Source organism: Chrysemys picta, chromosome 18 (assembly GCF_011386835.1).
Source record: "Chrysemys picta bellii isolate R12L10 chromosome 18, ASM1138683v2, whole genome shotgun sequence".
NCBI classification, from domain to species: domain Eukaryota; kingdom Metazoa; phylum Chordata; order Testudines; family Emydidae; genus Chrysemys; species Chrysemys picta.
In genome coordinates, this window is record NC_088808.1 from 19,691,963 (window position 1) to 19,834,427 (window position 142,465).

The window sequence follows — 142,465 nt, forward strand, 5'->3', positions numbered from 1 at the left end:
ATTTGGGAATTCAGGGTCTGTTCAGATCAGCAGGCTGGGTGGGGGGGGAGAAGCAACGTTTGTATTACCTTCCGGGACTTCTTGGTTGTGCAAAATTGGGCCAGCAACCTCGAGAGTTCAAAGGGATTCCCAGCACTTCCACCTCCGGCCTCAGCCTGAAACAGGGCACGCTGTCACGGACCAGGCTGTTTCAGAACCTGAACGAAAAGGCCGGCGAAGATTCGGGGAGTGGGAGGAGAGGAGGGTTCTGTCTTTAATTTCTTCCTCACACCATGGGACCTCAGGATTCAGTTCCCTCAGCTGAGACTCTTAGCATCCCCCTTTCCTCTCCCTGTCCCCTCTCCCTCTTCCCCAGAGGACCCCTGGGTTCTATTCCTGGCTCTTCCGCTGTCTCCCTCGTGTGAGTCACACACAGCCACAGCGCTGGGACTTCTCCAGGGCTCAGAGATGCTCAGATTGAGGGCTTGGGGCATGCCCCCTCCCTGCGCCTCAGTTCTCCGTCTCTAACATGGAGATAATACCAGCCAGGTGTAAGAATAAGGACACTGAGCCCCTACGTACCACTGGACATTTCTCAAAGCGCAGGGTGAATATGAACAAAGTCCTGTTCATGATACCGTTACCCAGGGGATAATAATCCTTCCCTTCCCCTTAGCAGGGCCTTGTGAGGCTTATTCCATTCATGACTGTAAAGTGCTTTGAGATCCTCGGATGCCAGGGGCTGGAGAAGGGCAAAGGATTCTGGGTTCAGCTGGACCCTTGAGATGGTCTGTAGAGACAAGATGGTTTCTCGGGGACTGATTCATCGTTCCCTGCTTTTACCCCAGTGTAATCCCATTGAGTTCCGTGATGTTGCTCCTGATTTACACAGGTGCACGCTGGAGGAGAACGTGTCTTTGCCTTGGCCGTGTCCTGCCCCAGAGAGCCCCATTTGCACACCGGATTTAGCACGGCAGGAGCGAGAGCCGAGCCCCGCGGTCTCTCCTCAACCTCTCCGACGGCGGCAGAACTAATTGCCTATTAACTTTGTAAGTGTTTCTGGTCTCCGGCAAAACGTACATTGTGATCATTGTCCCCGTACCCCCGGCCCTGCTGGTTCAATCCTTTCCCCACGCCCAAAACATTGCGGCAGCTCAGGCTCTGCGTCACGGCAGCCTCTCTACCCCTTGCCCCTTGCCTCATCTCCCGACAAACTGATTTCTCGGGGAGGTGACATCCTCTCAGGCCACGTGGTGAAGCAGTGGGGAACAGCTGCACTTGGCTTGTGTCTGCAGAGCTGTGGGGTGGGTTTGCCTCGCTCTGCCCAGATGGGGTGTGGCAAAGGGGTGGGAGGATGGACCCAGGGGGCAGCAGAATCCTGCTTGGGCCACGAAGTTCCTAGAAAATAGGAAGCGATCTGAAATTTGATCTGAATTTTTGCCCAAGGCGCAAACTGACCCCAAGTCTTTGTCTGCAGGGGTGTGGTGGCCGTGTTGGTCCCAGGACATTAGAGAGCCAAGGTGGGTGAGGTAATGTCTGTTATTGGACCAGCTTTTGCTGGTGAGAGAGACCAGCTTTTGAGCTCACACAGAGCTTTTCTTCAGGGCTGGGAAAGGTACTCCGAGTGCCCCAGCTCAATATAAGGTGGCCCGGATCGTTAAGCATAAGGAGTTAACACATGTTGCAAGAGATCATTCAAGGTGAAGTGGGCAGTTCACATCTCTGCAGACATAGGGCACAGGAGGGTTAGTGGGTCACAGATTGTTGTAATGAGCCATAAATCCAGGGTCTTTACCATCATTTCTGGTGTCTAGCAAAGTTAGGAATTTAAGCTCCCAGGCTCATCTTTGAAGGGGTTGTGCAGGTTTCTTTGGGGATGAGGACTAGGGGGTCTCCTCTAAGAGGACCTGGCGTGATCACGTTCGGAAAAGTGTTTGCCCGGGTGATCAGGTGTTTTTGTCTTTTATCGCTTTTCGGTGCAAGTTCATTCAAGAGCCTAGTCATGGTCTCGTTTCACGCACACAGTTGTCACTGGGACATTTAGTGACTGGGCAGAATGTGCAAGGTGAACATACCCACAGGGGCCAGAGACTCTAGATCAGCACCTGAATCTAAACACTGAGCCGGCAGAGGTTTCCCCATCGCTAGAGGAAATCTTCCTGGGCAGCTAAAGTGGAACTCAAAGGCCCAGGCCTGCAGGTTCTGGGCTTGTTTTTGTCCCAGGATTGTCACAGAAGAGAGAGGGCTGGACCTACGTGCCCAGCCCCAGAACAAGGGGGAGGCAGTGCCCTTTGTTCAGCTTACATGACTTTAATGACCCCAGTCCATCTCTGGGCCATGGTGTTCAAGGTCCCCACCTACCACTTGCCCAGTAACAGTGCAGTTCCCCACCTTATCTGTACCAATAGGGTGCAGAGGCAACAAACTGATACAGTGTGGGATGGGGGAAGGAAGAGGGCCGGTCTGTTCTGCACTGCCCCTTTCCTCAGTTTCCTCTGTCCTTTGATTTTTTTTCCAGGAAAGACACTTCCCCAGTTACCAGGCTGGTGGGAGAGAGTATGTGTGTGCGCATGTGTGTGTGTGCGCGCACGCACAAATCTGTAGGTTTGCTAGTGCATGTGAGCCCAAGTGCATGTACCTGTCTGCACGAATGGATGTAGTTCCCAGGAGGGCTGACCAGCAAGGATTCCTTCTGCACTCCCCTGCACGCAGAGAGTTCAGCAGCCAGGCTGTGGGTGGGTAGGGACAGGGAGGGGAGAGGCTAGGCCATGCCCTCCCACCGCTAGCCACCCCGCACTGCTGCCGGCCCTGTCATCACGTCTGTTTGTCACTCAGCACACTGAGGATCTCCCTGCAGCTTAGCTCTTGCTGGGGAGATCCCAGCTGGGCCAGAGCCCTGATATCATCCGGGTGCAGCACCCAGCTCCACCTGAGCCCAAGGTGAGCTGAGCGAGGCTTATGGCACAGGTGACAATCCCTAGCAATGCATAGGTCAGTGAATTGTTTTTCCTCTTTGCCTTTCTCCACCCGGAGATTCCAAGCTCAATTCACTGGGCTCGGCCCGCGCTGCTTGCTTAGCAGCCCAATTCATCAGTTTGCTGGGCTCAGATGCCGGAGTTAAAGGCGAAAAGGTGGAGTCGGGGGAGTGGGAGGAGGCTGCCATTCAGAACAGCCCGCCAGGCGGCTCTGAAAGGGTAGCTGCTTTCATTAGGATTTCTGTCATGTGCCAACTGCAGGCTCTTCCAGCTGAGAATCCAAGAGCAGAAGGAAGAGGGGGGGGGGGGGTGTTGCTGAAGGAGCCTGAGACAATGTGGGAAGAGAAAGTAGCTCACTGAGTGAGTGAGTGAGTGAGTTAGTCAGTCAGTCTTCACTGTTTGTGCTGGAGGATGAAGGCTGCAGAGGAACAACCCGGGAAGTGTCCTTTGCTTCTCCCCCATCTCTAAGCCCTCCCCCCACCACAAGGCATCATCCCACCATTAGCTCTTAAAACAAAGAAGCCTGGGTCTTCTCCAGAGAAAGAGTCCATGGGCCAAAGCCATCTTGTTCTCCCTGCAAGAGTTACAGACATGCGGACAATGAGCTCAGTTCCTTGGAAACAAGGGCACTGGACTTCGGATGCAAAGTTTTACGCACAATAATGCTGTACACACAGAGCTGTACACACAGAACCGCTGTACACCCCCCTTCCCCGCCCCCCCCACAGCTAATACCACAGAGCTACTGCACAGACACATCTAGAGAGCAATACACACAGAACTGCTGTACACACACACTGCTACACAAAACCACTGTACACATGCACAGAGTCATACACACAGAGCTATGGCACACACAACTGCTGCGTATGCAACGACAGTAAATACACACAGACAGCACTATACGTAGATGCCATACACACACACATACACGCACGCACACACACACACACACACAGAGCTATTGTACACAAGCACACATTTACAAACACAGAACTACATACATCAGCTAATCAGTTCCTGTTGTGGCCCATCTCTACTGTGCACGCGTATATTTACTGTGTATTTGTCCCATACATACAATGTGTGTGTGTCTGGGACTATACTCTGGCAGGTGTGCAGACAAGCCATAGTCAGACAAAGACAAAGGCCTTGGGTTGATCAGTCACTAATATTGGGCATGTGATTAAAAATGCTTAAAAACACTGAGCTCCTCCCGGCATCAGAGCGGTGCTCCGAGCTGGTCCCTGTTTTGAGCTCTTCAGTGCAGCATCAGGCAGTGCAGTGAAGAGGTTACAACATCATTACAATAAAGCTTCAGAGGCATGGAGGCAGGAAATGAAATTTTATACTGAGCTACACTTCTAAGAGCGTCTGCAGAATCCATGAAATATCACAGCTCCTTTAAGTGGTGTTCTGCTGGGAAAGAAATACACAGCTCTCGGGTTTATTAAAGTCAGTCTTCATCTCCCAAGTGCATCTCATCTATTGACATAATGTGTCAGTAGGAAAGAGCTGGACTCGAAGGGATGAGCATGCAAAAGGGCAGGATTTGCAATAACACCGGAATGGCTAGAGGCCCAGAGCAGATTAGAGTTAGTCCAGTTCGCCTGTCTCAGACAGCGCCTGGCACCAGCTAATTCAGAGCAAGGTGCAAGGATTTCCGTAATGGACAAGTATTATTATATATTATTTGTATTACCATAGTGTCCAGGGGCCCTAATCAGAGACCAGGACCCCACAGTGCGAGGTGCTGTACAAACACAGAACAATGCAATAACCTGCCCCCCAGGTTAATGCCCCTTTCTTCCATAAGCTACACCCCGAGCACCTAATTCTTCTTTCAGAGACTCCTGGATAAACCCCCACTGAAGTGGGAACTGAGGATACGTCATAGAGTCAGCCTCCTAGGCCCCGATCCTGCAGTCGGATATGTGTGGCTGGACCCCTGGATCCCTGCAGAACCCAATGGGACTTATGTGGACCTGAATGCAGGATTGGGGCCTTGTAAGCCCCTTGGGCAAGCACCTGTGAAACTGATCTGTCTGCGAGCTGCAGAAACGGGAATGCCATCTTTGGGAGAAGCCCTGTTGTTTAACAGGCGAGCTCAGGGCTCTGAAGGTGCTGCTGATTGCAACACGAGGGATCTCAGGGAATGGGGCCGGTGTGATAAGATACGGCCAACGTCCCACAAACCCACCACCAAGTCCCCACCGCTGTGGACTCCTTTCCTGTGCAGGCTGCGCGGTCTCACTTCCCCACAAGGCCTGGAACAAGCTGTGAGATCGACAAGGTGACACTAAAGGTAGTGCTTACCTGCTCTGGGCCTACAGGTCTCTAACAACCCTGCTCACTCCCCATGTCCCAGGGCTTTCAACCCCGAAAAGCTACCATTAGCTCTAGGCAGGGAAGGGAAAGGGGACACATAGTGGGGTGGGGTTTAAAAGGAGGAAAAGCTTTGTTCTGTCTTTCTTTGCCTTAGTCAAGAGTGTGTTACCGAGAGTCACACTGAGCGGCAGGTGGCGCCCAAGGGTCAAGTCCTGCCGGAGGAGGCTGGGTGTGACTGGTGCTGCTGGAATGTGGTGTGACTCTCTGAAGAATCATTTAGTGGGACACAGCTGTGCGTAGTCAAAGCTGGTCATGCACACACACACACATGCGTGTATCCGTGTGCACATATATGACAGGGGCACATTGCACTTTAGAGCACCCGTTCCCCTCAGCCTATGGGAAATAGATGCCCCAGCCATGATCTGACTCGTTTGCAGCCCGTCTCTTTCTGGAAAGAGCATCTGGGCCTTGGGTGGTTTTTCTTCTTTCCTATTCTGAATATAGTTCTGATATGGGGGGATTAATCCATTGGCCTTGCGCCTCAGGAGACCCGGGTTCAGACCCTGGTTCAGGTGAAGATGGGTGTTGGGTGGTCTCACCCCAGCCTGTTTGTGACTGACACACACTTTAGCACAAGGGGAGCACTAGCCTCTCCCAGTCCTGGAGAACGACAACAACAACATGCGTAGACAGCGGAGGTCCGTAGCGCCGAGTGTCCATGACCACACTGTACGGCTTTATTCCAGCGCCTCGGAGCGCCGCAGGGTTATTACTGACCTGAGGCAGCCAGGGGAATCACAGGTGATGGAGTAACTGCGCCCGTCCTTGGCAGGGCAGCATCCCCTCCTGAAATCAAGGCCCAGTCCCGGAGCCTTCCCCAAATTGTTCTGCCAGGGCTGAGGTTCAGCTGCTCAATGGAGCCCACCCCCAAGATTGGCCCACATGTCCGGGATCTGCTGGATACCCAGAGTCATCCCCATGGACGCTCGGTGCCAGTGGTTCTCAGCCTTTCTGGGCTCCTGACCCATTTGTAAACCTTGATGGCCCATCACAACCCAGGAAATACCTTTAGTGCAAAAAAAAAATCTGGCTTGCTAAATATTTCTTACCCACAATATAGAACATACACATTAACATAAGTACACCACGGCCCCTGTCCCACAGTGCCGGCTGGGCTCGGCTCCCTGCTCCATGCAGTGCGACCTGGGTCACAGAGCCACTCAGGTTTGGCCCAGCTCCTGTGCCACTCACTCAAATATGGCCTGGCTCGATCCCCTGCTCCTTGCCTCACTTCAGCTCAGAGACCTCCTCTTCTCCTGGCAGTGTCATTGCACTGCAACCCATGTCCTCTGCACACCAGGAGGTGGCCTCTGGTCCGGAACGCCGCGGCATTGGTGCTTTGATTGTCTAAGGTGCTGGGCAGAGGAGCCAGTGAGGCAGATAAGTCCCGCTTGTTTCTTCAGTTGCATCATAACATCTGGCTTGTGTCCTGCCTTGCCATACAGAGCAGGGGATTCGCTGCTGCCCCCTACCCCATGCCAACCTCCATCACGTGAGTGACAGCCCAGTTTCCTTGGTTCCTGTGTGAGCCCGCAGGCACCCTTTTTGTTTCTCTTTGATGCAGTGCCAATAGTTTGTCCAGAATACATTAAAGAACTGGGTTAAGGAGTGATTCTCATCCCCCTACAAGTCTCCCAAAGACCCTGTTATCACCGAGAGACGCAGCGCCGGCAGTCAGGGTTCTCAGGCACTTTTCCCTCAACTCTCAAGTGATGAAATTGGAGCAAGAATTAATTACCAGACCAAACCAGGAGTGTCCCTGGGCCTGATTCCCACTCCCTCCATTCCCACAATAGGGGCAGGGATGGAACAGGTGGGACTTTCAGCTGATGTTGTGCTTTCCACACCGTGGGACTGTGCTGGGTCCCGCTTGGCAGGGCCGGCTCCAGGCACCAGCCGAGCAAGCTCACGCGTGGGGCGGCAGATTCTACGGGGCGGCATTCCGCCCAATCCTAGGGCGGCACGGCCGCTTTTTTGTTTGTTTGTTTGTTTGTTTTGTTTTGTTCGCCGATCCGGCCGCCCTGAAGGGAGGGGGCTGCGGAGGAGGGGAGCGCCCTGCTGGGAGCAGGCTGCGTGCTCCATCTGTCCCAGCCGGTGTCAGGTCTGTAGCAAGCCCAGCAGGGCAGCCTGCATCCTTCCTTCCCCGCCGACCGGAGCGGCACGGAGCCCTCCCGGCAGGCGGTGCAGCGGTCGGGGCTGCGTGGTGAGCGCCCTGCTGAAGCCCTGGCCACCCCCCTTCTCTCTCTCTCCCCTCTCCATTCCCCACTCCCCCCCGCTAGCCGGGGCACGTCTGCAGCGCGGGGAGTCCCCCTGCACCTTGCCTCCGGCTGCCCCACACTGGTTTTTTTTTCCTGCTTTGCTTTTTTTTTTTTTCGCTTTGCCGTTCTGGCCGTACCGATTATTATTAATTATTATTATTTTATTATATTATTATTTGCTTGGGGGCGGCAAAAAAGCCAGAGCCGGCCCTGCTGCTTGGGGCCTGGCGTAAATTAGAGCAGCCCCTGAACCACTTGTGTAGAGTCAGTCTCACTTCCTGGGGCCTCGTTCGCTGTTCAGTTTGTGCTTTCTATCATTCGGTCTTGTTTATTTACAAGCACTGTAGACAGTCCTGCTTCTGTGAGGGCTGGAGGAACTGAAGCCAGTGGATCGCTTCTTCCAGCCAGCGCCCCACCCCCAAATCTTCCTCTAGGCTGGTCCCAGAGCCGCCGAGGCTGCTACATCGCTTCCCTGCTCTGCATCGGAGTCTCCCTCAGTCTCTTGTCTGCACCCCAGTTTGCCTTTTTCACACCCACTCCCACCGATGCAGACACACAGGCGCAATATTCAATGGACTCGTCCACATGGTGCTAGTTTCTCCATAGCCTCCTCATGCCTCATGTAGGTGGGGCCCCTTACATGTCAATTACCGTCATCTTAAATGAAAGGCACCTTCGCACCTGTCGGCTTCAATGAGGTTTTAACCCAGCTCACAACAATATTTTCAATACCATGTAATTTTTAGTCACGCTTGGTTTTGTAACACCTCTTATTAAAAAAGAAATCTAAATTTTGGCCTCAACCTACTGCAGCTGAAAATAGCCACCCATCCTGGGAGGTAGATTATCTTTGTATCTATGTTCATCTGCAACTAGCGTGTGAGACGAAATTAGGGCCCAGTTCTGCTCTCCGTCACGCCAATGTGAATGCCAGGGAAATCAGTAGATGTAATACAGATTCTTCCCGGTGTCACAGAGCAGAACGTAGCTCCAAACCAGCTCAGCTACCCAGGGCCTGTGTTGTCTGTGTGATTGCCCCTTCACCAAATCAAGGGCTTACACAATGGAAGGCGCTGCGGGAAACGTGGATGAACAGGAGCCAAAACGAGTGTTTGCAGCAGCTCTTCGTCATTTGGGAAAGAGCAAACAGCCTTCCCTTCCCCTCCGTTGGTTGCCAAAACATTGCCATTTTCAGAGGAGGGAAACAGAAGAAATAAGGCTGTGTAGCAAACAAGACGATTGGCCGCGGTCTTTGCAATCAAAGCTCCTTTCAGAGAGTCTCTAGCAGCTTGAAGTTGTATTTATTTGCTGGACTCCAGTTCGTACAGTGTTCAGAGACGCTCAGCTTGATGGCTCAGGGACCCTGACTGTGTAGGTGTTTAATGAGCATCGGCTCACTTCCTTGATGCTGGGAGGGGGCGTGGTCCCCCCAAGGGACCAGTAAGGGTATGCTGGCTCTTTGGGAGCCTGTTCTCATCGAATCGTAGGACTGGAAGGGACCTCGAGAGGTTGTCTAGTCCAGGCCCCTGCACTCACGGCAGGACTCAGTATTAGACCATCCCTGACAGGTGTTTGTCCAACCTGCTCTTAAAAATCTCCAATGATGGAGATTCCACCACCTCCCTGGGCAATTTATTCCAGTGTTTAACCACCCTGACAGGTAGGAAGTTTTTCCTAACGTCCAACTTACACTGCCCTTGCTGCAATTTAAGCCCGTTGCTTCTTGTCCTGTCCTCAGAGGTTAAAGAGGACAGTTTTTCTCCCTCCTCCTTGTGACAACCTTTTGAAACTGTTATGTCCCCTCTCAGACTTCTCTTCTCCAGACTAAACAGACCCCAATTTTTTCAATCTTCCTTCATAGGTCATGTCTTTTAGACCTTTAATCATTTTTGTTGTTCTTCTCTGGACTTTCTCCAACTTGTCCACATCTTTCCTGAAATGTGGCGCCCAGAACTGGACACAATTCTCCAGTTGAGGCCTAATCAGCTCGGAGTAGAGCCGAAGAATTACTTCTCGTGTCTTGCTTACAACACTCCTGCTAATCCAGCCCAGAATGATGTTCACTTTTTTTGCAACAGTGTGACACGATTGACTCATATTTAGCTCCTGATCCACAATGACCCCCTGATCCCTTTCCGCAGTATTCCTTCCGAGGCCGTCATTTCCCATTTTGTATGTGGGCAACTGATTGTTCCTTCCTAAATGGAGTACTTTGCATGTGTCCTTCTTGAATTTCATCCTATTGACTTCAGACCATTTACTTCCGGTTTTCCAGCCTATGCTGGCTACCCTTTAACTCCTTGTCATAATCTCTCTAAGGGCCTGACTGACATGAGTCTCAGAAAGTCCAGTCCTTTCTTCCACCTTGCGGGGTGGAGTGGGAGAAATCCCCTTACTGTTCCCTTCCCACCCATCTCACCCTACTCCCTGTGGGGCTTCCAGGCCGTAGCTGGCAAGAACCTGCCAAGGCACAGACCCCAAATGGGGGCTGTGCCTTGGCAGGTTCTTGCCAGCCAGGGCCTGGAAGCTGCCCCCTTGGGCCTCAGCGACAGCCTGTTATCCCAGCTGATGCTAGTCAGGTAATTAGCTGCAGGTGAGGAGGTAGCTGCTTCATCCATTAACCCCTCTGTGGCCAATGCTGCGCAGAGTTTATACACTCCATCACAATTGCCCTGGTCCAAAGGCCTCTGGGCAGCTTAAGAATGATAACTAATAATGATCCTTAGTGATGTAGCTCTCCAAAGGAAGGCAAATAGCATTGGCCCTGCTTCCCAGATGAGAAAAGAGAGGCACAAAGAGGTGAGGTGAGATAGCCAAGGCCATGCAGAAGCTCAGTGGCAAAGCCAGGAAGTTGTCTGGTTCTCCAAACAGTCATTGGAGCAAAAACCCAATGTTCCCCAAGAGCTCAATACAAAGAGCACAGATGCGGCTGGAACAACCTGTTCCCAGAGGGGACTTTTGAAGAGACCCTCCACCCAGGAGATCTTTCCTCTGTGTCTCTTGCTAAACAACCAACCGCTGGGGAGCTGAGCGAGTGTCCACAAACTCTGCTTTCCCAGTATTCCCCAGCCCATCCCAGTAATAGCCCCTGTGGCTGTGCTGAGCTGAAGATACCAATCTAATGAGATTTGCCAAAAGTTTAAATTCTTCCTCTGCCCGTTGCAGACAGGCCCTTATAATTACGACTCCCAGCTGGGAAGAGGGGATGGACCTGTAACCCTAGGACATTGTGCCCCAGTCAGCCCAGGTAGCACTGAAGAGCAAGGTGAAGCTTCTCCCCCTGCTGTGCTCACTAGAGCACTCTGAATCTTGGCAGATTAGGTTGTGTCTACACTATCCCGGTGTAGCTACGTCTGCATAGACACAGCCTACACCAACAGGAGGGGCTTTGCATCAGGGTCGGAACCACCTCCCCAAACAAAGCTAAGCGACGTCTGCATTTAAAATGCTACCGCGCCATTGTAGCCCATCAGTGTAGACGCTCATTACCGCGACGGGAGAGGTTTTCCCATTGCCGTAGTTAATCCGCCTCCCTGAGAGGCGGTAACTAGTTTGATGGAAGAATTCTTGAGTCAACGTAGAGTTGTCTACACCGGGGCATAGGTCAATAGCGCTATATCTCTCTGGGGGGTGGATTTTTCAGTGTAGACTAATCCTCTAAGATAGAGTGACGGAAGTATTTTTCCACTGACATAGCTGTGTCTGCACTAGAGGTTAGGCCAGAATACCGATGTCAGTCAGGGGTATGGTTTTTTCACACCTTGCACCGACATAGCTATATCAACCTACCTTTTAAGCATAGACCAAACCTGGCTTTGCAGAGTTTTATTCTGTGTCTTCCCCTCCCCTCCTATTTATTTTTACTGGGGACAGTCCCCAGTAACCAAAAATCTGGGTCTGACTTTTGGGAGCGTGCGGACCCAGGATCCAAATGTCACGACTTGTATGAGGGACGGAACCAAATCTCAACACTCTTGGTGTCTGGGTGAGTTTGGATCTGCACCCAAACATTGGGGATGGCCAGTAGCTTTCCACAGGACTGAATCCAAATTTTGGATACAAACACCCCTGGTCAAAATCTGGATCTGTGGCCTACGTTAACCCGTGAAGAAAGAAAATTGACTCTGACATCAGGGAAAAGGTCTAACCAGAGCGGCCAGCTGATTGGAAAGTCTCTGGGGATGAGTAGTTAAAATTTGCCGTAACTAATTGAATTTCGCTACAGCTCAGGTTCCACAATCCATAGGAGACAGGTTCCAAGCTTTTAGAAACTAATGAGAGTTTGACCCTGTCTGGGCAACCATTGGAGCTTTGTCAATACAGTCGCTTGGCTTAAAAGGCCTCCTTTTTGTTTACATATCAGATCAATTGGGATAGTTATAATCTAGTCTCTGTGAAAGACTTGAGGACCTGCTTTGTTATCAAGCTCACTACGGGGAGGAGGGGAGAGAGAGGTCAGGCTGAAATATCGATCGGGCACATTGTGGTTTTGCTCCCAGAGGGGACTTTGGAAGAGACCCCCCACCCAGGCGATCTTTCCTCGGTGTCCCTTGCTAATGCCTCTCCATTGATCTCCCCTCGCAGGTTGCAGCTACAAGATTTTTTAGCTGGAGTCAGTCAAAGGAATCAATCAATAAGAGGTAAATGCGCCGGGGGGGTGGGGGCACGGGGAGGGGAGAGAGAGAGAGAAACTGTTCCCCAAAGACATTTTCTACGCAGGAGTTTTAGCACTTCTGGGTTTGTTGTTTTTCAGCTGAGAGTGAGGCCTGCCAAAAGAGTCACGTTGCCCTCAGCTTTGGCAGCCGGGGCACCGTCGCCTAGCCCAGCCACGCCCACCTCTTGAACTCAGCCCCGTCAGTGTGATAGAAAGGGGCATAGGTCGGTTTCGTTTATAGTAGTATAAACTTCAGTTTAGAATAGGGTGACCAGATGTCCCGATTTTATAGGGACAGTCCCGATTTTGGGGTCTTTCTCTTATATAGGCTCCTATTACTCCCTACCCCCTGTCCTGATTTTTCACACTTGCTGTCTGGTCACCCTAGTTTAGAAACACGTAGGGACAGGCTCCCAAATGCTCAGCATTCACAATTGGAGCCATGTCTGCAAAAGAGCGAGGCCCCTATCCAGACACCTGAATAAGGGACAGCGTTTCCAAACAGCTCAGCCCCCGGCTGCTCCCATCGTGAGACTTGTGGTCAGATTTTCCAGCGAGCACATGATACTGGGTGTGGAGCTGTTTAGAAAAGCTGGCACTTGATTTTGGTGCCTAGATGAGAGCTGAGCTCCTTGGAGAATTCTGGCCCCCTGGTGGCTGCATTCTAGTTTCATTTACACCTGTGTAAATCCAGAGTCACTCCATTGAAATCAATGACATGACTCTAGATTTGGACCAGTGCACGAGGTCATAAACCAGCCCCAGACACTCCCCTGCAGCCAGATTCACATCTTGCAGGGCTCCTTTGACCTTTTCCCTGCTGATGGAAATCAAGTGAGATCCCCCGGATGGAGAGTGAATGCGTTTGTGAAAGAAACATGGTTTGTGTGTGAAATGCCAAAGACGGCTCTAAATCTCCCCTTCCTCCCTCTCAAAGGTCATCTTGGGAGTTACACAACTAAATACCTTTGGGGATCGGAGTCATTATAGCTAATCCACATTAGCATTACCCAGATGTGGGATTATTCCTGGCACTTGACTTGGATTCTGTAGTGTTTTCAATGCAGGTGTCTCTTTCACAGGGGGTCTTACAACCCTGGTGAACTGCTAGAGGGCAGCGTGGCTTAGCCTTGCCCAGTGCTGTCCTCTCTAAAAATCTGTTGAGCAGCTCCTGACTCCCAGCTCCCCGAGGATAAATAGCCCGTCAGGGGTTGCTCAACTCCTTCCTTCTTCAGTTATAGGAGGTTGGGGAAGGGGAAGCTTCAGGAGGGGGGGAAGTGAAATGCGGTTTGGAGACACAGCTTCCAAAGAAACAGCAGGAGGACAGGGTAACTTTTGAGGCTGTGATGCAAATACGGGGGACATTTTAAAGACCACCCGAGGCTCTCCCTGCCCTGCTCACCCGCAGTGGCAGGATCTTTAGCATCTTTGCAAAAGAGATTTCCAGGCAGAGAGGCAGGTACCGCATGCAGGAGAGCTTTGAGTACCTCATGCCTTGCAGAATAGCATTTGTTTTGCAGGAGATCCCAGTTAGGGCCAGATCCTGCACAGTGCAGGTGCGGGGAGGTGCACATGCAAGCAATGAGCTGGCCCGAATGGGCGGGGAACCTCATCCTCCCTTAATGACAGTACTACTGGGCAGACGCCACCTTCTTCCTGCCTAGCAGCCGATCATTAGCACCATGCACTCCAGACACTGTTCTCCACCCAAGCCCTACCCTTCTGCTATGTCCTGCGCTTTTGCAGGGAAGCAGGATTCAGGGCCTTGCTACTCTGTGCAGAGGGCCATGCCAAGCATTTAACCCAGTATTGTTGATCCCCAGTGTGAAAAAAACATAGGTCCGGTCCCCAAACCTTGAGATTGGCTTAGAAGTCATTAGGAGTCTTTTTAAAACGATAAATGTTGGGTTCTCTTCCTTTGTCTTCTGGTTTCTGAGTTTTTGCTTTATGTCTCCAAGCTTTTCTCATCAATCACAAGGGCAGGAGATGAACTTTATACCAATGAAAATGGAGATTCTCGTGTAATCTCTTGATTCCAGCAGCTGGAGCATGAAGAAAAAAACACAAATATCATGAGACTCACAATAAAATCTTAAAAGCTGGTTATACTGCTAACGTTACTTGTTCCCATGCATGGCCTCTCCTCGCTCCTGAGTTGGAGTTAAATGAGTTCACGCTCCATGCCAGGACTAGAGATGGGCAGGAAATGATTATCCCATCCTAGGAAAATTTTTGAGATATCAAAAAAAAATTCCATGCCGAAGCGGGACAAAGAATCAAAATCTCGAAATGTTTACAAGCTGGACAAAAATGGTTCGTGTCAATTGAAACGTTCGATTTATTTATTTTATTTTAGTCTAATTAGTTCTCATTTCTAAACCCAAACGTTGTTTTGAGCCAGAAAACCAGAATTTTCTGTTTTGAAAATGTCAAAACAGAATGTTTCGACATTTTCAAAACTTTATAGTCAAAAGTATGTGTTGACACCAACCCTTTCCTGTGATGTTTCAGGTGTGACAAATGGGTATTTTTCGATGACAAACCATTTTGTCAGAAAATTCCCAACCAGTTCTACCGAGGACTTTCAGGGTCAAAGGTTTAATGGGATACTTATTATTGAGACATCACATGGGTGAATGCTGGGCCTGAATCTCTTCTCACACTGTGGTAATTCAAGGAGAAACTCTTTGAAGTTAGTGGGCTGGATTCACCATTACCCTTCACCGAATACAGTCATCTTCCCTGGGGTGAACCTTGTTTTGTTCAGACCAGCGTAAGTGGAAAACATAAATGAAGTTGCCTGCAGGACCCAGCCAGGGAGGACTAGCGTTTAGCGTAGGACTCCTGGGTTCTATTTCTGGTTCTGCCACAGGCTCACTGCGTCGCTTTCGGCAAGTCACGTGCCCCATGTCATTTTCAAACATGCCACTGATTTTGGGTGTCCCAACTTTTGGGAAGCCCAGCTGGAGATACCTTTTATTTGGGAGGCAAAATACAAATGTAGGAGCCTCACTTTAGGCAGACAGGTATGAAAATATTGGCCTTAACCTCTGTGAGCCTCTGCTTAAAGCGGTATAAAAAACTGCCCTGCTGCCAAGGCTGTTGCGAGGGATAGTTAATTAATGTTTGCAGTGCACACCTCCGAAGGAGTGTTGGGTTTGTAAGGACTAAAGAAGAACTCAGGAGTCTTACAGAGAAATTAGAAGTGACTGTAAAGTGCACAGATAGATCGACCTGATTCTTATCTCAGATGGGTGTCAGAGCTCAATCCTGTAAGGTGCTGAGCGCTCTGGCCCTGATTTCGCAAAGCCATTGAGAACATGCTTAATTTTAAGCCTGTGCTTAAGTCCCATCTATGTGCTTGGATGAATTGGGGGGAGGGTCTTAAGTACATGCTTAACTTTATGCCCGTGCTTAAGTCCCATTGATTTCTAAAGTTAAACATGGCCTTAAATGCTTTCCTGAACTGGAGCCAAAGCGCTGAGCCCCCAAGAAGGAATAACTCCCTTGACTCAGCGAAGTCACTCGCCAGTAAAGCGAGAGGCGAATCAGGCCCTTATTTTCATTAAAAACATAGGTGCACCACCCACCAATGGACAGCATGAACGATTCTTATAGTATTACAATCATAATGGCATAGTAGTGCAGTATTGTTATTCACAGATCTTTGGTCATCTGCCCATCGATCTGAGATACCATTCAAAACCAATGACGCCAGTGTGATTGCTAGGGACAACCGTTACATGCCCAATGCACAACAGAAACAAAGGACCGGAGCGGGAAAGAGAGGGTGTCAGGATGACAGAGCAGGCAGCATGTTCCTGACTGAGCTGTTTCGCTTCCCTTTTTGTCTGCATCACACCTCTCACTTAAATCTCCCAAACCCCAAATCATCTGCAGCTCCGGCTCACGCAGCCCATTGCACAGTGGTAATTACAGCAGCTGTCTTGGTAAACCAGTTTTTTGGCTTCCACATAATTACAGCTGCATGTCCGCAGTGAAAAGATCAAGGGGGGGCAGGGGAAGCGATAATTATAAACTTGTGACTGCGAACCTTTGGTGCATGTTGTAAGAGCTCTGTGCTCACACACAAATGTGTTTACAGGCATGCACACCCAAACTCCTCCAGGCACACCAATGCAAGCATGCTTATAAATGCACATGTGGGCACGCAGACACACAAATGCACAGCAGCTCACTCTTTGTATTCTCCCCCCTACACCAGGGGTCGGCAACGTGTCCGTACATGGACACAAGAGTCCGTTGTAAAAATGTCGAGGTCTGTGGCATGGGAGGCTCTCACCTCGGGTGGCTCGGCTCCCCCCACAAGTGGCTCCCCATCCCTGCTGTTGCTGCCAGAGGGGAGGCGTGGCCAGGCAGCTCTGTAGGCACGCTGCCCCCATCTGCCACAGGCGCCACCCCCGCAGCTCCCATCGGCCACGATTCCCAAACCCGGCCAATGGGCTGGGATGGGAGCCATGGAGTCAGCGCTTGGGGAGCGGGGATGGAGGCAGGCAGCTGGCCACGCCTCGCCTCCGCCACCAACAGCAGGGATGGGAGCTGCTTGCAGGGACGGGAAGCCGCCCGAGGTGCTAGAAGCAGGTGAAGAAGAAAGAGGTTCTTTCGAGCTGTTGGCACTGCAGGTCTCTGTAATGGAATGGGTCCCCACACAATTAGCCAGTTTTACCCACTGTCCCACATTGGCAGGCTATGTAGAACAGGGGCATCTCAGCGGGAGCACCAGGAAGCACTGAACCTGATGGGAGCATAATCCCAGACCCACAGGGTTAGAACCCCCAAGGCCCCAACCATCCCTTCAGGGTAGTAGCCATGCTCCTCACCTCCTGCATCTGAGCAGTGGGCAGGCCATGACCCTGCCTTCTCCTCAGCCCCTTTTGTGCCCAAGGAGGCCCAGCAAGGCCCCGCTGTCAGCAGATCAGGGGGTGTGGGAAAGTGGAGCAGGAACTGCATCGCTGTAGGATAGTCTTGGTGAAGGTGTTTGGTGGTCCCTGAGAGACCAGATTTCTATTCTTGGCTCTACCTCTGCCACTGATTTCCTGTGTGACCTTGGGCAAGGACTCAGTTCCCCAGCTGTCACACAGGAATAATAATAACAACCCATTGTGCAGTAATGAGGACCATCAAGAAATATTTGGAAAGAGAATGAAAGTCTGATGCTAAAAAGAGATTCAAAGGATGGGGAAGGAGAATTTCTGGGATCCTCCCCACACACTCACAGAGCTGATCATCCATGCAGGGTCCAGGTGCAATCTGGCCCATAGTTTTTATTAGTGAACTGCTACTGGTGTACAGATCACAGAACTTTGATTTTCTGTACATCCTGTAAAAAGTAGTTAATAATTGCAAGCCCAATAAAACGCAGCCGGGGTACCTTTTATTTCGTAAGATGCTTTGATACCAACAATGGGACAACTTGCCTGGTTAAAGTTAGGCACATTGTGATGACTTGTGACACACATGCTTAAGCACCTTGCTGAATCAAGACCTTGTGTATTATGATGGATTTGAACAATTTGGCTAATCTGCTCACACAGGCTCAGATGCACAGAGAAAGCAGCTGTGGGACCAGAGCTCAAGGAGATGTACTTGACAAATGTTTTTTAGGAGCTTCAGGCCCAGCTGGGCTGGCAGGGAGAAGCTGTGATCAGTGGGAAAATGTTGAAAGTTCCTTCTGCCAGGACAGCAGAGGACTGAGTCAGCAGGACCTGAGCTAATCAGTTCTATAAGCAAATGGCCGTGTCCATATGACACTTCTGCAGCAGATGAGGAAAGCAGGAGTGATCAGGGAGGTAAGTGCTGCAGGCAGACACTCAAACCACGCAGTAGAAGTAGCTCTGAATGGAATTTGCAGAAGTGATGAAGCCCCAAGTTCCAGGAGAGAGGGACTCCAATAAGTTCTCAAGCAGCACTTTTCTTACTGTGCCTATCTGTCAATTTCTACTACGACTGATGGAAATATTTTTTGTCAATTCGCGTGTGCGTGTTGAAATCGGTGTTTACTGACATTTACCAATAAAAATCTAACTCCTCCGAGCCTATTTACACAGCACCATAAGTGCCGATGGTTTGTCAAACAGAGCCCCCCCCCCATCTTGCTCTCATTGAAATAAACAGAAATCCAGTGTCACAGAAGTCCAACTTTGACAAATCAGTGCTTTCAAGAACGACAGGCCCCAGGAAATATGGCTGTGCTAGGGTTCCCGTTTGGCTCAGACAAGTGAGTAGGCCTGAGATACTTCGGTGATGGGGGGCCACATAAGATAGATAGACGCTCTTAGGTAGAGAGTCTCTGACAGCCAGCCAAAATAAGCAGTTTGGCCTGTGTCATTCCTGTGGAGGTTTGAATGGCACCAGGGTTTAATAACCACCCACCTGAACCACCAGTAAGCCTGAGCTGTCGGTAGTAGCAACGGCTGAAAGCTAAGTCAGTGACGTGCATGTCTACTCTGCCATAGCTAAGAAGCTCCACTGGTCACTTCCTGCTCCTTTTATTTTATTTTTTTTTCATGGCACAAAACCAATTGCTGCTTTCAAGACACTCCTGTTGTCAGGAGGCAAAGCGAGGCAGGCTGTGGGGTTCGAGGCTTCGGAGACGCTGCAGGAAGTCATGGACAGACGCTCAGTGAGGCAGAGCATAACATGATTCTGTAAATAGAAACGACAGCAGCCCTTGATCCACTAAGTTTGAGATTTACAGTGCGGACTCCTGCTAGCCGATTCTCTGGCAGTAAAACCTTCACTCTCCATCCACAAGGCTCAGCTATGTACAGGGTTATGCAAAATGATTGGTTGCATACCTCCTTTATCTGCACCTCTCTGTAACTGATCTCTGTTTCCCCCCACGCTTGTCTCATCTCCTCTGTCTGCCCTGCGTGTGTGTGTGGGTGTGAGAGACAGAGAGAGAGGGCTGCTCTCTCCCTTTCTTTCTTTTCTAGGTGAAATCTATTCAATCAAAAGTGGCTGTTTCTTGCACTTGCTCCGTTTCCTGTGCTGTTTCCATGGGAGGCAATAAATCAAAACAAATAAAAGCTGAATAACCTCGTCTGGATTCTGCCCCACGCACCTGCATGGATTTGGCCTGATTTAAAGTCAATGGAAAGTCCCTTGGTTTACATCACGGTTTTTGTGCCTATTTATACATAATCGTAGCTTCTCCAAGGCCTCAGCTGTGGAGAAGCAGTCATTTGATAGACACAGGCTCTCAGTCATGAAAGGGGGGAATTTGACTTCCAACAACAACAGTGCTATAAAAACAATCCAGGAAAGGGCATTTTAAAAAAAAATCTATTATGCCTTTGAGATTTTGTTTTAAATCCCAATCCTGCAAGCTGCCCAGCTGGACTCTCCTATGCCTCTACAGAGCTGTAGTGAACTCAGTGCGGCCTGCATAGGTAGGTCTGCTGAAATGGATCATGCAGGATCGGGGCCTTGGTTTGTTCTATTTGTATCATGGCAGCACCTAGAGACCTCAGGTGAGGTTCAAGGCCCCACTGCGCTAGGTGCTGTATATAGAATAAAAGGACAATCCCCTCCCCTAAGAGCTTACAATCTATTCAGGGTCAGTGTGTTTTGGTTTTGCATAAATGTGTGGGCCACATGCATTTAGAGTCACCCAGAGGCACATTTGAAATAAATCTAAATAATTAAATCAATCTTTTAAATATGCGAAATGCTCTGCACAATCTAGTACATTTTATTAAAAATACATAATGTTGTATAATGCGCATTGTTGTTGACTCCTGCCCAGGAAGGGATGCTCTCCCTACACTTTTAGCAGACGATGGGGTAGCTGTGCTACCCTGTTCCCACTTACTTTAATCCCTGCCCAGAGCTGGCTGCATTTCAGTGATTGTGACGTGATCCTTGCCACAATCACTTGTCATTCTGTAAAGTACTTGGAGGCTTGTGTGTGCAACTATATACATCAGTTTGTTATGATAATATTAAAATGCATGAGCAGTTGTAATCCAGTGATAATTGCATAACCATCTTCTTTATGCTGTAACTCAATATAACCACTCCACTTCCTAACATATAGTACAGGTCCATGCCTGGTTTTCTAATTTGGCATCAGAAATTACTCCCTTTCCTTTACTTAGCAGCTACAGACTTATATTAAGTGTTTCATTTGCATTGCTCAAGCAAATCCATTAAAGGGCTTCAAGACTTATAGCTGAAATAGACATTAACACTTTATGAGAGACAGGAAAGTGAAATACACTGATAACACAATGATCTCTTTTATATTGTATTTGCTACCATCACTTCATGTCATCTTTAAATTTCATTTTTTCTAATGGCACCTATTTTCAACCCGGGAAGCTTACCTAATAAGACCCCAAAGTGATAGATTGTGAGTGACTTTCTTAACATGTTAACAAAAGTGAGTATCATAATAAGTCAGTGCAAATGTGTTCCAGCACTGAACAGAGCTCAAAGATTTCCACAAACACATGCTGTATGGTGCAAAATCCTAATAAGGATAACTGAAAAGTCTCATATGGTACAGACCACACAGATTAATATAATGCTGTATCTAGATGCTAATAAAATAAGGTTTCTTGGTGGTATTAGTGGGACTCATGAGGCCGGCTGTGAGAAGTCACTGGGTGAAACTTTCTTGCCCTCCTTGCATAACACTGGTGCAGGCAATTTTAGGGACTGCAAGTCTTGATCTATAGAAATAAGAGACGTAACAGCTGTACTTGTCTCTCTTTTTAAGTATTAAAGCAGCTTAGTTATCAGATCCTCTTTAAAAGGAGGATAGCTCAGTGGTTTGAGCATTGGCCTGCTAAACTCAGGGTTGTGAGTTCAATCTGTGAGGGGGCCATTTAGGGATCTAGGGCAAAATCAGTACTTGGTCCTGCTAGTGAAGGCAGGGGGCTGGACTTGATGACCTTTCAAAGTCCCTTCCAGTTCTAGGAGATGGGATATATTTATTATAAGAGACAGTAAAAATACACACAGGCAGACCCTGGTTTTGCTAAGTGCTCATACGGGAAAGGTCTGTACCTCTGTTATTGGATGTAGTAGGGATCATGGTGAAAGGACAAGAGGCTGTAAAAGGAGGATTTGACTGAAACAACCACATGGTGTTCATTATCTACGATCTGTTCTCTGTCTTTTTGTGACTTTTAGGTCCTGATGTACAGAAGTCAATAGGAGCTGTGCGCAGCCCTATACGGCACGAGAGCCTCATCCTACAAATATTTATTACCAGTCTTAAGGTGAAATCCTGCTCCATTGAAGTTAATCAGTTTTCCCATTGACTTTAATGGGGCTAGAATTTCACAAATAGGGTCTATTGCAAAACTCACTGAAGCCAATGAAAATGATCCCATTGATTTCAATGAACTTTGGATCAGGTCGGTAGTGCTTGCCACCATGAACTGACCCAGTGAAGTCACTGGGCCTGATTTTGCTATCACGCTGGTGTAAATCAGGAGTAACTCCACCAAAGACAATGGATTTATACCAGTGTAAAGCGAAAGCAGTAAAGCTCAGTGGTTCATTCACAATCATCAGCACTTCACCTGGTACTAAGTGTTTGCAGGTCTGAGACCTTAGCGGATTTCTGGGAGCAAGGGCTTCGTTTCTTATTGTTTCTGCTGTACACATAGCTTAGTAAATTGTTGGAGATGGACAATACACTGCAATGTCTAAACCTGGCAGAGAGCGGTGAAAATTGAGAACACCTTTGAATCAAGGGAGCTCTCTGTTTGGTAGAAATTCCAGACCTCTGTGAGCAGTGTTATCAAGCAGAAAAGGAATAAAGAGGTGATGCACAATGTCAGGGTGCATCTGAAAATCAGAGCTGCATGAGAGATTGGGGATGTGTTTAGAATTTGAAAAACTGTAGCCCTTTGGAAAATATTTACATGTCTGTATTCAGATATTATGCAGTTGGATGGATACAAATTATATAAAGCAAAGGCTCACCGTGTGTTAAAGGGACAAGATCAATTTAACTTTTGCCCACCAAATTTTGATTTTGTACAAACAAGCTTTTAGAAAATCTAAGTCCAGTAGAAATGTTCTTATGAATTAAGGGCAAAATAAAACTCCAAGGAAACTTAAAAAACAAACAAACTCTCAGCCCACTTACAGCCTGGCTCCTTGACTGCCCGTGTATGAGAGCCAGGACATTTTCTATATGAGATTGCAGATTGAGGGTGCTTGAGTTGATTTGTACAATAGCTCCGTCCCCAGACTTCCCCAGGGCTCAGCACAGGAGCAGGAGGCAACTTGCATGGAATCAGTTGCAGGAACGACGTGTACGCTTGTATTTAGTTTATTCACTTGATCTTATTTTTTCCTGAATTCTTTATAGACATTTAGGTGCCAATCGTGCAAACTGCCCTACGCAGGCAGATTTCTACATCCACACAGAGCCCTATTGTGACTTCATCGGGGCTCTGTGCAGATGTAAAGCCCACTTGCAGAGCAGCTTGCGCAAGTGGAACCGAAAGGCCTTGTCTACACTAGAAAGAACTTGCTGGTATAGCTAGTATAGGCAATAGACACAGCTTATAGAGGCAAAAGAATGTTTTTGCCAGTATAGCTTATGCCAGTTCCCCGAAAGATATAAGCTATACTGGCAAAATGCTTTTTTGCCAGTATAACTGTCTACACTAGGGCTTTTGCAAGTATAAAAATGGTGTTAAAATCACACTTTTAAATGACATTACTATACCAGCAAAAGATTCTAGTGTAGACCACACTTTAGTGAATTATTTTAACTTTTTTCTCCTTTTCTCTTTAAATACCCCAAAATCTTTGTGTGTGTGTTTGTGTTAGTCTGTGTTTACTTCTGATCCTGCAACCCTTGTGCCATATCTACACCAGAGCCTTCTCTGATGTAGTTACATCGGTCAGCATGTGAAGAGGTATGATCCCCAACCAACATACCTGTGACAGCAGACACCTCTAGTGTAGACAAAGTTATACCAGCAAAACTGAGCTTTTAGCAGTACAGCTTGCTTGGCTTGGGGTGGCTGGAATAAGCTTTCCTGGTAAAAGCACGCTTTGCCGGTATGAGCCGCAACAACACTAGGCGCATTTTGCCCATAAAGCAAACTGATACACCTCTACCCCAATATAACACGATCCGATATAACATGAATTTGGATATAACGCGGTAAAGCAGCGCTCCAGGAGGCGGGGCTGCACACTCCGGCGGATCAAAGCAAGTTCGCTATAACGCGGTTTCACCTATAACACAGTAAGATTTTTTGGCTCCCGAGGACAGCGTTATATCGGGGTAGAGGTGTATTCCTAGAATGGTAAAGCACTCCTACGACAGACTTGGCCTTACTCACTTGAATAGTCCCACTGCGGTCGAGCATGATTCCCCCCTCACCTTGACTGGGTTTTCAACAGTGTAACTCCATTGCCGTCAAGAGAGTTGCGCCAATTTACACCAGTGTGAGATCAGAATAATGCCCAATAGGGTCACTTGCATGAGTGAGGATTATTCATGCATTGCAGGAGCGGCTCTATAATGGGTAAGGTGTGTGTACAATGGGAGAGTTGGTCTCTTTCCATAATAACCGTTTGGCAACGCTTGCTGACTTCTCAATTGTTGTCACTTTGGACTGTGACTACAACCCAACTGCCACCTCTACTGTGCAATCCTCATAGCAGAACTGGGTCAAACCCTCCTGCTAATCAACATGCAGGAAAGAAAATTCAACTCCTGGTGCCACTTCAACCAATGCAGCAAATGTTCTCTCCAGTGCAAAGCACTAGAGGATAAACATTAGCTGAAAATGAAAACAATCGTTCCTATGTCTCATCAGTCCCCGGTCTCCAGTGACCACAAACCAGAGATGGAAATTGGCAGATACAAAGCACAGTCTAAATGCAGAGAGTAGCAACTGTGCAGCCAACGTGACAGAGAGATGGAAGCACAGAGATGCTTTCCACTCCAGTATCCGAAAGACGGGGTTTTATGAGATTTCCTCAAATGATCAGGAATCATAAAAGCTGCCTCTTCAAAAAGAGATGAAGAAAAACTGTGACTGACCCTGGAAGAGAAGAGAGAGACCAAAGTCAGTATCACGCTGCATAGCAGCTTGCCCCAGGATACAGAATGGACAGTACTGACAAATGGACACAGGGAATCAAACCCAGGAAACACCGTGTGATGCTATCCTAGGCAGGTCAGACCCTCCTCCCCGATGGACACCACGGCGGTCTGCCTTTTCCTTTCCCTTTGGCATCACTGGCCTAGCTTGTGGTATCAACAAAGTCTCATTAAATATTGCAGGAAGGGAACGCCAACGCTGGATAGCACAGGGCCTGGGTCAGGTGAGCTGGATGGGGGAGGAGGCGGGAAAGCAGGGAAAGACCACAGAGGGTCTTGCCCAATAATATCCTTGGCTGGGAAGTGTCTGTTGGTGCTTGAGGGCCAGGGAGGGAATAAGTAAGTGTGTGTTGGGGGGTAGAAAGTGTGAGTGTCACAGAGAGGGGGAAAGAGTGAGCGAGTCAGGATGAAGGAGAAGAAAGAGTGAGTGTGTTGGGGTGAGATGGAAGGAAAGAGTGAGTGTGTTGGGTGAGCGGGGTAAAAGTGGGTGTGTCGGGGTGAGACGGGGAAGAGTGTGTGTGTCAGGGTGAGAAAGGGAAGAGTAAGTGTATCAGGGTGACTGAAGTAAAAGTGAGTGAGTGTGTCAGGGTGAGCAGGGGGAAGAGTGAGTGTGTCAGGGTGACCGGGGGAAGAGTCGGTGAGTGTGTCAGGGTGACCAGTGACCAAGGGAAGGCTCAGTGAGTGTGTCAGGGTAACCAGGGGGAAGAGTCAGTGAGTGTGTCAGGGTGACCATGGGGAAGAGTGAGCATGTCAGGGTGACTGGGGAAGACTCAGTGAGTGTGTCAGGGTGAGCATGGGGGAGACTGAGTGTATCAGGATGACCCGGGGGAAGGCTCAGTGAGTGTGTCAGGGTGACCAGGGGAAAGACTCAGTGAGTGTGTCAGGGTGAGCATGGAGAAGAGCGAATGGGTGTGTCAGGGTAACCAGGGGCCGGGGAGGCTCAGTGAGTGTGTCAGGGCGAGCAGGGGGAAGAGTCGGTGAGTGTGTCAGGGTGACCAGGGGAAGGCTCAGTGAGTGTGTCAGGGTGAGCATGGAGAAGAGCGAATGGGTGTGTCAGGGTAACCAGGGGCCGGGGAGGCTCAGTGAGTGTGTCAGGGTGACCGGGGGAAGAGTCAGTGAGTGTGTCAGGGTGAGCAGGGGAGGCTCAGGGAGTGTGTCCGGCAGACGGAAGAGCGCGGGCCGGGCCGGGCCGGGGCGGAGCTGAGTGCCAGCCAGCCGGGGCAGGGCGGGGGCACGGCCGGGGCAGGCGGGAGGAGCGCTGGGCGCCGCCCCGTGGGAGGGGGCGGGCGGTAGTTGGCGGGGCGGGCCCAGCCGATCCCCTCCCCTCCCCTCCCCCCCCCGGGGGGGGGGCGCGAACCGCCCCTTAAGGGCAGCCGGGGCCGCCCCTCGGCGGACTGGCTTTAGTTCGGGGCTGACTTCGCCGCGTCTCGGGCCGGCAGAGCAGGCGCCGCCCGGCCACTAGGGTCCCCGCCGGGCACCCCCCGCCCCGGCCGCCGGCATGGAGCCGAGCTGGCTGCTGGGGGGCGCAGCCCTGCTCCTGCTGCTGCTGCTGCCCGTGCTCCTGGCGCTCAGCCCCGCCGCCCACTTCCAGCTCAAGATCGGCTTCTACTGCGTCCTGTGCGTGGCGGCCTCGGCGCTGGCCGTCCCGCTCTGCCTGCTGCGGCACGGCGGCCGCACCGTGCGCAACATGAGGCGAGTGCCCGACCCCCGCAGGAGCCCGCCTGCCCCGCTCCGCACCCGGCCCCCCGAGGCGGCGTCGGGTCCCGCGGCCAGCCCTGGGCCGCCGGGACGGTTGGGGGGGGAACCTGCTGAGCGGCGGGGGCCTTGGTTGTGCCCTTCGGGGTGCTGCTCGCTCGTGTGCCCCGCCCGGGGACCTGCTCTGGCACTTGCCCTCCCGGGCAGGGGGAGCTCCGCGCTTTAAAGGGGGGCTCGTTCACCCGCTGGGTGTGACCGGGCCCTCGCTGTGCCCTGCTTGTTAAAACGGCTCCGTGCCGCCTGGCCTGCTACCAGCCTGTCTGCTTGTTTGGGTTCGCAAACGTTGGAAGGCTCCATGCCCTCTCTGCACCCCGAAACTAGTCTTGTGTTGTAACCCTGGCGTTGTCCTCTTTACAGACCGGCTTGTACTCGCCCTTCCTTCAGTGAGGGGCCCCAGCCAGTAGTCCTGGTGCTGCGATCCTTTGCTGTCCAAGCAACAGCTAGGTCACAAACACTGTCTTGTGACAGCTTGGCATGACTTGAGCAATAGGAGGCTAATACAGGCAGGGCCGACGAGAGGGTGGGGGGAAGCCGGTACAAATTACCGGGGTCCGGTGGTCCGGAAGGGGGTCCGGTGGTCCGGAAGGGGGCCCGGGGCCTGGCTTCCCCCCTCTCGTCGGCCCTGTTTAGCCAGTCCGCCCTTGCTGGGGGGCCTGAAAAATTTTTTTCACCGAGGCCCGAACCCGCTCTTGGCGGCCCAGAATACAGGTAACTGCTTTCTGTTGGCTTACAAGCCTTGCTAGCAGGCAACACTTGGAGACGGAAGAGCTAGGATGTTAATGCTGCCCCCCCTCCCCCTTAAAACAACACGCTTCCTTAGAGGCTTCCAACCAAAATACTGACCGCTTTTAACTCTGGTGGTTAGCTACTGTGAGCTACTGAACTGTGGCCCATTTACCACGGGTAGCTTGCCAAGGGATATCAGGCCACAGGGTGCTGGCTCTCTTCCTTTCCAGCTGTTAAACTGCATTAGAAGGTGCGGTGGCTAAAAATACATTAAATACTTTCCTAACCTTTTGTTTGTCCCTGTAACCCATTGCTGTTGCAGCCCCATGGATGTTAAAGCTATTGCAAATTGACAGGGAGGTGACCTGTGTGGTTATGAAGGAGAGTTCTCCATGAAGTTTCTATTAAGATATGATCTGCCCTGTAAACATACTTGGGAATCTTTATTATTAGAATGTCCTCTTTTCTGCTTCTTACATGTGTAGTAGTTTTGTTTTGAAGTGAGAGTGTGGATTTTCTGTAGGTTTAATGCACTCAGTTGCTAGTTGGAGAACGTGTATTGGATGGAGGTTTTTTAATCTGTTTTGTATCCACCCCATTGCCTAGAATCAAACACAACAGGCTGAGTGGGGTGATCTGTTAGATTGAGTAACTCGTCCCTTACTTACGCAATAGTGCACCTGATGACTGAAAGTGCCAAAGGAGGGTGTGAAAGCTGGGAAGTCACTTAACGTATATTTTTCTGATTTATTCCGGTCTCTAAAGAAAGCTAGTGAGCTGTATTCGGGCCTAGGTAACCTGTGCCAGTTGGCGCCCTGACTTGTTTTGCCTCTGCTTAACAATCTGTCCCAACTCGCATTTAGCTCAGATACTCCGCTTCCTTGTCCAGACCTGAAGAAGAGCTCTGTGTAGCTCTAAAGCTTGTACTTTCTTGGACCAACTTCTGTTGGTGGAAAAGATAAGACTTCTGTTTGTATTGCTGCACCGGTGCTACACTTAGAGGTTATGCTGCTCTGATTCTGACAATGTTCAGTCCTGGTTGGGGTGAGGATCTTTGGGAAAATGCTTAGTCACGGGCTTTTGAGACCACTTGGGACGATTTTCACAGCTGTAGTATCTTGATTGTGTTCACTCTGGCACTGCTGGAAGGGGGGGTGTATAAAGTCCAGGCAAGCTGAAGATGGCTGTAGAATTTCCTATCACTGTCCTGATTTACTTGGGAGATAGATCCTCTGACTAAACAAAAGTGTCTTAGCGGAACTGGGTTTGGGGGCGGGGTGGGGGGGGGGAGAAAGAAGCAGGGAGGGCAACTGAAAAGAGATTCTCTATTGCCATTTCCTGTTACAGGCACATATGTGCCCTGACCACTTCGCAGAAATCTACAAATGTGAAATATCCATTGTGGTAGCAGGGAGCTAAGGTGCAGGTATGATGGTTTTATAGCAGGGGTAGTCAATTATTATTATTATTATTATTATTATTTTCTCTGGACAAAAAAATAAGTAAATATATTTGAGGTCTGTTCAAAAGCATTGGGCTGTCCAGATTTAGTGCTGGTTTGCCTATTGACTAACCCTGATTTAGAGTGGCTGTGCAATAATTAATGAATACTATATGTTGCCTGGGTTATTGGGATACTTACATATGACTGTCTTGGTTTAGTTTAATGGAGGGCTGAGGTAGGGAGAAACAAGCAGGAAGGGGAGAAAATGTCTGAAGACAAGCCACTTCTCAGCAAACACCTGAGAATTAGAAGAAGATGCCAGGACTGGAAAGAGACTGGGAATACAGGCCACCAGAAGAGCGGTGGCAGGTTTTAAAGGGAACACTGTTGGAGGTGGGATGTATTTTTGGCAGGCCAGACTGGGATGCAGGAACCTGCTAAGGTGTCTGTAGAAGCTAGGCCTGCCTAGGTTACCATCAGGGGATCTTTAGGTAAGATAGACATGCTGGTAGACTTTTGAAATCTAAATGCTTTGTTCCTACTTAAAACCAAGTATTGTTTATATTGCAGAAGGCTGTTTAGTGTAACTATTGGTCATACACCTTCAGAGTCCAGCCAAACACAGTCAAATCTGCAGGATAAGAATGGCTGATAGACCGGCCCCTAGGTAAGAGTGGGAGAATTGTGGCATTCCACCCCAGGAGAGGTTAAGGCGTGAGAGGTGCACTCAGACCAGCAAGTGTTCAGAGGTGCAGCTAGTCCTGTAACTGACAGTACCGTATTGAACTGGAGCAGGACAGTAAAGCCTCTCCCTCAACAGGGAAATGCTGTTGTAGAAATTTCCCTACTGCTGCTAACCCCATGCTGACTCCACGTGGCTGTATTGGGAGGCTTGCTGTCAAAGGGCTGCTGGCTTTTTAAACAATCCTTGGGATCCCTGCTCAGAGCAAGGTTAAACATTCTTATTCCCCAAATATGTCCATCTACAGTTCTATCTGTTGCTTCTGAAAGCAGTGCGTCCCTTTGCTCTTGTCTGTATGTTGGAGCATGGCCACCAGATTCTGCTTCTGTTATCTCTATGCACAGTGCAATGTGGCAGCTTCATTTTTAAGTCCGCTGCCATAGTCCTCTTTCCCCATGCCTCCCCACTCCTCACAAACTAGTTTAACCCATAATCGCTGCTGTTTCATAGTGTGAGGGTGCTTCTGCGTTGCGGTCATATGAGTTTAATTATAAACTTGTGAGCAACCGAAGTGTTAGATCTGGGGTTTTCAGAGAGCAATCCTGTTGCTTAAATCTGTCATTTTTGTCCATTAACTCTAAAGGATGTAGCTGGAGGTGCTGTCTTTTGACTAAGATGTGAAAACACGGGGCTGACCGGTGGGTCAGCCCAGACACCTTCTTCTGAAGTGTAGAGTTGTTAACCTTTTGGAGTCCTAGCCAAATTCCAGTTGTGATTTTACATCTGTAAATTCCTTGGCGGGTTTCCATGGTGTGACATCCTTATTCATGTCCCATCTGTAATTGTAGCTGTGTGCTATTAAGCACCTTCTGTGTTCCACCCTGGAGGTAGCTAGGTTTTAGTGGTAGGTGGAATGAGATGCTCCTGGATAGCAAGTAAAGATGATCTGAGACAAGCAAGTGATTTTCTATTCTCACTACAGTGCAGTGGTAATAATACTGTTGTGGAAGTTTAGTAGCTAGAGTGTGACTTCTGTAGGTACATGATGCAATTTGGGATGCAGGAGCAAGCTACTCTGTATTGAGCTTGCATATGAGCAAAATGAATTGATTCAGAATGGCCTTTTTCCCTGCATGCTTCAAATCTATATTTTAAATGCAAAGGTGTAGCTGTCAAACCAGTGCCCTGACACTTTTGACAGCAGTGGCCTGCCATGGCCAGAGATAGGAATAGTCCACCTAGTGTTCCCTTGAGCTGCACATAACAATCCCTGCATCTTTTGTGCGCACCTCTTAAGCCACAGATACTGGTCTCTCAAAACCTAGGAACCGCACTGCATGTTGTCTACTGGCACCTGACCTATCTATTGGCTGTTTACATATACAGCTGTCTCTTACAGAACACTAGTCTAACCGGAACCAGTATTATTTTGCTAAAGAATATTTCTGCAAAAGTATATACAAAATACTTCAGCTGAGGATACAGAAGGGTTTGTAGGAACCACCACAAAACCGAAAGACACTTCAATCTATTGAGAATATACAACTGTCCTTTCAAAGCAGGCTGAAAGTGTGCTTGGTACAAAAGTACTTTTATAAAAGCAAAAACTTCTTCTCCTGGGCTCTTGCTGTTAATCTTGCTACTGTGACCTCTCTTTAGATCTGGAGGAAGGAAGAAAAATCTAATTGTACTTCATTTGACCTCCAAGGCAGTGTTCTAGTGTTGTCAGAGCAACCGCTGTACTTGAAGGGAAAGTCACGCTACAATTAGATGTTTAAAAATTTCCTTGGGTCATTGACTGAGAACTCTGAATCTTTCACCACTCTCCCACGTGTATGTTTCTTGAGATCCTGGCTTCTGTGTGGCCTGTCGAGTCTTTTTGTTTTGTTGATCTGTCTCTCCGAAGTTCTGTTGCCTTGATAAACAGCTGAAAGCGTTCTGTAGCCTAGGTAAAAAAAATATCCGCACGTTGTGGAAATTGTCTTTACGATATCCTAGTATTTGTAGTTACAACACTTGGTCTGAAGACTTTCACTTCAGAAAGAGAACATTATTCAAGGGCTTTCCCTTCTCCAACAAGCATTCTTTGGAGAGCTGACTGACTTGTCCTTGTTTGGCTCTGCTGTCTGTCTGTCTGTCAGTCAGCATACCGCCATCCAAACATCTTAACTACTCTGGTCTCATTTCCCTTGCCTACATGTGTGAAGGGGAGAGGTGGGGCAGGGAAGCAAAACTGCAGTAGAAGTGTGGTGGGAGCGTCAAGAGCCTGCACTTCTTCTGATCACTGGAGTGATGGGCTTGGCCCTCCTGGGTGAGGGATGAGTCTGAAGGATTTTTCACCAGGGTGGGTGGGGAGTTGAGACCAGCAAGAATAGTGACTTGCATAGCAGGAGTGCAGGCAAGAGAGTGAGCAGAGGACAGAAGTAGCAGATGGGGAAACTGAAAACAAGATATAACTATTATGATAGCCAAGTATTGTGCTTCCTCTAACTGTGTTTTGGGATGGGGAATGCGGCAACTCAATGCATGTAAATGTAGGCAAATAAGCTGCCATCTTCCACTTCCTGGGATATTGCCAGCATAGCCCTGCATGCTGCAAAGGTTATACACAACGGACCTAACACAGTTCTGCGGTTACAAACACCCCTGAGAAATGATCCAAGTAGAACCGTCTTTCATGGGATTAAAATCCCAGTGGAAATGATTCCATTAAGATTCAGAGGGTTATAGAACTGTCTCTCTCTTGGTGTTAAACTACACAACAGTGCCCCTTTAATCTGTATCCACAAAAACAACAAGGAGTCTGGTGGCACCTTAAAGACTAACAGATCTGCTCAAATAAATCTGTTAGTCTTTAAGGTGCCACCGGACTCCTTGTTTAACTGTAAATGTGTGTTACACAAGCAGCATGCTGGTGCAAGCAACTGCTGCACTAGCTCGTGCTGCTCTGTGGTGGTCCTACGTCCTGGCAGGCGTATGATGACTTGCTTTGCAGTTTATGAACTTGGAATGTGTTGTGCCATGTTAGCAGGATACTTCCCTCTGAGACGTGCCAATACCCTGGCCCTCTGATTGTGCATGATAGTAATTCTCATCTTTGTGCTTCGCCTTTTCATCCAAAGTACCATGTTTTTTTATAGAGGGGGGGCATCAAGGCACAGAGGCTCTCAGGACCACAAAGGGTGTGTCTGCACTGCAATTAAACCTTCAGCTGGCCCAGGCTCTGGGGCTGTTTAATTGTGGCTTGGGCTGTAGCCTAAACTCTGGGACCCTCCTACCTCACAGGGTCCTAGAGCCTGGAAGTCTACACTGCAATTAAACAGGCCTACAGCCTGAGCCCTGCGAACCAGTGTCCGCTGGCCCATAACGGGCCAGCCCTGAGTACCTGAAGAGTTATTGTCCGGTATCGGAGTGGAGCCTAGGAACTCGGACTCCTGCTGTCTGCTAGACAACACTGCCATCTGAGGAAAGCTTGGGGGGGGGGGGGGGACAACTCCTGGCTTTAACTTGTTCTGGTTAGAACAAAGGTCAGGTTATTTTAAAGTCCAGCTCCACTGAGGCAGGATTGCACATGCTGAACGATAGACTTTCTGGCATAGCAGCTTCCTGGATTGTATGTGAGCCAAGTCCCCTGCTGGGAGGGGGAGAGTAGCCATGTTGTGTCTCCTGTTTGGCGCAGAATATGCTATTGCTGTAGATAAAGGGCTGGGCTGACCCTGCCTTTCCCAGAAAGGACAGGTGCCAGGCTTTACAGCAGAGCTGGTGGTTAGTTTTGGGGGCTGGTGTTTTGAGCACAGCTGGTGGGTGGGTGGGTGTGTGCACGTACATACGTACGTACTTGAAATAGTTCTGTGCCCTGAAATTTCTGGAAGTAGTTAGTACCTAATTCAGCTCTGTGTTTAAGCCCTGATCCAGATGAACTGAAGAAGTGTGATCTGTACATCCACAGAAGCTCTGGATTAAAACTTTGGGTTATGGGACCCAAATGTTTGCTGGGTTAATTCTGTACTTGAGTGCCAGTGATTTCCCCACCTGCTGTCTTCAGGTAGCATCACTGAAGTCAGTGCAGTTTCTTCTCTATCTCCAAAGGTGGTAGGAAAGGTAGGGGTGTGTGTGTGTGTGTGTGCGCACACACTATGGGATGGTGGAGGGGTCACAGTATGGGGAGTAAGTGTGTAGATTTTGGCTTTTAACCTTTAGCACCAGTCTCCTGGCATGTCCCACTGGCTCCATTCTCTAGTCTTTGCACCTAGACTAATGGATTAAGGTTTAACCTGCACTGATGAAAGTTGACTAAATAAATGAATGATGTATGCAGCTTAGAGAGATCCATGGCAGACTTTATGGCCTGGTACAGAGATCCTTGCCCCTGCCGCTGATTCAACTCCTGGCTCCGTAATGCCAAACCCAACATGACCGAGAAGAGGTCACTACATGCCAGTGTGTGGCTCAGATGTCACTTGTTACACACAGCCGATTGTGAAATCTCATTAAAGCTGCCAACATGTAGCCTGCCCCATTAGACCTTTAAAAGCATGAAATGCATCCTGCATTGACACTATATTTTGGCGCCTAAGGGGGCGTGTGCACTGCAGTTAGGCACCTGCAGCTGTCCTGTACCCGCTGACACAGGCGCACGGGGCTCAGGCTATGGGGCTGTTTTCATTGTGGCGTAGAAGGTCTGCATCAGAACGTCGGGTTTGGGCTGCAGCCAGAGCTCTGGGACCCTCCCACCTCACAGGGTCCTAGAGTCCGGGCGCCAGCATTTACGCTGCAGTTAAACGGCCCCACAACCCGAGCTCCGGGAGTCTGAGAGTCCGATGGCACAGACCAGCTGCGGGGGCTTTAATTGCCGTGTAGACGTGCCCTTGGAAATGCGTTCTTGGGTCTCTGATAACCTGTTGGTTGATGAATTAGACTTAATGTTTTAGTTTCACAATCAAGTGTGATTGTTGAGGCTTGTAGTGTTGGAAAGACACACACACACACACACACACACACACGCGCGCGCGCCCTGGAATGACATCTGGGATCTGATGAAGCTGCAGCAGCCATGAAAACTGTCACTAGGTCACTTTAGTACAGCTGCTACTCTACACGACTGGGCGGCAGCAGGGTCAGGAACTGGAGGAAGACAGACAGGATTTATCATACTACAGACTACAAAGCCTGGACACTGGCTATGCTGGCAGAGACCTCTAGTGACCCCACCTGAGGAGTCACCAGGGAGGTAAAGGAATGCCGTTTCCTCCTATCCCCTGCCAGTGTGTCTCTGTAGGGTGAGGCTTATGACCTTTGTAATGCTGTCACCACATGTACTGGAGGAAATCCTCACTGCAATGCCCCTCCTCTTGCCCAATTAGTGTAGCTAAATGAGTCAGGCCCTGTGTGCTCTGGCTCTGCTCCAGATCAGGACGTCACCCCTTGTGATCTGAGCAGTTTTAGGACAACCCCCTCACTTGTTGTGCAACCTGGACCTTTCTCTTACAATATCAAGCCACCCCCTCATTCTTGCCAGTATGTGCCCTTGGGTAATGTGTAACCAGCTCCTCCTGCTGCTTTCTGCAGAGCGCTGGTTTCCAGAGCAGTGACCTCTCCCCTGGTTCGGCGATGGAAGGGAGGTGGGGTTGGAAATTGGGTCAGTCTCATGGCTAGGATACTGGTGATCCTTGTGCTGACTTGGTGTCACGTTGGCTCTCGTAATCCCACTACACAATCCTTTTGACTGTGTGCCTGGAGTGAGACAAAATGGGCTAAACCTCTGCCTCTGATTTCTGCAAAGAACGAGTTGGTATGTGTGTTTGTGCATGCTCGTTCTGAGCAATTGCCAGTCTCCTATTCGTTACTCTTAGTAGTAAAATGATCTGTCAAGAGGCAGACTTGAATGCAGCCTGGGTTGGTAATCACTGGACGTTTCTGTTTGAGTGGATGGAGCACTGTATCCTTCAGACACCCTGAGAACCAGAAAAAAGGAAACCTACTTTATTTGTAGTTTACCAGACAGGAGCTGTTAGCTTCATCCTGGAGGTCAGTTGGTCTCCTGCAGGCCAGTCCATGGGCCGTGTTTCGCTGAATTAAATGAATCTTCTCTCAGTCCCTTCTCTGTGGGTCAGTGTCCCTGGTGCAAGCCACTCCTGCAGCTGGCAGGAAGTGGGGCGTTCTCCCAAGTCTTGGCAAAAATATTGTGCAGGGTAGGCCATGGGCATCAGGACTGACAGGCCCTGCTGTGTTGGGATCAGTGCTCTGCAGAGGTGCTCACGTTGCATTGCCTGAGCTGTGTCCGGTAGATAGAGGACTTGAGTCTCCTAGCACCAGTCCTGCCAGTATCAAACAACATCTGGTATTCTGCTGACCTGACTAGTTTAGGGAGTGAGTGCTATCCTGTCGGCATCTCTCTAGTAACCCTAAATCAATAGGATTTAGTAGTAATGCAGGAGGAAAAGTTGCCCTCTCCTGACCTTGCTTCTGTCTAGGAAAACAAGTAGCTACAGAGTCAGGCTAGTCAGAGGCTTTGATCAGCTTTAATAGAAAATCGCGTTTTGACAAAATGAGAATCTTTGTAGAAAGCTGCTGCTTTTCTCACTCTCGTTTTTTGTTTTGTCAGAAACCGCTTTGACCGAATCTGGTGTTTTGACCAGTTGGACTCTTCCTGTGGGAAAACACTTTCTGCCGGGGAAGAACCCATCCTGACCAGCTCTAGTGCTGGCACAGTGCCCCATGTATTCTCTCTCGAGTTCTCTGCTTCTGGTGTCCCACTCAGCTGGTTGTAAAAGCCCCAGTCTGTCCAGTCCAAACCAAAACTACTTGCAGAGTTATCTCAAATCTAGTTGGGCTTTGAATGAGACTGTACTTTCCTGAGGGTGCGGGGTCTGGGAGGAAATGAGTGGTCCCCTCCCAGAAGCCATGCTGTAATGAAGAGAATCCAGGTAGAGAGGGAGAAGTGCGTGGAGGGGTGTCCTAGCAGATAGAGGATGGGGACTTGGGAGAACTGGGTTCTATTCCTGGCTCTGTCCCTGCTCTGCTGGGCCTGGGCCTTGGCCTTGGCCTCAGTTTCCATATCTGTAAAATAAGGAGAACACTGACCTCGTTTATAAAGTGCTCTGAGGTCTGCAGATGAAAAGTGCCATATAAGAGCTAGATAGAGGTGATAGGGAGGAGAGAAAACCCTAATGTGTAGCATGGACAAGGGTGCTTGTGACCAACTGCAGGCATGGTGGCTTGTATTGCTAAAACTCTGCTAGTAACCATGGCAGCTAACCAGAGGTCTAGCTTGGGACATGGATGCATGGTCCTGTTTTGTTTCCTATGGAGGCTAGGAATCGCTAACCTTGTTTATAATCTGCTTTAGCCAGCCTTCCTGGGCAGAGCTGGGAGGTAAAGCATCCTGGAGTATGCTGCTCTGTGTGAATGCCCCTGGGCATGCTGGCTCACGCTGAGGTGCTGTGTGAGGTAGAAAGCATTCAGCCAAGGTAGTCCTGGAGGTGGGCGCAGCTGCACAAACAGTTGTGCTGGCAGCAGCTGCTGTGTGGGCGCAAATGAAACTGCAACCTTTGCCCGGTCTGGCTACAGAATTGCTGCTCTGTGCCGATGGCTGCCAGCAGGAGCTTCAGAAATGGCCATCTCTTTTGCCAGGGGGCTTATTGGAGAGTGCAAATGCCCAACCCCCGCAGTCTCAAACCAGGTGGGGGGAACTTCAGTCTCGGCAAGTGGGGCTGTGCCAGGCTGTCTAGCATGCTAAGGTGGGAGAGCAGCTGCTGCTGCCCATGGTGTGAGACGGTCTGGTTAGGGTGCTAGCTCCTTGTGCCCCCAATCCGAGAGCCACTCACAAGACACCCCTCCCTCTCCTTCCCTTGCCAGCATTAGGGGAGCATGAAATACGCTCCTCCTAGGTTCCATATGTGCTGTCACACCTTCATCTTCCCCTGTAGGTGGCAGTAGCTTCCCCTCCCCTCCCCCCACCCCCGGCCTGAAACAGCCAGTATGTGCTGGCCAGCTGATCTCTGGGCCCCACACTCCAATTCTGAGCTCAGGGGACCCTGTCCCACCTCTTTGTCTTCCAAGTGCCGCTCTGAACACACACCCTTCTCTTAGATCAAGTCTTTTTTGTCTTAAGCAGCAGACGCGTGACCGTGAGATTCACCAGCACTTGAACGTGGGCTGCTTTTGTTTTCTGCGTTTAAGTTTTACGCACGCACGCATCTCTTGTTCCCTACATCTGCTGAGGGAGGCTGTTAGCTTCCAGCATGCTCCCAGCAGAGGCGCTTGCTTCCTCTGCCTCTCTGATGGGGATGCCTACTGACTGCCCCATCCTCTGCCCCCCCCCCCCCAACTGTTATCGTGCCGGAGGTGTAGGGCTGAGCATTGGAGCAGGGAAATGGGGGTTTATCCACCACAGCAGGCTCTTTGTGTAGGTCCTAGCAGTGTATGGGCAGCTCATCTTTGTGGTAGCTGCTGAATGCCCCCAGCCCTGTGGCATGCCGGAAAGAGGGATGGGAGACTTGCAGTTGGAAGTTCTGGCTTTTAACTGCTAACCTTAATTTAAATGAAAGTCTGGCTTGGCACTTAATTCCATAAGGGCTCTTTAAGCTCCACCCAGCTGTGTGGGTGGTAGGAGCAGCACCCTAATCTCTGCTTGCTGGCAGGGAGCTAGCGTGCGTCCTTGTACAGGGTGGGGTCTTGGTTCTTGAGTCTGCATGAGTCTCCTGTCTCTGCTCCACAGGACTCGCTCAGCAAACCGCCAAACTCTCACTTTCTTTACTAGCAACCAGTCCAGCTGTTTCCAGATTGAAACCAAGGGAGCCAATTTACAGCAGCAACAGCGACTGCTTGTGCTGTAGGGCGCTCAGCCCGAAACGGAGTCGCATCGTAAGCGCTCAGCCCAGTCTCTTGTCACTGGGTGCTGACCTCTCCTGAAAACATGGCTCCCACCCCAAAGTGCCCGCTGTCTAAAGCGGTAGGCAAGACGGAGTGTGTTGGGGAAACCCAACGGTGGGGCTAGCGTGGCCCATCTCCAGTGGGTTCAGGAAACCACTTTTGTCTTGCCAGAACTTCCGAAGCAGCTCTGCCCAGTGCAGCAATGGGGTCTTTGCGGCTGGACCCCTGTACCTGTGTGGGGAGCCCCATTGAAGACAGTGGTGCTTCCTACAGATACGGAGCTCTCCTTGGAGTTCATTGCGGGATTGGACCCTTGCTTCTTGGTAAGGAATCACTGGCCAAGATGGCACTGAGAAGGATCCCAAGCTGCTCTATGCCTTCCCACAAAGCTCCTTGGAGTGAGCATCTCTCCAAATAAGTTGCATTAGGCAGATATCTCAGGTAGCATTACATAAGGGCTAACGCACCAGAGCTAGTCATCTTGTATGCCTGGAAGATGGCAGGTGGTGAATCTACTGAACTGGTTCCTGTAGTGCTGTTTCACTAGAGAAAGCTTCCCCCTGCAGATGGCAGTGTCTTATAACGATGGTACAGATGGATGTAAAAAGAGAGATAAACAAATATGACTTCTAGGGTGAGTCTACAAAATCCTGTCGTTTGTATGTTCGATCATTGAGCTCAGTAGATAACTTGTTTGCCCTTCACTTTCAGGGCCTTTTAGTGATGTAGCTTGGACTGAGAAATTTCAAAGCAATTACCCAGTCACATTGTTTTGGAGCACAGCAGGCCTGCGGCAGAGTGCTGGTGTCAGTGGAGGAGCAAAGGGTAGTTTGATTGACTTGCCTTGGCACTAAAGTGTCCTCTGAGGGGTTCACTGCTTCTCTGCACACCTCTGATGTGGGAGGGTGACTGTTCTGTGGAGCTGTGTGCTGTACTGCTCGGAGGGAGCTGGTCCAAAGGTACCCTTGCGGAAGACCTTGTGGGGGGAGGCTGTCGATGAGGGTGGGGTTATGTGACAACTGTTTAGAACAGGAATTGAAGGATATTTCATGTTCCTGCCCCTCCTAATAAACTACAGGGCAAATTAGGCAGCTTCCAGCTCATGCAAGGACATCCCAGGAGGGCAGATAAATGAGGGAAGTCTTGACACCTTTTTTGGTCCTTAAGCCTGTTCCTCTGGCTTAACAGATTCTTTCTGCTGCCCTAGTGCTGCGTCTTCCACACCATAATGCAGACGCTATCGACTCCATGAGACCTGCTGGCCTCTGACTTCTCTTCTCTCCTCTCTTCTCTGCAGAATCATCAAAAATATCGTCAGGACCTTCAAGTATATTTATGGCCTGAGGTTTGAGGCGAAAGGACTGGAGAAGTTCCAGGTCGAGGGGCCATGTGTCATCGTGTCAAACCATCAGAGCATCCTGGACATGATGGGTGAGTTGCTTGGGTTGGAAAAGAAGCTGTCTCGTCTGAAAGTGAACTGTTGGGTGCGCCTAGCTTTGCTGTTTGGGAAATCCTGTGCTTGTCCCAGATTTGGGGAGTCTCCAAGCCTTTTAGTGGAAGAGGCTCCAGGAGACCTGTCTGTATGTCACAAAGTGCATCGGCCAGTTCTGCCTGCAGGAATTGCCGTGTAGGGTGTCGAAAGCTACAGCAGTGTCTTGAGGGGAGAGATGCACAGTGTAATGGGACAGTGGGTGAGCAGGGAGGGGTATACTTGCAGTTCGGGCGCTCTCAGAGCAGTGGAAGAGCCTGGTATGTAGCGAACTAGGTATTGCCAGACTGGATCAGACCCAAGGTCCATCTAGTCCAGTGTCTGGTCCATGACCGTGATCGCCGCCTGATGCTTCAGAGGCAGATGTAAGAACAGCTGTGGGATAATCAAGCACAGGCACGCAAGAGGGACTCAATATGGCTTAGAGCAGTGGTATGAGAGTTCTAGTCTGAACTGTCACTGACTGGCTGTGTCCCCCTGAGGAGAAGAATGTGGCTGCCCCCCCTTTTTCCCTTCCGCCTGTGCTCTCTAGTGATCCTGTGCAGGATACTTGTTACTACAGCTCGCAGAGGCTCTGAGCAGGTTTAGCTGTACCACCCCAATTACTGACCCATGGCAGGCATGGGTCAAGTCTTAGCCTTCAGTCTAGTGGAAAGGCGGTTCTGCACTTGCCCTGAAATAAAGGCCAAGGTCTCCCCTTGGCCTAGGGCCTGGTACTTCATTCAGAATTTGCAGGCTGTCCTATTAGAGGGCTAACCTTCCAATCCTGCAAAGATCTAAAAGGCAAGCCAAGCAGAGAGGTATGTGGAGTGGCACCCAGAGGCCATACTCCCACTTTCTCCAAGCTGGGACAGTAACTAGATACTGTACTTCATCCTTCCATGGGTAAATAGTCCAGCTGGAATGCCTCTTGTTGCATTGTCTGGCTCACTTGGGTACATCCCAAGGGTTTGCTCATCTTAATAGAGGACATTAGCATGACAGGTAGTGAAAGGGTTTAAAAAAAAAAAACCCTTGACTAACCAGAAAATAAGCTAGTGGAGCCCTTAGAGCGAAGGAGGAGACTGTGGTACACCTACTTTCTAGCTGCAGCCTGTCCGCTGGCTCAGCAATTGAGACTACATTATTACTGTTCATCATAGTGCCTTAGAAGTCTATCATGAACCGGGACCCCATTGTGCCAGGTGCTGTACAAACACAGCTAGAGTCTAGGAAGGAACAGGTGATCCAAAGATGGTGATGTCGTAGCCCCATCTTGCAGACATGGGAGTAAGCAGGGTGGGTCTAAGGCGAAGTGAGGAGGGATGGCAGAATTGGGAATAAAACCCCTGTTTCCTCCGTCATAGCTCCTTGCTCCAGCCATTGACTCCTGTTGCTACCTTGTAAGTGCACGTATAAAAAATTACCTTTCTGAGCTGCAGCCCCTGTTAGAGAGTCAAAGGCTCCCATGGGTCCCTTCTGCCGTGCTCCTGCTGCAGAACCAAGGAGGCCCCTGAGGCAGAGCTGTGGTACAGGTGGCCGTTTTACGATGTCTCCTTCCCTTCCCGCCCACACCCTGCTCTCATTCCATCCTCTTACGACTAAGTCTCTTCAGCGTCTAATACCTGAAAGCTGCTGAAAGACACGTGGTGGTTTGCGAGCCAGCGATGCCGCTGAATCAGCAAGGGATCATCTCTGCAAAGTTCCCTGGCTGCTGCCACCCTTCCTGTTGCACCCGTTCGCTCCCGGTGCTTATCAGCAAGCGTGGGTTGGGTCGCTCGTACGCTGCCGATCTGGTTTGTGGGTGGAGAAGGATGTTCTTGTTGTCATGGCTTATTGTGGGTGGGCTTCTTACGCTCTCCCTTCGCCCTGGGCTTAGGGTTGATGGAAATCCTCCCAGATAACTGTGTTCAGATTGGCAAGAAGGAGCTGCTGTACACTGGCCCTGTGGGTCTGATAATGTACCTGGGTGGCGTCATCTTCATTAACAGGAAGAGTACGAGCAATGCCAAGACGGTGATGTCCGGGGTTGCCCAGACCATGCTGGATGAGAACGTGAGTAATGTATATGCCACTAGGTTTTTGTGAGTGCTGGGCACTGCTTGCATCTGTTGGAGTAGAGGGCTGCTTGTGCTGGAACATTAGTCAGCCGCTGGATTAAGGGAGGGTGGAATATTATGAGAATTATCGTCTGACCTCTAGTACCTGGTGGCTAGCGTGGACATCAAATGCCAGTCCTGGCTGTAGCTGTACGCGCAGCAAAATCTTCTGAGAAGTTCCAAACAACTAGGAATAGAGGCATGCAATCTATTCTCTGGGTTAGCCCTAGAGAGGTTATGTGGGTTAATTCTACAGCTAACTTCTGGTGTGCCAACAAATGGAATTCATGGCTTATCTCGGTCTTACAGGTGAAGGTATGGATATATCCGGAGGGCACGAGGAACGGGAATGGTGACTTGTTACCATTCAAGAAAGGAGCTTTTCATCTTGCTGTTCAGGCACAGGTAACACTTGTTGGCTTCTTTTGCAGGCCAAAGCGCTAAACAGGCCTTCCAGTGAAAGGTCTACCTATGATGACCAGACACTGGCAACATGGGATTCGTTAGCAGTCCAAAATGTGAGCATGATAAATGACACCCAGGCCCTTTGACGTGAACACTATCTTCAGAGCACCCAAGATAGTAAGCTGCAGAGAGAGGCAGCTTTCTCACTGGGCTCCCAGAAGTATGCGAGTCTCCTTGGAAAATGGCACCTGAAACTTCCCAGATAAATGGGCTAGAGGGGACATGGGTGGGGACCAGAGAGATTATAAGGGACTGCCCTCCTAGGTCCATGGGGAGGAGATAATGGCCAGCCAATACCATGGCGTAACTGGCATCCTTCTCCAGGAGCATGATCAAATTCTGGATAACTTGGCTCCTTCTACTACTGACTTGCATTTTAGCTTCTAAAGTCCTAGTTCTGAGTCACACATCTAGCCTGCAATAATGTGGGTTAGAACCCGCCTTTGTCAATTAGATCCCTCCTTTAGCCAACTGAATCACTTCCTCAGTGTTGCCTGCTCTACAGTGCATGTTGACCCGGTAGGTGCTGTGGTGTTTAGCACAGTGCAGGTGGGGACTGATTGATTAGTGCCATGTCTTGGAAGAAGCAAGATTAAAATGTGGTTCGATACATATAAATGCCACACAACTTGTACAGGCTGTGGTCTGGATAGTTCAATTTCCAGCTCCGTAGTGGTTGGTTAGATGAGTTTATTAAATTGCAACATGGTATGTTCTATAACTAGAAGACAGACAAAAGTTGATATTCAAAGTAGCCATATTTTGTGACCGTTTTTCTCTTTAAAAGAGAGAGAGAACTGGGTAAATACAACTTAAATAGTCGCCAGCATACTGGAAGGGGATAACGCTTGCACTGGTGCAGTGGCCTGCTGAGCAGATACATGGAGGATTCTAGTTTCCTGGGCCACTAATTTAGAACTTTACTAAGTTCACTTGAAAACGGTCTGGCTATTCCGCTTCTCCTGGATTTCTTCAGGCTTAGGAAGTCCTACCAGACTCTGAAAACCAAACACTGCTTCGTATCTCATGTCCATTCTATGTTTGTGGAGGGCATGATGTTTGTATGTATACAAGCTTTAATATACCAGGAGCAGAAGGGACCATAATCAACAGTGAAGCAGAAAATATTAAGATTGTAGTTCTTAACCTATTTCCTGTATATTTGTCTCAACCTCCTTGATCTCTAATGGACAGTTCAAACCCAGTGTGGAGCCTGTGACTTAAGAAGCCAATTCCAGCTACAGACCACAAATCCAATGTACAAATTAGCCACCCAATAACAAGTCATTAAAGATGGATTTCTAGAGACTGGGCTAAGGACAACATCTGAAGTAGTGGCTGGCTTCATTTATATTCTCAGCAAGTTGCCAACAGTAGATCTTCCATATTGTGCCAGATTAAAAATAGCTGCCTCTTCTCCTCTTTCTTGGTCAGAGGCATTGCCTTGCTCATAAATGATTGCAAACAGTGATTCCTGTTCCTAAATATTTAACCAGCACCTGCCCCCTCTTGTGTGCTTAGAGGCATTTGCAGTGAATGTTTGAGCTGCTTATCAACCTAGGGAATTGCAGGATTAAACCTACTGAGGAGGATGGTGCCTTGGGCTTTGACTTGGGGGAGTAACTGTGTGCTTAGAGCCCTGGCCTGAGACCTCAGGTCAATTCCCATCACTGCTGCAAGCTCCTGTGACCTTAGGAAAGTCACTTGGGCCCCACTCCTCAAAGGTGTGGAGGTGCCTAATTTCCATTGATTTCAGTGGGAGTTAAGCTCCTAATACCTTTTTGAAGATCTGGGCCTTTGTCTTGGACTCCATTTTACATATGGGAAAGGAGAGAGTAGCTTTCTCCTGCCCTCTGTATTTTTTGAGCCTACAGTCCAAAGCCAGAGTTAGGACTCTGTTCTGTATTTGTAGACTACCTAGCACCATGGGGGCTCAGTGTTGACTGGTGCCATGCTATTGTAATACCAAAAAACCTTTAACTTTCCGGTACTCTTTTCCCTTCCCAGGTTCCCATTATTCCTGTGGTGTATTCCTCGTTCTCTTCGTTTTACAATCCAGCCAAGAAGCTATTTATATCAGGTACTGTACTGCTTTGAACCCCTCTTGTTTATGGGCGGACTCTGTTTCTGGTCTCCCAGCAGAAGAAAAGCTGGCCTCAAGACAGAGGTGCTGAGGCGCCTTTATTTGGGCATTCCTGTCGCAGTGGCTGTCCTCTTACTAAGTTGTGTTCGTTCAGTCTTCCAGAGCCGGATTGTCCAAGGCACTCAGTAGCCATGATCAGGGCTAGATGGATTTATTTTTTCCCCAGCAGAGCTTGTCTCAGACAGTGCTCAGTCAATTGAGCTCTCTTGACCATCTGGCTCGTAGGTGCCCAAGTAGGAGCTGAGCTCTTCTGAAAAGCGGCCTCCAAATCTCCTTCACTTAAACTGTTGCACTGGGACCCAGTGGTGAGGGTAGCATTTGGGCAAGAGGGGGCAATGCTTGGTGTTGGGCCAGGATTGTTTCTATGTACTGTGTTGGGCCAGCTGCTCTTAAGATGCAAAGCAGGGTGCATATAAGCACCTCTGGGGACCAGGGATCAAATTCTAGAATCTTACAAGTGTCTTGAGCAGCTGCTAACCTTCCAAAGCCCTCAAATTACTTGGCTCAACAGGCAGTCTCTCCTGGGGAGGCCCAGGGATAGAATATCAGGGGATGCTACCGGTGGGTCACAGCTCTCTTTGGCAGCATATAGTATGCCCAGTTACTATCAGCTCTTCACTTCAATGAGCAAATCCAATATGGAGGTAGTGACAGCAGTGAATAAAACCTTTTTTTTTTTTTTTTTTTTTTTTTTTTTTTGGATTATCCTTGGGGAGAAAATCAGCTGCCTCTGTCCCCTTCTGCTTTCCTGTCACAATCAGGCCACTTCTGTCCCAATGTCACTCAACTGGCATCTTAATTCTTCTCCCATTATCTGCAGTTTTAGTAATCTCAGTGCTGGGCTTGTCCTTCCGAGGTGCCTCACGTGCTGAGCCTTGGGCTAGGGGAAACCCTGACTACAAGATCTAGGTGGCTGCTCTTCAGGGAGGCATTGTGGCCCAGAGTCTAGAGCTCTGCACTGGGACTTCGGAGATCTGGGTTCTATTCCTGACTTGGCTACTGGGTGATCTAGTTTCAGAGTAGCAGCCGTGTTAGTCTGTATCCGCAAAAAGAAGAACAGGAGGACTTGTGGCACCTTAGAGACTAACAAATTTATTAGAGCATAAGCTTTCGTGGACTACAGCCCACTTCTTCGGATGCATATCATCCGAAGAAGTGGGCTGTAGTCCACGAAAGCTTATGCTCTAATAAATTTGTTAGTCTCTAAGGTGCCACAAGTCCTCCTGTTCTTCTTTTTGGGTGATCTAGGCAAGTCACTTTCCTGCTCCCTGCCTCAGTTTCTCCATCTGTAAAATGGGGATGACGCTGACCTTTTTTGTAAAAGCACTTTGAGATCTTTGGATGGAAAGTGCTAGGTTGTGGTATTATTACCTAAGAGGCGGCTCTGGGCCTGTGGTAGAGATATTTCTACACAAGTTGGGGCATAGGGAGAGATGTAAGCACCCTACTGACTAGAGTATGGGCTGAGGCCTGGTCCATCTCTCTCATCTGGCCCATGCTTGCAGTATATAATGGGCAAAAAGGGAACGGGCGAACAAAGCACCTGACACTACTGGGTCATGCACAGCAGGCAATGTCCTGTTCTGTCATAATCAGCAGATGTTTCCTGTGTTCCAGCCTGCTTCCTCAGCACATGCAGGCTAGGTCACTGGGTTGGCTTTTTGGCTGACTCGTTATCTCAAGAGTATCAAAATGCACCTGGCCCTGTACGAGAGAGCACCTGAAGGGCTCCTGCTGCCTCGTAAACACTCTTGCAAGGTGAGGCTGGAGTTTCTTTAACTGCTCACTCAGGAGCTTTTGGCTTCAAAGGAATGAATTGTAATTCTCTCCCTGAAGGACTTCCTGAGTGTTGTCCTAGCTGGGCCCCTGCTCTGCCGGACGGCTGTACCCAGCCTTTGTGATGATAAAGGGCACCCTGAGAACTGAGGAACTAGGAACTTCTTTCAGAAGTGGCTATTGTTACTTTTCTTGAGTGGGCACTTAGCAGCCCTGTTGAGTCCCCTAAATGCCATTGCATGCCACAGTGGTTCCTGCTGCTGCAGAAGGGGAGCGGGGGTCTGTGGCTTGCTTGTTGCAACAGCAGGATCTATTGGTTTAATTAACCAAAAATAAAATCTCGCTCCACACAGCAAAAACCACCCCCCTCCCGAAAACTGTACTGCTGGGCAGCCATGTGGAGGGTCGCTGGCACTTCTTACTGTCTGGGGAAAGCCAAACAGGACTACATGGCTTCCAAATGAATATGTGCCCCCATGGGTGGGAGGGTTAAGAGGTAAATATCACCCAGCCAAATCAAAGATGTGATGACTTCAACTCTGAGAGCCAAGTGGCCTGGCCTCAAGTGAAGCACCTTAGCTTGATTGTGGCTTTCAATGACTGGGACCTGAGCAGATTAGGTAGGCAAGAGGGTGTGTAGCTTAATAAAGGAGCAGAAGTACTTTACTTGCAGAAGCAAAGCTTTAAACGATCAAGTGGTAGTATCTTGTTTCAGACCATACTCTTATTGTGTACATATTAACTCACCCCTATGATCCCACCAAATACCTCCAAGGATCTAATGGTTCCCAGAGAGTAAGATCTTATTCCAGGTGGTTCAATTCACTCCTAAGGGTGCAGCCTGAGAGAGACACTTGGGTATTGAATGTAGAAATGCATTCAACAGAGCCAATTTCCTTGGACACATGTATAACATTGACGTTCATGACACGACATGTGTCCAAGGAAATTGGCTCTGTTGAATGCTAATCGCTACTTGCTTGTGTACATGAGGGGGTTGTGCTGTCACAATCCTCTCTAGAGAATTCTTTGTTAGTAACCGCTACAAAAATGACCCTGCTTTCTAAAAATGTCACACCGGTGACCTTTTGCAATGGACTCTGCCACTAGCCTGGTGGGGACAGGGAAAGGAGTCGCAAGTTCTGCCGGACTAGTCCGTTTGAGCTACAGCTGGAATTTGCAGGCATTTCCTGCAATAGGAAGCCATGAATGCTTGGGGTCTGGGTGCCTGCTGCCAGGAACTCCTTGTACACAGCCTTGGGACACAGATGGAAACGAGCTATCCCCACGAATGGCTGTAACAGCGGATGTAACGGTGCACTTAGACTGGATCCTGGTAACTAGCACATGCGAGCTTTGCTATGCTGTCTGCTATGGCCACGTCTGCTGCGCTCCCGGGGGTTGTGAAGGTGGGGATTATGATTGGTATTTTAGCCATTCTCCACCCTCCCTATGACTATCTAATGGCCAAATGCAGAACTGGAGTTTCTTCTCTTGTTCCTAGGTAAAATCCGGGTTGAGGTGCTCCAGCCTATTGAGACCAAGGGCCTGAAGGCCGAGGATGTCGCCGACCTCACGGAGAGATGCTACTGCACCATGAGGGAGACCTTTTTCAGATTATCTGGCATAGCGAGTGAGGCGAACGGCTCAACGCAGGGCCCTCAACAATAGTATTCCCAAATAGCAGGGACTGAAAGGACCTATTTCCATTGCCAAAATATCCAAGGGGTTTCTCCCGTTCCTTTGCAGCAGGTTTGGGCAAATCCTAAGCCTCTGCTTAGGGTAACCTTAGTTGACAAACACCATTTGTTGGGCCAATTCTACTGTTCGGTGAATCTCTTTTGTGGGGTCTTTATCTCCCCTGGGGACGTGTCTCCTGCACTCGGTTTCTCAAACACCCTACAAGAGCTAGTGCTGATGCCCAGTGCAGTGAACTCTGCTGCGACCTCCTGCCACACTCAGGTAGCTGGGACAGTAGGTGTTGCAGAACACCGTGTTAAGGTCCTGGCACCAACCACCGTAAGCCTGGCACTTGCCACAGCCAATCCATTGGATGCCGAAGACCGTGTTAGGTACATCTTTGCAGCGTCCAACTGATTAATCCTCGCTTTCATCCTGTCCCTAGCTGTTGGTGCTTGAGGAGGCCGAGGGTAGGAGCAGTTCAGATGGCGCTCTTCATGCAGCTGTGCATTCCCAGCGCTTGCTGGCAGGGACTGATGCCCTAGCCGAAATCTTGTTCACAGCTGAAATTCAGCTTCTAAGGTCTCTGCCCGGCACTGTTTCATTCTTCCTAGCCTCGACTCTCACCTCAGACACAATTTTGTTTTTGACAAATCAACCTGTTGGGGATTTTTTTCTCTAAAAAGACACTAAGCATCTGTGATTCTGCTCAGAGACAAAGATGGGAGACCAACCACTCACCCCTTCCTGATGGAATGGCCAAGTCGTAGGACGTAGCAGGGAACTGAAATGTGCAGGATGCTCTTACCAGAAGTCCTGGGGCAAGCTTTGTACAGATGTCCGTCCCTTACTCGCTCTCCAGACAGAGTGAATTCCCCAGCAGTACTTCTAGCAATCTTGCAGCCTAAGGCTTCCTTCAGGTTCTCTGGGCTAGGACAGGTGGGCCTTATGGGGCCAGCTACTCTTGATGCTGTCCCTTAATGAAGTCAAGTTTCCGTGTCCACTGAGTGGACAAGCTCCATGTGGACTCACTTAGGGATGGCGTAGGAGGGGGAAACGTGGAGACCTAAAAAACCCAACCAAACCTGCTGTATAGTGTCTTGGTAGGTTTTTATCCAAACACTTAGCCTGATGGCTGCTATAATGCAAACCTCTATGGGGATGCTATCTCTCAACAAAATCCCTGGGGTTCGTAAGTGATGCATTAACATGTCAAGAACTAAACTAAAAGGATGAGACAAACCCACAAAGAGACCGGGACTTTTCTCTGCTCATCCCCTTTGTTTTGCATTACAGCCAGCATCCCTGACTTAGTATATACTCGTGTACTCCACCTGATGGCTTGCTTTTAGCATAAAGCCAGGTATGACTGGCTGAGGGAAGGGTAGATGTGGCACTTCCTTGGTATTTGTTGCAACACTTTCAGTGCTCAAATGTTCTGTTTAAAATTGTTTTTAATCTAGGTTTTGTACCTAGACTCTTCGTTGCTGCTCTTGCTTCCTAAGGGCTATACTGTGCTGTTTGACACACTGCACATCCGAAGCATTGACCAAAAGACCGTGCCTGCCATACAAATGTGTCTCGGAAGATTCGCCTTACTAGGACTGTTAGTGTTAGGTGAAAGCCATGGTGTTGGAGACGTAAAACATGCTGGATGGGAGGGGTGTATGATGGCCCTGAATCAATGTTTCCTTCGGTGTGAATTTGCCAGCTGGGAAATAGCAGCTAGAGGGATTCCCGGTAACTGAGTTTGACTCTCCTCACCCAGCGGTAGAAATGTCGAGCTCCTCAAAGGGAGTAACAGCAGAGATGTTTATGCTCCCTGGGGGAGCAGGCCTTGGCCATGAAAACTCCAGGGATTTGCTTAGAGGCCTTGTGGGAATGTTGCCTCAAGCTCACCAAGGCAGTGTATCTCTTCATGTCAAGTAATCTGGTGCAATGCATCATCCCCAAACCTCCTGCTCAGTGGGTGGCATTGGAGATGATGCTGTCTCAATCACTGAATTCCTGTTTTTTCTATAAAGGACACCAAATCGAATGCTTAAAAAGCACTAATGCAGAACTGGGAGAAACCAAATAGAGGATGCTGGGAGGCGGTAGCTCCACATGGTTCAGAGCTGTGTTTACAAATGAATATTCGAGCATCCATCTGGTGAAATCTGGTTTCAGTACAGACCCAGTGGAAGAGAGCAATCCTCCTGCTTTTCAGTTCTGAAATCCAAAGCAGCACTTTCTTTTTTCCTTCCATAAGAATGGCAGACAAAGCGGCGATGTCATTGAGGCAAACATCCAAGTTCTTGTGGAGATTTCATTCCCTCTTGCCCAACGGCTCCAGTCTAGGGTGAGCAGTTGGGAGGGGAGGGTGGTCGTAACGGGTGGATATTTTTCTTTGGCCAAAGATGACTCTGTATCAGATGTATAAATCTAAGTCTGTCTGTTTATGACCGAAGTGGGAAAAGAAATTGAGCGTGCACAAAGGCCGTTGTCTGCTGTTCTGTTTTTTAGTTGTTTAAACAATGTATGTTTGATCAAATGTACATTCTTATAAAGCAGTTATTTAAATAGAAAGTCTTGTGTGGGGTTTATTAGAACCCAGGTTGGGTTGAACTTATTGCCTGGAGGAGCAATGGGTGGGGAGTGTGTACCCAATGTTGTCCGTTTCCCCTTTGGTATTTGAGTCTCTGTCGCTAGCTACACACTTGTCCCGTGAGCATGGTGAGGTAATGAGCGAAGAGAGCCTTGTCTGGACCAAATCTGTATGCCGTTTCTGCCGCTTCCACTCTCAAATGCATCACTATTTACTACATGGATACATGTTAGTTGGACATTGATTGTGCACAAAGATTGCATGGCCGTAAGGATCACTGCAGAGATCCTGCCTAATTACCAATTTTGTAGAAAATCGTTAGTGTTCTTGTAACCAAGCACTGAAAGCTGGAGTGAGCTTCCTGTTGCTAGTGAGCTGGTACGAATGACTCCTGCATCAGGGAGGAAAAGGTGTTTTTTGTCCAAGCTTCTACAGTGAGGACTTGTTTACACAGTGTGGTGTGTGTGGAGCCCTAGACAGATACAAATTTTGGATTCGCATCCCATGGGCCAGTTGCAGATGTCTGAGGATATACAAGGTAAGTACCCTCTCCTCCCTATCAAAGCACCGGCAGGAGATATGAGCAGAAAAGATTTGCTGGTCTTGAGTCACTTCCTTACCAGCCCTTCCCTTCTGCTCCCCTATTTCCCCAGGGCAGAGGAATAGGCTGTAGGCACAGCTGGCAGCAGGCCCTCCACTAGGCTCAAGCAGAGCTGGTGACCACTCTAAAGGGTTCCAGTAACTTGAGGGCATCTAGCGTCCATGTTCCTATATATGGGTGGAGGGGCTGGTCATGTTCCCTACACAGTTGTTTGTACCCTCAGCTTCCTGGTGGACCCCTTTGCCCCCTTCAGGCAGAGAAGAGATGCTACTGCAACTGTTCCCCTTGCCATAGGCAGGAGGTGTGGAGAAATGCAGACATCTCTACCTGCAGCTTCCTACCTGGGTAAGTGTGCATTTACATCAAGTTGCACCTTGGCTACAAGCACAAGGAAGCTGCTAACCTCCCCAGCCTGCCTCTGGTGCAGCAGTAACTGTGGTGTTAAGCTCCCATGAGTGAAGTCATGACCTAGGGTAGAATAACACCCCTAAACAACTGGATTCCACTGTGCCTAATTCATGGCTCAGCATCTTGACCAACCAATGACAAGCCCATACCCAAGAGCTGTACAGGACATAACTTTAATACGAAAACTGCACCACCCTGCACAGTGCTTGGCTAATAGACCTCAAGTCTCTGGCAGTTTACAGGTAGGAAAGCATTGTACCATAGACTCGTTGTTTCTCTAGAAACATTAGGATCTTTCCTCCAGCAGCCTTGAGATAACTATGCAAAGAGGCATGAGCATTGCAGGCTTCACCCAGAGCAACGGGCCAATGTGCATCCGTTCCTACTTTAAATACAGCAGTTCTGCCACTCCTCCTCCCAGGCTGAGCCAAGACTGGTTTAACTGGCAAAACTGGCTGGTTATCTTGTCACAGACAAGCAAGTGTGCCAGGCTTCAGTGTGTAAATGAAGCCAATTTTTAAGAAGCAAAGGGATTATATCTATCCTCTTCCCACCCCCTCTAGCATTTCAAATGGAGGAAGGTTTTACTGACCAGCTTTGGCTTGGTCCATTTTGAATTTCAGGCATGTGTAAAAAGGAGATGGTGGAAAAGCCTAGAAGCAGAATCTCCCCTCTGCTCTAATAGTGAAGCAATGTGTGATTAGGCAAAACTTTCCACTGGATGTCAGCAAGAGCAAGGTCTGGCTATCTAGTTCTCTAAGAACGTAGGCTTCTAAGCTAAACAAGCTGCTGCTTGCACAGATCATCTCCTGCTGCTGTACCACACGATTAACTGCTGGCCCAAGATTTCACCTCACTTACAGTCACAAACAAATTAAGCACCACATGGTTTCACTTTTAGCAAGTCTCTTGTAGGGTACTGGCTGATGCTGTGCCAGCAGGCCAAGCCCCTGGAAGAAAGCGTTATAACCCTGAGCATCTCATAGTTTTTGCCCTTATGGCAAAGGTGTAAGTCCAATTTAAAATCAGTCTCCAAGCAGCTCAATTCTTAGAAAAACACACTAGGGCCCTTCGTATCAAAATAAGCTCTTTATGGCTCTCTCCCACGTGGTCCTGAAGGCATCATGGCCTCTTACGGCAGGCTGGGTCAAGAGGTGCTGAGAGAGGAAATCCAGGGTTACCAATCACTCTGCTCCCACAATGAAGTGCTGCTCCTCTTACTATTAGCGTTCATTCTTACACGAACCTGAAACCAGACAATTCCAGAGCTAGCATTAGTCAGGGCCAGTCTTGGTGCCAGTAAGAGGGCTGGGGCCTGGTCTACACACTGATTTTTGTACTAGTATAACTTCATGGGTGTGACTGTCTGTAAAGGGTCACAAGCTCAGGCAATTTAAAAAGTAAAGTCCAAACACCCTCAGATTGCTTGTAAAGGGGTAACTTTTGACCAGCACAGCTGATCAAGTCCCAGATTTCAGGGAAGATCCTAGGCATTTATGGGTAGAACCCTTACACAGTCAGTCTGGGAATGAATTTAAATCCAAACTTATAATAATATCAAATGCTAAACTATTAAACCATAGGAAAAAACCCTCCAAACCACCTAAAACCCTCTAGCTTCAACTAACATTAAGGGCCTTGTTATTTGGTCTTTTATCCACAAAGCATTTAACACTTCTATTCCACTCTCCAGGAGGCTCAGACGTGCAGCACACAGTACAATCGGGGTATCCAAAAGTCACTCTTATCTCACTGCTGTAGAGTCACCAAGCTATGACAGGCCTGATTCTAAACCAAGAACAGCTACATTTTTCTATATGTGGCTGCTGATTGCTTACCATGTAGACGGCCAAGTACCCCAACCGCAGAGCAGTGCCAAAGAAAATCTGTGCCTGCAACTGAAGCCTTTGGACGCCACTTTTTAAAAAAACTGGAGTCCCGCTGAGGATGGAAGGAAGGGAATTCCAGCTACCTTTCTAAGCCCGGTTCAGTGACAGGTTTTTGCACTATCAATACTATTTAATTTAGCATGATGGGTCTTAGTTTCCATCTTAATTTTTCAACCTTCTTGTTTTAAAAGGGAAAAAACATCCTGGGGGCAGGATGGGGCCTGGCACAAATTAGTTACAGTTGTGAACTTTAAGCAACATCACAAGGTAGTGTGGAAATATTCCACTTTACAGCTCATTCCAGTACTGTGCTGGTGATAAGAATGTGTCCTTAAAAGACAGAGTGAGCCTATTTCAAAAAACATCACTACAGAGCAGCCCCTGTAACATTTTCCCCCCAACATATGGGTTTTTTTGTTTGTTTGAGCAAATAACAGAAAAAGTTTTGCCCCTTTATAACAGGAACCAGCTGAAAATTGACGGTCTCGTAGGGCCCGTGTTCTTACGCACATAAGCAACTATGTTGGAACTAGGTATATTGTAGGACTTCCTCTACCGTTTAGAGGCAGGGTAACTAATCAGGAATTAAGCTGTATTGTTGGTGCACACCAATTCCTGAGTGGACAAATGAGCGGGTTTCTCAGCAAGTTTGATCAAAAGCATTTAATGGAAAACAAAAGGCTTTCAAATGCAAAAGTTGTAAATGGCTGGCAAATTGCATACTAAAACAAAGCACTTCAAAATTGTAATGGGGAATAAAACATTCTACTATCCCAAGGAGCAGTGCTCCACTAACGCCTCTGCACGTTGAAATTAACGCAGCTGTGTGAAAACACAAACCTATACACGGCTGTACGCTGAAATTAACAGCAAACATTATGTTGATACTTATTTCACCAGGCTGGGTTAATTTCCATGACCCACACATTAGCTGGATAACTACAGCTGCTGCAAACATCTTGGTAGGAAATTAAGCCCCATGTCTGCTCTTTATTCACTAGTTATACTTTTTCAGAAGCGAAGGTTTTCATCAAATGCTTTTGTTCAAAGTTGTGGTGCAATTTTACCTTTTCTAAACAGCCCTGATTTGCTGCACTGCAGGAAAAAAAATGGCTTGTAGAATTTTAGGCGCAATTTCCCTCAATGTTCCCTGTACTCATGATTTGGACTAGTTCTGTACTCACCAAACTCACTTGCACTGTTAACTTTTGTGTTTTCACTAAGGATTGAATTCTGACACTGCACCCACAAACCCTAGGATCTGAGGCAGTTTCTGATGTAGATGCTTATGGCCCCTGAACAGCAGTGGCATGAAAAGGAGCTGAGATAATATGTACCCTCACCACTGCCCAAAACTATGTGATCTCTGTGCAGCTGTTTATTATCTTTGGATGCTGCATGAAGGGATCGGATTCAGCCCCCGCACAAACCGCTTTGAAATGAAACTCTGGCTGGTTGCAACCATCTTTTATTAATTACAAGCTGATGGTTTGGGAGTTGGCGTAGAAGTAGATTAACTGTGGCATAAACATAACCGATCCAGTTGGTCTGCACGTGCGTGGTATGTCTGCCGTTCTACTTCTTAGATCTGCTTTACAAGAGGGAAGCAATCTGGCATTTGTACTCTGATTTACCCATTCGGAATGCACAAAAAAGGGGCCATTTAGAGCATGTCACTGTTCCACCTGCTCCCTGCAAGTTAGGGACATGGCTTTTTGAAGTGAGCTTGTAACCCTAACCCTGTGGTAGAACTGGGATTAGAATTCAGCAGCAGGACCATGTCTACCTTACAGACCTGATGTCTAGGGCAGTGTCACTGTAATAGCAAAAGGTGCAGGGGTACAATTTCTAGCAATAACCAGAATCAAGGGCCTTCTCCTTGCTGAGCACTGCCAAACTACCCTGGCTACTTACATGTCTCCAGTCGCTCCTCCAGGAAGGAGATCTGCTCACTCAGGGACTCGATTCTATCCAGCTGCCGCAGGGAGTAGAACAGCTGGCTGATGGGGTCTGTGCTGACGTCATCTGCTGCCGATGGCATGAGGTTATGGAATGGAGCCAACAGTAACTGGAGTTTCTTTTGAGAGAGAGAGGAGCTGTTAGTGTAATAGAGAGGGATGAAAACTATCAGACCTGCCAGCAGCTGATACGGCCGGCTCAGCTATCTCCCGGGCTGGCAGAGCTGATGGTTGGGGTAGTTGACTAGTGCTAACAGGGCTCCTGGTGGGGGGAGTTCTCACAGTATTTGCTGCGAGCGGTGGGCGGCGCAGCAGGGAATGCTGATACCAGAAGCCAAGACTAGATGAGGTGGCAAAATTAAAAATAGAGCCAGCGAAGGGCAAAACTTCCAGCTATGAACAGCTGTGCAATGAGGTTCTGGAGCCAAATACTCTGAATTAAAAGTGCAGTGAAAAAAGGCTGAGGTACAATTGCCTGCATCTCTGTCTGCACTCGCTGACGGGGGCTCACCTGCTCCAGCACTTCCACCCGGCTCCGGAGGGCTTGCATTTCTTCCTTCATTTCACTGGAGGCGCCTGCCATGAGCAAAGCACCACAGGAATTAATAAAATCCCTTAAAGTGAACCGTCATTCTCAAAACCGGGCTGTGATGGCGGAGCGAGGGCTGCCACCTCTCAGGTGCAAAAAACCCAGGAGCCCCTAAAAGGGCGGCGTTGGCAGTGTGTACTGAGCCCCCTGGCGGATTTCCCAGCCATCCTGGGAAAACCTGGACAGGTGCCACTGGCAACCCGCGAGTCAGCAGCCAGAGCCGGCTCTGGCTTTTTTGCCGCCCCAGGCAAAAAAGCCTCCGGCCGCCCCCCACCCCCAGCGTGGCAGGGGAGGGTGGCCGGAGCGCCGGGGGGAGGGCGGTGAGCCCCGGCCCGGGCTCCGCTCTCCCTGGGGGCGAGCCCCGGCTGGGGCTCCGCTCTCCCCGGCGGCCAGAACGCCGGGGGGGAGGGCGGCGAGCTCCGGCCTGGGCTCCGCTCTTCCCGGCGGCCGGGAGGGCGGCCAGAGCGCTGGGTGGGAGGGCGGAGTGCCTGGCCGGGGCTCCGCTCTCCCCGGCGGCCAGAGCGCCGGGGGGAGGGCGGCGAGTCCCGGTCGGGGCTCCGCTCTCCCCGGCGGCCAGAGCGCCGGGGGGAGGGCGGCGAGTCCCGGTCGGGGCTCCGCTCTCCCCGGCGGCCAGAACGCCGGGGGGGAGGGCGGCGAGCTCCGGCCTGGGCTCCGCTCTTCCCGGCGGCCGGGAGGGCGGCCAGAGCGCTGGGTGGGAGGGCGGAGTGCCTGGCCGGGGCTCCGCTCTCCCCGGCGGCCAGAGCGCCGGGGGGAGGGCGGCGAGTCCCGGTCGGGGCTCCGCTCTCCCCGGCGGCCAGAGCGCCGGGGGGAGGGCGGCGAGTCCCGGTCGGGGCTCCGCTCTCCCCGGCGGCCAGAACGCCGGGGGGGAGGGCGGCGAGCTCCGGCCTGGGCTCCGCTCTTCCCGGCGGCCGGGAGGGCGGCCAGAGCGCTGGGTGGGAGGACGGAGTGCCTGGCCGGGGCTCCGCTCTCCCCGGCGGCCAGAGCGCCGGGGGGAGGGCGGCGAGTCCCGGTCGGGGCTCCGCTCTCCCCGGCGGCCAGAGCGCCGGGGGGAGGGCGGCGAGTCCCGGTCGGGGCTCCGCTCTCTCCGGCGGCCAGAGCGCCGGGGGGAGGGCGGCGAGTCCCGGTCGGGGCTCCGCTCTCCCCGGCGGCTGGAGCCAGAGCGCCGCGCCGCCCCCCTCCAGGTGCCGCCCCAAGCACAAGCTTGGTGGGCTGGTGCCTGGAGCCGGCCTTGGCAGCAGCAGCCGAAGGGTTAAGCCGGAGGTCTGCCTGAGAGTGAGGGAAGGAGCTGGCTGTTCGCTGCCACACTGGGACATGCTTGTTGAGACCCAGTTCATGGAGCAGCTGCAGGAATGAAAACAAGCGACAGCTCAGGCGTCCCCTATATCAATCTATGTACTAGCTAGAAATCCCCGCCGAGAATTTACCAGCAGCCCCCCACTGCCTCAACTAATCCAGGAACTATGGAAAGGGGCTTGGGCAATAATGACCAGCCAGGACACCGGTGGCTGATTGAAAACACACAACTGCCCTCAGTTGAGCCACTGAGGAGCGCCTGTGACTGACCCCGGGAGCTAACTAATCTGCCCTTATTCTGAGACCCTTCTGCCCTGGGATTTACAATCCTGAAGAGCTTCTGCACCATGTGTTCGCACAGCCGCGGCTTTCGGGATTCTTACTTCGGGAGGGTCCTAGCAGTGGGGTGGGCTGCAGGGCAAGGTCTCCGTCACACATGAACGTGCCTTCTGCATGCTTGGCTCCTCTATGCTCCTGCAAGTGGGTTTGTTGTACAGGGGACCAGGGGGGGAACCCACTTTTATCTTATGACTCCACTGACTTCCCTGGGGCTGGGCAGTTGATTTGGCCCTTTGATTTTTTTTTTTTTTTTGCAGAGATTCCCCAGGCTGGATCCTCCATCTGCTGAGGATCTGGCCCAAACCAGGCAACCAAGCGACTAGTAGAGTCAAGCAATGCTGGTTCTTACTGAAGAACATGGTCTTGGCAGTGTAGCAAATCACAAGGCACTGGAACACAGAAAGCTGTCCAAGCCCCAGCCTCTGACCCTAATCCTGATGGGCACATTACCCCACACACTCCAACCAGCCTTTGCTCTTCAGGCTGAGACCAGTTCACCTTTTCCCCTCAGAGGGTAGCAAAGCATGGGTCCAAAATGTGTGTGTGATTGGCGGGGGAGGGGAATTACCTTTGTTCTGAACAGAAACGAGATGAAGGTTTAGAATTATTGTCCGGCTGCAACTAATTTAGCCCTGAAGTAACCTCCTGTGTTTCCACCAAAGGGTATTAATTAAGAGAAGGCCGTCAGCCCCTGACACTTTTCCTTAGAGATGCTCAGGTGCCAAAGATATTTCAAAAGTGATTCATTTTCATTCCTTGGCTTTGGCAGGTTTTCAAAGGGCAGTTTGGGGTCTGCGCTCCACAGGGCCTTGGAGCTGCCCTCCTCCAGCAAAGCAGGCATGGTCTGACACCCAGCACACAACAGTGGGCTGCAGCCAGGTGCAATTAGCAATGGGATGCCGCATTACCCCATGCTAGCAATTGTCCTTGTGCAGATGCAATTTAGCAGGGCCGTGCTTTCACTTAATGAGCTCGCTGGAGCCTGCTCCCCGTCCGCAAAGCCCAAACAACTAGCCACTGTTGGTCTGCTGAAGGGAGCAGGTATTGCTAGGCTGGGCTGTGGTGTATGCACGGTATGTCCTACCCTTCCATGAGCTTGGATGACAGCAACACCGGGGTTGGCTCCACCGCGGAGGCGAGCCGGCACAGCTCCATTGACTTCAGTGGGGCTGTATCTACCCCGTGTGAAGAGGAAAATGGCACCTGCACCCTGCCTAGAGCACCGTCCTCTGGGCTGGGCAGCTGGCGTAGCAAAGAATTTGCTCAAGAGGGTGGGACTCTATCCCGTACAGCCCTATACATCGCTCTAGAGCAGGCCTGCACAACATGCGGCCCGCATGGGCTCACTGTGCGGCCCGCCGGGGGGTGAGTAGGCAAGCGGTGGGTGAAGGGGGGGGCTGAGTAGGCGAGTGGGCGGGGAGTGAGTAGGTGAGCCAGGGGAGGGGGGCTGAGGAGGCAAGCGGTGAATCGGTGGCTGACCTGTTCTACTGATCTGATCTGGTCTGGCTCCCATCCCCTCTCCCAGGACCAGCTCCAGGCACCAGCAAAACAAGCAGGTGCTTGGGGCGGCATATTTCTAGGGGCAGCATTCTGGCACCGGCCATCATAGGCGCCGACTCCGAGGCATGGGGGAAAAGTGCCCCCGCCACCCCAGCTCTCCTCCGCCTGCTCCCCTGAGCGCGCCGCCGCCACTCCGCTTCTCCCCCTTCCCTCCCAGGCTTGCCGCACGCGAAACAGCTGTTTCACGCAGCAAGGCTGGGAGGGAGGACAAGCCGAGCGGCGGGGCGCTCAGGGGAGGCAGTGGTGGTGGTGGAGCGGAGGTGAGCTGGAGTGGGGAGTGGTTCCTCTACCCCCCGTTACTTCCTGCGCCCCCCCACCCTAGCTCACCTCTGCTCCGCCTGCTCCCCTGAACGCACCGCTGCTCCGCTTCTCCGCCCTCCCTCGCCTGAGAGGGAGGGGGGAGAAGCGGAGTGACAGCACACCCGTGGGAGCAGGCGGAGCGGAGGTGAGCTAGGGCGGGAGGTCGCGGGGGGCCCACAGGAAGCAATGGTGGGGGGGAAATGCGGTACGCTGGGGGAGGAGGCAGGGCTGGGGATTTGGAGAACGGGTTTGGAAGGGGTGGAGTTGGGGCGGGGTCGGGGGCAGAGGGGCATGAAAAAAAAGGGGGGGACGGCCAAAAATTTTTTTGCTTGGGGTGGCAAAAATCCTAGAGCCAGCCCTGCCCTCTCCAAGAGTTGCAGCTGTCTGGAGGTGCCTGCCTTCCACGCCTTCCTCATTCACACCTCATTCATTCAACAGGGCAATTGATTACAAAGTGGGGGGAAGATCTTATTCTACTTCTAGCAAAAAGAGTACCTTAGGGGCCCGCTATAACAAATTACCGAGGTTCAATACTGCTGTTTCGGTGGGGTGGCCCTGGGGAAGGAGGGTTTGTTTCCGCGGGGCAGGTGGCGCTGGGGGGGGGTAGTGTTTCGGCAGCGCTGAGGGGGTTGTTTCCATGTGGTGTGTGGCGCCGGGGGGGGGGGTGTTGTGTTTCGGGGGGGCTGGGTGGCGCTGGGGAGGGGGGTTTGGCAGCGCTTGGGGGGTTTCGGCCCTCAGCTCTTTTCTTTGGAGTAATATGGCCCTCACCGCTTTACGAGTTGTGCAGGCCTGGTTTAGAGATAAACCGGGGCAGTGGGTGGAACTGTGCACCTTGTACCACGGAATTAGTGATAAATAAGGCTACGGTGTAGTCACGGAGGTCACAGCAGTCACAGATTCCGTGACTTCACCGGACCTCCGTGACTTCTTCGGCTTCAGCACCCCTGCCCTGCAGCTGGAACCCGGCCCATGCGCTCCCCTGCCCCGCAGCTTCCACTGGGGGCTGCATCTGGGGCCGTGTTCCCCGTCCTGCAGCTTCCACCGGGGGCCAGGGCCGTGCGCCCCCCCTCGCAGCGTCACAGGGCTGTTACACCCCCCGTGGCTGTGGTTGGACCTGGGACTGTGTGCCCCTGCTCCCCGGCTGCTGCCAGCTCCAGAGCCGGGGCTCTGTGCCCACCCACCTGTGGCTACCCCCCATGGCTGCGGCCGCTGGATCCAGGGCTGTGTGTCCCCCGCGGTTACCCCCTATGGCTGCGGCCGCTGGATCCAGGGCTGTGTGCCCCCACCCCCATGGCAGTGGGGCTCAAACTGTCAGTCCCTCCCACCCCCTGGGACTCCAGTTGTCATTCCTTCCCCCTACCTAGCCCTGTCCCCTGGTTATTTTTAGTAAAGTCACAGACAGGTCACGGGCGCCCGTGAATTTTTGTTTGCTGCCCGTGATCCGTGCGTCACTTTTCCCGTGACAAAATCTTAGCCCTATTGCTAAACTTGCTGCAATAGCCCAGGAGAGATGGCAGAGATTGCCCCAAGGGGGAAAGGGGCTCTGGAGAGGAGAAAGCCGAGAGGGCAGGCCGCAGGAATCACCTCCACAGCTGTACGCGCGGGCGCAGCCCTTCCGCCCGTGCTGCTCCTGTCTGTCGCCAGGGCTGGCCGCAGCGCATTATTACTCACGGTACGAGTTTGAAGTGTCACAGCGCGTACCAAAAGTAATAATGGGCCGGCACCAGCGTCGCCGCCACTCCTGTCCTCGTGGCTCTGGAGTCACACGCAGAGAAAAGATGATGTTGTGCTGACCCAGTTGTCTCCCCGCTGGCCATTGTGTCTCCGGCCTGGCCAGTAGCTGGCTGCCAAAGCCCCTTAGTCCCACCAGCTGGGGGGGTCTCGCCCAGTAATCAGTTAAACCTCACAGCAAGCCATTATCCCCATTTTACAGCCGAGGCACAGAGTGGATGCGTGACTGGCCCAGGTCACACATCAGAATCGAACCCAGGAATCCTGGCTCCCAGACCCCTGCTCTAGCGCCTAGAGACCCCCACTGCCTCAGACCCTTTGGTGAAGGCTATGCAATTAACATTCAGCCAAGCAGTAACATGCCCCCGGACTAGCTCCAGCCCATGCTGTGTTACCTGATCGGTTGAGGGCGGGGGAGGCCTCTGTCTCAGTGGGTGGCTCCGAAGCCTGGCATGATTTCCCATCGGCGGAAAGCCTTTTCCCAGCCCGACAGGCACAGCCATAGCTCCCAGGCGTGTTGACACAATGCTGGCTGCAGCCGTGACTTGGGCCAGTGCATTCATCCACATCTGAAAGCACAGGGGTAAAGTCACAGGGGTTCGGGTGGGGGCGGGCCAGCAGGGAGCAGCGCTTGTGAAGACAGGGTTAGCACAGACCACGCCAGACAGGGCCCCTCACCAAAAGCATACGTGGAACAGCTCGGACTAGAGAGCCGTCAGCTTAATCCAGGCCACAAGCCGGGGAGATCTGGGTGTTGACGGCAGGCTGGATTCGTTGGGAGCTAGAGAGAGAACCCCACAGAGTCTGTCCGTGCCCAGCTGCCCGAGTAAAGAATCTCCTTTGCTGTCAATGCAGCCAGCTCGGGTCTCGCTTCTAGCAGGAGCTAAACTTCAGATTCTCCACTGTGCTACTCCCGTTTTACGCCACTGATGCTACCCCAGGTAAAACGGGAGAAGCCTCGTGATGCATCAGGCCCAGTACATCTAAAAAGGGCAAAAGCAAAGCCCCTGATCTGAACGCTCCCTAATTCTAGGGGAGCTGGAGCCAAACGCTCCCTGATTGGGTGAGCGCTGTTCAACGCTGGCTCCGGGGGGCCACACGCACCAGCCCATCCCCGGTGAGGTGCTATCAGCCTTTCGAGTGGGTGTGTAAAGCCCAACCGCCTCGCCTCGCGGGGGGCAGAGGGGGTATTAACGCCTTACCCACAAAGTGAAATGAACGACAGCCCCCTCCTGTGCCTGGGCAAGTCTGTTCTAGGCACCAGGACAATCTCTTCAGCCCTCTGAGCTGGGGGGATCCAAGCTGTCACTACAGCCTGCCAGTGTTTCAACCCCACACACATGCATTGGTATTACAGTCGCGCCAGATCCTCAACTGGTGGAAATCAGGGCCGCTTCACCGGCTTCAAGAGAGCCGATTTACACCCGTCAGGCATCTGCCTCCAACCACCTACTGGACTTAGGGGTTTTACACCATTCGAATCCATAGTTACTCCTGCGTTACACCACGGCAAGTGAGAGGAGAACCAGAAAGGCTGCGACAGGACTGAATTCCTGGGTGGGGGCTGGGCAGGCCTGTGCATGCTCCCCAGGAGTGTAACATGAAGCCCCCAAAATGAGGCCTCTCGAATAAAGTGAGCGGGAAAGGGCATTTAGGGACAGATTCTCAGAGCGCCCGGAACGTCACGGGCGGGCGCGTCACCCATTTACCCCAGCCGTGGCTCTGGCCTTTTTGCTTTGCAATGGAATCCAGTCTCAGCCCTGAGCTCTAGCAGAAGGGGGAGGGAATGGAGGGAAGGCCTCCCACAGCTAGCACCCCCCCAAAATCCACTGAGCACCCCGAGCGCCTTACCCCAATCTGCCAGCTACACGCTAGCTTCTGCCTCCTTCTCCTGGGTCAACAGCGTTACGTCATCCAAGCCCTTTGGCCGGCTCTGGCCCACCCCCTGCCTGCTGGTCTGTAGGAGCTGTGGGCATAAACAGCGCTCCCCCCACCCCCACCCCTCCAGACCTTTGCTGTCAGTGAGAAGTTCAGTGACCTGCCCCAAGGCCCCCAGTGCCAGAGCCCAGATCCACAAGCCAGTCCTGTCGTACTTCCCCGAGCGCTGCCCAGGAGCGACAATGCCCACGCCCATGGGACGGCAGTCCTTGTTCCAAATGACGGGGCTCAGCTACCAGGAAGCAGGGAGGGTCTTTTGCACAAGCACCTGACCTGACCCTTGGTGAAGGCACACGGGCAGCACGAACCTGCTGAAGATGCCTGATGGCCCATTACATGCGCTGGGTGCTGAGCTGACGCCTTGCGGAGGCAGCGCCCATGTATCTCAAGGGCTGACCCAAAGCATGGAATGGAGGCACCACACAGCTGGTGTCACGGGTTGGGTAAACGCGCTGGGTCCATGTAAAGAATCTATGACAGCTAACAGAGCATGGAGTTACTCTCTCAGCCCACGGGCCTGGCACTCTGCTGGTGCACAGCTCAGGTTCACTCCCTGCTGAGAACCAACAGAGGAAACCATTAGGCCTGGGTGCCACTGGCCTATCCAGGAGATTGTTGTCAGCTCCTGAAAATCACCTTCTACAGGTCACCTGCTATATCCCGCCATCCCCCACCCCGCTCCCATCGCCCTGGCAAAGGGAAGCCCAGGGAAGAGACTGAAATACAAAACAGGGAAACCAGAGCTGTTACCTGTCTGGCAGGATTTCCCCATCCATCCTGGAGGGCAGGTGCATCTGTCTGGGGCTGAACAGCTCCCACCGTTTTGACAAGGCAACCTGCAAATGGCTGTAAAACAATAACGCACGGTCACCATGTTGCCGAGGCAAAAGTCTGGGCCTCCCGCCGCAGGCAGACGCGCACGTGCTCCCACCACTGCAAATTCCTGTCGTCAGGGGAATTTTTATTACACATGCAGGCACCTTCTGAGCGCCTGTCCAGGCCTTTGTGCTGAGCACAGCTCTGGAATGTTCCTGGCCGCCAGCAGAGTTCGGGCGAATGTTAAAGGTGAGCAAAAACATGGGGCCAGATCCTCAGGTGGTGTCAATGCCCATAGCTCCATTAATGTCAGAGTAGCGCGGCCCCTTGCCACCAGCTGAGGACCCCACCCCGTGAATGCAACAGCCTCCACGTGAATCAGATCTGTATTACGCTCAGCATGTGGCACTTCCAGTGAGGCTGACGGGCGCGCTGCGTGAGACAAGCGGTAGAAGACACCACAGTGACTCAGAGAGGGCAAAGGCTGTGAACGCCTTGCTCCCATGGGCCAGCAACGAGACGACATGTGCAAACAGCTGCTCCCAGCGGAAGTAAGAGGTTCACAGTTCGGCCCAGAGTTGGTCAGAGATCCCTGAGCAAATCAGAAAGGAGGATTCGGCCCCAGAAACTCAGTATTTTCACAGCCTTCTAGTAACTCCAGGGGCTCATCAAATGAAGCAACAGATCTAGGATGGTGTTTCGAATGGCACTGAGGTGATGCCTGGAAAGCCTTTCCACTGGGGTTCGCTAGCACAATAAACACTTTCATTTGTAACTTAACCCATTTCAGCCCTGGAAAGAGGAAGACCTCCTCAGAGTCTGTGTAGGGAGTACTGGGGGGTGTAGAGGGGGACTGCAGCAGCTCTCAGTCAGTGACAGGCTCTGGGAAGCGTTAGTATATTGCAGGCTGGTTTGATCTGGTAAGAGATTAGCCTCTGACGGGCTTGGCATTCCTTTTGTGCTGTACATCACTATTTCCCCCTAAGAGCAGAGCTGTTCCATTACTGCTGATTTATGCAGAAAGGGTTTATTAATTTCTCCTCTGGTACAAGCCAAGCTAATAAAGCCAAGCTATATACACAAGGCAAGCAAAGCAAGGCTATAAATGAATGGCTGATTGAAACCGATTTGTTCTCACAGGCGGGTGTTGGAAGGATAAGTGCCTGCTAGAGAATTACACTAATTTCAGACAGATCTGGTAACAAGAGGAGTGGCTTTTGAGGCACACAGAGGTGATGATCAGAGAGGTGCTGAGAGCCCTCTGCAGGGTGTTAACAACCCCTGTCTGCGCTGTATTTCCTTCTCTCCAGCATTCTGCACTAGGAGAGCCCCTCCCACCAGCATGATGCTAATACTTTTCATTCAGCGATCTCAAAGCACAAAGCTTTTTGCCAGCGTGGGAGTAGTAGTTCCAATCCCTGTGTTACGGATGGGTAAACTGAGGCACCAAGAGGGTGTGATTTGCCCAGGGCCCCTGCCAAGTCAATGGAATAGAATCCACATCTCCTGACTCCCAGGTCAGGGCTCAAGCCAGGCTGTAGCTGTCCCTCTCGAGGCTATGGGACTGATTCTGCTCTTGTGTACACCAGTGCAGATCAGGCAGAAAGCCACCGTTGTCAATGAAAAAAGACTGGTGTAAAACAAAGTGGAAGGGAGAGCAGGACCAAAGCGCCAAAGGGGAGATGCTGCTATCTCATCACGATCCATATTCTTCTCTCTCTGTCACTCATTTACCTTTGCTGCATCCGACTGCGTGGACGTTTGCCCGTCTCCATCCGGGGCAGCACATATAGATGGGCTGGGAAAATCTCCTGTAGGCCAGGCGATAGGCAACCTTGTATGTGGTTCTGCAATAAGGTTCAGGAAAGGAGTTAGGGACTGCACCTGTACGGGGTGCGGAAAGAGCCGACTGCTTCGCCCTGGGGAGAGTCGCAATCTTTCCCCCGCCTTGCTCCTAGGGTTGGGGAGTAAACCAGGTCATCCCTTTGCCGCTTACTTCCCCTGTTGTGCCAGCCTGCCTCTGCCCACTCCCTATCCCTCCCTGCCCGCATGCTCCCAGGAGTAGGGGCCGTACCCACACCCAAGAGCCAAGTACGGCTATCTCTCCCAACAGGGGTTCGGGGGAATGGTCTTCCTCCCTCCAGTGTGCAGGGCGATGGCTCCTTATACACCTCTGAACAAACCCTTTGCTAAGCACCCTGGGGAGATGCTGTGTCTCTGGGCGAATCCTTGTACTCAGCATCCCCGGAGACTCTAATCCAACCCTGGAGCGAACGGGCTAGTCCAGATGCCACCTGTCTGCAGCGCTGGCACCCGTCATGCCCTGAAGCAGGCTGCTCTCCTCACCTGTACGTACTGCAGAGCCGGTGTCCCTGGCACGTTGTGAGGTAGGGCTGGTAGACAGGCTGCACGTGGGACTCCACATAGGAAGCGGCTCCATTCTGCATCTCTGCAGAGCACACCCTGCGGCTGGACAGAAGGCACCGGGTCTCACTCAAAGTGAAAGCGACAGGCATAAAGCAACGCGGATCAGGCCCGGAACGCAGGTAAGGAATGTGATGTGAAAACCCCTCCATGGGGGCCGAACCCAGCTCCAGGGCAAGAGGATGCAATGCTACTGCCTTCTGTGCAACTGTGCCCTCTTACTCCCTGGCTGCATTTGGCCTATGGGGGACCTGATTCTCAGCTAGCGTCAATGGCCCCATGCCTCCAATGGAGCTGTGCCAAGTTCCACTAGCAGAGACTCTGGCCAAGAACCTCACAGAGGGTCGGTTAAGATGCAATTGCTAAGGCTCCCTTCATTCCTCATTTACTGGAGCAGAGTCATTGGGGGGCAGTTGGGAAGGGGAGCTGATAGGGGCTTCCAAAACTTAACACGAGTAAATCCCTTGAATATCAGCTCTATATCCTGCCTCACGCCGCTGAGAGCTTATATTCTGCACTCGCAGGTACGCTCCCTTCTGCCCTCAAAGCTGCAAGGCTACCTCTGCAGTTTGCCTCCAGGCGCCCTGGCTGGCCATCTCCAATCTCACTGAAAACAATGCCAGTCGTTCCAATGGCGGGAACAGGTATCCGCAGCGAACGGGCTGCTGGCTGGCTGTCATGCAAAGTCTCAGAACAGCGTCCTCCGAAGGCTGCTGTAAAATTACCATGCAAAGGAGAGGAATCCAAATCCATTACCGGGGGAATCATTTCCCCCTGAACAGCAGATTAAAGGGGACACGTCAACGCGGTAAAAAAAAATCATTTGGTTTTTAGCTGGCCTTTGATTTTTTTTCGTTCCGAGACTGTGGCAGCACTGAAAAACAACACCGAGGTGATGACCAAAAATCCACAGCAAGGACCAGATTCTGCTCAGTGGGGTAAAATCCCTTCCACTGAAGTAGCTCTAAATTTGCACCGGGGTTGCTGAGATCTGGAGCTCCCCACCCCGCCCGCCCGCAATGTAAAAGCTTCATGAAATTCACATCCAACGCGTTCTTGGTTAAAGATTTTTGCACCATTTTGCCTTTTGCCAGGTTGAGAGGTTCTGTTCAGCTGCATGTTGTCTGACACCGATCCTGGCCTCTGGAGTAGAAGCCCATTAAGAAACCCGATGATTTGTGTCAGCTTCACAGACAAATTAGAAACTTGAACTAAAGTGCTGAAAATTAACACTGACATCAGATGCCTTCCATTAACTCAGGATAACTCATTTCAGCCTGCTGGATTAATGGTATGAAAGAGGCAGTTTTGCTGACATTATTATAAAGATCTATCTACTCTGGGTGTGTGTATATATATATATCAGCAGCCAGAGGGTGTGGGGGTGTGTGTGTGTGTGTGTGTGTGTGTGTGTGTGTGTGTGTGTGTGTGTGTGTGTGTGTGTGTGTGTGTGTGTGTGTGTGTGTGTGTGTGAGAGAGAGAGAGAGAGAGAGAGAGAGAGATTCAGCTTGTAGATTTCAGGACTGCAAAAGATTCAATACTGTAGCAAGGGCTGGGTCACTCACTGTAAAACCAAATGAGATAGGTCAGAACTACAAAACTGGGGTCCAGATATCAATATTTCCAGAGTTAGTGGGAAATGAGTTAATGGGGGGGGGGGAGTCAAATCCAGACTTCCCTACATTTTAACATGGCAGTCAAGGGGAAGTTTTGCTTTGGAGCTGGGATGCTGTTTTGACCCATTCGAGAGCTGAGAGTTCATTGCCCAGCTTGTATCCAAATCTGAATTTCACCCCCCAGTTGAAAGTGTGTTTGGATCCTGGGGTTCAGGTCAAACCCATCTCTAACAACAATAATAATAGCAGTTATGCATGATCAGATAGGGGACATCAAATCCCATGCTTCAGGGCACAAATTGATTGACACTGTGGTCAGGAAGGAATTGTTCCATCATCTACAGCATTGCCGATTTAGGGGTGTGAGATTTTGCCGTAGTTTGATGCATCTCATATTGGCTGCTACTAGTGGCAGGATATTGAATGTGGTGAACCAGTCATTTGTGTGTGCATGCACATCTACATGTGTACGGGGTGGGGGTACATCTGAAGTATGTACGTGTGTGTGAATGCATGTGGGTGGGTGTGTTGGGGGTGGGTGTGCACTTATGCTTCAGGGAGGGTGTATGCATGCAGGGATGTGCACTAAAGACACAATAAGAAATCATTAGCAGTGCACGCTCTATTTAGCTTTTTGACTCCCCAAGTCAATTGGCAAAGATACTCTCTTCGTATATGCTGCATGGAACTAGACGGATACACTTGAATGTATTTGGATGGCTTTCTGCTTTACAGACACAGCAAACAACCACCACAAAAGCTCGCCAAAACCTACACTACCCCAGGAAGAATCTGCAAGGTTGTCTCTTGCCTGTCCCCACACCTCGAAAGCCGCTCATTCATGTGCAGCAGACTTCTGAACTTGGCCTTTGATGTCTCCTTGAGCCTAGCCCCCTGAATCAATCCTGATTGTGGCTTGCAGAGAAGCCCAGCAGTATGCATGCGGCAAGACAGACTTCTGAAGGATGGACAAAGAAGAGGCTTACCCTGACCGGGCAAAACGCTCAGTGCTGGTCACACCAAGGATTAAGACAAATCCCGTGAGGAGGCAGCTGATTCTCTGCATTTCCTGTCCTCTGCTGGCACTTTCTTTCCTGCTGTGCGATATTGTGTGGCATGAAGGGGTGTCACTCTTTGATGGGAAGCACTGGCTCTTACTGCATGTGTCTCTTCAGTGGGGAACCCTGGAACCAAAAGAATAATGACCTTACCACGCAGCGTCCTTTCTGGGACGGTGACGTTTCAATGGCCCCCTTTGGGCCTATTGAAAAAGGAGCGCAGGGGAGCAAGGTGTAGGGCTGCTTTCACGAAGGGACTAGGAATTTCCCTCTGTGCACTAGCAAAGCAATGCGGGATATGCTCTTACAATGACGCAGCGCGAGCGAAGTAGGTTTTAAAAGTGCAGTGGCAAAAACAATTTCATGGGGACGTTTCTGGCTTGGGACTCAGGAGATCTGGGTTCAATTCCCGGCTCAGCCAAAATCTCCCTGTGTGACCTGGGGCAAATCACTTAACTCAGTGGTTCTCAAAGCCGGTCCGCCGCTTGTTCAGGGAAAGCCCCTGGCAGGCCGGGCCGCTTTGTTTATCTGCTGCATCTGCAGGTTCGGCCGATCGCGGCTCCCACTGGCCGCGGTTCGCCGCTCCAGGCCAACGGGGGCTGCAGGAAGGGCGGCCAGCGCTTCCCTCGGCCCGCGCCGCTTCTCGCAGCCCCCACTGGCCTGGAGCGGTAAACCGCGATCGGCCGAACCTGCGGACACGGCAGGTAAACAAACCGGCCCGGCCCGCCAGGGGCTTTCCCTGAACAAGCAGCGGACCGGCTTTGAGAACCACTGACTTAAGTTCACTGCCCCATCTGGCAATGAGGATAATAATAGTTCCTTTGTCTCGTAAGACCCTAAGCATTTTGGGGCAGGGACTGGCATTTATTTGTCTATACAGCATCTGGCACAGTCTGGTTATTACTGCACTATTAGTAATATGAGGATAGTGGTTCCAATGATGGGCTTTAAAATAAACAAACATCACTAATGCCAGCCACCCACTGCTCACGAGTAACCCTACAGTGACAGCAGAGCATGTGCAGCCCAGCCCTCATGAGCGAGTCGCCCTGTATGTCTGGCCAACACTCATGACCAACCCTACAATAACAAAGCACCCACGCAGCCTGCAGCTCACAATCACTCTACACAACCCAGCGTGCACAGCAGCCTTCCGATACCAAACCATTGGGCACGTACCGGCAAGGATAAGAAAAGAAGGTAACAGAGCTGAACCCGAAGGGTGTTCCATGTAAAAGTGCTTAAAAAAAATTAGAGAGGGTCATTGTTATTTCGCATCTGATTCACATTAAATACTTGTGGGTCAAATCTTCTGCTGGCATAAAACCCCACATCGCTCCAATGAAGCCAGTGGAGTTACGCTGATTTACACCCTCTGAAGATCTGGCCCCACAAGTTTAAGAAGATTTTCTTTGGCATTAGTGGCACATTTCAGAATGATACAGCTCAACAAGCCATTTACTCTATTCCTAGTCAGACAGGGAGGCCAGTACAAAGGTCTGCAATATATATGGCATCATAAAGCCGCATGTTTCTCGCCAAATGAAATCGTGAAATCGGGTCTCCTTCCCTCTTAAACACAAGGGTCCTCTCCAGTGCTTTAGAAGGCTAAATGCTTTCTCTGCAAAGCCAATGCTAACCAAGTTGGGAATAAAGAGGCATTGATTCTGCTAGACGAGGCAGAGTTCTAGCGGGTCAATAACGATATCTAATTTAAACAATCCGTTGACCTCCAGGTGATGGAAGTTAAAGGGAGAAAAAAACAAATCAAATACATGACAATGAAAGAGGGCCAGACTTTCTGACTGTACCCTCTGAAACAAACCACTTTTATGGGGAGACACAAGCTTAATAAGAAACGACCCCATGGAAACGGGGAAATATCACCCTGATATAGCAAGAAGGTTGTAAAAGGGGAAATCAAGGCTGGAAATAGAATTGCAATGGTCCAGGCTCTGTCATGGCTCTTCTTTAAAAGAATTTCCAGCTCTTCAGCTGATGTCAAACAGTACAGCTCCACTGAAGCCCAGTGCAACACCAGCTGAGCATCTGGGTCAAAGCAGAGCAAGGCGGCCGCGTGGCTAATAATGGTTCTGGGGCACAAACCAACCCCTGGTGGGTTGGATCCTCTGTCCAGGGGTACCATGGAAGAGGTCAAAAGCAGCAAGGAAGGTCTGGAGCAGAGGGGGACACGAGATCCAGAACAGAGGAGGAAGAGCTATAGAAAAGGTCACACGGGCCCTCGCTCCAAACACTCTTGCTCAAGGAGCGGCTGGATTAGCTCCGCTACGGCCAAGGAGGGGACTCATATTAGCAGGCAGGTTGTATCCTTGAAAGGGACAAGTGCAGTGATGCCCAGGCACTGGATTGGGCCCCTCGAGAACATGAGGGAAACGGCCCACAGAAGCAATTGAGAAAGAGACGGTTGGCTTGAAGCTGGTTAAAATCCTGAGCTCAGTTTCACCCCGACTAGATCCACATATTTGAAGTCACCTGGCCCCAAAAAGCACAGCAGACTCCATCAGAAGGCTGACAAGCAAACCTCCCTCTTCTTGTAAAGGCACAGAGGCCGCCATTGCATCACCCTATTTTGTCTGATTAATCCTTAATAGTTTGCATTTAGGATCACTGATAGTCTTGGCTGCCTCCCATGCGCCCCCTTGCGGCCAGGGGCGGGCTGTACAGTGCCCTGCCTCTATGTTCCCCTTCTTCAGGGTTCCTTAAACAACCAACAGTCCAAAGAAAATGAAAACACCCCCCACCTGGGAGCTCCCTGTATGTATTCACTCCTTAAACACATTCTGACCCAACCCCAGTACAATTCAATGGCTTCCCAACAGCTGCTTCTTCAAGCCAGCGGCAGCTCCTTCATCTTCTGTTTCCCAAGGAATCCCCCACTTCATTGCAGCCACCTGCTGCTGTTTATAGGGAATTACTTGATCCCATTCAGGTGGGGCTCATCTTGTATTCAGGGCTGGCTTATCCCCAGGCTCTCCAGCCCATGAGGCAAGCCACCCCGTTACTGATGCCAAATCACCGCCAAGTTGTTTTGTTGTCCCTTTTGGGTGGGGGGAAGGGAAGGGGCCAAAAATCTTTTCCATCCTGGGTGACAAAACACCAGCTCAGATGCTGCACAGGCCTTGTGCTGGCTGTCTACACCGAATTTCACCCTCTAGTTAGTTAGTTATGGTGCCGGCCTCCACAAGAAATCAAGCTTCGGTCCATTTACAGACATAAGAACGTCAACAACCAATGGAAAAGAAAGAAAACTCTTTTGCACACCTCAACGCAAATGGAGGCATCTTAGAACAGCTTGGGTGGTCTGATGACCCTCCTAATTCCCTCCGACCTCACCTAAGCTAGAGTATGGTGCAAATTCTCAGTGAAATCATAATCCTCCGTGCCAATGGTATTTCTTCAACGGGACTGAATTCCACGTTCTAAATCAAACCCCGAAGATCATCTCAGACCTTTGACCAAACTCCACTGACAGAGGTAAGAGTTTTGCCTGCAGGGGGGTGGCAAAGGACTAGAGGCCTGGGTCCCGAAGGACACTTTGTTTTGTTCTGTTTTTAAAAATCAAAGAGTCTAAAACAAAATTGTTTTGCCCCCCCCCACCCATCAGAATGTATCTCCACCTCCACAATGTGTTAAAATCAGGGTTGTTCCGCGTCAGATAAAAAGCCGATCTTGATCAAATTAGAGCTGTTCTACACGTGTTTAATGCACACAGGAAGCCAGGACCTCTGAGGGCTGCAGACGACGCCTAATGCTTGTTTGTCAAATTGTAATTTAGCGTTGTCTTTTCTCTGATCGCTTTTCTAAAATGATTGGCAGCGGTAACAATGCTTTTTCTGTTTATGTCCCAGAAAAATCTTTGTGTGATAAGAACAAAACAAAAAAAACCCCAACACAATACATTTTTGCATAGTCTCTCTAATCTCAAGTGTGTCTCAAGTTTTATAATGTAAAATATGTTGTTGCTCTGTTCATATAAAGCTACTGTATGGAGCTCTATGCTCCTGAAATGCTAGGAGGCATCAAAGCCTTGTAATATGAGCATCTGTAGCCAAATATGATTCCAGTGGTTGCATCTGACTTCTATCCAAAACTATATGCTAAAATTCCTGCCCTCGGAGCTGTTGCCTAAACTACGGCGGGAGCCAACAGAAAACATTTTCACATGTTGTGTGTCAGCTCTGCTACTATCTCCAGCTTTGTAGCTGAAACCCAAGCACCAGCTAAAGTCTAGTACTGAATCATTGTGTCGGGGGCTATTTTCTAAGTGGCGCAGGAGGGTTCAGCTCTGCAGCTCCCATTCACCTCCGCGAGTGAAAACGTTCCTGACGGCTCCATTCTGACATTCGTCATGTGGGACTTCTGGGAGTCATGTTCCCATCACGAGAGTGCCTCGATCCTACCTGGGGATGTGTAACTCACACTCTTCTGGACTTGAGCAAGAGACAGAGCAACTTTCTCAGGGACCCAACCCCAAACTACTCACAGCAATTCTTCCTCCGGACTGCTGGGCTCATTAGTATTCCAGAGGCTGCTGCGGTCGGGTGCTGTGTCGCTGAAATGTCATATTCACTAAGCATATTACGACTAGATCCTGCAGTCAGTGGTGCTAAAGATTAGATAGATAGATAAAAATTTCAGATGAGCCCAGCTCAGATCCAAACTTCGCCAAACTTTGGGGTGTCTGGTTAAGAGTTTGAATGAATCTTTTTTTTTAAATTAACCATTTTTAAAAATAATAGAGATGAATCCAAAGTCTGCTCTTGTGGCGTACAGGGAAGATGGGTCTCCTTCTGCAAGCGCAATAGGATTCGGCTAAGATTGTCAACCCTGAAGGTCAATCACCCACTTAAGACAACTGTCAACAACCATCAACTTCCTGAACGACAGAGTTGCCCATGTCATGCAGCTCGCGGCCTCCCCTCCTTTGGGCACTTCGGTCTCAGAGCCGCTAGAGGGGGGCCTTCCCTAAGGGTCAAGCAGACCCCTGGAGCTATTCTGAGCTCCCCTGCAAAAGACTAGCCAAGTGCTGCAGGGGGTGGGCGCGCGCTGCTGTCCCAGTAACCCAGGGTAACCCTGCTGGGGGGAACCCCATGTCACGGGGCTACACCGGGGCAGGCCAAGCCACCAGCCCAGCTGTCCGTTTCTTTCCGACTGATCCAGCACCAGGCGTCTGGGATGCCCGGCGCAGATCCTGCTGCTGCTACCTTGCATCTCTGCAAACTCCCCACCTGGCCCCTTTCGGGTCTGATCCTGCCGCGTTGGGAACCGCTCCTGCAGAAGGGCGCCAGATTTTGCAAATAACCCAGTGCATCCATTCCCCCGCCCCGGCCCCCATCACTGCCTTTTTGCAAGAAGGCGGCTTCCCCCACAAATTCCGACCCAGCAGACAGCGCGTGCAAAGAAATCCGAATTGCAAAGCTGGGGGGGCGGGCGAGGGGGACCTCCACGCACGTGAGTCGACACTTTCCAGCCCCCTGGTCAGAGCGGTTTGCAAAGCCAGGGCCCAGCTATGAAGTTACAAGCTCCGATTTCCAGCCTACTTACTTTTCCTGCCGGTCCTAGGAAGGCGAATTTGCAGAGAGGGGGAGACCTCCCCGGAGCTCGTCTGCCCCACAGTAGCTGCGCGCACGCAGGAGCTCCTGCCCCCATATGTTGCCTCCTTGATGGAGCAGCCAGCGGTGTGTAGCCCCTTTGCATTTCCTCCCCCCCCCCCCTTGCCGCGTCCCTCTCCTCTTAGTCCAATGAGCTCATGGGAAGGATCAGAGCCGAGCCCTGCACCGCGGGAGTGAAACCCACAAAGCAGTTCAGGGGGGACCAAGGAACACGCAACCTGCGGCTGGAAACACCCCCCACCAGGGGGGTGCACCTGCAGCTCCCCCCCCCCCCGCCAGGAGAGGGGGAAATCCTCCCTCGCCTTTGCACCTGCGCCTGACATTCACCTCCGGGGTTACCGCTCTGGGTCGTCTCAGCAGGGGTCCGGAATCCGGATCGTGGCCTGGGGGTGACTGCAGCGGGGCGGGGCCGTGCAAAGAGGAGCAGCGCGAAGGGGGATCCCAGCGGGGTGCATGTTCCGCGCGTGCCCCCCACGGTACCCTGAACCGGTTTCTAAGATCCCCCCCTTTCCCAGGAAAGCAACGCGCGCTCCGATCCAGCCAGTGCCCCCCTAGCTGCGGCTTGCCCGGGGGTGAGTTCTAGGCTCGTGAGCTCCTCCTGACCCCTCTGTCAACGCTGAGCCCTGGCTAGGGCCCTTCCGTGCCGCGGCTAGCCCGCCTGCCCGTGCAGAGAGAACGGTGCACCCCGCCGCCTTGCAAACATAGGGCGGGATGTGGCTGCAGGTTTAACTCTCCCGGCTACCAGGGATGAGCCAAACCCAAACTGCTCCCCTGCCTGTCCCGCTCACTAGGGGGCGCCAAGCAACCCACCCATCTCAAACCCAACTGCAATTCGAAAGCTCTTGGGGTTAGTTTCCCCCCCCCCCCTTCTGTTTCTTTGGGTGATTAAATTGCTCTCCTTCTAACATCATCCCACTCGACCAAGTGGCCTGTTTTGTAGACTGCTGCTTCCCCAGAGAGAAGAGCTCATTCCAGGGTGGGGTGGGGTGGGGTTTTTTGGTTTAACATGTGCCCAGCAGAATGAAAAACTAAACCATCCGACCCTTAAGGGTGCAGATGTTTTTTCACTTTTATTTTAAATGCACTTTAGAGTAATTTTACCCTCTACTTCATGGAAATAGTGGGGCGGGGGTGTTTTTGTTTGTTTTGTTTGTGTGTGTGTGTGGGGGGGGGTCCTTAATTCTGCCTTTTATTTCCAAGTGGTCCCAGTCATTGTGATTAAAGGGTTGGGGGGGTCTCAGTCTAACTTGCAAACTCTCTTTCCAAACGTTTATAACTCAGTTCGATGTAGGCTGAGACTCAATACACAAGGGGTTAACTCAGAACCGCTTTGCAAAACTTTAGAAAAACTCTTCCTAGTGGTTTTTGAGCTACACAAGAGCAGCAGTGAAGGTCTGGATGTCTCAGGTGCATGACTGAGGAATGATGTTATTTATCGGAGCGTCTTGTACACTAACAATGAGTTAAAGTGAATTTGAATTCTTGTCTGAGAGTCAGTGAAATATCCTTCAGAACTCTCCAAATTACCAAAACATCGAAGGGTGTGGCTACAGGACGGCCACAACAGCAGCACACCCGCGGTGCTGCAACTGTAGTGCCGTAGTGTAGGAAGGGGTTTTTCCACCTCCGTGGTTAATCCATCTCTACGAGAGGTAGTAACTAAATCAACGCTAGAATTCTTCCTTCCACTTAGCCACGTCTACAAAGGGTCAACTTAACTATGTTGCACAGGGCCAAAATTTTTCACAGCCCTGAGCGACGTAGCTAGGTCGATCTAATTTTTAAATATAAATCTGACCTAACAAATCCTCTGACACTCCAAGAACCAGGCATCAAAGCTCAGGGGCATAGGGCCCAATTCTAGCAAAGATCGTGGTGCTCAGCCGTTCGCAGGATCGGCTCCTTACACATTACACCACACAACAGAATCAGATAAAAGCATAAATGCTATGGCCCAAATGTGTCCCTGATGCATTTTCATTTCCTCTAACCCAGTTTCACTACAAGGAACACATCAAGCCCAATGGTCCAGCTGCCCACAGACTTCCTCGGCTGGCATGTTACTTTGTTAGACGCCTTGGTCAATTATCAAAGAAAATGGTTCAGTCCCTTTGTGCAAACCGGGATTTCCTTTGTCTCTATCTTCCCTCGTAAAGGAATGAGAGCAAAGTAGCGCTATTGTTCCTAAAACAACTTAGCGCAGTCTCCTGTCACCTGGCCGTGCACAGAACTGCCCCCAAAGCCAGCAGGAGTTGGCGTGTGAAGGAAGGTCAGGGTATGGTCCATATGGGAATATTTGTTACCCTCTAGCTTGGGGTTGTTGTTTTTTAGCACATGGACATGTAGGGGAAATAGTTAGCAGCTAGACAACAGCAGCTCAGAAATCGCTGGCGCGTCTCCTGTCTGGGAGTTGGGCAGGCGGCTGATTTAAGCCCAGCTGCCCTCTGTCCATAGTCACATCAGCTGAAGGTTGGTGCTACAGCCCCAGCGCAAGGTCACGATGCATTGGGGCTGATTCTCCACTGCTGTGCATTCATTTACACCCGTGCAAAGTGAGCGTGAAACACAACGAGCCAGATCCTCAACTAGCGCCCGAGCTCCATGAGCCGAGGTACTCGCCCCGCCGTTGTGTCTTGATAGCAGGTTATCCCCCCTTTGCCTTGGTGTGAATGACAAGGAGCAGGGGAGTGGAGAACGAGACGCCGTGCGTGTGATGGAATGGGGCACGCACATGAGAGGAGTCCGGATCCCTAGAGGCAGAGAGGATAACCAAACCCATCAAAGGAAAAGGTCATTGGCTCTGATTGAAAAGGCAGTTCCCCTTTGTGTAGCATCTTGCATTATGTAAGCACGAAACAAGAATTGTTTTATTCCTCCGTCTGGATCCATCTACCCCTGGGGAATTATTTAAACTCATTTAATCTCATAAACTCAAAGCACAGACAGCCCTTCCCACAGGGACAGTAATAATCTTAATGCACGGTCTATTATTGCAGCCCTAGTGCCAGGGGGAAAAGAACAGTGCCCGCTATGGAACTCTGCTTCCAAGTAGATTTCTATTAGCCAAGTGAAAAGCTTGTCCATAAAGGTGTTGGATTTCATTTCACTGCTGTGCCACTCACCTGATCTGTTGAAATCAGTCATTTGTCATGAACCGAGGATGCTTCCTTTAAACGGCACCATGATTTCTTACTGTTGGAACAAATAAAACCACGGTTATGCACTGCCGTTCTCCTGACGTATGATTTCCTTGATTCAGATCTTGATCATTCTGGGCCTGCCTTTGGCTTCCTTGTGCACCCAACTCTCCCTCCGGACTATTTGGGTGGGGCAGCAGGAGTACAGGATCAGGCCCAATCTCAATGCACACTTTTAGCAAATATTTATAATGAAACCACACTACAAAAATATAACCATTTGGTGGGGAATGGATGGAAAGAAGTGACTGGCGCTATTGTAGGACAGCATCCATCCTTCGGATGGTACATTTTTTCCTGTGCAACGCAAGTCCGGGAGGACAAATTTTCACTGTGGGGTTTGCATGAGCACGATCCTTTACACTGGTATAAATTGGGAGTATCCCCACCAAAGTCAGTGGAGTTCCACTGACTTAAATCTGGCACAAGAGGAAAATCAGGGCCTGTGTGACTTCAGATTATTCCAAAGTGCAGTTATAAAATCGGCAGGAAAATGAACATGTTGTTTCTAAAGAACTCTAGGTGGGACCATCTAACTCAGAGCTGGTACTTATCCCCCCAGCAATACGTTCTGCTGCATCCAATATTCATTCCAAAGCAATGCGGGAGGCTGAATTAGGTGCTTCATTCCCAGTGAATTCTGATGGGCTTTGAACATCCATCTTCCTTAGGCTCATCTGAAAATCCCAGTTTGAAACCATCAATTACACAGCCCCAAGCAGCGTGTTATCCCATCCCCAGTACTCCTCCCGCAGGGCTCGTCTGCCTGAAGGAATAGTCCGGATTAGCTATTCTACACTAGCTCGCCATGTGAATGCTCTTATTCTGCTCTGCCTTTGGGCAGTTTAGCTTAATCCAGTTTGGAAGCAAAAAGGCACCCCGAGTGGAATAGAAGCACACCCTAGCTTATTTCACAATCGCTTCCCCAGGCATTCTCAGTGCTCCACCCCTAGGGATATGCTATGCCAGCCCCAAACCGAGTGTCCTCGAGCAATGTTATACCATACTTAGTGCCCATCCCGAAACACTATGATATACCAGCCGCAGTACTTTCAGCCATGTATTCTAAACCTGCCAACAAATACAGAAACAACTCCACCGACAAATATTTCAGTTCTCTTTGAATTCCTAATGCGTATAAGGCTCTGTCAATATTGCACAATGAATCCTCATCTCATCCCTTGGAGGGAGGTCAGCGATATTATCCCCACTCTACTGATGGGGAAATGGAGGCAGAGCGGTTAGGTGACTCACCAAAGACCACAGAAAGAGTTAGTGTCAGAGCTAGGCATAGAATTCAGGAATTGCTGGTGCCCTGGCCTGTGCTGTACCCACTACACTACACCACCCTTTGCCAAACTGCATGGGAATTTAAGGTGAAACATTTGACTGGAAAATTTGGGGCCCAGTCCTGTAAGGTTTCAAGCACCCTCAGCTTCAAGTCAATGAGTGGCAGATGCTCAGTTTTGCAGGATCATTCCTTAGTTATGTAACGGAAGTGTAAAATCATACTCAGATACCAATGTGTGAAGGAGGATGGATTAATTCACACCTAACTGCATTCATGGCACACAGCTTTTAGCTTCACCTCTGATAACAACACACTAGGTAGGAATAAATACACCATAATTCAAGCTCTCTGTTATCTTATTGCTTAATTATTTCTGACGTGCATTGCAGCAATTTATAATTTTGCAATTATTTTAGTTGCTAAAATGTTTGAATTTTGGCTCCTTTTTCTAGGACAAATCTTTATTCAGGCAAACTGTCACTGACATCAGTGTCAGCTAGGTAAGGACTGAGGATAAACTGATAAAAGTCTATTTGATCCCCGGGCTGTAGGGAAGCATTCAGTGCCTGGGACTGTAATATTCACTTCGCTGGGCCAACACCCAGATGGTCAAAGTTATTTAAATACCACTGAGTATCTGGGCACAAATCCTCAACTGGTGTAAATTGGGATCACTCCCGTAATTTAAATGGAGCTGTGGTCATTTACAGCACTGAAGATCTGTCCATTGCTCTGTTAATGCTAATGCTATAGGATTTCGGAAAAGCAAGTTCATGTCTTTTAGTTCTTCAGTTGAAGTCTATCTAGATTTGATACCATCCCTAAACTGATATTCTGGATGATTCACCCACAGTGCACCCCGCCAGGCATTAAAAATGGACTCCTGCTACATCGAATATTATTGTTTGTCTCAAGACCAAGAAAGAAACGTTCCTGCATAATCGCTTCTTATTTGTAAAAAAGTTGAAATCTATCTGCCAATGCAGAGTCTTATAACAGCAACGCTGCTTTCCCCACAGACTACAATGTAAATTATGACTCACTCCAAATGCTTTACAGGATCAGTTCTAAATGAAAAGCCAGGTTAAATTTTAAGGGCAAAATTCTTGTCTCATATCCTCACCCTCATGTCACCTGCAGTGCAGATTCTTATAGCATAAGCTGCAGACATGGTAGGCGCACAGCTCTGGTGATGTCAGTGGGTTTATGTAAAGCAGACATGAGATCCCAGGCACTGAAGGCTGAGTGTGGGAAAAAGATGAGATCCTGGATTCCTTGCACACCTGGTTCCCAGTGACATCAGAGTTTTGGGTGTGCAGCAAGCGCTGCAGCAGGGCCCTGAGGGAGGAGTACAGGCTTTGGCTCTAGATCCACACGGGAGTTGTGGCTCTGCAAGAAAATGGTACCCTGCATAGATGAAAAATGGATATGAATGACTAACAGAGAGGACACAATAGGAGACTCAGCACTAAGGCCCCGATTCAGGAAACTATCCCTATTCAGGAAGGCATGTACATAAGAGAATAAGAACTGCCATAATGGAGTCAGACCGATGGTCCATGTTGTCCGGTATCCTGTCTTCTGACAGGGGCCATTGCCAGATGCTTCGGGGGAATGAACAGAACAGGGCAATTTATCAAATGATCCATCTCTGATCATCCAGTCCCAACAAAGTCAATGGGACTTAAACATGTGCTTAAGTGCTTTCCTGAACTGGGGCCTTAGAGGCAGTAATGGGCAGGCTAGATAGATAGATAAGCAAATTCTTAAAACATATTTGCAATAATTTTGCTACAAAATCAGGCCTGACCCAGTAGTCGTTCTACACACTGACCTCTCCTGGACTGCAGTGGGGGGATTGCATGCAGCATAGCTCCATGAACAGAGAGCTAAAGTAACAATGATTCTTTAGTGCTTCTTTACCAAGCATTTTATTATTTGAGGGGGAACATTTTCAATTGGAATGCTTGGGTCTTTTAAATTAAGGAAACAGAGGAGCAACCCCATTCCGCAAAGTTTGCTAAGGAAAAAAGAACACCCACCCTACTGTTCTCTATTGCACTTGCTGTGAACCAGACTCTGATCTCCTTTACATGGTATAAATCCACAGTAGCTCCACTGAAGTCAGTGCAACTTAAAGCAAGTGAAATTGAGATAAGCACCTGTCAGCTCACCTATCGCCCAGTGCTGTGGGTACCTCTGGTCCAAAGTCTACAGTCATTATTCAGGCAAATAGGTAAATGTTTTGCTGGTATAAAGACAAACACTCAGTGAGGACCTCAGGACTGGCCTCTTATAATTAAATACTATGGAAGTAATTCACTGCAGTCTAATTTTCTCCACCATAAAGCAAATGTATGAGAATCATTAATATCGTTTATTATTTAGCCAGGTTTATTATATAGTATTACTTATGCTCCATATTATTTGCACAACATTTAGATGAGACAGTGATGGTCGCTGTATAAAAGTCAAGAGAGAGACACTTACAAAACATGGATCTCTTTTGCACCTGGATCAATCAAGAGTCACTCCATTAACTTCAGTGGAATTACACTGGTGTAAAATTGGTGTCAGTCAGGAGAGAAATCAGCCCCCATGTTTTTTCCTGTACATTCACCCAGCAAAATCACTCCCTAAGGAAATATACTGCCCTCAATCCATTGCGGGAATCGATCTGAGTTGCATGCATGGATTAAATTGGTCCTTAAATCACGCCTCTGCCAACAAATAGTTGCTTCAAGAAGAAATCGTTTTAAAATAGATCATTTTGTTCTTATGAGCCTTTGATTCTAAGAGGCCGTTTCTGGTTCAAAAGTGATTGCACGTAAGCATGCACTAAATGGACCAAAGTAGAGCTTTCCTAGCTTATCGGCTTTCCAAGAAGCAGATCAGGTAGGCATACAGGAATTCCCAGCACTGTAGGGCGGGTATTGTAGTGGGAGAGGAGGGCAGAGAGAGATTGAATATGGGAACATTTTAATTTCTTCAGTTTGTTTTTTCTGCCATCTGTTCTCTCCCCTCCCCGCATTCCCTTTTTTTGTCCTTTTGTGTCTATTTTGAAGGCACACATTAAATCTGCCCCCTTATGCTCCGAATTGACTTACTGTCCCATCGCCCGTGTATATCGATTGAGACTTAGATTTATTTTGCTGCAATTTGTAAATCTACTGCCCCTCCACAGACTCTATATTATAAAGAAATATGTCAAAATGAGCAAGCTTCTGAGAGTCAATTCCTCTTCATTAGCTGGGGGGAACCCACTGGAGTTGAGCCTCAGATATTATTGAGGGGTGCAAATTGAGATCCCAGAATTAGACTGTGGATCACAGGGAATAATGTTTAAAAAGTCAAACAAATACACACTCTAGGTCCAGTCAGTGTTTTCTTACCCCACTGCTAATTCCGCTGTAATCCACAGTAGATCCAGATTTAATGATGGGGGACAGGGTCCGAGTCCAGCCACTATATCTGTGTTGCTGACTCATGCAGTCAGCTTCCCATGGCCGATGAAGAGAGTGTCAGAAGCTTGCCCATCAGCTCATCACCTACAATTCCTTGTTCTTTTATTCTTTGCTTAGTTCATTCATCAGACTACCACGGCTGCACCCCGCAGAGAAATACGCAAAATCGTCTTTTCCCTCAGAAAAAAATGCCCAAGGAGAAAGCGTTCCCTAGCATTATACTTCTGTATATCCTCTATCTCCAGTGCCAGCCTCATTTTGGGTATTACAGTAACTGACACCCAAAGTACCCTCCGAACTAAGGACAAATATTATCCCCAAACCACAGACTGCCCGCCCACCCACCCACATTGTGTTCTGCCATGGATCGAGGGCGGTATATGGCTATCCACACACCGTAGAGATATAACATCACCTACCCCTGAAATGCAGCCTCTGGGGTGAAATGAGACAGCTCTTTAGCAACACACAGAACTCCGCAGGATGCAAATCACCCAGCTACACAGCTGTAACTTCACATGATCTTTGACTTCTTGCTCGCCAGAATCAGATAATTCTCAGCAAATAGAAGCACACTAAATATCCAGGATATGCTGCCCCTATTTGAGATTTCTGGGATCTTCCCAGCCCCTGGGGATCATTCAGTGCTGTATTTTGCCTAATGACTTTTTTAGTATTGGGAATCGAAAACAACTGGATCTGATTAGTAATAAGCTTTGCATTAGAGTTCTTTGAATCATTGTCACATGGGGGGTGAAGGGAGGAGAGAGTGGTGCATATTTGCACTGTATAGCTATGGACCAACATGCATGTATCATAGACAATACCTATAGCCCTCTTAATCATTGTACCAATATGGGGTTTGGGGGAAAGCAAAAGAAAGTAACTTTATGGAAACAAATGAGCACTATCTATATAGTTCTTGCCACTGTGTCTGTTTGTTCCCACAGCCTTAAACCCCAGGCTTTGACCTGTATATGGACAGTACATAAATTAAACTTCTTATATTTGACCTCCATCGCTCTTCTTTTCAAGACAAACAGCTTGAGTGGCGGTGAAGTGAAATTAAAAATTTGCCCAAAGGGCTGGATTCTGCCCTCAGAAATACTGAAGACAAAGGAATTCCTCTGGATTTGCCCCAGTGTAACGGAGAGCAGAGTTGGCCCTACGTGAGCGCACTCTGCGTTTCTCGGAAGAAGCCAATAGTTGCTTCAAAAAAACCTCTTTGCTGTAAGAATAATTTTGTATTGTTCTTTATTGAGCCAGACCCTGAGGTTCTTAGTCACTTTCTCTGATGTTCAAAGTCCTACTGAAGCCACTGGATAGAGACCTCAGGAACTGGCCTGTTGCTACTGGGATAATGTAGGCTCTGATTGGCATCTCTTTTAACCCTCATATGCTGGCTTTCCTACCCATCCCCAGCACCCTGCAGCCCTTGGGCACTACGCCCGTTCTGGCATACGGTACCTGCTACGTCCTCTCCTCCTCTCTGCGTCCCTCTGCAGCGGCCATGGGAAATGGGCCACCTTCTCCTGCTCCAAGCAACTCTCCACAACCCAGCCGCCACCTCCTCTGCTGTTTGCCGCTGCTGCATGGCCAAGGCCTCTCCTCCCCAGCTGGGCTGCATCTGCTCCTCTCCTGTGCTTCCCCAGCGAGGCTGGTCACTGGTGCTGCAGGCAGGCAGGAGGTCCCTTTAGAGGTGGAAGGGAGGCTTTTTATGGTTTTCTTCCTGTATAAATCAGGATTGGAATGGACAATCCCAGACAGGACTTCCTGTGTGTGTTGCTCACTGATAACGAGCTCAGAGAGCAGAACAAACACAACGGACAGCTCACAGCAGGCCGAGAGAGGGAGAGGGCCTCGGGACAAGGCAGCCCCAGCAGCCCTCGTGGGCTCCCCCGTGACACCCCAGTCACAGCGAGAGGGGGGGCTAAGAGTGTCTCCAGGCCACTTCCAAGCAGTATGGTGCTGGGACCCACAGACTGACAGAACACGGACAGCCCCAAGTGGCTGCAGTGAGAGCCCCTCTCTGGGGCTCCCCAAGCTCCTCTGAGGGTCACCCCTAGACCGGGCAGATGGATGGGGGGAGCTTTTCAGAGACACTGGCACGTCTTAGCTTTTAGCAATGAACCTGGCTGCCCCTCCGGCTCTGTGTTAAACCCAGAGCTGCAGCCTAAAAACCAAGGTCCCCTGCCACACGGCTTTGGGATTGGCGCTGGGGGGGGAGAACTGGGCAGCCGAGTGGAACTGACCCCCCCCCCCCCCGCTCTCCATCCCGGAGCACACCCCGATGCTTTCCAGGGACGTTCTGGCTGCACTCAGCCAAGAGCAAGTGGGACTCTTTCTAGAAGTGTTAAACCCCTCCCGGAACATAGCATCCCTTTCGCTCCCCCCGCACTGAATCTGGTTATATACTGGAGATATTTAAACACACGGGCTCTCAAGTGGCTGATGGGTGAAGAAAACCTACCCAACCCCCAACACCTGGTGAGCCAGAAAACCCTGGCCAAGCTACAACTGCGTCGGGCAGAAGACAATGAGCCTTTCCTATTTGCTTCATCGGTTGGAACTCATCCCAAGGCAGCAGTGACTGAAAGCCAGTAGCATCCGCTGGCTGTCCGGCAGCCTACACAAAATGAAGCTCAGTCAAGTTCCCAAGGGGGAGGCATGCATGTCCCCAGCCGGTGGCTTGCTGGAAGCCAATGCTCTCACATGGCTCTCTAGGTTCAGTTCAGGGCACACTGGTGGGAGAAGCTTGCACAGCCTATGCTGTGCCTGGATTTGGATTAATATCTAATTATATCTATTATTAATTACTGTATCTATTCATATCTAAGTATGGAATTATACATCATAATCATTAAGGGATCGTTTTTGTAATTCTCACAATACCCCTCGCGAGGTAGAGATGTGTTACTTCCATTTTACAGATGGGGAACTAAGCTACAGGGTAGAATAAGGGACTTGTCCCAGATCACACAGGAAGTCTATAGTCAAGCTGGGAACTGAACCTAACGGGTCATCCTTCCTCCCTTAGTATTTATCTAGAGATTGCCATCTGGCTCTTAGCATCCGTACTACATTCATTGGGAAACAGAAGAAGAAAATATTGGGATGTATAATATTACAGCCCATCAGAACATGGGAATATAGTCCCCAGGCCAACCCACCAATATTTTCATCAACATTTTGTGAGGATTTCAAAATTCCCCACAATTCAAAGTTCAACCAGTTGTAGCCGGTCAAAGATTGGGGCAGGGGGTGGGGTAGAAATTCAGGTATTTTTCCCTTTTTAAAAATATTGAAATTCACAATTTGGATTAAAAGAAATCACATTTTGAAATGTGAGATCTTTATTCACACCCTGACTCAGTTACACACTTAAGCATGTCTGGACCTCCCCATTCAGCACAGCATTTACTCCTGTGAAATCACAGCAACGCCACACGTCTAAAGTTATGTGCAAACTTAAGTGTTTTAAGGTCTTGAGATAGCAAAACACTTTAGCATGTGCTTAACTTTAAGCACACAAGTGATCCCATCCTGATTCAGCAAAGCACTTAAGCAGGAACTTAACCTTAGCTGAATCAACTGAATATTTATTTCCCGTATTTACTTATTTTCCTTAGTGGGAGCCTTTCCATTGTTATTTTTCCTACCATCATTTTAATTTGATATTTTTAACAATATATAATTTCAAATTGTGTACAATTCATTATTATTATTAGCACTGTTTTCAGAAGCATTTCTTTGTCGCCCATCACCATGGTATCTGGGTGCCTATTGGGTAGTGCCTGTTGTATTGAATAGTGCATTTAGGGTCTTTTCCAAAGTCCCCTGAAATCCATGGAATGGCTTCCATTGATCTGCGTGGCCTTTGGATCAGGCTAAGGCAGATGCATTAGACACTGAAAGCAATACAGAACTCTAACTACCCAGAGCTAGGAGGACAGCAGAACCTCAGATTGGAGCCCCCGCACACTGGGAAGTTCAGATCCAGAGTCGATCTAATGCTCTATAAAGTGCAGTCGTGAGTTCAGTTCTGCAAGGTGCTGAGCGCTCATGTGAAGTGCTGAGCAATCTCATGTCCCAAGATCCCCAGGTCACCAAACTCAACCCCCCTGAGTTTTGGGAAAGATCCGATCCAGGCCCAGTTATCAGCTCCAGCAACGGCCTCTAGCTCTAACCCATCCTTTCCCATGTCTTCTCGCCTATTCATAGCAACGGGTCACACTCCATTCTTGAGAGCATGTCAGCCACCCACCCAGCAACAGCTCACATGGAGACAAGTGGAGGACTCGTTTTCTGACCTCTTCGTTCAAGTCAACGGGAGTGAAAATGTGATGTGTGGAAAACATTTCCTGTTTACTGAAATGTACCGGTCATGTTAACTGGTGAGGCGGGAAATGGTCACAAGAGGCCACAACATTGTGTATTTTTAAATTCAAAATAATGACACCTCATCTCCAAGCGATTTGTTATCCTTTTGTGGAGGTCAGGCCTTCTGGTAAAAACGGTCTGGGGGGTGGAGGTGCACGCGTGTATGGGTGTGTACACATTCAAAGTGCTGTATTGACTTGTAGATAATACTGCAATCCGTGTGTGTGTGTACAATCAAGGTGTGTGTGTGTGTGTACAATCAAGGTGTGTGTGTGTGTGTGTACATTCAAAGTGCTGTATTGACTTGTAGATAGTACTGCAATACATGTGTGTGTACATTCAAAGTGATGTGTGTGTGTACATTCAAAGTGGTGTGTGTGTGTGCATGCATTCAAAGTGGTGTGTTGACTTGTAGATAGTACTGCAATCCGTGTGTGTGTACATTCAAAGTGATGTGTGTGTGTGTGTGTGTGTGTGTGTGTACATTCAAAGTGCTGTATTGACTTGTAGATAGTACTGCAATACATGTGTGTGTACATTCAAAGTGATGTGTGTGTGTGTGTGTGCATGCATTCAAAGTGGTGTGTTGACTTGTAGATAGTACTGCAATCCCTGTGTGTGTACAAAGTGGTGTGTGTGTGTCCATTCAAAGTGGTGTGTGTGTGTGTGCGTACATGCAAAGTGCTGTATTGACTTGTAGATACTCGGTACTGCGATCCATGTGTGTGTGTAGTGCTGTGCTGAGCTGTAGGCAGCTACTGCTTGGGAGGGGCTCCTCGGTTTGAATGGAGGCGGATGCTCTCCGTGCAAGAAGGGGCAGCACAGTGCCAGCGGAGCAAATGCCGTGGCAGAGAAGGGCTCCTGTTGGAGGTGCTCAGGCTAGGACACTTGTGGGAAATAATGAAGGCTGAAGAAAATGAAGACAACAAACAAGCAGGCCTTCCTAGCCCCTGGGAAGGACAATGAGCAAAATGCTGTGGGCCAAACTGTGCCATTTCATCTGCATTGAGCAGGGTGTACGGTGCTTAGGAAGATAAACCTTTAGAATCGTTTAGCCTGCTCTTAGGGTGACCAGGCAGCAAGTGTGAAAAATTGGGATGGGGGTGGGGGGTAATAGGAGCCTATATAAGAAAAAGACCCCAAAATCGGGACTGTCCCTATAAAATCGGGACATCTGGTCACCCTACCTGCTCTCCCCAGGCACCCCACCCTCTTTGGGGACAGTTTGGCCCCTGGGGCACATACAGGGGCAGTCCTTATACCCGGCACCCAAGGGTTTCCGTGTGGCCCCCTATGAAGTCCACTAGGCATTGGCCTGGAGATCAAATCTATCAGCTCAGCACTCATATACTATGCCGATGGGCACTACAGAAAAACCCTGAGAGAGAGAGAGAGAGAGAGAGAGAGAGAGAGAGAGAGAGAGAGAGAGAAGCCAGGACATTTATTTTCAAAGCAGGGGACCTTGATCCTGGGGTCGTGTTCTATCTCCATGGTCCTGATCGTTTGTCTCTGATGGCAGTTGAAGTAGAAGAACCACTAGCTAATTCGTTCCGTTATCGTCCCACTACAGGAGATCCATTTGCTCATAAATGTTTATCCCCCCTGACTCCAAAGTCTCATCTCTTTTGCAGAGAAGCTGAATTCTGCCTAGTTTGAAGTTTTATATTTTGGAAGCTATTGGCATGAATTCAGCTGGTCCCCAGCTTGCTGCGATATTCTGTTTGCTCGCATTTTAGTCAACAACCTGAATGATTTTCGGGGGGGGGGGAGGGGGGGGAATATTATTCCATAAAAAGGTGTGACATTTTAATGAACGTCTGTCATGTAGTATTAAAAGAAGCAGGGAGCAAACAAAAGCAGATGGCAAAAGCACCATTGCATTCTATGGAGCTTTAATTTAAAAGATCTCCACTCTTGCAACTACTTTTATGCCACTTCTCCTGGCTCGTCTCCCATTGGTTTTAGGCCCCTGTGGGGGGCCACATCCTCAGTTGGTGTAAATCATCACAGCGCCATTGGCTTCACATGCTGACTGCCACCAGCTGAAGATCTGGCTTGTGATTCTTTAGCATTGAACTTTGCTGGGTTTACAGAAACCTTGCCAGTGAATTAAACAGTAGGCAGGGTGCAGTGTAAACCCTTTACAGGTGTCTATGGCAACACGTTGCATTTGGGAGTATTAGCTAGTGATTGGGCTTGGGCCCCAGGTCTCCTGCGTTCTAGTCCCAGTGACTTCTTGTGTGATCTTGGGAACGGTATTTAATCTCTCGTGCCTCCATTTTCTCACCCAGGGATGATAAAACCTACAGAGCTATCACAGGGGTGTTGTGATGCTTAATCAAGTGAAGTCTGTCAAGCTTTTTTTAGATTGATGAATGAAATGTGCTACGTAAGTGTGACTCCTTTTATTCCAGATGACATGGAACCCCACTGGCTTTCTTTCCCGTGTTCGAAAAAGAAATCGGATGCTTACCGGAGCTGGAAAAGGTGGCTGGAAACGGGATTTTAAACCTGAAACGCTTTGGGGACCCTGGGAAAAAACAAAACCTTTCAGTGCTGGGCCTCCATTGCACCTGGCTAGCGGCTCTCACTCATCCTTTCATGCCTCATTGATGTGCTAGAAGTGGGGGGCGCACCTGTCAGTCAGCAGCACAGCAGGTGTTCGACACCTAGGCGGACCTGGGGTGAATAGAAAACACGGACATGAATGCTGGGCTCCAAAATGCCCACGTTGCTCCCATTAAATTCATAGCCACACAGGCACATCCAAGAACATGGGCCCAATGCATGACACAAAACTTCACCCCTAGAGTTCATCCTGTTTCTTATACATGCCACTTGCCCTGAGTTGAACTGCAGCTATTTCTTATCTTTGTCTTTTCTTTAATAGGATGCTAGTAGTAGATATAGCCAGGGATGCACTGGTGGGTTAAGATTAAAGCCACCTCTGGGATTTCTATGCACACCGTTCAATAATTGTACAGGGGAATTAGCTTTGGCAATCCCAGCTGTCCCAGAGACATTCCTTCTGACAATCACAGTGGAACAAACAAGGCAGAGACTGCGAATCCACCCCAGATTTTCCAATGAATCTAGCACATGCTAAGCCAGAACTTTGGGAGTTTAGGCAGTGCTGGGTAAGTACCCATGCGGTGCCGGGTGCAGACATGGTTAATAGACCGCTTTGAGGAAAGGCGCTACCACAGTGTACCTGGTGCCCCACAGTACAACTGGTCAAAAAATGGCAGGGAAGTCTGGCAAAAATTGTGGACAAAATTGAAAAAGATTTGGCCTACTTTTCTCATCAGAAGTTTGGGGGATTTCATAGAAAATCTGAAAACTGCAACAACAAAAACAAACAAACAAAAAGCAACTAACAATTGGCTTTGAAAACAAAAAGAGTAATTGACATCAGACATTTCCCATGGCAATTTGTTTGGATGAAACAGCCATGTTTCGTTAAGAAAAGAACAGAATAACATCAAACAAAATGAAACAACAAACAAAAAATATTTCAATGAAGACTTTTAGCCAGCTCTGAACAGCATTTCCCAGCTTTTCGCAGTAGGGAACCACACAATGCACTCGGGTACTAAGGTGATGGGGAATGGAGGGCATATAAATTCCTCAGATAGATAAATTAGACAGATTAATTGACAACATGGCCAAGAGCGTCAAAATGGCTAATGATTTGGGTTGCCTCAGTCTGTGGGTGTCCCAACTCAGGACACAGGAGGTATTTTCACATTGGGAACCAAAAAAATGGAAGGACCAAAATGAGATGTCGCTTTTGGACTACTTGGCTGCATGTCATTGGCGTTTGCGGTGGGGGGTTTTTTGTTTGTTTGTTTTTTTGATGCTCTTATTTTAAAAAATCGATCTCAAACAAACTTTTTTAAAATAAACATTTTGGAAACTCTGTTCACTTCAAGTCTTTCCCATGTTGTTTCAACTTGCCCGATGCTTGTTATTGATTCATATTTCACAGTACGTGCTTCCGAGCTGTCTGAAGATACGAATTAGAAAGGGTTTCTAAGTTCCAAGATCAAAACTGCATTCATCCCTTTACATACCAAAGGGACTAGCTAGAAATATCAAATTCTACCCCATCTCATTTTGAAACACCAGGGCTCTAAGCTCAGAAATTATTCAAGAGACTCTCAGCTCTAGTCCCCAAAACTGAATTCAAGTTTAGCACTTCTTGGGGCAGGAACCATCTCTCATCTGTTGATACAGCACCGAGGAAAATGGGGTCCTGACCCCTAACAGGGCCATCTAGACACTAGCAGAATATAAATAAAGAAATGATTCATTAATAGCCTCTCCAGCTGCACTGAAATCTTTCCATTTGAATCAGGCCTTTTATTACTACTTCTCCTAACTTAACACCATGAGCTAATCATTATTGATTCAGTATTTAAAACATTAAACTCCCTGGGCCCAGTCTCACATTGGACGTGATAAGGGTTTTGACCAACGACAGCCTGAGGATCTGATCCCACCCGTGCTGACTTGCGTGAGCAAATGGTCCCATTGACTTTAGTGGAATGACTTGCTCAGCTAAGGACCACTTGGGTGGCTAAGAGTTCACAGAGCCAGGATTTAAGGCCCCTATTCAGGAAAATATCTCTGTTGTGGAAACACTTGAGCACGTGCTTAAAATTAAATACGTGCTCATGTGCTGTCTCGAAAAGGGAGGGGCTGGAGCACATGCTAACAGGCTTTTCTGAATTGGGACCCAGGGGAAAACTGTATCACATGCTCTGGATGATTATGCCGGGTTATCGGAGCATCACTGCCCACCCTACTCAGCACCGAGGTGTTTGCTGTTGTTTGGCTTACGTGCCCCACGCACCAGCCGTGGAAAGTGCTCGACTGCGTTCTCCCTGCTGACACCCCACAATGGAAATTATACAGCAGCCTTCTCTGCACCGACAATGCCGCTCAATCGAGCCAGGCTCTGTGGAGCGAATGTGTTACGTTCCAGGTGGCTGTTGTCGAATCAGACCCCACGTGAGATTAACCTTGCCTCTTGCTCCTGGTATGTTGCTGATCTCAAATGCGAGTTCCAGGGAAACCAGATACAAGAGGGAGGGAAGGATACTAAAGAGCATTGCAAAGTAATGTCTTTCTCGCAGGCTGGGAAATCTGGGTCTAGCAACAAACACAGGGCAGGAAAGCAGGGCTTTCTCAGACTAACATGGCTACCACTCTGAAACCTGAGTTATCAGAGAAACTGTGGCTGAGATCTTTAATGCTGCCTGGGAGATTCAGATCCTTAATTCCCATTCATTTTAGCAGGAAGTAGGTGCCCAAATCCCTTTGGCAGCATAGAAATGATCATCCTTTATTTGAACTTTCTAATATCATGCATTCTCCAAAATGTCTGTAAGATGGAGAGAAATGTCATGAAGATAACAAATGAAGCAGCACTGATGATTCAGCTGATACGTATTTGATGAAGTGGTTGGGACGGGAATGAACTTATCTTCAAGCTGTATTCGAGGCGGTCAGCCCTTGGTATGACCATTCGTAGTGTGATAGGGTCTGGGATGGAAAGGAGAAAATCCGTGGCAGTAATTTCACAGCCTCTCTTTAGCCAAGCTGACTCAATAAAAGTTTCCTGGTGGTTTTCTTTATCTTCTCTTTAGTGTGGGATAATGGTTCATGTTTGTCTTGCCAGAAAGAGTTTTCCCTTATCTCAAAGATATCTCCCTTGTTGGAGCTAGGGGTTGCTCACAAAATATTTGTGCAAGTCGATGGCTCTGTGAAGCCACAGAGAAAGGAAAGAAACAGAAGGTGGGGCAAATCACATTTGTGGTTTCAGATGTTTCTCTTTGTACAGCTGGGCACTAATTGGCTGTGTTCAGAAGAGGCATGATACATATCAAGGTAAATAGCTTTTTTCCAGGGCTCAGCAACTTGTAGGATTGGGCTCGGATGACCTAACCTAGTTCTCATCTTTCACTGAAGTCCGTGATAAAAAGGACTACCAAAAACTGAACAAGAACCTGAGTATTTGGTCCCAAATGATTTACATTTGCCAATTTACATTGGTTAGAAGATAGGAGAGGGGTTTTGTATTATACATCTATTCTTTGAATGTAAAAAGATTAGATCCCTGGATATACCAGCACATGATCCAAAACCCGGAGAAGTTAAACTCTCATTGACTTCAGTGGGCTTTGGATAAGGTCTGTAGTGAGGGACTTTTACATTATAAAAACATACATAAATCCAGTCGTTAATTTCACGCAGTTAGTTTCATTTCCATTAGAAGGATCTGTACAAACAGTTAACCATGACTTCCATAATCACTTCACTTATGTTTTTGGAAGCAAATAGACCTTAATGTTTGTCTCTTTCATTTTTTCATTTCCCCTTAGTTTTATATCAGCATAGGGTATCTCAGAATATGTCAACATGTCATTACCTAATGGCTGATATCTGCTGCATGCTGTCTTGAATTACATGCATCATAATTCTTTTTTTTTTTTTTTTTACAAACCACTTGCCAACAAAGTGTAACTCCTAAAAGCAGAGCTCCTCTTTCAGCAAACAAATAAAATATACGTGTGGAATGTTCTGTAGTAAATGACATTAAATGATCAAATGAGTATAAATCAATCAATCAATCCCAGACACTCCCTACACTCTGTGAATGCAGCAAAGAAACATTCCGCCCCCCCCCCCGTTTCCACCCTTAATGATCTGCTTGTCTAATGTATGAACATTTTTAAGAGTAAATCAAGTTTAAATGTTTAAAAATCAATGTGTTGTCATTGCTTCTCATATAGGGAACCTGATTATGCAGGTTTATGAAAGCCTTCTTCTGCCGTTGACTTCAATGATTTAAAATACCTTTCAAGGTTGGGCCTCTAGGTAGCACCATGAGGTATGGCTCCAACAAGGAGCTGGGTCATCGAAAAAGGGTACAGAGAATGAAATTCATCCCTGTGCAACATAAAGCCTTTGCACCATTTAAGTTCCACACCAGCCCATAGGACAAGTCGGCTGAGTAAGTGGGACTTATATGATACAAAGGGAGTACTCACTCTAGGGCTGAAGTAGGCCTTAACTGGTACGTTTGTGTTGGCCCTCTGCACAGAGGTGGATTTGACCCCATATGAAGAGACCTTCCAGTGAGAAGGCAAGTATTTCCCCCGCCTCCTCGAAACAGAGCCCTTTTATGAATGGCACAAGACGGGATTAGCATCCTGGAGGCTGTTTCTGTGTGACACGTCCCTCGATCTCAGCAGTGACAGCATGCACATCACTGAGCATCCGATTCCAAATAGCTTAATAAAGATATAGAAAAAATGCAAAAGAAAAGACAAATTCAGAAGCACAGAAGAAAGGAATAAACACCACGGATAGATAGAGGCTTGATATTCGATAATGATGTAGTCCTTATAAGTCAACGAGAAACGCTTTGCACGATGAGAGCTATTATTGATTAATAGAATAGTACTGAGCAATGAAGAGTTTTCCTTATTGAAAACCTTGTCGCGGTGAAAAATATATACTCTAAGGACCTAACGCTGATCTTGGTTGCACAGGTGTAAATCCAGATTAACTTTCCTTCTGGAGCAGTCCTATAGAATTTAATAGTCACTAAACCAATGGGGTTCTATAGACATGAACTAGAGAGCTCTAGATATTACTCGAAAACCTACAGAATTGAATGGAGCATGATCTTTTTCTATAGAATTGTTAAAGCAACTTGTAGCGTGGAATAGAGAATTATATCCCCATCAGCAAATTCTCCCCATTGCTTTAAAGACTCTGTACAAAAGAGGCTCTCTGTCTTTCCTTCTGACTTGACTGGATTTACCCCAATGTAGCAGAGAAGCAGAATTCAGTCTCAAAAGTCACGCAGTGAATGCAGAAGTCCAAACTTAGGAAATAGGAAGAACAACAAAAAAGAACTGTTGATGTGTTTTTTTATTTGAGATTTGACGTGAATCAAAATGGCCACAGCCATGTATTTTGTTGAAGCACTTATCTCAACCAAAGGAAGAGGAAATTCCCAAGAATGTGAGTTCGTTAAAAATATTAGCTAGATCTGATGATTATTTTTGGTAGCTAAAACTTCCTGGGCGGAGGGTTTTCTGCATGCGCTGGGCTTTACCGAATATTTCAGTGCAAGTTTAATAAATACCCATTATACTCAACTCACTACAGAGTTTACAATGCAATTGATAGAGGGTGGAGATGTGTTTCTCTTTCTTTTGTTTTGTAAGCCACTGGTAAAGTGCACGGAGTTGCACTGAATTAGTGTTTGGTTATTTTCTCGTATCCTCAAATAAAGGACGCTGGTTCACACAGTCAGAAATCTCTGTTTCCTCTCTGGCAGGAAACAGGAAGTGAATGCAAAGGGGAGATTTGGAGTTTGCTCCTAAGAACAATTAAACTCTCCTCCAGAGGGGAAAGGGATCTGCGTCAAAAGGAATTCACCTTTTTTTGGAAGGGAAGAGAGACTGACCTTTAGTTTAAAAGCCGGGAAGAATAAAAAGCCTAGGCATTTAGAGCAGCCTGCACAAATATAGTCATAAAGGCCTTTTCCTGATTAAACGATTCCAGCAGCCACCAGTGACTTTATTCAAGCGGTTCGTCCTAGCTAGAGTGGTAGGTCCTTACTGAAAACGCCCTGATTTGCTATTCCAGGTGAAGGGTGTCGCCCAGACCTGCCGACTATCCCTGTTTCGGAGAGACAGTCCCTGTTTTTTTAGCAAAATATTTCCCATTTTTTACTGCGTCCCTTCCAAAAGCTCTCCCGGCCCAAGGTACTGCAATGGACTTTAGCGGACTGTTCTTATCTTCCTTCCCAAATATCCCTATTTCTAGCTCTCCAGTGCTGGCAGGTAGGACTTCATACAACCTGCCCCTGAGACAAGAATGAACAGTGGAACAGCCAATGCTGCTCTCTTTAAAGTCAATGACCAAACTCCCATTGGCCATCCTCAGTGCAGGAGTGTGCCCTAATCCACCCCCCAATGAAATTAATGAGAGTGTTTCTATTGACTTCACTGGGTGCTGAAGGGAGCCCTTAATTAGCAAATGGGGTCCATTTTAAGAGACATATATATGTTGGGTCAAGTTCTTATTCATTTTGTACCCAGTCCTTACTCAGACTTAAATACAGTCTGGAAAGCATCAAAGTACAACATCCAAACCAAACTCAGGATTTATCAACGCTGCCTACTTCCAACACTACTTTATAGTGCAGAATGCTGGGGACTGACAAAGTATGACACGTCCAAACTGTCTTCATTCCATGCAACCTGCCTCAGAAAAATCCTCTGTGTCTTTTGGCCCAGAACCATCTCAAACCAAGACCTATTCACACACAGTGCAGCCAAGAGGTTCTGAGCACCATCATTGCCAGGAGGCGCTGGCGACGGATTGGCCATGTGCTTCGGACGGACACTGATTCCATCACCAGACTAGCAATAAAATGGACACGTGAAGGCAAGTGAAAACAAGGCAGCCTGAAAACAACATGGCGAAGAGCTGCGGAAGCTGAGCTGAAAACCCTGGGGTATAGCTGGGGAACCATTGAAAGACTTGCCAGAAATAGACAGGGGTGGAGGAGCTTCATTGCTACCCTAAACACCAGAGGTGTAATGGGTACTTACTAACTTACTTACTTACTCAGGCAAGGTTCCCATTGGAGATGAAGCCAATGGAAGCTCTGACTGGGTGAGGCTGTGGGTACCAAGCACCCTGAATTCCCACTAAAGTCAATGCTGTGCCGCGCCGGGCAAGATGAGCCCTTGTGACATGACTTCAGATCTTGGCCCAATGTAACTAAACACAGGGAAATCCCACGTTTCACCTCCCTCTGGTGCCTTTCGCCTGGAGATCTCAAAGCACTTCACAAGTATTAATTAGACTTTACAATGGCCCCGTGAAGTAGGAATTGTTAAACTCGCTGCACAGACGGGACAGCTGAGCCACTGGCGAAAGAGTCAATGGCGAAGCCGAGAGTCCTTAACTGATGTTCCAGTTTTCAGCTCACTTTTGGCTGCCGCAGCTAAAGCATCATTTTCCCTGTCACGCTTGCCACACGTGTGGTAGGTAATTTATAGGGGATGGTTGATTGAGGGCCTTTGGGATGTTGCAAGAATCATTCTTCCCACATATTTAGACAAGCTAGTCCCGAGCAGGTTTCCTCTCCTCCAAGCAAAATATTTGTTCAGCCCATGAAACCACAGCTGGGCAATGTCAGCAGTGAATGTTGGTGAAGTGTCAGTGGAAGAAACAGAAATTAATTAAACAAAAGGGGCCAAATTCCTCCCTGGGAGGACGCTGCTGAAATCAATGCAGGCGCACCAGGAAATTGAATTTGGCCCGATAAGTAAATCCATGATTTTGTGCTCCCTTCCTACATGAACAGGCTTCACTCAGGCAGGCAGTCCCATTAATCGCCGTGCACGTATGAGTCTGCAGAACCAGCTTCTTCGTGCCCAGTCCCATTCCAAATGAACTCACTGAGATCTGAATTCGGCCCTACGGCTAAACTGATTTATTCAGTGTGAGCTGTACTGGCTACCTAGCAAATACCAGGTTTTAAGGTTCTGGGGACACTGCTGGACTCACTGAAGTGAGTGGGCATTGACATAGGTTTTGGACCCTGGGCCTTGTCTCGCAAGCCCTAAATAGGCTAGGGCCTTGCACCCTTGGGAGATAGCTACATTCGAGGGGGAAGCTAAGGCTGGTGGAATCCAGATTCAAACTCTGAGGGAGAAGGTCCACCCAGTGCTCAGCAGTGGGGTCTTGGCCAAGGCATTCACAGCCAAGGCAACCAGACTGAGCCTACGCTTTGCTCCTTGTCAGCAGCACAGCTCTTTCTCTGCAAGCCTTCTCTCCCGTATCTGCCTGGAGGGACTGCCTGAGCTGTGGACTGTAGGGAATGTACCTCCTAGATCTGATTCCTCCTGCATGACCGCTTAAATCTGGGCTGGGAGAGAGAACGCCTGCCATCTCTTAAAGTAATGATTGCTCCTTTGGAGTACATGTAATCGCTGCGCAAATACTACAGCGTAGTGAGGAGCGTTTTCGAAAAGGACATCATAAAAACCTGGGTGAGAGAATCTCTTTTATTGGATCAACTGGTGTGGTGAGAGACCAAACCCAGAGCTCTGGGTGAGCTCGAAAGCTCGTCTCTCTACCAACAGAAGATGGTCCAATCAAAGGTGTTACCTCCCCCACCTCGTCTCGCTAATATCCCGAGACTGGCGCAGCTGCAACAACACTGCGTAGAATAAAAAAACCCGACCAGTTGAACTCTGAGGAAATCAGCTCCCAATGCTAAAACTGCCATCCTCCAACCATATCTTGGCAGGCATTCCCATTCCTTGGCCTGAGGACCAGGATTCAATTTGAACGCAGCTGGCGTTGCATCACCATCCGTCCAGGGCTTAGAAACACGGAACCATAGATCACAGAGGAGCTTAGTGAAAGATGTAATTGTTTGTGAATGGAGTGGGCATCACCTTTGTCAAGATTATGTGTCATCTGAGCCTTGTGTTGGACAAAGGTGCGTCTGGAAATGGCCTCTATTGTTATTAGTCATCGTATATCAGGAAATGGTGTCATTCTCTACTGCTGCTCTGTCTTCTGCAGTTTCATTGCCAGTGTTAACCTCGGGGCTGCTCGGAATTTACATCTTTTACCTTATTAGCTGATTCATTTAACCCAAGGCCTAACGAATGTAGCCAATCAACCTACAGCAACCTGACAGAATCTATTAGAGTTCGAGGGTGAAATTCTCGCTCCCCTTAGGACAACAGCAAAACTCCCATTGACTTCAATGGGGCCAAGATTTCTCCCCTAAACTCTCACCTAGTCATTGAGACTACAGAGCTTCACAAGAAATTTGGCCCACTGTAAGAGAATGTGCAAATAACCTATCAGGAACGCAGCCTGTGGCATGAAGGGCTGGAGCAAAAAGGGAAGGACAGTGAGATGGATAAAGAGAGAGAGAGTTGGTGGACCAGGCTGAGAAAGAGTTCATCGGTTGACACTTCAATGGAGAAAACACACACCTGAAAAATCAGCGCCGTCACCTGGGGTGTTCTATCATGGGATTCTCTCCCATCTTCTGAGATAGAGCTTTACACGATGTATACAGCTAAATCAGAGGAGCCTGGGTTTATTCCCAGCTTGTGATTGTGGATATTTAAATTGTGTAGCACAGTGGTTTTCAACCTGAGCTCCACAGACTATGTCTAAGGGGTCCATGAAAGGTTGTTGTTCCCATAGAACAGTGGTTTTCCACCTCAGATCTGTGGACCCCTGGGGGTCCGCAGACTATGTCTAAGATTTCCAAAGGGGTCTGCACTTCCATTCAAAACATTTTAGGGATCCACTAATGAAAAAAGGTGAAAAACCACTGGTGTAACATAACCCCCAGCAAATAGTTCTTAGAAGGGCAAGGAACTGGCTTTGTTCTGGCTAGACGGCAGAATGCTCCATAGCATGGATACCCAGTATATATTTTATCTTCCACAAAGGAAGGATAGTTCTGGAGAGTCACAGCACTAGACTTGGGAATCGGGAGACCTGGGTTCCCTTCCCAACCCTGCTACAGACTTAGTTCTATGACCTTGGGAATGTCACTTAAACACCCTGTGCCTCAGTTTTCCCTCTGTAAAGTGGGGGTAATACCTATTTCCTAGGAGAGGCCAAACTTCTTACTGCTCCTAAAGGGCTCTGAGATGCTCGGAGGGAAGGTGCTGTAGGAGGGCTCTGCAGTGAGCTCAGGGAGGTTGTACTGTACACAGGGGGCTGGCGGGAGAAGGGATGGAAGTGACTGTGTGAAGATGACGAGCAAATGGACAAGGCAGGGGCTATTAGCCAAGCTGGGGGTAACATGGGGCCGCTTGACAAGCAGTGATGTCAATATGGTCCAGAGAGCTTCATAGGCTTCTTTCAGCACAGAGGTCCTGCTCATTTGATATTCAGTCCTTACTCAGGCTTTCACTGAAATCAATGGGATTTAGCCAGGGGAAGGATTGGGAGAAAACAAGGGACAGAAAGGACCTCAAGAGTTAGACTTTGATCTACATATGCAAGTGGCATCTACATGCATGCACTGAGAGGAGAGCGTAAGGGGAAGCAGACATGCTAGACGCAGATCCAGTGCGTTTTAGTGCGTTCCATGGACAGTCTGAAGATGTTACAGTTTCTCTTCACTGCTATAGGATCTTTCTTACTCAATGAAACGCAATGGAACCTGTGCCAGCCAAAGAGATTGCTGGAAGGCTGAGGCCAATATTTACTGGTAGGAAGAAAAATAACCCTTTAGCCTCTATTCATAAAATGCAACATCCTTTAACGAATCAGACTCTTGTGAAAAGCTGCTCTCTCACTGGCTGAAGTGCACAATGGGTCTGTTCTCTAAGCCAATGAGGACTCCGAAGGTCAGTAAAGGCACAGTGAGTTAATGTCATAGACAAAGCGATAACATCTATACCAGTGGGTTGATGGACTAGAGACCAACTCATTGGGCCAGAACATAGTCACATGACCAGTGCCTCCTGCTTTGGAAATAAACATTTCAGTTTCGACACATTTATTTTCCATAAATGCATCAAGTTTTCTCTCAGATTTTGGGGAGGGTGGTGGCAGGAGACCATTATCCCCAGAGCAAGAGCAGTACCTCAAACCCAACACTATTGCTATCATAGCCCTATACCCACAGCTGCCAAATGCTCTGCAGTCCCTGGACTGTTCTCTAACAGATTATGTATGATCATGAAAATCACGTGGACTCAGAATCATTGGAATACAGTGGAATAGATTCAATATGTATTTCATCGCATTGTTTTTCTTTGCTTTGTTTTTATTTTTCTATTCTCAGACCTGACGCAGCTAGCGACACACCCTAGAGCTAATTCAACGGCAAGTGTATTTTAGCAAGGACACATTTTATGACACGGTTTTGAGAGCCAACATTCTGATTTGCTTGTCCCTTTGTGCTTGCCGCAAGTTATTGTGAGAACAATTCGCTCTGGGAGTCATTGGGCACGGAGCTGAGCAGCCCTTTGCGCCCAAACGATTTTGTTCAGGGGATACAGCACACTGGCTTTGTGTTCAGGGAGATGACATTCGTTTCCCAATTGGCATTGTTTATAGCCTGCCAGGGAATATGGCAGAGAAACAACATACTTGTCAGGAGCTATTTTCAAAAAGAAACACTGGGAAAGAATGTGCGAAAGATAAGAAAATGCATTTTTGCAGCATCTGGGAAGCCCTTGTGCAAAAGGATAAAGACAAAGAACGAGAAAGCTCTTTATTTGTGACAAATTTTCCAGGCTGGGCAGCCAAACAGGACATCCTGCTTCAGTTCTCCTTCCTCTCCTTAATTAGCATTGTGTTCAGGACACCACCATTACTGTTGGCTCAGCATTTCCATTACAAAGTCCTGTTTTCAAGAGAGTTTAGGAACTGGGCCCTAGAAAATTTGCTGTCAACATAACACTGCTCAGCCCAGGGTTGTCTCTCTCTTTCTCTTTTCCAGAGAAAACCAGAAGCACTTTATGTTGCCGTTGACATGATCATCACGCAAAACGGATGCCCGTTCAATGGGTTTGGTGAATGTTTACATTGTCCTGTACTTACAAACAAAGAAGAGTCTGAAACCCTAGATCTATACTCCTCTGAACTTTGGGAAACTTTAGGTTTAGCTCCAAACTGTGCATCCTGGGCTCATCTCAACTTGAAATGTCTTAATTCTCATCTGAAATGTCCCGGACATTGAATCTGTAACACTGATTTAAAACTCGGATGGCTACATTTCTCAAAAGCGACTAGTGATTCTGTATGCCTCAGTTTTCAGGTGACCAATGTGAAATGCCTTAAATGATGATTTTCCGTGGGCGAGTGCTCAGCCCTGTCTGAAAATCAGGCCCATCTTTAAGGGGTCTCAATTTGGGCCCTGTAAAATTGAGGCACTCAAAATCTCTAGTCACTTTAAAAAATGTAGACCACAGTATCATAGTATAAGCTCTGCATTTTCAGCTGCATTCTTCACACCTGAAATTAAATTCAGTCCAGATTCTCAGATATCCCACATTAAGGTGGGCTCCAAATTTCTCAGTGGAAAAGCATCAGGCTAGATCGTTGATTGTTACATGTTTTTATACCAACTTCTTAGTCCCCGTTGTTTTCCTTCTCTGACAGAGCTCAGGGTTTAGAGTATTTCCCTTGTTTTCTAAGCATGTTTTAAGGGTTTCCACCCTTTTTGCTCTTTCTCACACATGCAGGAAAAACATCTACAAATGATATGTCGTAAAAATGCTGTTTACAATAACAAACCAAATTATACAGGGGTGGAGGCGGTGCAAGGGGGTTGTAAAACTAGATAAAGGGACCAGAAATCCCACACCGGCCAGGTGGGAACTACACAATGCTAATGGCAGTGCTGGCAAATGGTTTGGCTATCGAATGGCTCGTAAAATGGACTTTTGACCATACCCGACTGAAGCCTAACAAATGCGGGGAAAGGTGGATCGCTACGAAGCGTAATCTGACTGAATGTTGAAAATCCTCCTGTAAGAAACCCAACTCAGATCAAATTTAGCTTGATGGGTTTAAAACACCAAATGAAAGCACCTCATTTTAGGTCTGTCCTTCAATGGCAGGTCCTGTAGAGAGAAAGGCAGAGGTGAAAGTAAGCCGGTCCGGTCCGGTCCGGCGTACCGGCAAGAGACAGTGCGCCGTGCCGGACTGCACCAGCTTCCACAGCGGGGATTTAAAGGGCTCTGGGCTCCCTGCCGCTGCTGGGAGCCCAGAGCCCTTTAAATCCCCCCCACAGCTCTGGCTTTAAAGGGCCCGGAGCTCCGCGGCGGTGGAGCCCCGTGCCCTTTAATTTGCCCCTGAGCCCTGGGGGTTCCCAGCCACCTCTACAGCTGGGAGCCCCCGGGTTGATTTAAAGGCCCTGGGGCTCCCAGACACAGCCAGTGCCCCAGGGCCTTTAAATCTTGAGATGCCCCACCTCTTCCGGTTGAAGCCCCACCTCTTCCGGTTGAGGCCACACCCCCTCAGGACTCTGGCAGTAAGTCCTGTAAATTACTTTCACCGCTGGAGAAAGGTGTATTCTAGTGACCTGTGCAGCAGATGGGAATTCTTCAGTTCTAATCCCCTGGCTAACACAGTCCGCTCTGTGGCACTAAGTAGGCAAAGCTACCTTCCTGTGATGAAAGTACCTACCTGGTAGCAGTATTGAGATAATTGATTAATGAGTGAAATGCAGCCAATGATGTTGATTAAAGAACTTAGTATTAGTGTAGAGAAAGCATTTCTACAACGTGGTCTGATTGAGCATATCTTTGTGTTTCTTCCATGCCTACCGCAAGAGAGCAAATAGGGTCACTCTAGAACGGGGGTAGGCAACCTATGGCACGTGTGCCAAAGGCGGCACGTGAGCTGATTTTCAGTGGCACTCACACTGCCCGGGTCCTGCCCGCCGGTCTGGGAGGGGGGCTCTGCATTTTAATTTAATTTTAAATGAAGCTTCTTAAACATTTTAAAAACCTTATTTACTTTATATATAACAATAGTTTAGTTATATATTATAAATTTATAGAAAGAGACCTTCTAAAAACGTTAAAATGTATGATTGGCACGCGAAACCTTAAATTAGAGTGAATAAATGAAGACTCGGCACAGCACTTCTGAAAGTTTCAGAGTAACTTCTGAAAGGTTGCTGACCCCTGCTTGAGAAGGTGCAGGTGTAGCTGCTGGTATTTACAGAGCCATAACCCTGGAAGAAGATACAAAGCTGCATTTCAGCAGAGGATAGCCAAGGCCCTAACTGAAGACAGAGTCAAGCCGAATGTCCTTTCAGTCCTTTCAGCACAGCACTGGCACTTCCCGTTTCCAGGCCAATGATTCAGCGATCCGGTCTGCCCTGTAGAAATGCTGCGCTGGGGGACCCTGTCATACACAGCCATCCCCAACCACATTTAAAGCCCGGCGTGGTCTTGCTGAGCAGACAGGACAAAAAAAGTTCCTATAGCATGCCTCTGCCGTGGGCTTTGCAGGGGTGCCGTACAAACTGGGAAGCCAGTTGAACTATGATTCAGCTCCCATCTACGCTGCAAATTAAAGCGTAAATCAGATTGGGGGACGGCTGTGTTGAATCAGGTATCCTGGCGTGGGTCTTTCTCCAGTGTATATGGAGCCAACAATACACAGAGCATATGTCAACAAAGTGTATCAGTAGCCAGAGAATCTTCATTAATGAAAACGATTTGAAACGTTCCAGTGCAGAACCATCAGCCCTGACAAATTCTGCCAGACTTTAGCCTCCCCACCCACATGACTGCACCTTTCCTTAAACAATGGCCTTTATTTACACTAGACCTCTCGCCTAGTTTCCAGAACCCTGAGCTGAGTGCTACTATTTCGAGAGCGGCGCGGGAGGCCTGGGCCATTAGCGAGCGCCACTGGGGACTTAAACATGCCGTGAGAGTTGTTAACAGCATGAGGTTTTCTTGTCCTGGGGTCCTTTACACACGCGCTCTGGAGACATGCTACCTCTGAGCAAATGTAGCCGGGATTATGAGTGTGAGGCTTGAATTAAAGTGAAACGACGGGAAAGCAAATGAATTCCCCCTCCTCAGTAAATCAGCAGTCTTATTTGTTTATCACCAGCTCGAACAACTGCACTTGGGTCCTGGGGAGGGGGAATCTTACTATTTATTATCACTGCTAGATTATGAGCTGTGGCGAGATCGAGAAAGACAGCTCCACACATCAGAGGCTAGGATCCAGAGTAGGAGATTTAGATACCCAGTTTCCATGAAATTTAATTTTAATGGGACTTGGTCAAAATCCCTTAGGCAGCTTTCATGGAAAGAAAACCACAACACAGGTCCAGCCTGGCCAGCAGCAGCCTGAAGTGCCCCAACATCGCGGCATACCAGTGTGCCGCCAGCCTGACCTCGAGATCCCAAGGGCTGTTCCGGCTCAGTACCCATTCAGTCCTAACGGGGAGCCAATTAGTGCTAATGGGGGCTGTGATGTGGATGATTGTCAATGGGGAACTGGAGTGAGACCATGAAGTTCATTTTATATATGGCACCAAATAGCCTTCAGGTGGGGATGACTTTCATGTGCTACTGACCTGGGCTGTACTGGGACCAGTGACACCGAAGCAAAAGGTTCTGGAGTCTGGTAAAGACCCTTACTACGTTGTATACCACATTGGGCGAGACGTGACACTGCCCAGAGAGAGGCAGATATCATGTCACCCTGCACCACAGGCACCAGCTTTGTCAGTTAATGACTTTTAATTAACACCAGACATTTCACACCTTGAGTCATTTAAAAACCCACAGCGCAGTAAAGCTGACCCTGGCCCTGTTGGGACCATGGGCGTAACCAGTACAAGCCCCTCCCGAGGGATAACAGAGCTTCTAGTTACGCTGAGAGCTATCGGCATTATAAATGCATTTGCTCCGCCATTTGGATCTGTAGCTGCCCCTTGGGCTGGGCTCCACCACCCCTCAGTAGCTCTCCAGGTGGTGCTGTCATAAGATTGCTCGGGCAGCCCCCATTAGCAACAGGTTTATGGGATCAACTCCCTCACTCTCTAGTATGGTAAACCACAGTTCTAATGTTAAGTCAAGGCAGGAAGAGACCAGGCGGAGATGAGTGTTTCCTGCTTCTCTGGAGTGAAACAGAAAAGAGCAGTCAGTCAACAGTCCCCCAAGTGCAATGGCAAGATAACTTCAGATACAGCAGGCATCACTTCCGCCTTTTGTCCCTGGCTTTTTTCAGGCCTTCCTGACGAGGAGCGTTCCGGCTCTGAAGGAATGTTGTTTCCACCAGCAAGCAAGCTGTTCATTAAACTCCCAGCAGCCACCTTGTCTGCTCTTTTCTTTTCACTTGGGGCGAGCGCACGCATGCGTACATGCATGTGCTTTACCATCTATTGTTGATGGCGTTGTCTGCTCTCACGGATCCTTTGCTCAGGGCATATTAAACAGACTAAACCACCCGTGGCAAATTGGTGTGGCGTGATTTCATGGGAGACGTCCGGAAATTTACCATCAGCTGATTTGCCATTTAGTGACCTGTGACACTTAAAACTGGGTGAAAACGGCACGGCCTTTCCTTCCTGACCTTCGCGGTTACACATTTCCGAGATGAATGACAGTTAGTCGCGACTCTCACCGCGTCCCTCCGTGAAATAGCCCCACTCAGAAAAATACGGGAGAAATTTCGCATTGACAACATTGTGCCCCCTTCATGGCTGTTCCCAGACTGGCTCTGCAACAGGGTGGATCCGTGTGAAGGCTGCAGGTGCCCCAGTGGCCCAGATTGTGCACATCCCAATAAGTAGTTCAGCGAGAGGCCCCCACAGACAAAAAAGCCTTCCACTGACCCGCAGGACAGGGACAGCACTTGGGACCTACCATGCAAACACTCAGCCCTGTCTCCGCCCACCCCACCAATGTGCATGGACCCACCTCCGGCGGTGAAGACGACAATTCGACCCCCGTGTCCACTCCATAGCCCGGGCCTCTCGGCGAATACACACTTAGTGCTCCCTTTGCTGGTGGGTTTCACACAGGCCACCAAGCAGCCATCGGAGAGTGCCAGTTTGAGTCAGTGGGGAGCTCTCCCGGGAGGTGGATCTGTGGCTCCGTCTGCTACAGATTTGACAGGAGTGCTAGGAGGTTCCGATTAAAGATGCCACTAAGTGCAACCGCCACTGCTTGCCCCCTCCCCCAAATAAAACGATGTGACTGCAGCACTGCCGCAGGGGTTTAATATGCACCAGGGTCAGGAGATTCTACAATGATCTGTCCCGGAACTCGTCCTCCTTGTCAATTGCCCAGAACTTTGTGACAGGCTGTAGGGTGCTCTGGGTTCTTTTGATACTTCCCGGGATGTAGATGCGATTCAGTATTTCTTGATGCAAAGAGGACCATGCCCCTTATTTCTTATGTACCCAGCAGTCACCGCTCTCTAGAGGATGGGATAGGTTTAAGCCAAGCATCTTCTATCGAGAGGACACTGAAAACCAAATGTAATGGAAGCTGTCCGGCCATTATGCCGGGGGATAGACTGGGTAGTCAGAGGGGTCTCTAGAAGTCTTTACCAAGCCACATGCTTCTATGGAAATCCCTTCTTCAGCTCCAGTCCTGTAACAGCCCATTCTCTGGGAGGCAGCACGGTTTAGAGGAGAAAGCGCTGAGCGAGGCGTTAGAATATTTGGGTCTATGCCTCGCAGTCTCTTTGCACCTGACCTCTCTGCACCTCAGTTTCCCCATTTTATAATAGCACTTGCCTGCATTTTAAAGTGCTTCCAGCTCGAGAGCGGGAGAGCCCGCTGTCCGTATTTTATTCCTGGGGCTCTGACTGATCTCACCGGCTCCAGTGTCAATCCGGTATAAAGCTCTGTCTACACTACAAGCGCGGGGTGTGATTCCCCGGCTCGCAGACACATACTCCCACTAGGTCTCATTGGGTGAGCACAGATAGAAATAGCAGGGTGGCCACGGTAGTACAGCGAGCGGGATCAGGGGCATGGCTGAGCTGTGATGAGAACAAACCCGCCTGAAACCGGTGGGTACGTACTCAGCATCGCTCAGCCGTGCCTCCTCGTGCTACCCTGATTATACTGCTATTTCTACTTGTGCTAGCCCAGGGAGACAGCGCCCGTGCCTGTGTGGTAGTACCACACACAGCGCTAGCGGGGCAGACATATCCGGAGTCAATGGAGGTACAGCAGTGTAAGTCAGTCCAGACTCCGGCCCCGGCAAGGAGCTGGGTTCTCCACAAGTCGAATTTCCCCAAGCCTTTGAAAGCAGCCAGCATTTCCACCTCCTAAGTTTGCTTTTGCCAGGTTCCTTTTCCAAACAGGCTGCCAGGCGTTGTCCACCTACCTTGAATGGCCCTGTCGTGAGCTATTTTGGATCCAAATTATCCTGAGACCGTCTCTTTTATTGAAGTAACGAACTAAAGAAACGCCACTTCCTCTTTAGATGAAAGGGAACAATTAACAGTTAATGTCTCGGCACGGGGGTGGAGTTCCCATTAACCCAATCGACCTCCAGAGTCACCAGGGACGAGGCACACGCCCTGGCTGTCGGGGAGTTAGCGGAGCTGGTCTCATATTAAAGGGGTGATCAATGAGTCTGGAGTCCAATGGTGAGAGCAGGCAGCTTGGCCTCCCTGTATGAGGCTGGGACACAGCTTCAAGAGTGGCCTCCCCTTTTGGGTTCCTCACTTTGGGGGGGCTGATTTTCAGAGGTGCTGAGCACCCACAATTCCATTTGAAGCCAGTGGAAGCCACACGTTGCTTTGCACCTCGGCAATTCAGCCCATATGGCGTCTAAAGGTGAGCCCCAAATTAGAAGCTACTAGCCTCTATCTCTTTGCTCCTCCCTCTGGACAATGGGTCGTGCTTCCCGATGTCCGGATCAGTAGGAGGCTGCGTTAATCTGTGCCTGGAAAGGTCTCCGAGCGCCTCAGATGGGAGACGTGAAAATATTTATTTGCTATGACCAAACTATACGTTGAAGGCAAATTATGTTTCAAAGTGTTTGGATTGTTCTCAAAAGACTCGGATCAGAAAGACCTCAGCTGGGAGTTGCTCCTAGTAGCCTTGAGACGTGCCTGTCCCTAAATCCTGGAAGGATGAATGTGTGGTTTAAGGCACTGGATTGGAACGATGGGGGATCTGAATTCATTTCCTGGTTCTGCCACCGCTCCCTGTATGCCCTTGGGCAAGTCAATTAATCCCTCTGAGCTTCAGTTCCCCTTATGTAAAATAGGGATAATGATCCTTCCTGGTTTTGACCCTTCATCCAACTTGTTTACTTAGAGCCAGACTTCTGAAGGGGTTTAGGTGCCTAACCCCTTATTGAAATCAATGGGCATTCGGCACCTAAATACCTTAAAAAATCTGGCCCTTCGATCGCAAATGCCAGACATGGGCTGGGGAAGGAATTTCCCCCAGATCAGATTAGCAATGGCCTTGGGGTTTTTTTCCCCTTCCTTTGCAGCATGCGGTGGGGGTCGCTTGCCGGGATTATCTGGGTCTATCTCATGCAACCATTTCCCTGCCATTGCAGGGGTCTCGGGCCCAGTGCCCCTCAGCCCCTCGTCTTCTCCACCCATGGCACATCATGGGCTAGTCTCCTGTGGGCTCTGATACTTGGGTCTGATTTCCATTGTTGGGTTCAGCGTGAGGGTGCTGGATGGTGGTGGTGGCCTGTGATATACAGGAGATCAGCCTAGATGCTCTTGTGGTTCCTTCTGGCCTGAAACTCTACGACTCTCTATCAACTCTGAGGCAGTGACCGTGTCTTCCTATGCCACTGTCCAGTGCCTGGCCCAATGGGCTCTGATCTCAGCTGGCGCCACCAGGCTCTGCACATGGCAAATAATAATTGCAAACAGCCCTGAGCTTTGGTTTAGTTCAGAAGCAAAACCGGATTTGTGGCCCAGATTTCACACCCAGTCCCTATGAGACAAGGCCGGTAGCCAAAGATCCCTGAATTAGGAAGAATCACAGGGCAGATTAAGAGACTTCTAGAGCACTTCACTTCTTCAGGAGAGCTGCAGAGCCAATGCCGGCTTTCAAAGCAGCACAGGGAAATTAAGGGCCTGATCCTGCCAGATGCAGAGCTGGGGGGGGGTGGGTTCCTGCCATCTCGCACCTTGCAGAATTGGGCCCTAGAAAAGGGCCCAATATTCCCAAAGAGCAATCCAGAATATTAGTCTTTGAATAGAATATTGTTCTCCCCGGACTCCCCTGTAAGGACAGAAAGTCTGAATATTTTAGAATGGCAATTCCATCCTGGGGTCCTTCATTAGCAATTATTGTCCCCCCTGGTCCTATCTAATTTCCAGTAAGAAATGACTAAGGGATAACCGGCCCTTTGGATGACGTGTAATGGCGGACGTGTGCGTGCGCATCTGTCATCTCTATACATTCTTTCCCCCTTTCCCCTCTCCAGGGCTTTCTGTTATGACACAGACCCTGCCACACGCTACTCCTGCTGGGCCACGTCTCTCAACTCCAAGGACTGCCAGGTGATGGATCTTTGTTGTAACACAACCTCTTTCTACCATTCAAAATGTTTATCATAAATGGGGGGCCGAGGCCTATCGCAGACAGATTCTTGTATACACAGCCCCAGCCCACACATGGGAGCATCGCTGTACGAGCTGCCCTGGCTCAGGGTGGGTCAGCTTTTCTATTATAAAAGCCTTCCTCGCAGCGGCTAACAACTCAGCCATAAATATTTGCTCCTGGCTGCAGATTTCCTATGCGAGATCTTAGCCTGAGAACAATTTTTGTTTGAAACAATCTTACTCTGGATGTTTACTTTTAATCCTCCCATCAGTTAAAAATGCCTCCATTCTAAATGGAATAATAATAGTAAATCCCTGACGGCTCCCTTTGTTATTTTTTTTAAGCACTATGGAAATCAAGGGCCAAAAATTGTGTTTTGACTCATGCTGTCGAAGCCTGACTCGGCTCTTCGCCTTGTGCTACACTGGGGACTTTGCCGATGACTTCACAGGTTGCCAGCGCTAACCGGGAATCTGGGTATTGTCTGGTTGTTTTCAGGCAGCTAGGCCCAAAACAAAGCCCTGGATTTCCAGCTTGGCAGCCTGGGACCATCTCTGCTCTCAGTGCTATTTGTAATGAAGTTTTGGGGCCAGATCTTCAGTGGGTGTCGACTGCGAGGGATCTGCCGTGTGGGCCTGTGATACGAACAGGGCGAGCCTCAGTCAATTGACCTGGGCGCTGAGACTCATGCCTCAGTTTTATATCACCGTGTAGACATACCCTGAGAGTCCCAGGTACACCACCGGATGCATCACCTCTGAGCCTGGCTCAAGGACCTGCCTCTTCTCTAAGCAGCTTGTCCTGGAGGTTTTCTTTCTTGGTGTGTAAAGCAGCTCCCTCTGCCCCCGCCAGGTGCGGAGTAACTCGTCCGCCAGACGTCTGATAGCCAGGCTGCTGGAGGGAGGGAGCTGGCCAGCCGGAAAGGAAAAGGATATCACGCTCCTCGGAGCTGCAGCCGTTTGGAGGCTACAAAGGGCCGTGGGTCGGAATATTATCCAATCTCTCGGAGCAGACATTTCCGGCTGCACTTTTATTCTGCTTCATTAATAAATCACTAATCCCGCCGGCCTGTGGCTGGCCTTGGAGAGGAAAGAGGAACCTGTGCGAGTGTGGATGAGAATGGGTGTGTGTTACAACCAGCTCCACACAGAGAAATAAAACCCTTGGTGCTTCTTCCTAGAAAGGGGCTCAAAGGATGTTTGAGACGCATCCTCACGCTGGTAGCTCTGACTGGCTCACGACACAGTCGAGCTTTACTCCTAGACCAGCGGAGGCAACCTATGGCCCACGAGCTGATTTTCAGTGGCACTCACACTGCCCGGGTCCTGGCCACTGGTCTCGGGGGCTCTGCATTTTAATTTAATTTTAAATGAAGCTTCTTAAACATTTTAAAAACCTTATTTACTTTACATACAACAATAGTTTAGTTATATAGTATAGACTTATAGAAAGAGACCTTCTAAAAACGTTAAAATGTATGACTGGCACGTGAAACCTTAAATTAGAGTGAATAAATGAAGACTCGGCACATCACTTCTGAAAGGTTGCCGACCCCAGTCCTAGACCATGGCAATCCAGCTCCTCGGAACAAGTGAGAATCTGCAGGCGATAAAGATCCCTTGTGAGGGCCCTTCTCTAGTGGCTCCCTTTTTATCCCTCCATCAAATAACCCGCCAGGCTTTGACATGTGGCGAACTTCCTCACAGCGGTGTCCTACCGATAAGTTAACAGCCTTGCCAGCTGTCAGATGTGGCCCAGTAGGTTGCAGCCCTCCCCCTCCTTTGCTTTGGCGAATGGAGGGGAACCAGAAGCACTGATTATGGACTGTTCATGCCCCACTCACTCCTCAAGGCTGTGTCAGCATTTCTATTCAGAAGCCGCAGTATCAGGAGGTGTCTAGCTCAGCCATGAAGGAGTCACAGCAGCAGGAGACCTGGCGTCACGGAGTCCGGGGTCGGAAAGCACATTTTGTTTCCAGCGAACACACTCGCAGTCAGTTTTGACACCACAGGCTCTTCAGGAACCGCAAAGACGCAGGCTGGGGGAAAGGGAAATGGACATTAGCACCAGAAAGAACTGATTAAGTAATAAAGAGTTCACAACAGTAGCTGATACCCACAAGCGAGGAATCAACCCCAAGGGGTCATGGCGTTACAAACCCCCAAACAATTTTTGGACTCTGCAGAACTAGTTTGCTTTGGAAACTATTTTTTCCTGTAATTTACACCTATCTCCCGCACACACACCCCTCTCCTGGACAATTCACAGCCAACACAAAGATGTTCTTTTTGCTCAAGTGCAACTTATGCATAGACAGGACAGAAGAGCCCTCGGCCTTGCCTCACAAGCCGGCTGCCCTATATGCAGGATACAGCACTGACGGGAAGGATCCCATTTACTCTGAAACAAACATTTTCCCCTGGATTCCAATACTGATTCCCATCAGATGACTGCTCTAAGCGTGGCCCTAATGCCCTGGCGTAGCAGGAGTGGGAATGCAAAGATGGCTTTAAGTCTCCTTTGTCCCCAATCCTGGGCCAATCCAATATATGCTGGTCCATCTGCATTCCCTATATTACTGATATGCTTCTGAGCGTGACTGATCCAAGATAGGGCCTTCTCTAAGCAATTATAAAAACTGGTCCTACCAGATCTGAGCTGCCACTTTCTGCAATTGCAGTAAGATTAAACATATGATGTTTGCAGGAGAATAATTTACGGAAGCCATTCGATTCTGACCTGGCTGTGCTTCAACAGGTTTAGCTGACGTAAGGCACACCATTTTCCTAAACACCATATGGAATATTATAGATGAGTGTTCTTGTTTGTTGCAAGTTCACGTCATACAGCCCTTCACCCCCGCATGTTGTGGGTTTGTGAATACTAGTTGATTCAAGATGCAAGCTGAAAATTTCAAGTCTTTAAAAATCCCCACGGTTCCAACTGGATACGCCGTTCTCCTTCACTTCTTGTGCTAGCTTGCAGTGTGCAGATAACAGCTGCCATGTCATACCCCAGAGGGGGTTGCATTTCATTGGTGAGTGAAAGGAGAGCTCTCTTGCCTACCTTTCAGGGGGGTAGAGATGTTTAATGAATTGAATTCATATTTATAAAAGCCCTTGAGAACTTCAGATGAAAGGCATGAGAGAGTTAAGCCCTGAGTTTTTCAAGCCCTGCATTATTGAAATGTAGGGCTGGAAAGACCGTGAGAGGTAGGATCAAGTAAACACAGACCATCCTTGAGTGGTTTTTGTCTGTTCTTAAAACCTCCAATGATGGGGATACCACAACTTCCCTTGGGAACTTATTCCAATACTTAACTGTCCTTATAGGTCCGAAGATTTTCCATTATTTCTGGTCCTACCTTCAGTGGCCATGGAGAACAATTGATCACTTCCCTCTTTAGAACAGCCCTTAACGTATTTGAAGACTGTTCACAGGTCCCGCCTCAATTCTTTTTCTCAAGACTAAACATGCCCAGGTTTTTTTTTAACTTTTCCTCATGGGTCAGGTTTTCTTTTATCATTTTTGTTGCTCTCCTCTGGACTCCCTAATTTGTCCACATCTTTCCTAAAGGGTAGCACCCAAAACTGGACACAATATTCCACTTTAGGCCTCACCAGTGCCGAGTACAGCAGGACAATTACCACCAGTATCTTACATACAACACTCCTGTTGGTACACCCCAGAATGATAACAGCCTTTTTCACAACTGCATCACATTGTTGACTCATATTCAATTTGTGATCCACTATCGCCTCCAGATCCTTTTCAGTTGTTTTCCCCTATTTTGTAGTTGTGCCTTTGATTTTTCCATCTTAAGTGTAGTGTTTTGCATTTGTCTTGATTGAATTTCATCGTGTTGATTTCAGACCAATTCTCCAATTTCTCAAGGTTGTTTTGAATGCTAATCCTGGCCTCCAAAGTGCTTGCAACCCCTCCCAGCTTGGAGCCATCTACAAGTTTTATAAGCATATACTCCATTCCAGTATCCAATCATTAATGACAATGTCGAATAGTACCAAATCCAGGACAGACCCCCGTGGGACCCCACTAGAAACCTCCTCTCAGTGTGCCAGCAAATCACTGATAACTACCCTTTGATATGGGCATTGTTTATTATTAGAGCTGGTTGAAAAAAAATCAAGAAAACTTTTTTTCCATCAGAAAAATGTGAGAGGGAGCAAGACCCACCTCAGCATAGCCTGGTGGTTAGGGAATTTTATTCAGAAGAAGGACTTGAACTTGGATCTCCCCACTCTCCAAGGAGGACCCTAAGCACCAGGCCATTCTGGGGTGGGTAGGCTAGTCTCTCTATCCTGTATTTTTCATAAAATTTTTCAAAAGGTCTCCACTTCATTCCACATTGGAACCAAAACATTTCATAACCTCGGCATTTTTTGCTAAATGAAATCGTTGCTTTCTGGCCAGCCTTATTTCTTATGCCCCTTGCCCCTCACCTCCTGCTTAGGAGCGCCACAGAAGCCTAGCTTCACAGCTCCAGTCCTACGGATTTCTGAAGTCCTACAGGTTAGATGCTAAATTGCTCATTAGCAAAGCTCTGCTTAGCTTCGAGTTTCGGAGCTCTACCGAACTGAAGCTCCTAAGTGCCCCCACTTCACAAAGGTTTCAGATGCCCCCTTTAGTATTGGTGTGCCTCTGGTGTCCGAGTGAATGCTGCAAACCTGAAGGGAACGGATACAACCTCCTGGGTGGAAGGAAGCTCCCTCTAGGAGGAATTGAAATCATCTTTCTTCTGCTGACTTTGAGCAGTGCTGGATGGAGATGCCCCCACGCACAACAATGCCCCATTTGCACCTAACTGAGCATCAGCAGTCACAGGTGCCCAGCAGTAAATGAGACTCATTGTCCCCTTCTCGGTACTATCCTCTTTCCCTCCAAACCCAGACTTCCCCATGGCGCGAGCAGCTTAACATGGCATGGCCCAGCGCCGGGCGGGAAGCTGTTCTCCGCCATTTGCTCAGAGGGTCCCTTCCCCTCCTCGGCTGCCTTTCCTCAGAGGGGTAGCTGTGTTAGTCTGAATCCACAAAAACAACGAGGAGTCCGGTGGCACCTTAAAGACTAACAGATTTATTTGGGCATGAGCTTTCGTGGGTAAAAACCCCACTTCTTCAGCTGCCTTTATATATTGAAAGCAAACAGTCCGAGTCTCTGCGGGACACTTCACTCCACCCCTAACCAACGCAAGCAGCGTCCAACCCTCATTCTTTCTTTGGGGAAACAAACATGGTTTGGAGAAGGGCCGCAAGTTCAGCGATGCCGGTTATCAGACCGAACCGGAGAGCGAAGCGAGTGTTTCCGGTTTCTCGGGGCGTCGGCTGCGGGAGAGGGCTGATACCAAACGAATGTGCCTGCCGCTGGGCTGATGCTTAGAGGGGAGCAGCCAGCGACTCGCAGGACCCCAGCCCAGGGGCTGTGTCATAAACCGCTTCTTTACTCCCTTCCAGCCACGGAGCTCCCAGCACTCTGGGAATTAACTCTCACACTTTCCTAGCCAGGCGGTGAGGCGCTATTATCCCCCTTGCGTGGAAAGGGAAGCTGATGCTCAGAGAGGCCCGGTGATTTTTGCTCCAGCACGCACAGTGAGCCAGGAGCAGAGCAGGGAAAAGAAGTCAGGAGTTCGGACTCCCAGGCCTCTGCTCCAACTGGGCTGCCGCTGACAATCCGCATTAACTTTTTTTCCCCCCACTTCATGGGAAACTGAAAGGCGCATGAAAGAACAAAGGATCCTGCACAGCTAACCGTGGAAAGAGACGCCCGAGACAACAGCCGCAAATCTCCCCTTGCACCATCCCACCCGTGCAGGGCTCAGGCCTGCTTCACAATGCTGCACTGGGCTCTGCTCGGGGCTACAGCATTAAAAGAGGGCAGAGAAGATGCATTTGTTGGTCCGTCTTGGATACGAAATAATAAAGAGATCCCTTCGCATTTAAATATCCCAATCCACAGCTGTGTCCACTAAATTGGATAGTCTTATTCCTTTCCCCACCGGCATCTACCTAACTACAGCCGGCTATCTCATAACCCCGTGTATCCTCACTCGTCTCTCTCTAGGTGACCCCCCGTCGCCATTGTTAATGTATTTAGCCTCGCAACGTCCCTGTGAGACAGGGCAGGGCTACTGGCCATATGGAGAATTGAGAGGCTGATCATGATCACCCAAGATGGGCCATGGCAGAGGAGGGATGGAACCCAGGTCACCCTTGGCCCTTGCTAGCCCTCCACCCAATACTGAGGGCTGAGTCCCTCCTGCCTTCTTGAAGGTGGGTTCCCAGAGCATTTGCAGCAGCGACAAGCTCCAGGCTAGTAACGCAGGGGGTGAATCAGGCCCTTAAGCTACAAAACCCGCACACTAGTTTCCTGCAGTGCCAACGCAGCCCCTTGAAGCCAATCAGTGAATCATGGGTGGAATTTCCACCTTGGAAATCCGGCGCCCGCATGCTTTTGCAGGAAGAGATCCTAGAGCAAACACTGCCCCCTGAGTCTGTCTGCCGCGGTGTCTCTTTACTGTGTAAACACTGGTATAACGGCGCAGCGGGATCACTTACAGATGTTTCTACGCAGATAACACAAGGGAGTCCCTCTGGACCTGAGGCATGTTCAGCTATTAGTCTAATGTGTCAGCAGGATTGATGGGGGGAGAACTGGAGCTAGCTCCCAAAAGCGCTTTCTGATCCACTAGTAAAGCATCTGAAACTTTGCACTTTAAAATATCACCTTGAAACTTACAAACAGATCTGCAAAAAAAGCAAACAAAACCCTAATCAGACATAAAACGTAGCTGACTAAATTACAGCAGTGACTAGCGCCAGGTTTCAGGGAGAGGTGCGAAATGGGTCGGTGCCGTGCGAAGGACGGTGATGTGTTTGCTAACAGTTTGCTCTGTCCGGTAAACACTTTCCCCTGAGTTCGGGTGGAATCATGAATCATAGTGGTAGAAGGGACCGTAAGGGTCATCCAGTCTAACCCCGGTCTTGTGTGATCTTGGTCAGGCTCTCTGTGCCTCAGTTTCCCCATCCGTTTGAGCTTTAGTACTTTGATGGCACGCTTGTAACGGAGACTTTGTAAGACGCTGGGGCAAAGTCAGCCCCCTCAAACCGAACTCCACAGAGTTACCCCAAGAATCAGCATTGCCCGTCGTTTCTTGCTCTGTCATGCCCTGGCCTAGAACACGTGCTATGGGGAACAAGCCTGCGCTGAGTGATGAGTCTGCCTCACAGGGGCGTAGTGAGGATAAAGACATTAACGCCTGTGATGGGGGTGTGCCTGGAGAGAGAAGGGTGGGGATAGATGGGGTTATGGGATATAAGAGTGTCTTTAGGCCGCTTTTCTAGTGTCCAAGGACCAGATCCCAACCTTAGCTGGCGTAAATCAGTATAGTTCTGGGCCAATTTACACTAGCTGGCCCTATCGTGCAATGATCATCTCTTTCATACAGCGGCTTTGCCCTCGGAGAGGCTTGGCACTTGGAGGAAATTTGGGGAACGTTTTGAAGCCATTTTAAAAATTTCAAATGCCACCTGGTTCCCTCCCCACCATCCCTGTTCAAACAGCTGACTTTGCTCACGGCCCGTGCCCCCCTTCCGCTCCCTCCCATCCCCATCCAGCTGGCCAGTCAGAACATAACCTCAGCGCTCAATTCCCTGCTGCCTTGCGTGTCTTGTAGCTGTTTACTCCCAGGAGTGTGCAAGGCCACCCCATCACTTTGCACTGGGTGTAAGTGAATTTCTCCAGCCTCTCGTAGCTGAGCGAGCTGAAGCTGGATTTGACCCGCTAACAGTGGAGTGCGGGTTGGGGTCCTGCAGGCAGCATTTCCCATCATGCTTCATCAGCCACATCTCTCCCCGGTGAAGAGATTGAGAACCACAGCAGACACTGGGCCCCTGCTTTAAGCTTTGCAAGACGTGACCGCTCCCCAGGCCAGGCCTGCTTTGTACAAAGCCGTAACGTTAGCTTGGTAATAAAGCAAATCCCTGCAATCGACTCGATTTCCTGTTTTCCCGTTAAAAGGGATGGTGCTTAACCAGAGCCCTTGACCCTGGTGAGACAATGTTAGAGAGGATGTGATGGAAATACACACACACAAAGGCACATTCCTAAGCGGGGCTAGGTGGCAGTAACGTATACCAGAGGCTGCCGACTTATTTGTACATCTGCCTAGACACAATAGCCTTGCCATGTCTTAAGCCAGTTTCCTTTAAAGCAAGGCAAGGAGCGTCTGAGAGGGCAAGGCAGAGAAGCAGAACAATGGAAAGGAAAATCTAAGCTGCCGCTGTGATTTAAATTGCATTGGTTTTCCAGAATCGCAGGATCTTTCCATTCACTTGCTTAATGCAAGTGGGATTCCTCCAGGAGAACGTTTGATCCCAAAGCGTCTAATATAAAACCTGATCCCAAAGCTCCTAGATACACAGTAGAAGTCTCCCATTGTCTTCAGCGGGGCTTGGACCAGGCCCATCTTTCTTACAAGCACCCGTGCGCTTGTGCAAGACAACCCCAGCGGAAGTGGGGCTGTCCCATTGATCGCTGCAGCCCTTGCTCAAAGGAGCTTGCAGTCGCACATGTGATTACCCCACCATAAACACCAACCAGGCTTGCAAAATTTCCCCCCGAAATATACCAGCGCCGGGTCCAAGACGCTACACAATGGCCTGGTTCATGGTGATGACAACATTCGACTTGCCCATCAGAACAAATACAGTCGCCCCCGGCATGTGGGCAAGTCAAGGTTTGCATTGCTGAGCTCATACCATCTGGCTCCAGTGTGGGAGCAGGGCAGCAGCAGGGAAGATGAATGTCGTGAGGCTAAGCAAAACCAGGGGATTAGATGAGAGAGAAGGGAAATGTTCGGGTGCGCAGTGATAATGGAAGCTGCTGCTGAATACAATGTCGTGTGTGGGTGTTAATTTGCCTTCCAGTTTGCTACTCGCATTGCCTGAAATCCTGGGTCTATTTCTTGGGTCCAGCCCTATTGTGTGTGTCACCTGAGAGAGGCTCCTTCCATGAACTGTCCATGAGCTAGCAAGAGCCCTGGATAACATCCCTGTCCAAGATCCTTGCACTGGCCACATGCAGCCAGGCCTCCCCTTGTTGCCAGACCTCACCAGCTTTCCCCAGGGGCTAGGGAAGGGAATCGAGAGGGTGAGGAGCTGGCTTCACAGGAAGGGTTGTGAGACCAATACCTAGCACTTTCCATAGATGTCAAGGCACACAGAGAAGGGAAGTGACTTGGCCCAAGGTCACGCTGCAGCATGTTCAGTCCAAGTGAAGTCTTCCCACTAGGAAAGTAGGACAGCCTGTGCTCCCATTTATAGGTCTGCTCTCCTCTGTAGGGGGCGGAGTTACAAGACTGCTCCCTTATTAAAGGGACAGGTCTTATATCTTTTGGATCACCTTGACCTTCTCACCAGCAGAGGGCGACATTTCCAATCTCACCTTCCCTCCTCCACACTACAGCGCTGTCTAGGGGATACCTGGGGATTATCTAATTCCCTATAAAATAAACTGAGAGATGCCAAAGCGCTGCATCTGCAATCCCTTGTCTGTATTGCCCTTTTTGTCATGGCACCCACGCCCACAGAGCTCATGCTGATGGAAGGATGACAGCATTTGCCTGGTGGGTTTACTTCTTGTGCACCTTTTCTCTCCACAATGATATAAGCTTAAGTATTGCTAGTTTCTTTTTTTTACTCTTGATAACTAGTGCTGCACCTAGTCATCTAGATGCGGGGGATGAAGAGAGAGGAGAAAGAAATCAGGCTGGACAGCTGTCAGTGCTAGGAAATGGTGGTCTAAATGGAAACAAATGAAACGTCAAGGCTGCTTCATGAAACCCGTCATCAGCTGAGTGAAAAACACCACTCAGAGTTTGTATTGTGTCTGGACTTTAATTATCGGGTCTCCTGGTTCTCTCTCTTAACAGCAGATGTGAGACAGAAATAAATGTCCAGGAAAATAGCAGAGGATTGCAGGGAAATATTTTGACACAGAGAATCGTCCTCAAACATTTGAAAATCACACCAGGAAGTCTGAAGAGCCTGTACTGGGAATTCAGGTCTGCAATGGCCACCACAGGGTAGGCTTGATTCTCCTCCCATTCACACCACTGTCTTTCCATTTGCCTCACGGCAATTATTCCTGATTTACACCAGTGTAAATGAAAGACGAATCAGGCCTAGGCTCTTCTCGAGTCCTGGCCTGGAGTCAGCAGTCCTGGAAGGGACTTGCTGACCCACACTACAGGCCCAAACAGTAGGGTGACCACCCATCCTGAAATGCAGAGTTCAAGTCCCAGTCCCAGGCTGAATGACTGTGTGGAGCGCCGGACCCTCCACCTGCCCTGGGTGGTGTGCCCCGTGGGGTGGGGATACGGGCCAGGGACTGCTCTTGGGCACCCTACCCAGGACAGGTGGAGGGTCCAAGGCTCCCCACCAGGGCCGGCCAGGGAGGGGGCAAGTGGGGCAATTTGCCCCGGGCCCCACAGGGGCCCCCACGAGAATATACTATTCTATAATATTGCAACTTTTTTTTAATGGAAGGGGCCCCCAAAATTGCTTTGCCCCAGGCCTCCTGAATCCTCTGGGTGCCCCTGCTCCCCACAGCTGCCCAGGCTCCCTGGGTGGCTTTGACCACTGCCTGTCTCTGGCTTCCAGCCTGGCCAGGGGGCGGGGTATCAAGGGGAACAGGAGAAGCAGGGGCGGGGCACGGAAGGGGGGCAGGTGTCCCGTTTTTGCATTTTGAAAAGTCGGTCACCCTACCAAACAGATGCCCCGAAGCCGCCTTCCTGGCCCTGTCTGGAAAGCAGAAGCAATAATGCCTCGCTGAACAATCTCACAACTTCCAGAAGTGGTTCTGATCGGGGGCAGCTCCTAGCAGAGCAGCCGAGCATTACTGGCAGCACTTCCTGCTGGGAATGGGACTCTCCAGAGTTCAGCATGGCCCTGCAGCACCTATAGATACAAAGAGGAAGGACCCCAAATCCAGAGTTCACCACCGGACCCTGGTGGAGAGGTGAGTAAGGGGCGTGGGTTCCTACACAAGGACCTGCCAGCTTCTCGAGCCAGAAATCTGCCACGAGCACTAAACTCTGGCAGATGGCGCTTTTGACGGGCTGCTAATGAAGAAACCTCCCTCCCCTGCAAACGGCCCCCTTTGTCCCATGGCAGGTGAAGCCGGAGGTTTCTGAGAGAGCAGAGGAGAGGAGGGGGAGGTCGCCCTGGGCCTTTGCTGTCTCCACCGTCTCCAGCTAAGGAACAGGAGGGCCACAGACGGATCCCCCCTTTGGTGCCACCGAAGGCAATGGACGCTGTGCTAGGAGAACCACCCGGTTTAGCAAATTGAGTGACAAAGGGATGAAAACAGTCGGGTGCCTTTAGAAGCAATGGAAGGGGCGAGGGGGAAATCCACCTTCTTCTGTAATTCCCCCCTCCCTCCATCTTCTCTTTTTTACAGTTCAGTTGCTCCTTGAAAGCCTGCCAGGGCACAGTGGCGCAGTTCCTGTCAGAGAGCAGCGCGCCTCCATTCAGCGGCCTGGTGCGGCATCCACAAGCCACATTCCAGCGGCGCCCTCGAGAGCACAGAGTTCTCTGAAGAGGAGGATAATTAAGCCTTTTTCCACGGTGGATAATTTCAAAGTGACCCCGTCTTGTTATTTGGCGGAAAGCCGAGCTCTGCACTATAAAAATAACGTCGCCAGGGGTCCAAGTTACAGCACATTGAAAAGTTGAGCAAAAACACTCCGCACCCATTGAGACACCAGGTTCTCGGCGCTGCTCCACGCACTGGGTGTACAGCCCTTTGGGAAATCTAGTCTTTAGTTAGGTGCATAATTGGAAGCTGAGCTCTTGAAAATCCATCTTCATTGGTGGGGGCTGAACACTTGCCAATCTGGTCCTCAGTGACTTGCCCACAAGTTTCCTGACCCAGAGTTCCCTGCGCTACCTGTTACAGCACACTGCCTCCTGTGGGCTCGGGTACGTTCAAATAACATCCCCCCCCCCCTCCACTCACTTTTACATTGGGATCCAGCGAGGATCAGCAGGAGAAAGGAAAAGAATCACTAGAGAAAGCATCTTCTCAGGAGATTCCAGGTCAGGCCTGCAGACTTAAGAGATGCCAATATAACCTGATTTCCAAACATTTCGCTCCCTGCCTTTTGCCCCTCACATCCCTGCTGGAATGATCTATCCCAAGATGACTTAGACAAGGGAGTTGTTTAAAGGCCCAATTATAGGTGCACAAACCCAACCTCACGCCATTCCCAGCATACTCCAGAAGCAAACCTCCCCCTGGGGAGAGAAGGAACACTTTCCATTTTGGACGGACGGACGGACAACAGTTTTATTTCTTTTGCTAAATTTAGCTTCTACTTTTCTGCCTCTAAAATAAACCCCCTGAAAACCAAAACATTTGGGGTTGGACCGAAAACACGAGCTGGACAAACGGGTCTGGACAAAACAAAGACTGGCCCACATTGGAGCGCTGCTGAGTGACGCCTACAAAACACCTAGCAATGGCTAGACCATTGGTGCCTGAGCTAAGCCGTTGAAGTCAGTGAGAGATCAGGTCCTGGGGGCTGTGATCATTTCATTGTCTTCTGCTTGTTTGTTGTCTCTTATTATAGGCAAGAAGTATAAGCTCTTTGAGACAAGTGCCTGTAATAATGGGGCCCAGTCCCAGACTGAGGTCTTGAGGCACTCTTGTGATGCAAATAATTAATAATATTTTGCATTTCTATAGCACCTTCCAGCGGAGGATTTCAAAGCGCTTTGCAAGCACTAACGAGTTAATCCTCACAACCTCCCCGGTGAGCTAGGTCAGTATGGTTCTCATCAGCCTCGTTATCAGACGAGGGAATTGAAGGAAAAGAGGATAAGTGACTAGCCTGCGGTCACAGAGTCAGTCAGTGGCTGAGCCAAGAAATGACCCCAGCTCTCCTGGTTCCCAAGACCACACCCCCACTCAAATCAAACCAGAGCCGGTTTGGTTTGTTTATGATTTTTTTTAAACCTTTTTACGGCCAAGCAGCTAAGTACAATGCAGTGGCAGAGTCCAGCAGAAATACAAATCCTTATCTTCATTCAAAACAGGTCCAAGTACAACAGAATGTGAATCTATCAAGAGATAGTCTAATGGAAGAGACTAAGCAGTCACTGGTGAACACAGGCAACAGTTTAATGTCTTGTCACATGGCTGATGTCTGTTAAAATAACTACTGGACACGCCAGGATAGCCCTGGCTCCTCAGGAAAGACATCATAACAATGCCCAGCTCTCATTTTAAAAGGACAGTTCCTCCCCCTTTTCCTGGTGAACAGCCTTGAAAACAAACTGATGTATGTTGATGACTAGGGCTGAAAGAAACAAGCCAGGTTCTACTCCTGCCGCACAAAACTGGATTTCCCCCCATCATACACACACGCTTTATTTAAAATTGATCTGTTTAAGATCTAATTACCCCTCCCCAAAAGCCCTCGCCTGGCCCGGTGTATGGGAGGAGGAGCATGATGGGCAGTAATCAGTTCCCATTGTCTCTCATACACAAATTGTTATGTAGGCGGGTCCAAAACTGCGAAGGTTGGTTCTGCAATGTCTTGTACTCTTCTTAGTCCTGTAGGAGCCAATACAGCCGTAAGAGAGTGAGCTGGACTCTGCTTTGCCTTCTCAGCTCTCCCTTGCTGCCATGGTCATTTAAGGGAGCAGTTCATTGCATTCTTCAGCAATGTAATTTTGTGTCACGGTTCACCTAGTCTCTGCCAAGTAATTCTCTTTGCCTTTATGGAGTTTCAAGTGACCTGCCAGTGCATATTGACTGGATGTTGTTAAATCTTGCATTTAAGTTGCATCTTGTTCATAATGGGATCTCAGAACAGGGCATTGAGTGGCGATATTGGCTGGCTCAGCTACATGGAACAGTGTCCGGCAAGGAAATGGAATTAGACAAAGTGCTACTTAAAAAAAAATAGTTCTGTTTCATCATGTCGATGCTTTCAGAGCAGCAGGGAAAGAAAATGTCCCATATTTTTAAAAAGCTTTGCATTTCATGATGTGCTCTGTGGATTTACGATGCTGCACTGCCTTCTGATTTCTGGGTACTGCGCCGTTTAACTTTTAAGGATTCTCCCTTCAGGTAGAGTTTCACAGCCATTTTGTTCATAGAGAAAACACACACTGCACTCTCCCTCACACAGACTTTACTTTTGTCCTTTCTTGTTGTTTTCTTTAACCCAAAACAATTTAGGCTGATTGCATCTGGAAAAACATAAAAACACAGGATTTAAAGAATGTTTCCTTAAGCTCAGTTAAAAGCCAATAGGGCCGGTATACTGAGATAACTCCGAAGTTGCTCCACTGAAGGGAATGCAATGGAGATCCAAATTCAGCCCAGAGGAGACAGCGTGGTCTAATGGGTAGGGCACTGAACTGTGTCAGGAAACCTAAGGTCTATTCCCATCTATTCATTGTCGCTCTCTTGCCCATCCCAACCTCTGTATATTTAGACTAAGTTCTTCGGGGCAGGAACTGCCTCTCTCTGTGTGTTTGGATCATGCCTCTAGGTGCTACAATGATACAAATTATAAATAATATGCCTTGCCTTCCAGGTCTGGAAACACCTCCTTTTGCAGAGCAAGGGTGTTTTCCAGCACAGCTGCAGCCCCCTCTGGGAATGGTGTCTGAGGATACGCAAAGAGAATCAGCAAATTGGTGCGAGCGCGCACTGAAAGATATATCAGCAGAGGAAACAGATGGGAAAGGCCTTGTCATTAGGTTCATTGTTTTGTTTAGAACATTAAAACACAACTAGCACTCACACACAAATGGGTTTAAACAGATACCTCCACAACCGGTGCTCTCTGAGAGCTTGGACAAACTCCCCCAAAAGGCAGTTCGGGGGGCGGGGGGTGTCTGACCTTTGTTCTAAAGGATTTTTCAGGCCTGAGCATCCAGCGAGATTTTGACAAGAGTCATCAGAATAATCTGTTAGCAAGAAGAAAGGCACTTACTGTAACTGGGGTATATTTTGCTTCACTCACTATAGGTCCAGACTTGGAAAGTACAGCGTGAATGTCAGCTCAAAGCGAAGTCAATGGGAGTTCAGGGTGCTGGGCCCCTTGCTGGATGGAGCTAAATTTGCTCTCCCTAGAGTAGCCGTGCTCTTGAGAAGGTGCATTTGTGATCTTGAATGCCTAGAAGCAGATCAGCACCCAGCTTGCGAAACTGCCTTCTCTGTGGCTATGGATTTCACCAAAGAAACGGCAATCAATATTCGTGTTAAGGATGAGGCATTGACTCTCCAACTGAAGGGCAAAAATTCTGCTCTCAGACCTGCATGCCAGGGTTTCATACTGATGTTAAATAGAGATGAGACTGAGCCAGAACCAAACACCTAGAAACATTTGTGAAGTTCAGGTCTGGATCCAGATCCACATGCAAACCTTGTACCGTGGGCTCAACCCTAACAATGAAATCTACAGATGGAGGAAAGGCAGAATTCAGAGCTGGAATCTGCCATGCTAATCTGAGAGCAGAACTTTGCCCCAGATGTCTGCAGGTTTCTAGCACAAGGAGAGGTAAAAGTATCAAGTAATTTTCATATATTGTAAACCTCCCCCACCCCAAAAAAAGGTTGCACAGGCCTGAGTTTAGGAGCCTTGGTGTTGTCAGGGATGGGAAAAGGTATGACACTCTGCCTCCGCTTTTGATGGTCACAAGGGCACTGTAGACATGATTGGACATGGGTGACATGAGAACCAACCCAAACCCATGTCCAAGCCAGAACCAGCAACTAGTTCAGAACTTTTCAGATTATGGGTCAGATGCTCAGCTGATGTCAATCAACATACCTCCATTAGCTTCAATGGAACACCGCCTGTTGGCACCTGGGGCGGATTAGGCCCTGTACATTTATTTCAGTGTACGCAAATCACAATATTTTGATCCGGATCGAAGAGCTGAATTTCCCCCAAAGTTCAGGGAAGATCGAACCAAAGCCCCAGAGCCGATCGGTCTACACACTTGTGTATCTTTAATGTGCTCACCACCATGATGCATAAGGATTCCCCCCTGCAAGGTGGCGAGCACGCCTGTGACGTGCTGAGTGCTCTGAAATCCCATCCAGGTCGGTGGAACTCAGCGCCACAACAGACTGAGCCCTCCATATAAGGTACTTCGCTGACCCCTGTTACTGGGGTATCTGAGCACCTCACAATGTTTAATGTTGTTCCCCTTGCCACGCCCCTGTGAGGGAGGGCAGGGCTGTTTTCCCCATTGCACAGCAGGGAAACCGAGCCACAGGGAGTCTAGTGACTTTCTCAAGGTCACACAAGAATGCTATGATGAGCGAAGACTTGAACTCAGGCCTCCTAATCTGGCGCCCTAACCACTGGGCCATCCTTCCGCTCAGTGCCCTGGGAAGCAGGGAGGCAAGGGGATCTCCCAGTAAGCCTGTTCTTGTGCCATCACCTAGCCTAGGGTTGGAAACCCAGGTCATGTTTGGAATCAGCATCCACATTTTTGAGAACTGCTCTGAACTGACTCCAAACCTCTGGGCCTCCTGCAGTCTGCCTGTCTGGGATGTGTTGTAACACCAAAAAAGATACAATGGTTTGTCGTAGTGACGAGATATTGTGGGTCTAAGAACCATGCTTTCTGGTTGAGTTAGATCCCAGTGGATCCACTTTCCCAGCACTGACCAGGGGCGTGGGATCTCCAGATCAGCAGCACCACTTGGTTAAGTTGATTGCCTCCATTGTCTTCTACAGACATTTCTTTCTTTGCACCTTTCTGGGCAAGTGTGATTAATACCTAAAATCATGAAAATAAAGGACTGAGACTTGGGCGTAACTAAATTGCCAGTTGGGCTTGCAAAACGAAGGCCAAACCTGACCAACAGCTCCCTCTGCCGTTCTCGTGGCAGATCTTCCTTGAGAGTTGCTCCAAAGCCTGCTACGGTTGAGCGCTGCATTCCGCTTTCCTCTCCAGGCTCAGCTTAGTCCATCAAACCCACTCGGGTTGTCTTTCGCCTCATCCAGATTAGAACACAGGCCTCCAAAGGTCTGACAGGCTAATGGATTGAACCGCACACATTTTAGGGGCCTTTAATAGCTCACGTCTCAAGAACAAAGTGAGAGCTGAGTAGATTCCAATGAGGTTTGTACCCAATAGAGTCCACGCTAAACCATGTCAGTTCTGGTCTTGCATCAGACACATAGATAAATACAGAGCCAGGCTTTCTAATGGATTGTGATAAAGACACAATCCTGCCCGTGGAAAGGATATATTTCTGGAAAGTAACATATCATGTAGAACACTCCTGCTAATAAGCTAGACCTATTCAATGGATACTTACAAACAATCCTAAATATATTGGATATCCAAGTAAAGACCCTCCAGTCACACTTTCTATTAAGGGGGCATTTGTAAATGGTTTCAGGTTAATAGCAGATTACTATGCGCCATAAGTTCGTTTCGGACATAAGCCATATGTGTTGTAGACGGTTGTGAGCGCACCAGAAGTGACCTATTGTCCTGGTAGAGGCTATAACAATCTATAACAGTTGATTAGCCATTTATTAAGCCATCTGCTAATCATTTCATAGCAGTTTATAAAATATTATGAATGTGCCTTTAATGTGAAGCATGCCTGGTCCTCCTTTTAAAACAAGGCTCCAGTATGTCTGTGTACGATAACGATTCAGACCCAGTGCGCACTCTGCTGCTGGTACTTATCCTGGCTATTGCATGGGTATTTTATTGGCAATATGATACTACTAGCGCTGTATATACATAGAACATTGTGCTATAAAACCTGGGGGCCGGATTCTGATGTTGAGTTATGTCAGCGGGACAACCCAGGGAGCAAGGTGCTAGTCCATGGAAAGGTACCAGAGGCTGGGCCAGCATTATACACTGCTAGCCTGTCTTCCAAGACAGGGTGGAGGAACATTTACAAGGACACCCTGGAGGTTTTTTGCCTTCCTCTGCAGCATGGGGCACGGGTCACTTGCTGGAGGATTCTCTGCACCTTGAGGTCTTTAAAGCACAATTTGAGAACTTCAATAACTCAGGCATAGCTCAGGGGTTTGTTACAGGAGTGGGTGGGTGAGATTCTGTGGCCTGCGTTGTGCAGGAGGTCAGACTAGATGAACATAATGGTCCCTTCTGACCTTAAGTCTATGAATCTATGAATCTATGACGCGTGTGCGTGTGAAAGCTGCTGTCCTTGTTGTACCTGTTTTGTGGCTCAGGAGAAGACTTGAGACTCCGGTGCTATCCCTGGTGCACCTTTCCCCAGCAGTCTGGTCACGCTTGGAGAGAGAAAGGAAAATATTGCTGCAAAAGCCGACAGTTGAAACCCCCCTTTTCAATAAACATGGACACCTACACGCATGGAAAGATGGTGAGGACTCGTGTGCTGAAGTGTGTGTATTAGTGCAGCCGGACAGAGCAGAAAACCACGCAACCATGGGCCAAAAGCAACATCCCTTATTTCCTTCCTTGTCTATCCATTTAACCTATCGCCCAGGAGCTGGAGATGTTTCTGATCAAACTCAGCCACTCCAAGAGTAGCTGCCTGGGGGAAGCTTTCTATTCCTGCACAGAAAACAGCAGCAGACACAACAGAGGATGGGGAGGGGTGGTTAGTAGACTTGTTCATATCCAGCCAGCATCGGAGGTTTTTGTCAGGCACTGACTTCTCACAGCACTTTTGAGCCCAGTTCAGGGTCAGAAAGGTGAATTTGCAGACATTTGTGTGAACATTTTCAGTCTGCATGTGGCTCATGCAGAGGATGAACCAGGAGGACCTGGTGAAGATAGCGTGGCAACAGACAGTGGTAAGAAAGAGACCCCAAGGAAAGCCGAGGAAGAAATGGAAGGATTGCACCAAAAAGATGATAAGCAGGTGGACCTTCATGCTGCCTCCAACAAAGATGGCCAACACTTGCATGCTGACCCGGCCCAAGATAATGGGATAAGGGGAAGAAGAAGAAGATGTGGTTCATGCAGCCCAGTTTTACTTTGGGGTTTGGATTTGAATGGAACCGGAATCACCTTAAATTTTGGAGGAAGCCACTGAATTCCACCTGGTTTCACGTAGCAATGACACTGCAACAGGTTGCGCTAGCCCTGTAAGGCAAGCTACAGGTCCAGTTGCCACTTCAGCTCAGAGCCCAGGCATTCTGGTGGCTGTAGTCCCCAGAAAGGCTGAGGGAACTGTAGGGTATCACTAGGCATGCTGGGAAGGATGGTGACAGAAGAGGCAGCCTTCCCTCAGAATAAGGAGAGTGCCCAAGAGAAAGGGACTCTGGGAGAGGGAAAAGTTAGCTGAATGTGTGTGGTTTTTTGTGAACCCCCAAGATACCTTGGTTCTGGGCTGGACAGGACTGTGTTGGGTTTGTCACCTGCCTTGAGGGACCAGCACACCCTGTAGCCGGCACATTCACCGTCTCTGCAATATTTTTAGACCAAGCTATAGAGTGGCCCTGTTGGCTTGAAATGCCCCATCTCAGACTGCATTGTGAAAAGGAAACGACGTAACAATAACACCTCAGAGTCACCTTGAAGATCTTCACACACCTTACAAAGGTGAGTAACTATTACCCTCCTTCTATGTCGATGAAGTTGTTGAGACACAGAGAGATGCAGAGACAGGACTAGTACTCAGGTGTCCTCAAGCCTCCTCCCCTGAGTAGCAGAGCATGTTGCAGGTATGAGAATCCAGCACAACACTACTTCTGTCGAGGGGGGCCAGTTCTAGCTTCCCAAAACTGCCGTTGCACGCTCTCTTCCCATGAGACTGCTTAATAAACTTCCAAAAACGGGCTGCCACCCGACAGAAATATTTTCAGAAAATAGTTCTCTAAACCAAAGGAAATTACATTGGGCTTGTGGCTCACATTTCACACAGCCACCAAACCCAGACAGAACAAAACTGAAGGGAAACAGCTTGGAAAAGCTCTAAACAGTTTGGGTAGGGGCTGTATACATCACCTAGCATAAAGGGGTCCTGATCCTTGACTGGGGTCCTATGAGCACTATTGCAATACAAGTAATAATCAAGGGAACTCTCCCATTGATTCCGGACGGAAATACGGAGCTCTGCTTTTTGTGCAGGTATCGGTAATGCTGGGACAGAATGCGAGAGGCCGTGCATGTGCAAGGAACGTTCCATGGAATGGTATCATGGGCTCACAGCTCATAAGAACCAGAGTGTCAAATAGCCTGCTGTTTATAAAGTGGCGGGGGTAGAGAACAGGACAGCAGAACACCAGCTTCTTCCCAAAGCTTTAAGTGACCCGCGGAATTATCTCCTCACCCTCTGACCTGATCTTGCCTCACGCATCTTTGAAAGTCTAAGGAAATAAATGGATCGGCGTCCCTGACTCCTGCGTGTTTGTTTATTTCTGACTCTGTGGCATGGATGGGAGGCTAGGATTGCTGGCTAGTTGGACTGATCTATGGTGTTATTCTGAGTCACCTAAGCCAGGGAGATGTTCACGTTGTTTGCTTTCCTTTGAAGCAGAAAGCACTTGAAATGGGAGGAATTCTGGAGCCTTCTCCAAACACACTTAATGAATTCAGTTTGTCACAGTAACAACATCATCATCAAAACTGGGTAACTGGAACCAGGGTCCCTCTTAGGACTGGTGCATGTTTGGGAGTAGGAACCTGATCTGCATAACTGCTGCCAATGGGAGTTTAACCAGCGACTGCAGCAGTCACCGGTTCAGGCCCTACATCAGGCATTTCCTCTGGAGAGCAGCAGAGTCTGAAATAGGTATGCAAAGAAAGGGCCACACTTTAAAAACAGCTGTCTATTGCATCCACCACTTCATGCCAGACATCAACTGTAGGTGGAGAACTGCTGGGGCACTTGACTGGAAGCACAAATGCTAGCCTTTAGGGGTGCATTTTCAGAATGGAAGGGGCTTCCTTTTTGCAGGGATACCTTTGCACCCAGAAAATGCACCCACAAGTTGGCAAACACGGTTGAATCATGGCACAAATCTCAGTACTTGTACTTTTACCCACCTGCCTGTAGACGCTAGCCGCGTAGTTAAAGAAGCACATCCTGCGATTTGCACCAGTCAAGTGTGGGTGGGAAAACGAAGGTGCACATTTTAGGCTAGCAGGACGTCAGAAACTTACACTTACCCTCTCTCTACACCTTCCCTCTCAAGTGGCAGCAACCGGATCTGCAGGCATTACAACTATTTCTAAACATCAGAGCAGGGGAAATGAATGGGCCTAGAAAAATATTTGTAATTAATTAAAGGGTTGTTGTTTTTTAAAATTCACAAGTATCATAATAAACTTGATCATCTTATTAGCCAAATAATTAACTAAGGGATGGTGCTGATAGTAGGAACATGCCCTGCTCTGTTCATTCCCTCTGAAGCACCTGGCATTGGCCACTGTCAGAAGACAGGATACTGGGCTAGATGGACCATTGATCTAAGCCAGGATGGCCATTTTTAAGTTCTTACGACTATCCCAGGCACATCTCTCAAAGGCTGTAGTGTCCATCTGGGGAAAAGACAGGAGCAGTGCTGATCTGATGAGAGCAGATGGTGCTGGTGAGAAGGGACATCTGAAAGAGGGAGTAGGAAATTGACAGACAAGCTCACATGGTTTATTCATCCAGTCACCAAAGAATAAGGGCCAGATCCTGAGCTGGGATAAAGCGTCAAGTCTCCGCTGAATTCTGTGGAGCTACATTAATTGTCACCAGCTGAGGAGTTAGATGTTGGATGTTCATAAACAGGATCAGGAGGGGGAAAGGAGAAGTCTCTGGGTCTATCTTCACTGCAGTTAGCTCAAGCTTACAAAGTGACACTCCAGCGGCTGCGTCCACACTGGTGCTGGGCTCACTCCTGTGTGACACAAGGCTTCTGGGGCATAACCCGGGCTCCTAACACGGCGGTAAGCTGAGCCACTCTATGAATTCTTTCCCAATGAATTGGGGGAGAATTTGTTTATCCGTTTTGTGAGCTCTAGGAGGGCCTTGGAGGACATCGAGCGGCGCCAGCCTGTGTCCACACTATAGGACGGTAGTGTTAGCAGCTGCTGAGTTGTGCTGAATCCAGCTTTGGCCTGTATCCCCTCTCAGCCCAGCCAGCTTCAGTTAAAAACACCTCACTGGCGTGATGGGGTATTGTATGCACATGGGACTGGCGTTAGGAGCAACACTCAAGTTAACTTTGCAGTGACGACAAGGGCACTGATGCAGATGTTGCACTTTGCAAGAATACAAGATGTGAGAATAACCAAAGGGAGGAATGAAAAGCTCCTTATGATGCTAGTGGGGAAAGAAACCAACCAAATCATGACCTTAGAGCAGAAATTGATCCTGCTCTCAGTGATCCGGGTGTAAATCATGAATCGATGGAGTTTAGAGTTGGAGTTTTTAAGAAAAATGGCTCTTTGACCAAAAGAAAAACGTTTATTTTGGTCAAATTTATTCCAGGTTTTAGATGAAAAACCAAATAACTCCAGGTAACTTAAAAAACCCACGTTTTCAGTTTTAAAAAAAATTTGTTTTCTTTTTGTTTGTTTTGTCATGAGAAATTTTAAAAACTGAAAAAAATTAACGATTTCCCATGAAAATACTTGGGCTTCTCCCACCAGCTCTCATGGAGTTGTGCCAGTATCAAACTGGTCAGAGTGAAAGAAAATCGGGCACAATAAGGGAAGAAACCAGGCTGGCAGGCAGTGTAGTCTAGTGGCTAGGGCATTGTAATTGGATTCTGGAGACTTAGGGGGGTCTATTCCTGACTCTGCCACTGGTTTGCTGGGTGACCTTGGGGAAGTCATTTCACCTCCCAATGCCGCAGTTTCCCCATCTGTACAATGGGGCTGATGGTACTGACCTCCTTTGTAAAGTGCTTTGAGATCCTGCTATACGAGAGCTAGGTGTTGTTATTATTGAATGACAGCACCTGAATGGTCTGCAGTGTTCTCTGCCTGTTTGTCACACAGCCTTTGAAGTGGGAAGGCCTTGCTCAGATGCATGCGAATGGATGCTAACTGGTTATAAACATTACAGTGAAACGTTGGCTGGGTTAGCGCCCTACACAGCACTGCTGGCTCACGCGGGTCCTAGGGGTATTTCGCCGTGTGGTGTTAATCCAACAGTGCGGTTTGATTTTGTAATCTCTCTCTCTCCCTCCAAAGATAAACCACGGCAGAGGACTGCTGTGTAACATGCAGCAAGCCTGAAATGCCTTCCAGATGTTACAAGGCAGCACAGCCAGATCTCTCCTACCGCCAGATTAATCAAGTCACCTAGGAACTGCTGGCCCTAAAAGACTCCTAGTCGCCTTGCACTCTTTGAGCTGGGAAGAGTGATTTATTTCTGACTTAAGGGGAAGGACTCAAGCCCCTACTCGGCTCAGTATCCATCATGCTTACGGACAATGGAGTGGCAGATCCTAGAAGCTGACAAGTGCTCTCAACTCCCGCTGGAGCCAAATGGGAGTGGCGGACCTTGCAGAATTGGGCCCAGCGTCGGCAAGACTCATCGCAACAAAGGAAATGGAGAAATGAAAGTTTCACTTCCCCCGAGCTCTGCCACGAAGGCCATTCTAAAGATTTGGTCTTTTCTGTGTTGGTATAATGGGGCCCTTGTATCACCTGGGGCTTTGAACATTACCATCATGTTTACCACTAATAACCTAAGCTCAGTGGACTTCCTTGCCCTGCTGCTGGATGGTTCCCCCTCGATATTACTGCATCTATTTATTTTCTGTACCTTTTCCAAGGGAGACTGATTACCACACTGCCCTGGAACAATCTCAGCAAGTTAGTGAGGTGGGGCATCTCAAAGTCCCCTCTACATGAAATGCAGACTCCAGCCTAGAGCTGAAGAACGGTGAACACCATCAGCTGGCGTGAAAGAGAAGCTATGCACGTATGCTGCCCTGCTCCTAGAAAAGGGTGAATTTCACCCCTGTGCTGGGGCCATCACAAGGTTGATGCAGCACTTAAGAGGTTCATTGACTCTTACGAGTCTGGACCATCTGGAGTCAGATGGAAACTGAAGTCTCAGACCTATAGCTGTGAAGGGTTCTGTCATGTGCCGGCCACTCACCAAGCTGACCGGTCAGCAGGACGGACAGGATCTCCTGCTGGGATTCCCCAGGAGAACACGAGGCCCTTTGAATGCTGCTGGCTGGCTGGACTTTACGTGGCACTGAGTCAGCGCCATGTGGGGGCTAACACATGACCTTGTCCAGGGCTAACATTAGAGCTGCCTTTTCTTGCACAGATGGCGGTGGTTCCAGGTGAAGATGGAATGCTTTGGCTTTGCAAAGTCAGATCAAAGTCCCACGGCAAAACCCACGAGGACGGGCGAGAAGAGAGCACTTTGGGTGATCTTTACAAATAACTGTTTATATTTCTAAATACAGCTCAATAAAGCCAGCCTCTGCTCCATCTGTCTGTGCAGAGGGCAGCAGCTTCTGCGGCTACGTCTACACTATGAGCTGGGGGAGTGATTCCCTGGCTCGCGGGCTATCTCATTTTGCTAGCAGGAGCATAAATAGCCGCGTAGCTAGAGTGGCACAGGCAACGGCAGCATGACTGAGCCATGCCGAATACCTAAGCCAGTGGGTATGTACTCGGTACAGCTCAGCCGTGCTTCTACCCGGGCTATCCTGCTATTCACACTCACACTGGCCCGATGAGAGCGAGCGTGAGTGTGAACATAAGCAGGGGAGTCACACCCCTAGCTCGCAGTGTAGATGTAGTCTAAGATGCTGCATTAAGGAGTTAACTATGCTCAATTTGAAATGAAATGCAGGAGGCAGACACATTACCATTGACTAGAGCGGGTTGAAAAAAATGGGATGAATTTTTTTCCCCACCAAAATACCGTTGCGTTCAGACCAAAACGTTTCATGGAAATGTGTCGCTTTTGATGACAGTTTTGTTGGGCCAGCATCTCACATCTGGGCACTAATAGGTTTAAAGCTTCACAGTGTATGTAACTATGTCCACCAAGCTAAGTTACGGGTGGGGGAGAATATTTGCACACATACCCTTCCAGCTTTTTTCAAAGGGGGTTTAGTTCTGGTGAACCAACAGCCCTGGCACAAATGAGCACTGAATTCCGCTGGACAAGCCCCTGGCTGATTCCCTTTGTGGTGAGGAGCGTTCAGGCGGCACAGAGCTGCTCTGGCAGCCGGGTGCTATTCTGAAATGGAGCTGGTGTACGGAATACCGCGAGGTTCCTCCGTCCCTTGAAGGCACGTATAGAGTTCACGACAGCATCCGAGCACCTCAGAATCTTCTATGTATTTAGCCTCTCAGACCGCCCTCCGTGAGGCAGGGCTGTGCTATTAACCCCATTGTACAGATGGGGACCTGAGGCAGAGAGACACCAAATAACTCGCCCGAGGTCACGTAGGAAGTTTGTGGCAGAGCAGAAATTAAACCTAAGCCTCTGGCTAGCCCCCCAACCACTGCACCAACCTTCCTCTCCCTCAACGCTACAATCCTGGCTGTTTCTCCTGATCAGTCCAAGCTGCTGGCCTTCACTGATAACCTTGGAAACGCCCCCTGCTCTCTGCCTGGGGCCTGGAGAGAGGACGAGCCGGGAGGAGAGAAATATAAATGGGAAAGAAGTTGCCTTTTAACCCCCTGCCACAATTCACCTTCCTTCTAGTAGACACCGAGCGAGAGTCCAGCACCTGGCGATTTCCTTCTCCCCAACACCCATTCATCTTATTTCTGCTGCCTGGATTCAGCCTTGGAGAGACACCCTTTAGCACTGGTTCCCCCTGGCAGCGTCTGTCTACCAACAGCACCCAGACACAACGGGGATGGCTGTGCTGGGCAGGGAAGTAGAAAGAACCCCCCTGCCTCTGAACGACAGAAGAAAGCTGTCAAATAGTTAAACCGCCCCAGTGTAGACAGCGTCAGGCCGATGGGAGAATTCTCCTGTCGCCCTAGCTACCGCCTCTCGGGGAGGAGTATCATCTACACCGACAACAGCCCTGCACTGCGGGAGTCCTGTCCTGGCCAATCACACTGCATTAGTAGCCTTACATGTGAAGATAGGGGCTACAATCCGCCCTTATGCTGCTGACCCCCGGCGCTCCCACCCAGGTGCTAGGTGTGGCCAGTGATGCCACTGTGGTTAAGCTAGTGTTGCCAGCCACTGGTCTGGGTGGAAAATGGAGACAGACCTGTTCCTGTTTCTTCTCCAACACCTTTTGGTTTGGGCTTTCCCAGCTGGCTTTGGTTTCATTACTGGGCTCACTGGGGGGAAGTCCACAGCCATTGTTACGCTGGTGAGACGAAATGGCCCCTTCTGGCCTTGACATCCGTGGCTATTGATGCAAAAATGAGTGTAGCCATGGCCCTTGGTCTCTGGGCCAGCTGCCCGGTTTGGGGGAGGGGGCTCCAGCTCTGATCAGAAGCACTGCCTCCCCAGGTCCCAGGACAGAGGACGGCCTGGGAGGCGTTATCTGGGAAACGTCTCTGCACTCTGTCACTGCCCCCCTGCCCCTACAGAGAGGGCCCACGATCCTGATGAAGCAGTTAATGCTGCCCTTATCGGAGCTGCTGCTGGGGCCCTGATGATAAAAAGGCCATCAAGGAGGGAGGCAAAAATCCATCTCTAAATACCAGAACACTCAGGGCCAGACACAGCCAGGGACAACACTCTTCCTGGAGGTTAGCGTTAATTTCTCTGGGGCGTGCAGCTTCCAAGCTCCGTAGCGACACCTGCTGGAACAGGCAAGGACATGCTCCCCGCCAGCTGCATCTGAACTTAATTTCCCCAGATGAGAAGCTCGTCTCTCTCGCCAACAAACGTTGGTGCAATAAACGATATTACCTAACCCACCTTGTGTCTCCAATATCCTGGGACCGACCCGGTTACAACAACACTGCATACAAGACTGAAACAGACACTTGTCCGTGTAATCAGCTGCAGTGTCTGCCCAGGTACCTAGTCTCTCTCTCTCTCTCTGTTTCCAAGTGGTGCACATTACAGTCTCGTCACAGGGGATCTGCTGCTAAAGCAGGGGACACAAAGTGCTTTGTCCTAATTGCAGAAGGAGGAGGTTTCCCTTCCCACTTTTGTGCTGCTAAGCACTGAAAGCTGTTCCCCTTCTTTGCACTCACCCTCCCTCCTCTCTTCCCCCTTTCTTCTGCCTGGGACTCACTCCAGAACCATCACAGGGAAATTCAGACACGACTGACTTCCCATGATCAGGACTGGCCTTAGGGGTGGGCCATGTGGGCAACCGCCCAGGGCACCCTGGTCAGGGGGGTGTCATCCGAGTGCTGCAAGCTGGTGGGCCTGGGCTGCTGGAGTGGGGGTGAGTGTGGGATTGGAACCCATGGCCAGCTGGGCCACACAGAGCTGCCAGCCTGGTGGGGAGGAACCGGCAGCAGGGCTCATCCCTGCCGAGCCAGCGGGCCAGCCCCTGGGTCTCCCCTTCCCATGGGCACTCCTCCTGGTAGGTGGTCAGGGGGTGTATGGCCAGGGGAACCCCTGGGCACAGAAACTCCTCCCAGTGCAACCCGGCCGGGCTTCAGGACCAGGAGCTGGTCCTCACATCCTGCTGTTCTCAAACTCAAAGAAAGGGTGCCAAAATACAAGTTTGCCCAGGGCGCCATTTTCCCTGATGCCGGCCCCACCCTTACACTATGGGACACTGGAAGTATAAGCCCTGGGGGCTGGAGATGCCACTGCAAATAGACAGCAGCTTCCGACCTTCCTTTCTTATGCAGATTCTCTGCAACAGGCACAGAAGAGAGCAAGAAGCAGGTTGTTAATGAAATCATAGAATCATAGAATATCAGGGTTGGAAGGGACCTCAGGAGGTCATCTAGTCCAACCCCCTGCTCAAAGCAGGACCAATTCCCAACTAAATCATCCCAGCCAGGGCTTTGTCAAGCTTGGCCTTAAAAACCTCTAAGGAAAGAGATTCCACCACCTCCCTAGGTAACCCATTCCAGTGCTTCACCACCCTCCTAGTGAAAAAGTTTTTCCTAATATCCAACCTAAACCTCCCCAACTGCAACTTGAGACCATTACTCCTTGTTCTGTCATCAGATACCACTGAGAACAGTCTAGATTAATCCTCTTTGGAACCCCCTTTCAGGTAGTTGAAAGCAGCTATCAAATCCCCCCTCACTTGCTTAATCTGAGGCTAATATATCTGCCTTCTATCATTCTCCTGTACCTGGATACCAATAGGACAGTACTTCTCAAACTTTTGTATTGGTGATCCCTTTCACATAGCAAGCCTCTGAGTGAGACCCCCCTTATAAATTAAAAACACTTTTTAATGTTTTTAACACCATTATAAATGCTGGATGCAAGGATAGGTTCCTGGGTTAGTGTTAGGGTGACCAGACAGCAAGTGTGAAAAATCGGGACGGAGGTAGGGGGTAATAGGAGCCTATATAAGAAAAAGACCCAAAAATCGGGACTGTCCCTATAAAATCGGGACATCTGGTCACCCTAGTTAGTGTTTTTATTGTGTGGTTGTGGTTAGTATTTGCTTCAGGTTGGGGGGCTGTCTGTAAGCAAGGACTAGTCTGTCTCCCAAGATCTCTCTCACAGATATGGCCTGAAAATAAAGATTCAGAGTTGTACTTAGAACTGCAGGGTGCCTTGAAAGAGATGGGAAGAACAAAGACTAGGACAGAGACAGAATTTTGCTCATTTTATTTTTTCCTTGTGGGTGAATTTAAGAGGCAGGGAAATGAGAGGCTAATTGCATTTTGCAAGAGCCAACCACATGGCAAATGAGTGCTGGGACCCCACGCATCTGTGACACCAGCCCTGGGTTTCTCCTGAGCACACACGACAATCATGCTGGATGGGCTGATAGTTTGGGGAGGTGTGTGAAAACCAGCACCAGCCAGGTTCATTCATTTTAGAGGTGCCTAAGTAAGCCCAGCCAATGAGAGCTGTTGTGATGATGCAATGCTCTGAGTCGGTGTTTCATTGGTTGAGAGAGTTGCCACTCCATATCTTGCTAGTGGACTTTCTCTGGTGCTATCTAGAATTGGAACTGGTTGCTTTTCACTTTGCTCATGCCAGTCCGCTGAGCTAAGCTTTCTTCAAAGGCACTTCTTTTCCTGATTCCTCTCGGGACTCACTCCGTTTTACTCCAAGCACAACAACTTTGTGATGCGATTTAACATCCCCCATTGGGCTCATCAAACTCATGTGCTCCTGGGACCTAAGCCAGAGTTTGAAATCTAGTTTGTTGTATTAACCCTTGGAAAGAGAGCGAATTTCCAGGGTACCCATCACAAAGGCTTTCAGAGCCTCTGAGTAGGAAGGAACAGGTGACGTGACCAGTACATCACATCCATGGTATTGTCGATCTGAAAGGAAGAAATTATTCTCCTAAACAAGCCGCTCTGGTACCCAGATAAGAGAGAGCTGCCCATGCAGGTGGGCACAGCTGTGCGCCCATCATCTCCATAGAAAACCCCCCACTATGGGAGTGATCATTAAGGCAACAGCAAGCGTTTTAGGCCTTATCACTACCATCTGTGTTCTGTCAAGGGCTTTCCTCTTCTCCCTTTATGGCTCTAGTGACATGTAGAGTTAATCCTCACCATCTGTATTGCATATTACAATGCCTGCAGCGCAGCCAAGAGTCACAAGCCGCAAGCTCTCTCTCCTCTCTCATGCCCCCGTGAAGGATAAGCTGCTGGATTGGAGCTGCGGTAGGGAAGGGACAGCAATGCCCAAGCAGTAGCTTCCAGCCTTCCCAAGGCTGTTGCTGCCTATTTCCAGCTGATAGAGGAGAGCTAGGCAAAGTGTAGATGCATAGATCCGTTCAGACCCCTTAGGAAGGGCCCCAGCTCTTAAGGGCGACCCTTGAGAGCTCAGTCTTAGAAGAAACTATTCCTCATCATACACTCATCGTTATATCCCCCTGGAGGCATTTTAATCAACCGATTTCATTAGGAACAGAAAGGGGCTCAACTTACCCCCTAATTTCCTGTTCCAGCTCGTTAGAGAGAGACGATTTTAGAGCTGGGGGACTTCTGTGGCAAAGTGTGTGTGTGTGTGTGTGTGTTGGGTAAGCTTGGTTCAGTTCCCAGACTCCCTGTGTGACCTTGAGCAAGTCATTTAATCTCTCTGTGCCTCAGTTCCCCCTTTGTAAAAGGGGGCTAATCACCTTTGCCGTCTCCCTCCTGTGGCTGTCTTGTCAGTTTACCCTGTAAACCATTTGGGTGCAGTATGTGTCTGTAAGCACCTAGCACCTTCTTCCCGGTTGGGGCCTCTGCGTTCTACACAGCAAATATAATAATAGATCAGATCTTGAAATAAGTCCTGTTTTTATTCATCCCCATTGCCAGAGCCCGTTTACCTTTATTATATTCAGTAGCCAAGGCCTCTAACATTAGTAATGGCAGCTAGCACACACAGAGTAAGAAAGGTGCCCAGACCAGGATACTTTGCTCTCTTCTAGTTTGCTCCCTCTGGTGATCCCGATGCCCTCTGCACACGTGGGTTTCACAGCTCCCCTGCGAGGGGGGCTAAGCATCATTATCCCCATTTTACAGATGGAGAACCTGAGGGATAGGGAGATGAAATGATTTGCCGATGTCACACATCAAGCAGAGCCAGGCATAGAACCTAGGAGTCCTGGCTCCCAGTTCATTGCTCTAACCACTAGATATCACTACAGTAGAGTCCCCTGTGCCATGATGCTGTCACACGCCATTGGGTTAGGTGCAGGTTTAAGTTAGATGGAAAAGCAGGCAGCGGGGTGAGCCTCAATCCAGCCCTGCTCTGCATATCTTCTCACCCTCCTACATGGCCCTTCTGGGCCTTTGGCTTAGAAACTTGCCCTGTTGCCATTCCTATGGTGTGGAGCCAGGGCTCCAGGGCGGTCAGTCCAGCACCTTTCACCACGCGGGGAATTGGGGACTGAATTCCACCTTCCCCAGGGACGAGGCAGCCATGTCACTTGCGCGGTTACTGAGGAATTTTTACATTTTGCTTCCCGCGTTCTCTCCCCCAGCTGCTGTCAGTAGCGCCCAGCTCCGAACGGCCGAGATCTTCTCAGGCCTGGCCACACACTGGGTATGGGAGAATTCAGAGCAAGGGCCAGGGGCTCACTTAATCCATTGCTGGTGCTCGTGCTAGGGCTGGGGCGTCGAGGTTAAGATGGCTTTAAGCCACCTTTGCCCTCCCTGTATTCTGGAGCTGGGGCGGGGGGGGGGCTGTCTGGCTCTAGGGGATGTTAGAGCAGCCTCCTTAACTGTGGAGATGGCCCCTGCCTGCACTGACTGTATCTGATCCTGCAAACTGGGTTCTACCATTAGCCTCCTCCTGGGGTGCAGAAGGACCAAAGCGAGATGGGCCCTGCAGCCTCCGTGAGCTGCCCCCCATCCAAATGGCGAAGGTGGAGTCGGACATGCTGCATCAGAGACCCAGGAGTTTGGCTCGCGGGCCACACCTAGGATGGAAGATGCTTGAGAAGAACAGGGACAACGGCCCAATGGTCCATGTGCTATACTGGGACTCACGAGACAAGGGTTCAATGCCCTGGTCCATCCCAGACTTCCTATGTGACCTTAGGCGAGTCACTTAGCTTCCCCGTGCCTCAGTTTCCCCCCTCTATAAAATGGAGATGGTAACATTGCCCTTCATCATGGGGTTGCTAGGAGGCAATCAGATGGGACAGGCGCTTTACAGGTACTTAGGACAGAGCCGAAGAACCTGCAGTTCCCTGGGACTTCAGTAGGAGTTGGCAGTGCCCTGCACCTCTGACAAATATCAGACTTTTAAGTCAATTTCACACGTTCAGGTTCTCATGCCCTAGCACAATGCTGCAATGTTTGGGCTGCAACATACAGCAGGGAAAATGCTTATTTTGAAAGGATTCTCTTGACATTGTTTTAAGTCATGAAGACAGTTCTATGCAGATTAGATTTTGCAAAACCTTCTTTTTAAAAAATCAGTAGAAAACCTAAATATTGGGGGCTAGCTCCTCATGTGATGTCTATCAGTGTAGCTCCAATACCTGCTGGGGATGTGGCCCTGGGTCTAAACTATCCAGCATTGTCCATTTTCATTGCATTTGAGTTTGACTAGGTCACTTAAAAAACCCTCCACACACTTTGACTCCTGGCTTTGATTCTGGGTTTTGAACGAGGTTATTACTTTTCCGGGCTCAGCCATGTGTTACTGTTTATTTGCGTTGCGCACCAGCACGATCTCCAGATAAGGATATGTTATGTTTGCACATGAGCTGCAAATTTGATTTTAATTTGGTGAGTATGAGTCCCAGGGGCCTCTCAAATGCATTATAAACATTCACTGGCTCTGAAAGAACTCTAAGCCACGCTGCACTTTAATCAAAGCCCGGCTCTGAGGCAGCGGGGGGCAAGGAGAGAAGAGGGAGGGACAGCAATGGGGAAAAGGACAGAGAGGTGTTAGCAAAGGGACAGAAGGGAAATGCTGCAAAGAGAAGGAAGGACGTTCCCACCACTAGAAAATGACCTGGGAAACCCTGCGGGGGCAGGGAGATGGATTAGATCATTTTCTCCACGTGAAACTTAGGACCAGATCTTCAGCTGATGTAAATCAATACAGTTCTGTTGACTTCTGTAGAGCTACCACCCACATACCCCTGCTGGGGATCTGGCCCATTGCATCAGATCCAGATATGTCTGCGGAAAGCAAGGCATTTTCCCTGACGAGTTCTGCAAAACTGTACCCCACCATACAGGCTAGTGAATGTGTCTCTCTCCTAGGCTATCCCGTTCTTTCATCCCAACAGCT

At 49.3% G+C, this 142,465-nt stretch overlaps 2 protein-coding genes across 29 annotated transcripts; one reads left to right on the top strand and one right to left on the bottom strand.

Moving 5' to 3' along the window:
* The first annotated feature begins 25,726 nt into the window (after positions 1 to 25,726).
* AGPAT2 (1-acylglycerol-3-phosphate O-acyltransferase 2) lies at positions 25,727 to 50,043 on the top strand. Its single transcript, XM_005299512.4, has 6 exons — positions 25,727 to 26,055; positions 39,142 to 39,275; positions 41,192 to 41,367; positions 41,721 to 41,816; positions 43,884 to 43,956; positions 47,300 to 50,043. The coding sequence occupies exons 1-6, from the start codon at positions 25,862 to 25,864 to the stop codon at positions 47,464 to 47,466; spliced, it is 840 nt and encodes a 279-aa protein (XP_005299569.1). The 5' UTR covers positions 25,727 to 25,861; the 3' UTR covers positions 47,467 to 50,043.
* Positions 50,044 to 50,285: 242 nt separating this feature from the next.
* On the bottom strand, positions 50,286 to 88,434 carry EGFL7 (EGF like domain multiple 7). Of its 28 annotated transcripts, XM_042854340.2 has the most exons (12): positions 83,656 to 83,917; positions 79,848 to 80,131; positions 77,359 to 77,428; positions 73,108 to 73,230; positions 68,532 to 68,729; positions 65,852 to 65,974; positions 65,240 to 65,352; positions 63,440 to 63,535; positions 61,147 to 61,320; positions 55,430 to 55,494; positions 54,875 to 55,037; positions 52,796 to 54,551 (listed from the first exon to the last, which is right to left on the bottom strand). In XM_042854340.2, exons 5-12 carry the CDS (start codon positions 68,609 to 68,611, stop codon positions 54,436 to 54,438), a joined length of 930 nt encoding a protein of 309 aa, XP_042710274.2. In that variant the 5' UTR covers positions 68,612 to 68,729; positions 73,108 to 73,230; positions 77,359 to 77,428; positions 79,848 to 80,131; positions 83,656 to 83,917; the 3' UTR covers positions 52,796 to 54,435. The 28 variants fall into 28 exon arrangements, with proteins under 28 accessions (XP_065428213.1, XP_065428212.1, XP_065428211.1 ...); XM_065572141.1 differs by lacking the exons at positions 52,796 to 54,551; positions 79,848 to 80,131 and adding an exon at positions 50,286 to 52,317 and having other exon boundaries at positions 83,656 to 83,905; XM_065572140.1 differs by lacking the exons at positions 52,796 to 54,551; positions 73,108 to 73,230 and adding an exon at positions 50,286 to 52,317 and having other exon boundaries at positions 79,848 to 80,113; positions 83,656 to 83,905.
* Between the last annotated feature and the right edge of the window lie 54,031 nt (positions 88,435 to 142,465).

What these genes read in the sequence shown, in the direction of transcription:
- AGPAT2 (XM_005299512.4), top strand. Translation starts at nt 25,862, where the DNA reads ATGGAGCCGAGCTGGCTGCTGGGGGGCGCAGCCCTGCTCCTGCTGCTG. An exon ending in AGACCATGCTGGATGAGAAC is followed by an intron (nt 41,368 to 41,720) that starts GTGAGTAATGTA and finishes TCGGTCTTACAG; the next exon opens with GTGAAGGTATGGATATATCC. An exon ending in ATCTTGCTGTTCAGGCACAG is followed by an intron (nt 41,817 to 43,883) that starts GTAACACTTGTT and finishes TTCCCTTCCCAG; the next exon opens with GTTCCCATTATTCCTGTGGT.
- EGFL7 (XM_042854337.2), bottom strand. Translation starts at nt 68,611, where the DNA reads ATGCAGAGAATCAGCTGCCTCCTCACGGGATTTGTCTTAATCCTTGGT. An exon ending in CGGCTCTGCAGTACGTACAG is followed by an intron (nt 65,353 to 65,851) that starts GTGAGGAGAGCA and finishes ACCTTATTGCAG; the next exon opens with AACCACATACAAGGTTGCCT. An exon ending in GGAGGAGCGACTGGAGACAT is followed by an intron (nt 54,552 to 54,874) that starts GTAAGTAGCCAG and finishes CCTCTTGTAAAG; the next exon opens with CAGATCTAAGAAGTAGAACG.